Here is a 144,179-nt window from a genome sequence, read left to right on the forward strand (position 1 = left end):
CTGTAACATCTGAACTGGAAGAGGCTGTGCAAGCCCTGGACCACTGCCTGGACTCGGTGGTGGGCTGGATGAGGGCCAATAATCTGAGTCTGAATCCTAGCAAGACGGAGGCACTGTGGGATGGTGGTTCCCAAGTTCGGATAATTGGTCAGTTGCCTGCTTTGGGTGGGGTCGTACTCCCTCTGAAAGGGCAGGACTGTAGTCTGGGGTGCTCCTGGATCCATCTTTGTCACTAGAGGCCCAGGTGACCTAAGTGGCTAGGAGTGCCTTTTACCAGCTTCTGCTGGTAAGACAGCTGCAGCTGTTTCTGGACTGGGATAGCCTGACCACTGTTGTCCACACACTGGTAATCTCCAGACTGGATTACTGTAATGCACTCTATGTGGGGCTGCCCTTGAGGTTGGTCCAGAAGCTGCAGCTGGTGCAAAATGTGGCGGCGAGACTCCTCACTGGGGCAGGGTATTGCCAACATGTCACCCCGCTGCTGAAAGAATTGCACTGGCTGCCCATTTGCTACCAGGCTAAGTTCAAGGTTCTAGTTTTGGTGTATAAAGCCCTATACGGCTAAGGACCAGGATACCTGAAAGACCGTCTTACCCCTTATATACCCAGTCAATCACTGCGCTCTGCAGGTGAGGGCCTCCTGCAGATACCATCTTATCAGGAAGTTCATTTTGCACATTATAGGAAATGGAACTTTAATGTGGCAGCACCTACCCTGTGGAATTCCCTCCCCTTAAATATTAGGCAGGCGCCATCTCTGTTATCTTCTCAGCGCCTTTTGAAGACTTTCAACAAGCCTTTTAAGTTGAGACCTATCCCAGTCTGCGTCTGTTTTAGAATTGCTTTTTAATATGTTTTTAACATGTTTTTAACCCTTTTGAAAGATGTTTTTAAAACTTTTTTTACAAAAATGTTTTTAATGTTCTGTTTTAATGTATTTTAAGGTCTGTTTTTATGATGTTTTAAAGTGTTTTTAGCACTTTTGTTTGCCGCCCTGGGGTCCTGCTGGGAGGAAGGGCGGGATATAAACCAAATAATAAATAAACAAACAAACAAACAGCCCATGGAAAGGTTATCTTCTCATTCAGCCATTAGCTTCGTCTATGTGGTGAGGCTTGGGGCTGTGGAAGCTTGGTCAATGGAAGCTCTTCAGGTCTCTCATGATCTTCAGAGAAGTCAGTAAGCCACTCCTCAGAGTTCACAGAAAAGGGTACATTCTCAGGAATCAGGAGCAAGCAAGGATGTAGTCGTGCAGGGTCTCAGGGGGATTTTAGTCCCCTTACCTTTTTGGGAACAGGGTTCCAGCAGGGTCCCTATGCCCCCAGCATCCTACAAACCAATCAGCGTGAAAAGGGAATGTGTTAGACACTGAGAAGAGTCTTCTAACATGCTTTCATTCCTGCTGATTGGAGCTGATCAGAGTGAAAGGAGGTGAGTCAGCCACTGAGAAGACTTTTTTCAGTAGCTAACATTCCCCCCTTCCATGCTGATTGGCTCCTAGAGATGTCTGTTGTTGCAGGGAAAGCATTAACAATGATTTTGTTCTCAACCCAGGAGCAAAAAGGGGTGTGTGTGGCTGTGATGATCATGAAGGAACCCTGCACTTCTGAATTTTCCACTGCACTACCGGGAGCAAGGTATGGAATCTGGTGCTGAGTGACAGTACCTTAGTAAAGCTGACCATGATATACTTTCTTCATATGACAGACATCTTGGTTCAAAGGATTGGGCAAAACCATTGAAATGCTCTAAATATTGCTCAGATATACTTTAAGAACTGGTCCTTGAGATTGATTGTTTTCCTCTTCCCTCCTCACCCTTTTTCCATTTGTGTCATGTCTTTTAGACTATAGACCTGCAAGCACAGGGTTGTCTTGTTTTTATTTTATTTTTTGTTGTTGTTGGATCTTCTTAAAGTCAAATAGTTTTTTTTAAAAAAAATCCTTTAATTAAATACATAAAGTGAGATCTTACAAAGCTCCTAGGCATTTTAGCATGTGTTTTTAAATTGTTTTTAAATTTTTAAATTTGTGTTTTTAAATTGTTTTTTGTGTTTTAAAATTTGTATATTTGTTTTTAATGTTTTTAATTGCTGTAAACCGCCCAGAGAGCTTTGGTCATGGGGCAGTATATAAATGAAATAAATAAAGCCACCAATCATCACTGTTAGCTATAAGATAATGTCGATGAATGAGGTAGCATATGCATCAGATCTGGTCTGGCTATTCTGATGCTCCTAGTAGATTATTTTACCTCTCTCCCAGTCTCCTGTTTCTCCTCCAGCTCTGCTGAGTATATGTAAATTTACCAATAGAAAGAAATATCTGCTAGAGAGCTCTGGGGAATGAGCTTTCAAAACCTGTTTCCCCAGCAAGAAAAATAACCCTCTAAATAATACTTGTTATACATTTCTTTGTTCATATGTTAGATTTTTCCAGAGACACAAAACTAAATCCCAGCAGAGCACTATAAGTTTTGTGCTATTACAAAGACTACTGAGACACATCCTTAAGAGACAATGGAATGTTCCAAGTAAATATCTGCCAGCATTTTCTAATCAGTAGTCGCTCATGGGTTGTGGGTAAATTGTTGCTTCCCATATCTTTATAAATTAGTTCATAAGATCATAAGAAAAATGCAGGGATTCGGTAAGTTAATTTTGTTCTAGAATCATGTTTTTCTATTATCAGCTTCCTCCATGACTATTATATTGTGTTCCATGACTAGTGGGTGCCAACAGGAGTAAGGACTAACGTTTGTTTCAGAGCTTTCTCACCTAACAGGTTCAACTTCTTTGACTCTATAGATGTCCATCAAAGTTGTATGTTGTTATGCCCCTTCAAGTCGATTACAACTTATGGCGACCCTATGAATCAGTGACCTCCAAGAGCATCTGTCATGAACCACCCCATTCAGATCTTGTAAGTTCAGGTCTGTAGCTTCCATTATGGAATCAATACATCTTTTGTTTGGTCTTCCTCTTTTTCTGCTCCCCTCTGTTTTTCCCAGCATTATTGTCTTTTCTAGTGAATCCTCATTATGTGTCCAAAGTATGATAACCTCAGTTTCATCATTTTAGCTTCTAGTGACAGTTGTGGTTTAATTTGTTCTAACACCCAATTATTTGTCTTTTTCGTGGTCCATGGTATGAGCAAAGCTCTCCTCCAACACCACATTTCAAATGATCTTTCTCTTATCTGCTTTTTTAACTGTCCAACTTTGACATCCATACATAGAGATTGAGAATACAACGGTCTGAATGATCCTGACTTTAGTGTTCAGTGATACATCTTTGCTTTTGAGGACCTTTTCAAGTTCTCTCATAGCTGTCCCTCCCCAGTCCTACCCTTCTTCTGATTTCTTGACTATTGTCTCCATTTTGGTTAATGACTGTGTCGAGGTATTGATAATTCCTTGAAAAGTTCAATGTCCTCATTGTCAACTTTAAATTTACATAAATCTTCTGTTGTCATTACTGTGGTCTTTTTCACGTTCAGCTGTAGTCCTGCTTTTGTGCTTTCCTCTTTAACTTTCATCAGCATTCATTTCAAATCATTACAGGTTTTTGCAAGTAGTATGGTATCGTCTGCATGTCTTAAATAATTGATAATTCTCCCTCCAACTTTCACACCTCCTTCATCTTGGTCCAATCCCGCTTTCTGTATGATATGTTCTGCATATAGGTTAAACAAATAGGGTGATAAAATACACCCCTGTCTCACACCCTTTCCGATTGGGAACCAATCGGTTTCTCCATATTCTGTCCTTACAGTAGCCTCTAGTCCAGTGTATAGGTTGCACATCAGGACAATCAAATGCGGTGGCACCCCCATTTCTTTATCCATCAAAGACAGGCACAAAATAAAAGCTCCTCCAATATACTGACTTGCACAACTCAAAACCCACAGAAGTCAGCTGGCCAACCAAGCAGAGCACACTTGAGAATCAGTTCTCAAAGCATATATTATGCACCTTCTCCTTTGGTTGCTCCTGTCACTGAAACGTTGTCTGGAAAGAAGAGGGAGGAGAAGGTTGATGACAAGCCTGTTTGCTTGGGCTTGTGAAGGTAAGGCAATCAAAGGTCATGGTTGTAATAGTGGCTGTGATTATGACAATTATACTAATGGCAGCACTTTAAAAAAATATGTTCAGATGACCTGTAGGGGTAGGGTTGCCAGATGTCTGGGTTTTGCCTGGAGACTCCAGATTTTTTGGGTCCTCTCTGGATCTCCAGATGAGTCACCTTAATATCTGGACTCTCAGCTTTCATTTTAAAAAATTAAGATTCTAGGTGGTCTGGTTCATGAGATATGTACCAAAATGTTAGCTGCCCCACACACACAACTTCAGTGAAATGATCTCTTAGCTGGCTGCTCTAAACCCTCGCTTTCAGGTTTGTAGCCAATAAGTGAAGTCAGGGTTGTGATTGACAAGGGATTTCTGGGCCTCCAGGCAGTACCCAGACTGCATTGCAAAGGTTGTTTTTTCCTGTTCATCTGAAAATCTCATAAATTGAGTAAGTATATAGCTTTCAGTAGTACCAAAAGTCTTTTTTTCAGTTGTGTGTAGGAGTCAAACAAGTTTAAATTTTCCTGCGCTATTGAAGAGGGCAATGTTTTGAAAACCTTCCCAATATGAATCTTTAATCCAATACTTGCTTTTCTGGGAGTAAAGCTGCAACGCTAATCCCAAATACCCAGAGTAAACCCCACTGAATTCAATAGGACTTACTTTTGAGTAGACATGGTTAGGATTGTGCTGTAAATTAATGAAACTTTTGAGTGAACATAGCAAAGAATTGTGCTTGTGTTGTAAATCTTTCTCTCCCCCTCCAATCCTGTTTCTTAAAGCAATTAGACAGAGCTTACATAGGTATCACTGCTTTTATTATGTAGGAAACTAACACTGATGTTATTTTTTAAAAAATATGTTCTGCAATGACCAACTGGTTTTGACAAGTGTGTGTATGAAGTCTTCCCAACAACCCTGTAAGGTAGGATTGCCGATTGGAAATCAAGGCAGCTCACAAGACATAAATCCCTTTAAAATCCAATAACCATAAAAAGTATAAACAGTTGCAAAACAACTTAAACTGGCATAATTCTGAATTTTGGGTTGCGTGAGTATTCTTTATCACTTGAGGCTGCAGTCCCTGTTTGAGTAAGTCCCACTGAATACATTGGGACTTGCTTCTGAGTAAATAAACATAGGATTGCACTATAAATATCTTTACAGGATGTGTAAATAATAAATATCTTTGACAGTCATGCTCATATGAATATTTCTTCATATTATGTCCTGATAACTATTTGATTTCACACTATGGTTGTAAATTATTACTTCCTCTACATTTTCAGTGTGCCCATCTTCCTTGGGGTGGTCATGGTTCCCCTCTGCTGTTTTCATCCTGAAGGGCAGATTAGGCTGAGAAATGGTGAGTAGTCCACAGTAATCCAGTAAACTTTATAGCTCATTTCCATTTTTAAAAATTAATTAAAAAGATTTACATGCAGGCAAAGTTATTAAGTAGATCCACACAATAAAGCACATCCAACTTGCATTTAAAGTGCATGACTTCCCCTAAAGAATTCTGGGAAGTATAATTTCCCCCTCACACTTAGGGCTCATCCAGACGACTGCAAAATGTGCGACACGCCCACTATGTGTGTTCATTATTTTTCGGTTGTCCAAATGACGTCTCGTGCTGTTATGCATTTTCGCGGGTTAAATCTGCTCTTTGCAATACCGGCAAAAATGCGATTTGCTGTTTAAAATCGGGAATCATCCACTGTGCCTTCAGGAGTTAGGATGCAATACCACGGACTTTACAGCTGATGGGCGGTTCTCGGGCGTTTCCCCTTGCCCCTTCTCCTCATTCCAGCCAATCACATATCTGCACTTCTGCACATGTGCGAGAATAAGCCCAGGAAAATTGAACCAATCATCGCAATGGTGGGGTGTTGGGGGGTGTCTGCAACTACTGCGCATATGCATTTTATTTTTTGCCAGCCTGCAAACTGGGTGGCTGCTCTGGGTGAGATCTGCAATGCACAGCAAGCGAGAAAGCGGGGTTGGTCGGTTTCAGCCTGCCTCCGGAAAGCTTTGTCAATTTCATTCTACTTGCTGGGGTTTTTGCTTCAAATCAGAAAAGTATACATTCCTTTAAGTGTAATATCGCAAATGCAAACAAGAAAAGGGCTTCTGGTCAGTTTCAAGCCTGCTCAGAAAGCTTTGTCAATTTCATTCTCCTGGGAAGGAAAGGGAGAAGGAGGGGGGGGACAGTTTCTTGCTTTTTTGGAGAAATATGTGCAATTGCCAGCTGTGTATCTCCTTAAATATCAATAAAGGCAGAAAAGCATACATTCATTTAAGTGTAATATCACAAATGCAAACAAGAAAAGGGCTTCTGGTCAGTTTCAAGCCTGCTCCAGAAAGCTTTGTCAATTTCATTCTGGTGGGAAGGCAGCCTTTCCTTCCTAGGCGAGAACTCCTTTATAGCCATATTGTGCTTCGTTGCAAAGGGGAGAGGAGCATACGTAATTTTTTTGCTGACCAATTGGTTGATAGGGGGAGGTTTTGGAGGCAGAGCTTGGAAAAAGCAAAAAGAATGTAGGGGTCTTACCGCTGCGTGTGCAGCTGCAAAAAAGCTTTTTTTTAATTGGGAAAGAGCGAACTAAAAGGCAAAGTGAGGACTATCAGATGACAAACCGAATATGGAAACCGTGGATTATCCCGCTCCATTTGGATAAGCCCTTACTGTTCCCACTACCCTTAACAAACTACAGTTCCCATGATTCTGTAGTGGGATTCGTGTGCTTCAAATATGTGTTGAATGTGCTTTAAATGAATGGTGTAGATCTCCCCTAGGTATGATGTGCATTCAAGAGTGAATTGAAAAGAACAATTTTAAAAGATACTTTTTTAAACAGGGGAAGGGTTGTAGCTCAGTGGTAGGGAATATGCTTTGCATGTAAAGGTCCAAGGTTCAATTTCTGGAAAAGACTATTTCCTGGAATCCTGGAAAGCCAACACGGACGTATTTGCAGAGGATCCCTAGTCAAGCTTTACCAACAACACAATTGAAACCATATCTACTCAGAAGTATTAAAATTATTTAATAGAACTATTGAGTTCTATGTGGCTTGATAAGTGTGTTTAGAATTGCAGCCCTCAGGGGCATTCTTCTTTACTCCTGAGTGCTCCCAACTAACATCTCCATAACACTAGGCTCCTTTCTTCCTACAATGGCCTTCTAGTCATTGGCCTGGTCTGGCCTGAGGGCAGTTTCGAGAAGCAATTAGGCTAAATTAAATGTTCCCTACCCAGGCTCTATCTTTTAGCTAAGATTTCTGTCTTAATTTCCAATCAGATAAATGTTTTTGTTTGAATTGTATGTTTCAAGCAACTGTGGTTGATGCTTAAGGTATCATCCTTAATGACATCACTAGGGCCAGCCCCTGTGACATCACTTGGGCCCACCCCATGACATCACTACAGCCTGCCCCCTGACATCAGTACAACTGCCCCCGTGACATCACTAGGGCCCATCCCTGAAATCTCAGGGTCTGGGATGCTTCTGACCTGGCAACCCTATCTAAGGGGTATGTAAGTAATTTGTTTTAAAAATATAAGATAGGATTTTTTTTAAAAGATTAATACAATATAACAAATATGGCTTTAATGCAACATCCATTAAATAGAGTTTGTGTATACATTTCATTTTTGGCACATTCCTTAAGCAGAATTAGGGCACGTAAAATAAAGGAAGAAGCAACTGTCCTATCTACTTCAATTACTGCCCCTTTAGTATTCCTTTCTGTTGTGCTTTTTTATGTATGCACCTATTCTAAACCTCTGGGTTTAAAATGAGGGGAAGGAAATATAAAATGATAGGCACAACCAGGGAAATCAAACCATTCAGCAAATGAATGCAAGCCGAATCTTTATAGAGCACATTGGATGGGGAGGTGGGCAGGACTCTGGAAGAATTAGAAATGTGTAGGAAGGTTGGCTGCGCCTCCTTTCTACTGTCACCCTCTGTAAGATCAGGGAACTTTTACTTGTGGGATGCTAGGAATTCTGAAAGCGATAGTTCAGGGCTGGGGATCTCTTTTTAAGCTCAAGGGCCACCTTCCCTCGTGGGCAACCTTCCAAGGGCTGCATGCCAGTGATAGATGGGAGTCAGGGGCAAAAACGGATGGAGCCGCTGCTATGACACTTACATTTGTGCAGTAAGCAACATTCTAGCTGCACAAAAGCCAGAGGTTTGTATACACACTCACACCTCCATCCTCTGTCCTGGCAAGCAACAGGCATTATCACAGTTCAAACACTCATTCCAGCCTGGCTAACAGCATGCAGATGAGGCCTCCAACAAGAGCCAGGGAGGGAGGACCATGGCCTGGGGAGAGGGAATGTAGCCTGGGCAGAGGGCCTGGCCTAGGTCAAGCCCTGAGGGAGAAGACAGAGAGGCCTGGAAAGCCCAGACCCAAGGTTCCCCATCCCTGCTATAGCTCAATGAGAATTGATGCTGCTCTGATATGCAACAACTGTAGTGTATGTCTTCAATTTCCTCACCAGCTAATCCCTAACAGCTTCATGGAGGATGCAAATCACACCACAGTGACCGACTTCATTCTTCTGGGATTCACAACAAACCTGAAACAGCAACTGATTTTGTTTGTAGTGTTTCTAGTAATATATTTGGCCAGCCTGGCAGGGAATATGACACTCATTGCTCTAATCTGCAGCAGCGCTCACCTCCATACGCCTATGTATTTCTTCATTGGGAACCTCTCCTTCCTGGACCTCTGGTATTCCTCCGTCTATACACCGAAAATCCTGGTGAACTGTGTCTCTGAGGACAAGAGCATTTCCTTTGGTGGTTGTGCCGCCCAGTTCTTCTTCTCAGCTGGCCTTGCATATAGCGAGTGCTTCCTCCTGGCAGCCATGGCTTACGACCGTTATGTGGCCATTGCTATGCCACTGATGTATGCCACTGCTATGTCCAGAAAACTATGCACAGCGCTAGTGGCCCTCTCATACCTAGGTGGGTTCATCAATTCCACATTAATCACTAGTGAAACCTTTACATTGAGCTTCTGTGATGGCAACATCATTGACGACTTCTTCTGTGACCTTCCCCCATTGGTGAAGCTATCCTGTAATGTGCCTGAGAGCTATCAGTCTGTGTTGTACTTCATTTTGGCTTCTAATGTAATTACACCATCAGCACTTATCCTTGCCTCTTATGCCTTCATCCTGGCTGCCATCTTGAGGATCCGTTCCACTGCAGGGAGACTGAAAGCCTTTTCTACGTGTGCATCTCACCTGACTGCTGTCACTTTGTACTATGGCTCCATCCTCTTCATCTACTCACGCCCCAGCTCCAGCTATGCCTTAGAGAGGGACAAAGTAGTCTCTGTTTTCTACACAGTGGTGATCCCTATGCTCAATCCCCTCATCTATAGCCTCCGGAACAAGGATATAAAAGATGCTCTGAAGAAACTGGCAATGAAATGGAGGATAGCATAAATTAATATGACTGGAAGCACAGATTTTTCATTTTGGTTTTTACTAGCCTAGCATTGGGTGGTATTCAACTACCATGTCCCATAAGCACAAGGATTTCTGCTAGTGCAACAGAAGTTTCCTCCCCTCTCCTGTGCGTACCCCACATTCTCCCCATATTTGCTCCAGAGGGTTGTGGAACTCCTAGAACAGATTTAGGGGGCACGTGGTGGGAGGAGAGGGGGAGAATGAGAGATGTAGAGCTTTGTTGAATTCCACCCATTCAATCTAATTAGTAAGATGTTTTGGCATACATTTTTATGTGGATCGAACCTCAGGACTTCCTTGGTATAATGCATTATTTGTGAAACATTGTAAGGAGAACTGAAATTTCCATTTTTCATATCCATAAAGCCCGTTCATACTTGATTAATTTTTCCTTCTGTACTTTTTAAAACCAGCTGTGTTACAGATTACAATCATTTGGATGTGGAGGTTTTTTTATTGACTGGGGGGCTCTGCCCCCCTGCTCATGCCATTTGCCAACTCCCTGCTGCACTCTGCTCTCCAACCTGCCAGCCCCACAGGCACCCCCACTCCCCTTGCCAGCCTGCTTGCCTTGCCTGTTACTCCACTACTGCTGCCCTGTGTTGCTCTGGAAACCACTGCCACCATGCAGTGCACCTAGGCTGCACACTGGCCCACCTCACTTGCACCACACCTGCCCACTCCACACCTGCCCACTCCACACTTGCCCTCCACACTCACCCACACCCACCCATTGCCCCACAGCCACCCACTTTGCTTGTTCATTATCCTTGCTTCTTTTAAGCCTTCGCCTCACACCCACCATGTCATGCTATACCATACTGCCATGTAATGCCACTGTACAAAATGAGTGACAATTTACAAAAATATTATATGTATAGATAAAGTATCTGAGCAGTAGACAACAGTCCTATACCCAGTTACCTAGGAATCCCATTTAACTAAAAATAGAGAAATCTGTCAATTTCAGTTTTTCTCATTTTTCCAATCTTAAATTTGGTTCTCCACATTTTTGCATCATTTTGTGATTTTTTTAAAAGTCTTCACAAACATTTAACAGCATTTCAGGGCAATATATACATATATGTCATATACATTTTTGTATGCCATTTTGCCTAATATACACATTTTTGCAAGGCCTTTTCTCTGTTATAATACAGTTTTATTATTATTTTCACTAATATATGCATTTTTGTACCCATTATTTGGTTGGAGAACTGCACTACAAAATTCAGGGAAGTGCAAATTTCAAAGGATAGCTGCATTTTAGTTTACATATCATTTCTGGAAGTGCAGATTGTGAGCCAAACTTAATTTCTCCCCTATCTCTCCATTTAATTCAATGGGACTTCTGATTAGATATGCCTAGGATTCCACTGTTAGTTATGCATTTATGTGTATCCTAGTTCAATGTACTGCTTTCATACAGAACCTCTGTGACTGTTACCCCGCAACTTCCCATGTGACACACAGCTCACCAGGTCAACAAGGGCAAGCTACTTTCTCTCAGCACAAGTTGCCACAAAATGTTGTTGTGATGAAAATTGAGATGGGAATTATTAGCTTCCTTGTGCACTGAAATGTGCTACAAAAAATAAAGTTACGTCATATTTAAAACTTTTCCATGATCAAAACAGCAAGGGAAGTATCAACCAAACTTGTGTAACAAGCACACAAACCTTTTTGCCACTTTCTTGAAGAATTGCAACAAAATATCTCCTTTGGGGAGAATATTATAGGACCAAAAGGATTCCATCAGGAGACAGTACAACTTTTGAAGACATTTATTTATCTTTCCAGTGATAGAACACATGTCAAAAACTTATAAAATCTTACTTACCTTTTATTGTGTGGAAGAGCAAGTAATATATTTTTTGTTGTGGTAGCTTTAGGACCTAGGAACTCCAATAATGTTTGATGTATGGCAAGATGTTCAAATATTCATGAAAATTGCCATAAGGTGATGACTGGATGGTATATGACCCTGAAAAAAGTGATAAATGGAAATTTGGATGATAAATGTTAGAAATGTGCAATGAGTACTGGAAGTTATATTAATAAGAATTCTGGTCACAAATTAGATCTAGTCCCTGTTTTATTTTTTACTAAAACTTAAAAAGTACCTATGCAACAAAGAGAACTAATATCATACATTATTGTAGCAGCAAGATCGTGTTACACTCAATATTGTAAAAAGGATCAAACTCCAGTTACAACAGGACGGAAAATGAAAGTGTAAGAATAAGCAATTATGGCAAAGCATAGAAGCTACATATGGAAGAAAGAAGCTTAGTAGATTTAGACAAAATTGAACCATGTTCATTATTCACATGGCAAAGCTCATTCCTCACTAGATCCAAAATATTTATTTGAGATGATATAATGTAATTTCAAGATAAGAATGTAATCATTACTTCTAAAGTTCTATGTTTCTTGTTTTATAAAGCTGAATAAAAATAAGAATAAATGAGAACATACATAAGAAAACTGACATCTGTTTTTGCAAGGGGTTGCTTGTTCTGAATGATGGTGGCTATTCCATCCATGCTGATCATTCTTGTACTGAAGAAGTAGCAGCAATTAGGCATTCTCTAGATCAGGGATAGGGAATCTGTGGCTCTCTAGCAGTTGTGGGAGTTGTGGTCCAGCAACATCTGGAGGGCCTCATCCCTGCTCTAGATAAATAGCTTATTTCACAGGGCAACTGTTCCACAGATGTACATGTGCAAGATGTGTTTGACTGGATTCATGAGAAATTTCTGATGCACAGCAAATTAGCATATCAGGGAGAAAGCTATACTGGAACCCTTTCCCATGCAATCTGATTTCCTATGTGCACAGGGAGTTTTCTTTGGAAATGAATCACTCATGTGGCCCCCCTCCCACCTCCAATCTTATTTGATGAATTGTCTTTCCAGATTGGGCAAAAGAGACACAAGCTGCTCCCGCACTTGAAATGGTGACGATTTGAAAGGGAAGATTGCATTGAATTCATCAAATTAATTTGCAGGCACCTCACCTCTCAACAGATACAAAAGGCCAGCCCTACCATTAGACAGAGTGAGGCAGCTGCCTCAAAGCAGAGGATACTGGGGGGCAGGGAGTGGCAGCGAGGTGTTGGAGGACAGATCAGTGTTTTATATGTGGCCTGCCCTGCTCCCCTTAAGCTAGCCTGCTGTCCTCAGGTACAGTAGAAGATGCTGTGTAATCACCAATGTTGAAGTAAGATTCATCTGACAATCTGGTCAGTTTCTGTACATGGAATTGGTAGGGGTCCATCTTGACCTTTGCCTCAAGCAGCAAAAGGTTTGGGGCAAGCATTCATCCAAAGAAGTAAATCATCATTTTGGTCCCATGTAATTGCAAGTGTGCTCTACTTTATTTATTTATTTTGCAAATACAAGAAGAATAACAATCAGAGATATATATAAAAAACCTATTCCATTCTAATATAGCATTACAATTAATCACACACATTTCATACAGACAATGCTTCTGTACGTACATTCTTTAAGGTTCCATTATGCTGAGCTCAACATTACTTCTGTTTAGGAAAAAAATCATCCTAATACTATTTATTCTCACCTTTCCCCAAAAATATGTTCACTTCAGTGTGTTCAGCACCAACTATGTTTTAATGTAACTATTCCCCTTGGGAGCAATTTATTTTTCCATATTTTTGGTACCATCAGAATCTTAGCTGAAAATAATAAAATATGAATCAATTGTACTTGTATCCTTTTCTCACCAACATTCAAAACATCTCACTAATATTACTGTAGGGAAGGCTTGACCAGCCTGGTTCCCTCCAGTTATTTACAATTCCCATCAGCCCCAGCCAGCAAAAATATCTGGAGGGAACCAGGCTGGTGAAGGATGGCCTATGGTAATATTATTGACATGTGGTAATATTACTGAGATACTTTGAAAGTATTCCCCCTATAGGGTGGGCTACATGCAGCCTTGTTTCATGTAGCCCTCATGGAGGTGGCAAGAAAGGAAGAAAATGGAGAGGCAGAAAGAGGAAAACAGGGTAAAAGCAGGAGGAAGAGGTAACCCACTGCTGGCTTCAGTCCCCAACAACTTTCACCAGAGGGAATGTGACCCCCTCATGGAAAACAAAGCTCCCTACCCTTGATCTAGATCATCTCAATATTCAAAATATTCAAAATATTTTACCAGATTTGTAAAGACTCACAATCCTCCACTCTAGACAACTGTGTGTAGCTAAGTTCCATTGAAACTACAGACAACCAAAATAGCCAATCTCTTCATCTATGTTATTCCAGATCCTTGGGTTCAGTTGCCAACTAATTTCTGTAGATCAGGAGTCAGCTGTCCAATGGTCCATGTCACCCACTCTAACTGGGCACAGCTCTCCAGGATCTCAGTTTTTCCCAGACCTATTTCATATTAACTACAGATGTCAGAGACAGAATGTGGGCCCATTTACATGCAAAGAAGGGCATAGCCAGGGAAATCATGCATCTTTGGTCATAAGTTAAATTGTGCAGAGAATGGCATCAGACGTTGCAGGCATCAATGATCAGCTGATTGTTGGCACCTGCAAACCCTGCTTTCTTTCCTGTGGTGATTTGAAATCAAACCATGTGGGCAAGGGATCAGGGGTTTCCAGGCACCACCAATCACCTGATTGGCAGCATCTGCAAACCCTTTTTCTGCTTTTGGCAGGGAGATGCTTCTTTACCTACCCCACAGTTGGTATCATATATGAAGTCAGGTGTAGTAGAGCAAGTGGGTGTGAGTGAGCCAAATTAAAGCCCTTGCCAGGCCTAATTAGGCCCATGGGCTGGAGGTTCCCCACCACTCAGTTTCTGAATCTCAGAAACCCTGTCAGAAAACAAGAGGCAGTAATGCCATCTATTTTCCTGCACAGAAATGAAAGCTAAGGGTCAATGTTCTAATGAGGAGAAATTACAGCAAGCAGAACTAGAGAGCAAATTGCATGGGATGCCTAGACCATCAACAGTTCTGTATGCAAAAATATAAGTCTCCTTCTGAGGGAATCAGTGATCAGAAATCCTTTGGGAACCAAGCTCCCAGGTCTGCCAATTCTACTCCATAATAATTACATCATTTTTCAGAGATAGCGAACTCAATGCATAATAAATAGCACCCATGCTACTCAAGACACTCATAAATTCACTGGGATCAGCACAACCCTAACTTGATCAGCTGTCAAAACTTTAGATTGCATTCCTCCCATCTATAGGAGGGTGAGGGAAAGAGGAAAAGAAACATCACTCAGGAACTCTAGATCATCTAAAATCTTCATGAAGAGCCTAGGTAAGAAAGACCTCCATCATCAGCCTCCCAGAGCAACTGAGACCCCAAAGCTTTGAATATCTCATAGGATCTGTATACTTCCTTTGCTACGCAAGTAACTCTGTGAGTTTTGCATCATCAAACAGTGGTATCTACACAACCTAAACATGATGTGATGGATGTAGGCATTTTGACAATTCATTTAGCATATAATTTGATTTGGCACATACAAGAATCAGGAAATACCCCATTCTGGATTGGCACACATCAGAAGGAAATCAGGAATTACAGCTGGATGGTGCAAGTCTAGGTGAAGCATGAGACATCGAAATGTGTATAGTTGGGCATGTCTAGAGCCAAAGAAGTCTTATAGTACAATGGGGGGAGGGGAGACTTTAGTTTGCACTCCCACTCATTGTGCTACTGCCTTTGGGGGGTGTATGTCTACCACTGGGTGAACCCTCTTGTAGAGTTTCTCTCATTTTTTCAAACTTGTGGCAGCCAAAGGAGAACAGTCATAACTTACTGATAAAGCACATGCTTTGCATGCAAAGGTTCATCCCTTGGCATCTCCAGATAAGGCTAGGAGAGGCCCCTGCCTGAAACACTAAAGAGCTACTGCCAGTCAGTGTAGACATTACTGACCTAGATGGCCCAATGATCTGACTCAGTATAAGACAACTTCTTGTGTTCCTATGTTCAACATTAGGATGACCAAAAAGAAAAGAAAAGGCACCTTACCTGGTACGCACCTTGCCAGGCAGGAGGGGAAAAAAGGTGGCCTTGCTAAAACAAAACAAAACAAATCTTTTTCACAGATCTTCAGGTCCTCCTGTCCATCACCCTAGCCAGAATTCAGTGGACATTATACTAGCCCTTTTTATGTCTTTTTCTCCATGCATAGTGAGTCATGCAGACAATATCTGGAGAGCACCTGTTGGGTACCGGTGACATAGGTTTTATACTCGCAGAGAGCATCTGTGTGTATACAGCTGTAGATGTATAGGTGTCCCATTTTGGAGATTCAGCTCTACTCTTGGAGGTCAGGAAGCAACGTGAGGGGCAGCAGTATTATCCTCCTTCGTCCTCCACATGTTCAGTATATATTCATGGAGAAAGTATTGAAAGGGCTTGAGGAGCAACGCCCCAGGAAGCCCACTGCACTGCCACTAGCAGAAGATCAAAGCATGGAGTTTATGGAGACAAAGATCAAAGTTAACCAATTTGACATTTTGAGGCTAGGCTAGCAAATATGAGCAGCAAGACACATTAAGGCCAATCCTGGCATTGTATTGCTTTCATGGTCAACTGGGGAATATTCTGACCTTGTAATTGCCCATCACTATCAGGTAAGCCCCGCCAATATTTAATCCAATGATATTTCTACTTGTGTAGAGCAATATGCTTCATCAAGGATAATCTTCTTTGTACATGTCTGGTCAGTTCTACAACATCAGGGATCAAGGGAAAACATGCCATTAGTATACATCCACACACTAATTTATATATTTACTTGGTCTGTAGGGAGCAAGTATAGAACCAGATGTAAGTCAGCTGAACTTAGGCCCCATTCAGAACAAATTAGTTATAGCCTCAGTACCATTGATTTCACTGAGAACTATGTTCAACTAATTTAGTCTAGACCTGGATGGAGCCCAAAGTAACATCTCACATCAGCACAAAGGTTTCCGTTTGCACAGTGGGACTTCCCCCCCTCATGCACCCTGCACCCTCCCCAAATCTATTCCAGAAGATTGGGGGAACCCCTAAAACAGATTTAAGGGGTGCACAGGGGGAGCAGTGGAAATTCTTGCACTGACAGGAAGTGTTCCTTAGTGCTGCTTTGAATACAACCCAACGTTTTTATGCAACAGTATAAAAAAGTGAAAATCCTGGCCAGCCCTGATTGCCAGTAAAATAAACTTCATACATCACAGTCTTCTTGATTTGGGTTTCTTGATGAATTTTTTTCCTCCCCCCCCCATTTCTCTTTCCTTTTTCTTTTTTTGCTAAACAGATTGCCTAAAGAGAACAGAACAGAGAAGAGGGACAGCTGTGCTTGCTGTTATTTTCTTGTCAACAACAACCCTGCCATCCGTTCTTGGATCACGGAGGTCAAAATTTCCTACATTTCTCTTGGCCACCATATCCTTCCCTGAAAATGGTTGAGGAAAATACTACGACTGTCACTGGGTTCTTCCTCCTGGGCATCTCAAATGATCCAGGTATGCAAGTCATATTCTTTGTGGTGTTCCTGATCATCTATCTGGTCAATGTTGTGGGAAACCTGGGCATGATCATCCTGATCTCACTTGATTCCCACCTTCACAACCCTATGTACTTCTTGCTGTGGCACCTGTCCTTCTGTGACATCTGCTACTCATCTGCCATTGCCCCCAGAATGCTGTCTGATTTATTATCTGAGAGCAGGACCATCTCCTTCCCTGCCTGCACTGCCCAGTTCTACTTTTTTGCTGCCTTTGTGGATGCTGAGTGCTACATTTTGGCAGTGATGGCCTATGACCGCTATGTGGCCATCTGCAACCCACTACTCTATTCCACTACCATGTCCAAGTCTCTCTGCATCAGGCTCTTACTTGGATCATACATTGCTGGCACAACTAATGCCATAATACACACAACAGCCACCTTCAGTCTACACTTCTGCAGCTCCAACCTCATCAATCATTTCTTCTGTGATGTTCCTCCACTGCTGGCAATCTCTTGCTCTGACACACACATCAATGAGATTTTGCTTTTTGCTTTTGCTGGCCTTGTTGAGATGAGCTCCCTCTCCATCATCCTTGTCTCTTATATCTTCATCTTAGCAGCAGTGCTGAGAATGCACTCAGGGAGGCTCAAAGCCTTCTCCACCTGCGGGTCCCACTTCACTGGGGTCACTTTGTTTTATGGGACCGTGATTTTCATGTATCTACGGCCCACTTCTGTCTATGCCTTGGATCAAGACAAATGGGCATCCGTGTTCTATACTGTAGTCATCCCCATGCTCAATCCTCTTATTTACAGCCTGAGGAACAAAGACGTTAAAGAAGCTTTCAGAAAGCTCATCAACAAGAAGCTGAATTCTGTCTTAAACTGAAATGCAGCATTAATACTGAATGCTTTATGTGAGCTCAGTTGTTAAAATGGGACTTGTTCTATAGTTTCCAAAATTATTTCCATCCACTTATAGGTGATTCTCAATTTCCAGCTAGTTAGGGAATCGGAAAGCAAAAGAGTTCAACCACAGAGTTCTTGTGTGACTTTCAATGAGCAATTTGGTTTGCAATTTCAAAATCATTTGTGCTGAATGAGGCTGAAGCTGAAGCTTCTAGGATGACTCAAAAGTTAGTGGTTTAAAATTGCAGCCTATGGGATTCATATCAGACATATCCATTCATGAAAGGGCACAGCTCACAAATACTGCATGCAGTATTGGTGGATATATGCACTCACACATCTGTATCAAGATTTAGAAAGGCAGGCTGGTTTTTGTCACCCACATTACATCATTATTGTGCTCATTTCCTCACATGCAATATGTTGCATATGCATAAACACTTCCATGGATCAGTTCCATGAGTGGTGAACTTGTGGCCCTGGTTGTTGGTCTCCCAACATCCATCAGTTTCAACTAACACGGCCAAGGGTTAGGGATTACTAGAGTTGTATTCCAACAACATCTGGAGGACCACCAGCTCCCTACCCTTGAATTATGTGAATTGTATTTTGTAAATTCGTACCACACATTGAAAAGGACTGCTAGATCAGAGCTAGGGTTGGGGTAGAAATTCAATTCAATTCACATTTAAAGCTGGATTTATCAAATTCGCACTTTCTGAAACATTTTAAGAACGGAAACACGGCCATCCTTCAAAATTCGCACTTGACTGAATTTTGCACTGCAGTTCTCCAACCTAGCAATGTTTACAATGCATATATTAGGGAAAGTGTGCACACAATGAAAGTATTGGTGAAAATAACATACAAAAATGCATTATATTAAGATAAATGCCTTGCAAGGATGTCAAAACTGCATACAAAAATGTGTTGATTAGGAAAAATTTGCACTAAAATGCTGAAGAATTTTCATGAAGATTTTTTTTAAATCACGAATTGTTGCAGAAATGTGGAGAACCGAATTTAAGATTAAAAAAATGAGAAACTGAGAGAATCAAAATGGGCAGATTGTTCCATCCCTAATTAGAATACATTTTTTTAATGCCTTAGACCCATTTGGAGAAATGATGTCACCTATTAGCACTTTTTCTGCGGAAAGTAATAAAATCAATAACAATCAAACATTGATCTACTTGTTAGCGTCTGGTGACTGAGGCTGCAGTTGTATAGATGAGGAGTGCTGTTGGACTCCAACACCAGTCAGCCCTAGCCAGAGCTTGGAAAAGTTACTTTTTTGAACTACAACTCCCATCAGCTCAATCCAGTGGCCATGCTGGCTGGGGCTGATGGGAGTAGTAGTTCAAAAAAGTAACTTTTCCAAGCTCTGGCCCTAGCCAACATGGCAGATGGTCAGAGATTATGGGAGTTGTAGTCCAACAACATCTAGAGGGCCACAGATTCCCCACCCCTTCTATATACACTTAATGAGAGTGGAGACCCATTGAACTCCATAGGACTTACTTCTGAGTAGACACATTTGGGATTGCACTGCAAGCTTAGTTAACTTTAGTTGAATGATCCTTGCTTTGTACTTCTGCTTTGTGTGTGTGTTTTTAAAAAATGTTTAATCTCAAACTATTATTGGACCTATGTGTGTATTTCTGCAAAATGTTTGTTCCCCACTTCATTAATTTGAGGAAATGGGCGCCACAAAAACATATGCTACATTATATTTGCTACCTTTAACACCTTAGGAGGCTATACATGGATTGTATAGCACAATAGCACAACCTGACTACTCCTCTGGAATGTTACCCAATTAGTTTGTCTTTTATGTTACTTGATGGACTGATATAAATATGCCAGAGATGTTGGTTATGGGATATCTCATTCTTTACACACAATAAGGACTTATTTTGTGAACCCTGATAGAGAAATAGAGCCTGAGTAGGCCCCACTGAAAACAATGGACTTAAGTTACTCATGAGTTGACTAGCTTACGTCCATTGATTTCAATGGGTCTATTCCATGTTTTAGTCAGATATGGTCCTATAAAATCATTGGGGACAGTCCAAAGACAAGAGACAAAATCTTTTTTGTCTTTTTTTTTTTTTTTTTTTTTGCATTTCCTTAACAGCCTGAGCTTGTCCCTCTTTCAGTAAAGGCAAGATCATTTTGTAAGAATCACATCTGAGGGGTGGAAATGTTCCTGTGACTTGGCTTTAGTCCTGTGGAGTGGCGCATAATTGACATGACTCAGGATGTCCCAGGAAGGCCAGACCTTTGAAGCCCTTTCAAATTCAGGGCAAGGCTGTATGATATGTTTTCCCTATAATTCAGTGTGAATGGTATCTACAGGCCATCCAGGTTTCTGGAATTATACCCCAGGCTGTTTCATAGCACTCTTTTTCAGATGCTCTACCCCAATGGATAGCCATGGGAGCTGAGTATTCTGCACAGGTAGCTACACTGGATTTATTGTGCCATAGCAAAACAAAAACAAGCTTTCTGTTACTTTTGAGATTGTTGATTTCCAATGTAATAATCTACCTTGGGTCTAGTTAAAGCAATGATGCTATGAGACCAACCTACTAACAACTTTTTTTTCAGTTCTTCTAAACAAACTCCTTAAGGGCTAATTAAGACTCCAAAAGAAAATGAAAACTTTCAAGCCACTGTCCCTCTGAAAAATATCAAGCCCTTCAAAGTGGAGCAAGGCCCTGAACTCAGGCAACTGAGTAGCTCACACATGCAATGAACACCAAGGAGCTTGCAGCTTTCTGTTGTGTGATGCTTGGCACATGCAGGAATATACAAATACTCACCTGGGGAACATGAAGCCAGAAAATGATCTCTTATGACAAACCTTTGAATAAGATGATGCCCACCATGTTATCCAAAAACTTGTCATAAAAACAGCTGGATTGCTGTTTCATTATGCTGATTGGTATTGTGATTTTATGTAGTTGTTGTGTTGCATTTTAATGAATTGTTTGTGTGCCATCTTGGGTACCTTTGGGTTGAAGGGTGAGCTATAAATACAACAACAACTATGATGCTGATGATATCAAATCTTTTATTTGAAATCAGCAGAAGAATGCAAGTTCCCATGTGTATATTGTCAGTGTTGTGAGGACTATCCTCTCAAAAAATCAAAATCCTATTCCAAACTAAACCAGATTCCATACCAAAAGAACTAGGATTCTGTGCCCTTTATGAATTAAGTTTGAACATATATGTTTGTTTATTTTTTGCTTAACTTATACTTTTTTTCTAGTAATTGAGAGTGGAAAGGAGCTATGCATAATTGGGCTGTTTCCCCTGACTAATGGAACTCCCCCAAAGCCCTCCTCTGGTTTTTGCCATGTCACAAGTGTGAGGTGTCAGCTAGGGTGGCCCTGACCTCTTCTCTCCACTGTGGCTGGCCCATCTGGAAGTAAACTTAGGCAAAAATGGAACTGTGCAGTAACAACAGGCCAACCAATGCTTTCTCATCCCCCGCAGCTTGGGATAGAAGAATGTAGCAATGGAGGGATGAAGCAAGTGGCGTCCCCCAAGAATCAGGATTTACTTTCTCCATGCTCTGCATAATTTTATACGTTTCTGTCATGTCACCTCTTAGCTCTTACTCACCTTTTCTCTAAATTAAAAAGGCCCAAATGCTGCAACCTTTCCTCATAGGAGAGTCACTCCATCCCCTTGATCATTTTGGTTGCTATTTTCTGAACCTTTTCCAACTCTATAATATCTTGTTTTCGGTGAGATCTGTATAATGGCATTATGATATTGAGTTTTATTTTCAGTATCATTCCTAATGATTCCTAGCATGGAATTTGCCTTTTTTCACAACTGCCACACACGGGGTCAGCATCTTCATTGAGCTATCCACAATGACCCCAAGATCTCGTACCTGGTCAGTCACTGCCAGCACAGATCCCATGAGTGTATATGTGAAATTAAGATTAAGATTTAAGGACAGATCATTTTGGAGCAATTCCTTTTTGTTTGGGATCATCACCAAACTTGACCACCTCTCTGTTCACCACCCCTAACATTTACTGCACAGATCCCAATACTGATCCTTGGGGACTCAACTTTCTACATCCTTCAATTGAGAGAACTATCCATTTATTCCTGTTCTGTGCTTCCTATTTCCTACCCAGTTCTTGATCCACAAAAGAACCTCTCTTCTTATTCCATGACTGCTAAGCTTACTGAGGAGGATCTGCTGAGGTACTTTCTCAAAGTTTTTTTTGATAGTCCAAGTACACTGTGTCAACTGGATGGCATCTGTCTATATGCTTGTTAACACTCTCCAAGGATGCTAATGGTTTATCTCAGAGCTTGGAAAAGTTACTTTTTTAAACTACAACTCCCATCAGCCCCAGCCAGCATGGCCACTGGATTGGGCTGATGGGAGTTGTAGTTCAAAAAAGTAACTTTTCCAAGCTCTAGTTTATCTACAGTTCATCTTCCATTCTCTTTCTCAAAGAGGATCTTCCTTGACTCTTGTAGGCTTCACTGGGCCAGGGGTTATCAGCTGCTCCTGGCTTCTGCAGAGGAGGCAGCTATGCAGATGTACTGGAAAGTAGTCCTGGAAATATCTCTACATGGCCCCAGTTTCTGACCAATGCACCTTTTTTCTTTTCTTTTTTAGTTAAACATCAACCATACCAGAGCTGTAATCATTCAGCAGTCTGTACAGAAAGTTCTCTATACTAAGAATTATAATTGTTAGGCAATATACTCTCCATCACCCACCTCAAAGCACTTTTCACTTCCTTGTTCCTCAAGTTGTTAGATGAGGGGGTTTACGATGTACACTGTCCTAATACCCATGGTAAGAAGCCACTTTGTCTCCATTTCCTGAAGTATTAGGTTAGAGATACATAAAGATTACACTATCATAAAAGATTGTGACAACCAGCAGATGAGATAACCAGGTGGAGGTAGCCTTGTGACTGCCCATGGCTGAGTGGATTCTCAAAATAGTGACAATGATGTAAGAGTAAGGACAGTCAAATATTTATCAGGTTAAAAGTAACAAATGCAAACTTCACTAACTATTGACATTGGTATCCGAACATAAGCATTGTAAGAGTGGGGAACCTGCACAATAAAAATGGCCAATGACATTAGGGCCACAGAAAGAAAACAAGTCATATAACCTGTGTGTATCAGAGAATTGACAGATCCGGCAATGTATGGAACAGCCACCAACCAAACACAAACCTTCTGAGACAAGGTGATTGTATAGATCAGTGGAATAATAATAATAAAATAATAAAATTTTATTTTTGAGTCGCCTATCTGGCCGATAGTCACATACCAATCATATGTCATAGCAGCCAGGACATTTATTTATTTATTATTACATTTACATCCCAACTTTCCTCCCAGCAGGAGCCCAGGGCAGCAAACAAAAGCAATAAAAACACTGTAAAACATCATAAAAGCAGAAATTAAAATACACTACAAAAAACATCATTTAAAACAAATTAAAACAAAACATCTTTAAAAACATATTTTTAAAAAAGCTTGAAAAACATATTTTTTTAAAAAAGCTGTAAAAACATATTAAAAAACAATTCCAATACAGACACAGACTGGGAAAAGGTCTCTACTTAAAAGACTTGTTGAAAGAGGAAGATCTTCAGGGGGCGGAAAGATAACAGAGATGACATAACACTCAGTGGTGGCAAAGGTTACATAAAAATAGAATTGAACTAGATACTCTGTAAAAGTAATCACTTCCCTTTCCACCAAGAGGTCTATCAGCAGCCTGGGACTGATGGTGGTTCAGGAGCAAATGTCCAAGGAGAACAAATTACTACAAAAGAAATACATGGGGGTGTGAAGTCAAGCATCAACCCCAATTAACATAAGCATCCTGAGATTTCCCATTATTATTATGAGATAATTCACTAGAAACACTGCAAACATGGTGGCAGCCAACTATGAATGATCAGTGAATCCTGAGAGTATGAACTCCCTCACTGTACTGTTGTTCCTGTCAGCCATCTTTTTTTTTCTAAAAGACATAAAATTGAGATGGGTGTGAAGCAGGAGTGTTTTCTGGTGGGACATGGGGGACGCCGCCCCATTACTTTTTCTGCAGGGAGCCCCCTGCCGGCCCCCTCCAATCTGCCACCCCCAAGCACTACAGAGTAGGAAGAGGCAAGAAAGGAGCCCCCCCCCCGGTTAATTGACACAACTGAGGCCTCTGCAACAGCCTCTCTGAGCACAGCCAAACCACAGAGAAGGAAGAAGAAGAGGCACTACACCACATGGGACAAGAGAAAGGCTGGAGGGTGCACAAAAATCTACTTAATTCCCACCACAGGAGGTTGGAATTAAGCAGATATTTGCCCACCCCAGCCAACACCCTATCTCTTGCCCCACATGGTGTGGTGCCTCCTCTTCCTCCTCCATGGTCAGGTACTGCTGGAGGCTATTGCTGTGTTCTTTGCACTATCAATCAGTGGGGGGGGCTCCTATCCTGCCTCCTCATTCTCCATGGTGTGGGGGGTGGCAGATTAGAGGGGGCTGGGAGGAAGCTGAGGTCAGGCCAGGGACAGTGGCAAAGAAGACGTTACCATTAGTGGAGGACAGAAAGCACTGACACTGACTGACAGCTGCTTGCACACCTAGCGGAGGAAAAGTGGAGCTGCTCCCAGTGCCTGGCTGGCGGTGCCTGGGCATCAGCAGCAGAGGAGGAGCAGCTGTGCCATTCCTCCCTCCCTCCTCGGGGAGAGGCGCGGAGGGCATAGCTTAGATGGTGGCGGCGGCAGCAGTAGTGTCGCCTCTCCTTCCTCCTCCTTCTCCCTCCCATGGTCCTGCCATGCCTGTCAAGGAACAAGGTTGGTGGGTGGGTGAGTGAACGAGGTTGGCAGCAGCCCCTCCTCTGCCTGGTGGGGAGGGGGCAGATCTGCAGTGCTGACAAATCCACTCTGTCTGTGTGTGTGTGTGTGTGTGTGTGTGAGAGAGAGAGAGAGAGAGAGAGAGAGAGAGACTGTGAGGTAGTGTGACTGCCCAAGGGGGTGTGGCATGAAGGTACTTTTAAATTTGCAACTGCACTACTGGTGCAGAGTGGAAACATTCTTAACAGTTTGCTGTCCAAATCAGACTGAGGTAATCAAGTCTTCACGGTTATGTGTGTAACCAGTGCTTTTTTGGTTAAAAAAGAAAAATCAGGCACCAGTACTCATATGTATACCTTGATAGAAGTGCTGTAGGTGGCTCACAAAATGGTTGCCATGGGGAGCCAAAACAGAGGTGCCAGTACTCTAAACCACTGAGTACCATCACAAAAAAAACACTCTGGATAAAATATAAATAAAACATATAGAGATTTTTAACCCTTGGAAGATGGCCACACAGTGAGTTTTAAAGGATTACCATTAGTGGAGTACAGAAAGCAAGTATTCTGGAAGCAGGTGTCCTGATCTGTGTCGAGAAACAGTTTTTGTAAAACATGAGATTAGATTTTTAAAAATTTAAGTGGTACTATCCTGCAGGTGTTACAATATCCCAAAGCAGATGTTATAGTGAGATTAGATGGTGAGAAAAATGTCTCTAACTCTATTTGCCTCTCTAATAAATGGCAGAAAAACACTGAAAAGGCTCTTATCCCTGGCATACTGTTAATACTAAGCGAGCAAAGGAGAAATGACTTTAACTCTAGATGTGAGGAGGTGTTGGGTCACCCAATTTCAGCTCAGGAGTGGCATGGTATCTTTTAACAAAAGGTCCAGTCTAATTTAATTAAAATTGCACTAATTTAAAGAACCATTATAAATTATTGTATTATAGCTCTATTATCCTACTCTACTACTCTGTTATCAGTTAAGTGTAATTTATTTGGACAGTGAAGATAAGTCAAAAGATGAGGACAACAAAGATCTGATTTTAAGCATATTTGATGGGATGATCTAATAACAGAATTGTTCTGGACCAAAGTAATCTATATAGTATCCCTGATGATTCATCATGCTACACCTCCAGATCCATTAATAATCCTGTTAAGCTATTTGGATGATCAAATTTATTCCTCCAATAGAGAAGTAATTTGCTGACAACAATAACAATCCTGGTGGCTCAGAAATGGTTCTCTAGAATGGTTAGCTAAACTCTGAAGAGAAGCAGAAATTATTAAACATATAGAATTTGAGAGCTGCAGGCAAAAAACAGAAAATATTAATAACCGGTTCTTCTTATTTCTTTTATGAGCACTAGACATAATCTACACATTGATAAATATAAAAGCTTCTCCTTACTACTAGTCAGTGGCCATTTATTGATTTATTTATAATGTATATGCTGATGACACGCAGCTCTACTTCTCCTTTTCATCTTCTTCAGCTGAGGCTGTCGATTTGCTGAACCGTTGCCTGGCCGCGACAATGGACTGGATGAGAGTTAACAAACTGAAGCTCAATCCAGACAAGACTGAGATGCTGTTGGTGGACGGGTTCTCTGATCGGATGGTGGATATATACCCTGTCCTGGACAGGGTTACACTCCCCCTAAAGGACCGGGTTCGTAGTCTGGGAGTCTTTTTAGACTCTTCCCTCTCACTTGAGGGGTGGTTAGGAATGCGTTTTACCAACTTCGGTTGGTAGCCCAGCTATGTCCCTATTTGAGTAAAGAGGACCTTACATCAGTGATACATGCTCTGGTAACCTCACGTTTGGATTACTGTAATGCGCTTTACGTAGGGCTACCTTTGAAGACAGTTCGGAAGCTACAACTAGTGCAAAATGCGGCGGCCAGATTGCTGACAAGGACCAAGCGGTCCGAGCATATAACACCTGTTCTGGCCAGCTTGCACTGGTTGCCAATATGTTTCCGGGCTAGATTCAAAGTGTTGGTATTAACCTATAAAGCCTTATACGGTGCGGGACCACGATACCTTGCGGAACGCCTCTTCCGATATGAACCGGCCCGTGCACTACGTTCTGCTACGAAGGCCCTCCTCCGGGTTCCAACTCACAGGGAGGCCCAGAGGGTGATGACAAGATCTAGGGCCTTCTCAGTGGTGGCTCCCGAACTATGGAACAGTCTCCCCGATGAAGTACGCCTGGCGCCGACTCTGCTCTCCTTCCGGCGCCAGGTCAAAACCTTCCTATTCTCTGAAGCATTTTAAGTTACACTGATTTACTTTTAAAAATGTTTATTGTATTGGATTGTTGATTGTATTTTAGTATTATTTTGTTATTCATTGTATTTTTATGCTATTTTATGTTCACTGCCCAGAGAGCTATTGCTAGTCGGGCGGTATATAAATTTAATAAATAAAAATAAAATAAAATATATAACTTTTTTTTTCATTAATTTTTATTCAAATTTTCAAAGACAAAAAATAAAACAAAACAAAAACAATCAAACAACAAAATAAAATATATAACTTATAGATTTTTATGTATGTAATTTTATATAATAGTTTTGTTTTAATAGCATCTGGTATAGCACAATTGGGAGGAGAGCCTCGCTGGGAGTCCAGAGGCTGGGAGTTCAAATGCCCACTCATGTCTTCTGGGTGTCAAGGGCCAGCTAAAGATCACCCCACAGTGAGTGGCTCAGGGGTTACGTGCCCTGCCACCTATGCAGCAGTGAGCAAGCTGCCCCCCAGCTGGCAGTTGCAGACAAGGAAGGGGCTGGCTTGTGCAGGTGTGGCAAGCTGAGCAGGCCTTAGCCAGCTGGGGAGGACTAGCCTCAGAGGGAGACAATGGTAAACCCCCTCTGAATGCCACTTACCATGAATCCCTATTCATAGGGTCACCATAACTCGGGATCGACTTGAAGGCAGTCCATTCCCATTTTGTTTTAATAACATGATATAGGGTGCCTGCATGTGTGCATCCTTTATGAAAGTTATACCTTACATTTAATTATATATTTTTTAAAAAGCTTATCTTCCCAGGAATATTCCAAAGGCACTCCTGACTTCCTGGTTCCTCAGATTGTAGAACAAGAGATTCAGCATAGGGGTTACCACGACACAGAACACAGAGGCCATTTTGTCAAGGTGGTGAGACTGCCTGGATCTTGCATACATGAAACTACCACATCCATAGTAATTGGGGACAACCATAAGGTGAGATGTGCCCGTGGAGAAGGTTTTCTGTTGACTCTTGGCAGAGTGGGTCTTTAAAACAGAGACCAGGACATAGGTTTAGGAAGGATAGTCAGACTGGTTGTTATTATATTAACCCAACAAAGACAAACATCAACATATCATTGAGACTGATGTCTGAGCAGGAAAAACCAAGAAGTGAAGGACCTTCGCAGTAAAAATTCTTAATGATGTTTGGGCCACAAAAGGATAGTCTCGATGCAGCAGTGGTGTGCACTAAAGCATTCACTGTCCCAGCAACATAGGAAACAGCTACTAGCAGGACACACTTTCTTTGGGACATGGTAATTAAGTACAGTAGAGGGTTACAGATAGCCACATAGCGGTCATAGGCCATCATAGCCAGGAGGTAACACTCAGTGGTGCCAAATGCAGCATAAAAGAAAAGTTGAGTAAAGCAACCAGCAAAAGAAATGACTTTCTTCTCTTTTAAGAGATCAGCTAGGAACTTTGGGGTGACGGATGATGAGTAACAGATGTCCAAGAAAGAGAGGCTGCCGAGTAAAATGTACATTGGGGTATGCAGTTGTGGGCTGGACCTGATTAAGACAATCATGCCCAGATTCCCCACCAGGGTCATGGCATAGACGGCAAAGAAGGTCAGAAAGAGGGCCATCTGCAGCTGTGGAAGGTCTGTCAAGCCTGTGAGAATGAAGCTGTTCACCAGTGTGGTATTTCCAGTTTTCATTAATGTGACACTGTAGGGACTGGAAGAACACAGTAGTCAGTATTCCTCCTTTGAGCATCTCAAGAATTAAAAGACTGTCAAAGGCATATACATCCCTCTCCCTGATGTTGTGTGTATTGAGGAGGGAGTAGATGGGGGGGGGGGGTTATTTCTCAGAAGTATATTTTGTTCTGACAGATGCTGCCTGCGCATTGAGAAAAATCCAGTATGCTTCTACAGCATCATTACATCAATATCATTTCCTAAGTATACTAGACATACTGTACATTGATAGTGAATGTTTTCAATGGGCAATAGTTTGAAGCAAAATAAACCAAAATGAAATATAACAGAAAATTTGTGGTTTTGCTGGGTTCAGTGTGCCTCCACCTCTGTTTTCCGAATGCAAGGACACAACACCAGGTAAACTCCATTCCCTTTTACTCCAAAACCTCAGAAGTCGCAGCTCTGGTGTGCTTTACCTTGAAGTCAGCTTCACACAGACTTCAAAACTGATTGGCCATCAACCCTGTTGCCACTCCAGGTGTGTCCAATGAACATGCTTTGCTGTAGCCTCCGGCATATTCAGTGATTGGCCCAATGCTTTGCTGTGGGTGGCCCTGATCAGCACTGGGGAAGGGAGATGTGTCCAGCTGTAAGCACAGTTGTTTCAAAACACAGCCAGAGAAAATGGTCTGGCTGCTTTTGAAGCAACTTGTGCGTCTGCAGCCTCAGCATCAGTTTGCAGTTGCTCTGCTGATCTCATTTCAAGTAACTCCCAATTTTCTATCACACACGCTGAGAAGGCTTTGGGTCATTTATATTTCCAACTTCCAGCCATTCCCAGTGTTGGTTACCTCCAGAGAACTTCCAACTGCTGACAGCATAGAATTGGAAAGACTCAGTGTTCAGATGATTTACCTTTTGACTTGAGATTTCTCCCTCAAGCATATAGTTCAGCAAGATTCTGTGGCTGGAATGTCATATAAAACTCTGAATTGGCTTTTTTCAGGAAGAAGTATTCCATCTGAATATTTGAAGCTGGTGTTGAATTCTAGTTACAACAAGTGATCTAAGAAATCTTTTGCACAGCACAATAGTTTTTATTCACATGCTATGAGACAGAAGGATATGGAGCATATGCTATCAGGGCTGCTTTTACCTGAGGCTTTATCTCCTATGATCTCGTGAAGGTATAACCTGTACAGAAAGTATCATCCTAGACTGAAAAACCAGTTTTCTTTCCAGGACTTTTCTGAAAGCACTCCTGACTTCCTGGTTCCTCACACTGTATATCAAGGGATTCAGCATTGGGATCACCACTACATAGAACACAGAAGCCATTTTGTCAAGGTGGTAAGTCTTCCTGGAGCTAGGACGTGCATACATGAAGCTAAGACATCCATAGAAAATGGTGATGACCATGAGGTGAGACGTGCAAGTGGAGAAGGCTTTCTGTCGGCTCTTGGCAGAGTGGATCTTTAAAACAGTGATCAGGATGTATGTGTAGGAGGTCAGAATAATCACGCTGGTTGTTATCATATTGAACCCAACAAAGACAAACATCAACATATCATTGAGACTGATGTCTGAGCAGGAAAGATCAAAAAGTGGAGGGCCTTCACAGTAAAAATTCTTAATGATGTTTGGGCCACAAAAGGATAGTCTCGATGCAGCAGTGGTGTGCACTAAAGCATTCACTGTCCCAGCAACATAAGAAACAGCTACTAGCAGGACACACTTTCTTTGGGACATGGTAATTAAGTACAGTAGTGGGTTACAGATAGCCACATAGCGGTCATAGGCCATCATAGCCAGGAGGTAACACTCAGTGGTGCCAAATGCAGCATAAAAGAAAAGTTGAGTAAAGCAACCAGCAAAAGAAATGACTTTCTTCTCTTTTAAGAGATTGGCTAGGAACTTTGGGGTGACGGATGATGAGTAACAGATGTCCAAGAAAGAGAGGTTGCCGAGTAAAAAGTACATTGGGGTATGCAGTTGTGGGCTGGACCTGATTAAGACAATCATGCCCAGATTCCCCACCAGGGTCATGGCATAGACGGCAAAGAAGGTCAGAAAGAGGGCCATCTGCAGCTGTGGAAGGTCTGTCAAGCCTGTGAGCATGAAGCTGTTCACCAGTGTGATGTTTCCTGTTTTCATCACTGAGACACTGTAGAGACGGGAAGAACACAGTAGTCAGTATTGCTTCTCTTTTGAGCATCTCAAGAATTAAAAGACTGTCAAAGGCGTAGTGGCTAAGTCCCTCCCCCTGATGTTGTGTCAGAGTATTGAGGAGGGCGCAAAGGTGGGATTATTTCCCCAGAAGTATCTTTTGTTCTGACAGATGTTGTGGAAAGTCTGTCAACCCCATGAGCATGAGGTCAGTCACCAATGTGCCATTGAACATTTACGTTATTCTGACACCATGAAGATCACCTAAATGTTAACTGTCTGTTTTTCTTCTCTTTTAAACAGCTGAAATATTTGCAGCCAGATAATGATGCATCTCCCTCTAACCTTCTGTCCAGGCAAAGTGAGGCAGGAGGACTCTTAAGATATATCTTAAGTGGTAGCATAATGCTCTGCTTGCTGTAAGAAACATTCAGACTGCTTCAGCATCAGCATCAGTTGTAACACCATGCGTAGAGACACACTCACTGTACTGCCAGTACCAGTGCGTCTTCACCTCTCTCTTCTGAACATGGTGACACATGACGCTAGTCAAATCCAACCCCTTTTTGCAACTGATTGGCAGATCAACCCATTCCCCCTCCAGGTGTGGCCAATAGAAATGCTTTGCTCTAGGCAATTAGTGTGCTTACAGTTTAGGATTCCTACACAAGATTAAGATTTTTTTTTAAAAAAAGAATAGGTTGTTGTAGTATGAGACTCAGGTGATATACACTGAAAAACCAAAAGTTATGAATTATAGACTTGGCTACCTCTGGAAAAGAGATCTCATCAGGAGGTCATGCCAAGGCATGACTAGGCAGTTTACCTAGCTGAGATTACAGATCATGCTGATTTATGAATAAGCTGCTCAAGTGGACTCCTAGGACTCATTGGTGGAGGTGAGAGCACTACAGTTGTTTCCATGTGGCTTATAGAACCTCGGAACAGACTTAGGTGATTCACACGTAACCTGCAAAGACATCAAATAAAGGCAAACATAGCTGTGACATGCAATTGCCTTTTCCCAAAACAGTTTTGGGAGGTTCTTCTTTTAAATAAAAGCAGCCTTGAGAAGCTGTGAACAGGAGTGAAAAAAGTAATGTGGGGAGGGTCTATTTAACCCCTTCCCTTCTGGCTGTTTGCCTGGCTTATTCACATAATTATAGTAACAGTCCAGATCAAATAATTGCAAAAACGTACAGGAAACCCCCACAAATGGCTTTATGGAAGAGACAGCACCCTTTAGTCCAGAACATTTCAAGGTTTTTTCTTTGTCAAGGGATGCAGTCTTTACATTTAAAGTAAGACTGCTGATCTGGTCACCCTCTCAATCCTGATGGATAGGAGTTCCAGCAGTAAAGCTGCTTAAGCCCATGGCCATTGTGGTTTTGAAGGCAGTCTGTGCTGACTTTCAGTTCCACCCACGTTGCTGATGTGACCAAGCAGAAGCAGAGATGTTCAGGTATGGGCCTGTGCCAAAATACAAGCCCGTAGTGGATGCAATATTGACTCAATCTCTTTTAGTATAAGTCCAAACAAGTGAGTTTTTTTCAAGTTGCTTCTATGTGCTTAAATTTTAATGGAGACTGATCCCTGGTCTGAATGGACGAGATCTCTCCATTCTTCAGTCACCTGAACTCATTCTGAGTGAGAAACTCCACATTTCATTGTTAAGTTGTGTACCTTCCTTTTGGTCTCTAATAAAAATATCTCTTCATCTAATTATATTCTCCCATACTAGCTCCTAAAGCTGCCATCCTGAGACCATTTCTCCTGGAAGTTCCATTGAAGTGAATAAGACTTCCAAGCAAACAGGGTTTATTTTTTTGCCTGATTCATTTTGCACCTTACCTAGCGTTACCTAAGCCTAACATTTGTTTGATTTAATCTTCTGCTAGATCAGTGGCTCTCCAGTTATCTTTCAGAGAGTCCTAGGGTTCCTTAGTTAAAAGATGAGTAACAGCAGACAAGCTTCTCTCCAAGACAGCTTGTTTATCATTACTTACCTTCAAAAGGTGCAATCCCAGAGCATTCTTGGGTACATTTTTAAGGTACAATTTCAGTTTATGTGAAGACACAGTACAGTTTGACTGGCCTGGTCAATGCCCTGAAGGAATTCAGTGTGGACTCTGCTGTAGTATATGCCCTGAAGTCCTCTACAGATAATAAACTGGTACAAATGCACAAGTGTTGCAGTGGGGAGCAGGGGCTTCTGTTCAATGTTCCATCCACTCCATTTTCTTCCTCATCTCACCCACCCAGCTTTTGCCCACCTTCCAACAGTCAGCCAGCATTCCATGCCCAACATGCCCAGACATCACTGGGTTGTTTGGGGGCTTTCACCCCTTCTATTAGGGACGTTTGCTAAATATTATTTGTACTTCAGCAAACCTTAGAGTTCTTCCAAGTCAGGTATCACTGTGGGTGGTGCTGTTGTGGCTCCCAAAGGATCCGCACTCTGAGAATGAGCTTTCTATAAGTATATAGGAACATAGGAAGCTGCCTTATACTGAGTCAGACACACTAGTCCATCTACTCAATATTGTCAACACTGACTGGCAGTGAGCCTCCAGAGTTTCAGAGCAGGAGTCTCTCCCAGCATGCAAGGCTGATGCTCTACCACTGAGCTGTGACCCTTCCTTTGAATGATGGTCCATCATCAGACAAGCAGTGTAGGGATTTTCAAAGCTATTACCTAGGTCAGCCTTTCCCAACTAGTGGGCCCCCAGATGTTGTTGGACCACAATTCCCAACTTTCCTGACCATTGGCAATGCTGGCTGAGGCTGATGGGAGTTGTGGTCCAACATCTGGTGGCCCACTAGTTCGGAAAGGCTGACCTAGGTCCTTGATCTACCTCTTAGCAGCTACTTATTCTAGCTGGAAGTGTGAATCATTATTCATGCTATATCTGCAGATCTGTTTTCAATACTTCTATCCAATCAGTTCTTTTTATTTCCCTTAAAAAATATAGCTTGTCACACAGCTGCTCCTAGAGTGATGTTCGGAACTAAGATATATCCCAGCAAGCAAAACCATAGAGCAGCTATAAAAATTGTCTTCTTTGTAATCACCACATGCTTCTCACATCTCTTAGGCTTAAAAATGTACCTGAACCTACTTACTTTCTTTTCACTCAATTGCATCTTCAGCATTTTTGTGGCATTCTGTTTGTCTCCAGGTTAATGCTGATTGCAAGGTGAGTTCATCCATGTGGAGCCCATAGCAAACTCCTCCTAGCGGGATGAGGAAATTCAGGTTTTCCCCCCCAACTCCAGAAGACTTAAAAGCTTCCTACAATCACAGCCAAGAATGTTGTTTCCTTTGCTCTATTTGGAACTAAGAAGGAGAAGACTATCCCATTGAGGGAAATGTGGGCTTTGGGACCTTCTCCCTGAAGCACTTCAGACCCCAGTGCACGTTAATCTCTATCAATTACAAAGTCAAGACAAATGGGAGCCAAATATAGTTATCTGAAAGATTTGCCATTGGGGAATGTCATGCACAATAGAGATGGTTTTGTGGCTTTTCCAAACAATTGATTTACTTCTGTTATTTCAATTCTGCACCTTCAACACAATTATTCATTGTTTATTATACAGTCATAGACCCGTAATTACAAAACAAACTGCAAATTAAAATATTGTACAATGTTATTAAAAGAGTTAGTTTTACAAATTGTCAGAAACCAGTCTTTTGCGTATGGATTGAGCTATATACAAAAATTTTGCTACTTGTTCAGTTATATCTTTATCATTATCTGATAAAAGATATTTTATTTTCCATTCTATAGATCTACCGGGAAATCCAGCAATAAGTGGCATAATAATTTTTTTCCTTACCTCCAAGTATAATTCACATTCCAAAAGTACATGTCCAATAGTTTCAGGCAAATTCGCCTTACATATACAATAACGATTTTCCAAAGGAGTGCCATAGAATCGACCCGACAACATTGCGGAAGGCAAACAGTTAAATCTAGCCCGAGAAAACAAAAATCTGTAATGCGGAAAACTCAACTCTTCTATATATGATGTATGATAAGGAAAGCAAAAACTTAAACCAAAATAGAGAGGAGAGCTAGACGAATGTGCCTTAGACATTAAGTACTGACGATCTAGGTCCTTTATCCTCTGGACAATATTTTGTTTGGCTACCCTGGAGTCCCAGGTAGCCAAAAGTTATTTAGACAGACCTAGATAATTTAATTTTTCGTCAAAGATTTTAGACCAAAAACTTTTAAAAGGGTCTTTCCAAATTAAATGAGCATAGCCCAGAGAGGGTTTTGAGTAAGCCATCTTGATCCAGAATCTAAATGCTTGTGACCATGCCGTGCACTCGACTGAAGAAATTCCAGCCTCAAGACAAAGTCCTGCTGGAGGGGCACAACGGGGCAAACCAAAAATAGCTCTCAAGAAACCTGAGAGCACCAATTCAACTTTCGCATTAAAATTGGTTATCCATATCGCGGAACCATACAGAAGTTGGGAGAGTAACTTGAGTCTAAGAATTTTTAGTGCCGCAGGAATATAGCGACCTCCTCTAGTACAGAAAAATCTGATGATAGCTTTTGAAGTATTTTGTGCTGCTAAAATTGCAGCCCCTATATGGGAGGACCACGAGAGAGAGGAACAAAAGGTAATTCCAAGATATTTAAATTTCTTTACTTGTTCAATTGTTTGGCCTTTAAGTTTCCAATTAATTTTCATTAACCTATGGGAAAAGACCTCAACACAATTATGTTTCCCACATGTTTTGACACTATCAAGGCAGCTAAAGAAAATGTAATAAAAACATGGTGTGATATAATCATATTGTATTATAAAGGTGAAGAACTGCCTGTTCTCCCAGGCCTTTTAGCCAAAAACACTGCCAAGTCTGTGAGGATAAAACAATAAAAGAAAAAACAAATCAGAATAACACCATAAAAGTTTTTTTAAAAAAACAACCAAAGATCCTTCACAGCTGGCCTACATGATTCTTTCCCTTCAAAAAAAGTGAGTTGGAGCACATGAACCAAGCTTGCAGCAGGCCAAGGACTCTTGCCAAGGGCCTAGTTCACATAGCAAGCTATGGAAGATGGGAGAGGCATGTGCTGTGCCAGCATCCGACTGCTGCTGTTGAGGCAGAATGGGTAAAACAGGACAATGTATGTAGAATACAATAGGAGGGGGTGAGGAGGAGAGTGTTTGTTTGTTGGAGGAACATAACTTATAAAGATTATAGCAGGGTTTTAGCTGGAGTTAGCAATCTCAACGCCACCACCACCACTATCTGTCTTGATCCTTGAAAGTTCTCTTTGTGTAACAATTATCCGGGAGAGCCTTCAGGCTGCCCTAGGTCCAAACAAGACATTATTGTTGTGGGACTGAGGGTTGAGATGGATGATTTCTATGAATCCCCTTTCCAGCCTCTGATTTGGGGTCTGCAAAGGAAGAAACCTGCTCGTCTGGTCAGACTAGTTTCTTTGGTAAGCTAACCTATGAGCTAATGGGTTTGTCAAGTGGCCACCATTAGCATATGTAAGAATATAGCACCAAAAGAATATAGCTATTGGAACTCTTTCCAGAGAGAGCCCCCCCCCCATCAGCGAGACAAAGAGAGGCTTGTGATTTTAGTCTACTTGGAGGAAAGGCTGGGAATGGAGACAGGCAGAGAGGCTGGCTTGCTGTCTGTACCCCCAAAGCTATGGGCTTTGGGCAGCAAGTTCTCATGGACTGTTAATGCTGTGAACTCCTCCATCTTAAGCTCAGGCTGTGTATATGTGTAAATAAACCATATCTCAAAAAGACACCACAGTCTCTGTGGACCTTCTTTTCCAAGAAAACCAAACCCTGGGTAAGTGCTGCAACCCCTGGAAGTCTCACACTGCTCGGAGTTTGGGGTGGTGCGCAACATGAGTTTTATTGCATAGTTTGGTGTTGCATTGCTGGTTTTTGTTCAACTAATAACTAGTAGGGGGGTCTGAGCTAGATCTGGACCATGGCATAGGAGGAAGGGGGGCATGCCAGTTATTCACAATGGGAAGAAAACCAGTACAGGGATGTCAAATTCCAGTTGGGACTGCAGCAGGGCAAAGGGCTAATGCCCCCAGCCCCCACACCACCATCACAATCTGACTCAGGCGCCACATCAATTGTTTGTTTAATAGAAAACGGCTACATCATGCCTAACTACACCCTGCTTTTGGTTGCTGATTTAAGTAGTGTTGAATACTTAAAAACAACACATTCAGGGAAGCCGTTCCAAATAGTCTCACCAATACAGTAGTAAAAAATGGAAATGGACTACCTTTAAGTCAATCCCAACTTATGGCGACCATATGAATGCGGTTTTCATGGTAAGTAGCATTCAGAGGTGGTTTACCATTGCCTTACTCTGAGGATGAGAGGCAGTGACTGACCCAAGATCACCCAGTGAGCTTCATGGCTGCGTGGGGATTCAAGCCCTGATCTCCCAGGTCGTAGTCCAACACTCTAACCACTACACCACACTGGCTCTCACTCCAGTAGTGCCTCTAAAACAGGTTTAGAGCAGAGGTAGGGAACCTGCATCCTTCAAGATATTGCTGGACTGAAAATTTCATTTTTTTCATGCTGGCTGGGGCTGATGGGAGTTGGAGTCCAACAACATCTGGAGGGCCACAGGTTCCCTATCTCTGCTCTAAACCGTTGCAAAAAGAGGGACCTCTTTAATGAAGTACTTTATGTTGACCTTCCTGTATCCTAAATAGCAATGGCCATGGACACAATGTGTAGAAAATGTCCTAAGCTACATAATGTTGGATCACTAGACTTTTCATTTCTGCCCATAGCTTTCTACATCCGTGAAGCAGTGAACGATATGCCTCTTTCATTCTTGGTAGCATTCTCTCAGCCCTCACCTGAAGTGCAGGGGCTTACACTAAAGGGATGCTGGTATATTGCTAATATGTTGCAGCTATTTATAAGTTTATTTATTTATTATTTGATTTATAGCCCGCTCTTCCTCCCAGCAGGAGTCCATAGTTCATAAAGCTGTTGCCCACTTAACCCACAAGGTGCCTCTATTCCAGGGGGAGGCAGTGAACCACCACAACCTGATAAACACGTTTGAAATTTCCACTTATCCTATCCTTAGGTGCCTGAGCCTACACACAGCATTTATTTATGTAAGATATTTCCAGACTTTTCTGGGCAATGTCCATCCAAGGTAGCTTACAACAATAACATTTACAAAATGTTCACCCCCTCCCCCAAGAGAACAGCCAATAAAAATATTCAGTCAGTCAATTAAAACACTTTGTACAGCAACAGCAAGCTACGATTGAGACCATTAAACATCATTCACAAATAAGCCATGGAAATATGGAAGCCTGCTGTACATCTGCTAGCAGGGAATTTGAAAGCCATGGGGCCACCACAGAAAAGACCCTCTCCCTTGTGGCCACCAACCTCACTGATCTAGGAGGTGGGCACACAAGAAAGATCTCTGTTGTAGATCTCAACATGCAAGCAGGCTGTCATGGGTGCAGATGGTCCATAGACTAACTTGGGCTCAAACCATTTAAGGCTATAAAGATTAAAACAAGCACTTTGAATTGGACTCAGAAATGCAACAAAAACCAGTGCAGCTGATACAATAATGGGATTACAGAATCCAACCACTTCATCCCCATCAGGGCTCTGGCAGCCACATTCTGAACCTGCCAAATTTCCAAAGTATCTTGAAAGGCAGCCCCACATGGAACGCATTGCTGTAGTCAAGCCTGGACATTTTTTTTAAATCTCCAAATAAACAGACTAATCATTAACTGCCACTCCTACATCTTTGCACGTCTGTGCCTCTGAGATCAGAAAATCCTGAGGGAGCAGGTCCCAAAGTCATAAATGCTCAATATAAAGACTCCTCTTGGTGGAATGCAACTCCGTAAGTAGGTAGCAGTTTACCAATACTGTGTATAAGGAGATTTCAGAAATCTATGAGTGAGTAGGGCTAGAAGGTCACGGAGGGAAGAAATAATTTCTTTCCATAGAAGGAAAACAGACATTGCGTTCAGAACCAGAACCCAAACTTAGCATTCTGATTATGAAACACTCAGCTCTTCAGTGAAGATGTAAGCAGGTAGTGACACAAGCTGGTAAGTGTAAAGATATCTTTGACATTGGCTCTAAAATATCCATGTAAACAAGATATGTAGTTTAAAAATCGTAAAATTTATTTAACAAGACCAAAGAAAAGATCAATTTGGCTGTACATATAGGGATTTGTGATGGAGACAGAAAAATGAGGAAAGTTAGAGCATGAATTCTGGGCAGATTCACCAGTAGGCTTTGTCATATCTTTGTATCTTCCTCAAAAGGCAAAGTTCTATTTATTATCTCACCCAGTAATTGGACTCAGAATTGGTTTGTCTCACTGGAGCACTGAAAAGCATATCCTTGCTTCATCTGGTCATACTAGAGATTGTATGGTAAGATGGGGGGTGAGTGTCCAAATGCAGAGAAGGATGGTGATCTGTGGTTAGGGATGGGAAAATCTGACCATTTTGGTTCTCTCTGTTTCTCAGTTTCCCAAGCTTAAATTCTGATCTCCACATTTCTGCAGCAATTTGTGATTTTTTTTAAAAAATCCTCATAAAAACTCTCGAGCATTTTAGTGTAAATTTCTCCTAATAAACACATAGATCCTTATCTCCCACAGCCCCATGGGCCAAGTTTAACAGGTAAGTGGGGCTGATGTCAGGTGACCTGTTTTCACTTGCAGAGGTGCAAACACACTGTGTGCAGCACTTTGAAGCCCCAACAATCAGCTGATGATTGGGGCATCAAAACACAGCACAGAGCCCTGTGTGGTGCTTTGAAGCCCTGACAATCAGGTGATTGGTGAGGTTTCAAAGAGTAGGGTTGCCATATTCCAGTTCCACAAATCCGGGCAGGCTAATTTGCATATTACTTGCATATTATGCAAATATTTGCATATTAATATTTGGATTGTCCAGTTGTTTTGTTTTTGTGCCTAGGAATTACCATCAAAAACTGGGGAAAGATGTGAGAAATCTTTTTTAAAAAAACAACATTTTCAGCCTTAAATGCCTAGACTCTAGTTTCCAACACTATGGAATATTGATTGATTGATTGATTAAGAGGATTTATATCCTGCCCTTGTGCTGTTAAAAACAGAGCTCAGCACAGCTTACAAATATAATAAAAACAATAAAAATACACAATCAATATAAAAACATAATAAAAACACAAAATAGCAACAAACATAAAGTAAGTCAGGGCAGCAGCACGGTTAACCATTATATATACGATATATTTCAGAGATGTGGTGGGTGGAGAAAAACAAGAAGCTAAAATGTTAGGAAAAGGAATCTTTCACGCCACATGCTCAGTTGTAAATATTGTTGCAGCAAGTTTTACAAGTTCCTCCAGTATTCCACTGGTGCAGGCACTCAGACATTCAAAGTATCTGTATGTTTCTTAGGTTTTATAAAAGCAGAGCTTTGCTTAACTCAAAATTTCTTCTCCCTTTGATCAACCACATCTACACAGTTTCCACCTCCATACTCAAAATGAAACTGGGCCTGGAAGTGTGCAACAACCCCACACATACCTTGCTAATTAGATTACCAATGCCAGGATGTCTGTCTTATCGACTACTCTCCTGTCCCCCCCTCCCCCACCGGGCATCATGAAAGACCCAGTCCTGGGCTCAGAAAAAAAATAAATATCTGGTCCTCTTCAAACTACTGATAAGCCTCTTGTTTTAATTAAAATAATAATTATAAGTTCTTGCTCTTATCACTAATGGGAGTTAATTATCTTGCATATGCTTCTGTTGCTTCTATGGCTGTAACGGAGTGAGGTTAAAGATAAGTGAAATGCAAATAGGGGGGGGACACAAAAGGCAGTAACACTTTCCTAAATGTAATACCATACCAACCACAACAAGATTCCTATGAGTAAGGCAGAAAACTCAGCATCCCACAACCAGTCAGGATTCATAACCAAAAACCCAAACTAAAAAAATCCTAGCAGCCAGTCAGCCAAGGTCACAGAAATCCCCATGCAGCACAACCTGACCTGGGGACTGCAGTTAATGCAGAATGCTGCAGCACAATTGCTGACATGAGTGAGATCCTATCAGCACATAATACCTCTGCTCTGAAATCTGAATTGGTTGCTGATTTGCTACCAGGCCAAGTTCAAGCTGTGCTTTCCATGTTATGGGTGCCACATAGTACTTGTTCTGCTCTTGTAAGAAATCAGTCCTGTAAAGTGGCAGCACCTACACTTTGGAACTCCTTGCCTATTGACTTTAGGCAGATGCCTCTTTTCAGCACCTGCTAAAATCAGTTTTCTTGAGGCAAGCCTCTCCAGGCATATAGAAGCTATTGTGTTTTTAAATCTGTTTTTAACTCATTGTTGGTTTTATTATTTTGAATGTTTTTAAGTATCTGTCAACACTTTTGCCAATAATTTTATTGTTTTAATTCTTTCTGTAAACCGCTTTGAGATTTTTTACAATAAAGTGGTATATAAATGTTGTAAATAAAAATACATAAATAAATGTTGGAGTCACTGTGGCCCTTGAATCTCTTCCCACTTTTAGGAACCAAGGAATCTGCCTTATACTGATTCAGGCCATTTCGTACCATGATTTCTTAAATGCAATACCATACCAACCACAACAAGATTCCTATGAGTAAGGCAGAAAACTAAGCATCTCACAACCAGTCAGGATTCCTAACCAAAAACCAAAAATATGATAAATGAAGAAATATTTATATAAGCATGACTATCAAACATATTTATTATTTACACAAACTGTAAATATATTTATAGTGCAATCCTAGGTTTATTTATTCAGAAGCGAGTCTCAGTGTATTCAGTGGGGCTTACTCAAACAGGGACAGACATGCAACCTCAAGTGATAAGCAACTTCATTCACACAACCCACAATTCTGAATCATGCCACTTTACGCTGTTTTGCCACTGTTTATACTTGTTTTTATGGTTATTGGATTTTAAATGGCTTTATTTCTTGTTGTGAGCTGCCTTGGTTTCCAACCCTACCTCACAGGGTTGTTGGAAAGACCACACACACACACACACACACACTGCAGATGTATAAATACATACAGCCCATATAATAGTTTATTGTCAAACCAGTTGGTCATTGCAGAAAAATCAGTATTAGTTTTTAAAAAATTAGTATTAGTTTCCTACAGAATAAAAACTGTAATACCTAAGTAAGCCCTGCCTACTTGCTTTAAAATAGGACTGGAGAGGAGAGAGAAAGAGAACACAAAACACAATTCTTTTTTACATTCACTCCAAAGTCCCATTGATTTTCAGCACATTCATAATCATGTCTACTCAAAAGTAAGTCCTATTGAATTCAATGGGATTTATTCTGCACATACGGGATTAGCAATGCTTGTGTTGAGAAAATCCAGATTGCATTATACTTAGAATGTGTATAACATGTCAAATATAACTGGGATGTGCAAAGCTAAACCAAAGTATAGACAGCCATATCAAAGGTCAGAGAAACTTCAGGGGATTGATTACAATGTACTGGAACTGAATGCAATGTACGGAGATAAGGACAAGAAACGAGCTGAGAGTTCTGATGTATCTTGTTTGTGCTCATGTAACTGGCAAATAGCCACAAGGCGATGGCCCGTCTTTAAGATGCGTTTTCTTTTGTTACAAACTGCTTGAGCTTCTCTGGCACATAACAATGCTGAGATAAGGTATATAATGACAGGCCTGCATAATAATATTCAGGCAACTCACTTTTGGGGAGTCTGTCTCTATTCTGCAGAATAAAACTTGGGTAACCCTCGTCTGACTAACGTCTCGTTCTTGGTGGTAAATCAGAGTAAGCCTACCAGGGAAACGAGCAGCATTTTTGCAACACTTTTACCCCCACAACAGCAAGTATTGGGAAGGTTTTCAAAACACTGCCCAGGATCTGACTCCTGCACACAAGAGGGGAAAAAACTGAAATGTATATATTTACCCAATTTATGATATTTTCAGATAAACAGGGGGGGAAACCACCATTTTCTGGCATTGCAATGAGGTTTTCTAGACACTGCCACAGGTCAACCAAACACTTCACTGATTGGCTGCAATCCTGGGCGGGGTTAAAGCTACAAAGTGCTATACAGTAGTTTAAAAAAAGATTTAACAGTCAGGGGGCGGCTGACTTTTTATGTATATCTCGAGAACCGGACCACCTAGAAACTTAACTTTTTTTTAATTAAAGCTGAGAATCCGGGCCACCTAAGGGGCTAAACAGGCACCGGGTGGCATGCAAAGAATCTGGGTAAAACCCGGCTAACCGGGCAATATGGCGACCCTATCAAAGAGCCACACACAGCTCTATGCAAGCTCTGGGTTTTGTGTAGGTGCCTACAAACCCCTTTTTGGATCAGTCACATCTTTACTTGCTCCACACCTGACATCATAGGACATCACGTGTACGGCAGGTAGATGTGGCTTGACAAAACCGGCTTCGTAGGCCAAATGGGGAAGCCTGGAACTCTAATTTGGCCCATATGCTGGAGGTTCCCTAGCACCAATGTAAAGGTATTGAATTTGTATGCTGATATTTCCTCCTGGATTCAAGATACTTGCATTAATTCACAAGACCCAAAACAACTTGGGCCCAAAGTACCTTAAGGACCAGCTGGTTCCTTCTGCTCCTCCTCAATCACTGAGACCTTCTGATGGGGCACCTTTGGTGGTTCCCCACACCCCTGAGGTTTGGTTTGCCTTCACCAGGAACCAAGGCTTTAGTGTGGCAGGCCCTGCTCTGTGGAATTTCCTACCGGCAGAGGTTTAGCAGGAACCATCTCTCTCTTCTTTCAGACATCTTTTGAAAATGATATTGTTTAGACAGTCCTTTGCCGTTTGAATTTTCTTTTTTAAACAAATCTGTATTTATTGATGTGTGATGTTTTTAATGAGGTTTTATGGTTGATTTTACTGATTTTATTTTTATATGTTGTATATGATGGCAGATCTGCAGTGCTGGCAAATCCACTCTCTCTATCTGTTTGTGTAAGAGACTGTGAGGTGGTGTGGCTGCCCAAGGGGGGCTGGCATGAAGGGACCTTGCACTTTTAAATTTGCACCTACACTACTGGTGTGGAGTGGAAACATTCTTAGCAGTCTGCTGTTCAAATCAGACTGAGGTAATCAAGTCTTCACGGTTATGTGTGTAACCAGTGCTTTTTTGGTAAAAAAACAAAATTAAAATGAGGTGCCGGTACTCATTCCTTGATAGACGTGCTGTAGGTGGCTCACAAAATGGTTGCCATGGGGAGCCAAAAAAAGAGGTGCCAGTACTCTAAACCACTGAGTACCATCACAAAAAAAGCACTGTGGGTAACATATAAATAAAACATATAAAGATTTTTAACCCTTGGAAGATGGCCAGACAGTGAGTTTTAAAGGATTACCATTAGTGGAGGACAGAAAGCAAGTATTCTGGAAGCAGGTGTCCTGATCTGTGTCGAGAAAAAGTTTTTGTAAACTTTGAAATTAATTTTTTATAAATTATATCATTGCTCTATTATCCTACTCTATTACAGCTAGTATAGCACAGTGGGGAGGAGAGTCTGACTGGGAGTCCAGAGGCTGGGAGTTCAAATCCCCCCTGGTGTCCCCTGGGTGTCAAGGGCCAGCTAAAGATCACCCCCACAACGAGTGGCTCAGGGGTTACGTGCCCTGCCACCTGTGCAGCCGTGGGCAAACTGTATAATCCCAAGGAGCCCAGTTGCCCCCCAGCTGGCAGTTGCGGACAAGGAAGGGGCTGGCTTGTGGCAAGCTGAGCAGGCCCAAGCCAGCTGGGGAGGACTAGTCTCAGAGGGAGGCAATGGTAAACCCCCTCTGAATACCGCTTACCATGAACACCCTATTCGTAGGGTAGCCATAAATCAGGATTGACTTGCAGTCAGTCCATTTCCATTTTTCCATTACTCTGTTATCAGCTAAATGTAATTTATTTGGACAGTGAAGATAAGTCAAAATATGAGGACAGTAAAGATCTGATTTTAAACATTTTTGATGGGATGATCTAATAATATCGTTCTGGACCAAAGTAATCTATATAGTATCCCTGATGATTCATCATGCTACATCTTTAGATCCATTAATAATCCTTTTAAGCTATTTGGATGATCAAATTTATTCCTCCAATAGAGAAGTAATTTGCTGACAACAATAACAATCCTGGTGGCTCAGAAATGGTTCTCTAGCATCACTTAAAGAATGGTTAGCTAAGCTCTGAAGAGAAGCAGAAATTATTAAATGTATAGAATTTGAGAGGTGGCAGGCAAAAAACAGAAAATATTAGCAACTGGTTCCTTTTATTTCTTTGGTGTACACTAGACATAATCTACACATTGATAAATATAAAAGCTTCTCCTTACTACTAGTCATTGGCCATTTATTGATTTATTTAAAATATATATAACTTATGGATTTGTAGGTATGTAATTCTATGTAATAGTTTTGTTTTAATAACGTGATATAAGGTGCCTGCATGTGTGCATCCTTTGTGAAAGTTATACCTTACATTTAATTATATATTTTTTTAAAAGCTTATCTTCCCAGGAATTTTCCAAAGGCACTCCTGACTTCCTGGTTCCTCAGACTGTAGATCAAGAGATTCAGCATAGGGGTTACCACGACACAGAACACAGAGGCCATTTTGTCAAGGTGGTGAGACTGCCTGGATCTTGCATACATGAAACTACCACATCCATAGTAATTGGGGACAACCATAAGGTGAGATGTGCCCGTGGAGAAGGTTTTCTGTTGACTCTTGGCAGAGTGGGTCTTTAAAACAGTGACCACAACATAGGTTTAGGAAGGATAGTCAGACTGGTTGTTATTATATTAACCCAACAAAGACAAACATCAACATATCATTGAGACTGTTGTCTGAGCAAGGCAGTGCCAGTATGGGAGGAACTTCACAGTAAAAATTCTTAATGATGTTTGAGCCACAAAAGGATAGTCTTGATGCAGCAATGGTGTGCACTAAAGCATTCACTGTCCCAGCAACATAGGAAACAGCTACTAGCTGGACACATTTTCTTTAGGACATGGTCATTAAGTAGAGTAGTGGTGGCAAATGCAGCATAAAAGAAAAGTTGAGTAAAGCAACCAGCAAAAGAAATGACTTTCTCCTCTTTTAAGAGATCGGCTAGGAACTTTGGGTTGACGGATGATGAGTAACAGATGTCCAAGAAAGAGAGGTTGCAGAGTAAAAAGTACATTGGGGTATGCAGTTGTTGGCTGGACCTGATTAAGGCAATCATGCCCAGATTCCCCACCAGGGTCATGGCATAGACGGCAAAGAAGATCAGAAGGAGGGCCATCTGCAGCTGTGGAAGGTCTGTCAGCCCTTTGAGCATGAAGCTGTTCACCAGTGTGATGTTTCCCGTTTTCATCACTCTGACACTGTAGAGATGGGAAGAACACAGTAGTCAGTATTGCTTCTCCTTTGAGCATCTCAAGAATTAAGACTGTCAGAGGTGTAGTGGCCCAAGTCCCTCCCCCTGATGTTGTGACAGAGTATTCAGGAGGCAGTAGTTGTGGGGTCATTTCTCAGAAGTATCCTTTGTTCCGACAGATGCTGCCTGCGCGTTGAGAAAAATCCAGTATGCTTTCGATGGGCAATAGTTTGAAGCAAAATAAACCAAAATGAAATATAAGAGAAGATTGTCAGAAAGGTTGTTGTAGGAGAATCAAAGTGGTATACAATGGAGAGCAGTGTGCCAAGAAGAACCCAGATCCATGCATCATAGACTTGGCAGAGGATATCATCAGTGGGTACAACAAGGGAGGCATCCCAGGGCAACCAACATGCCAGAAGGACACATGGACACAGGCATAATACACACAAAGTCTCAAGGAAGAAGAGACTCAAGGCACTGCTTTAACAGTGCAGCAGATAACCATCAAAACCACAGGAGGCATTCCATTTCCACAGATGATATGCCTAGTTCCTCACAGACCATCAAAATGAAAAGGGTTCTCAACAGGAAGAAAGACCAAAAGCTAATGTTTACATCAGCCTTCCCCAACCTAGTGCCCACATATTGTTGGACTATAACTCCCATCAATCGCAGCCAATAAGTCAATGGCCAAGGATGATGGGAGTTGTAGTCCAGCACATCTGGTGGGCACAAACTTGGAGACAACTGCCCTAAATCTTTCCCTTGTTGAGAATTCATTCCAGGTGCTTTTCTGCACCATTTCAATCCGGTTTTAGGCCCGGTTTTGGCACCGAAACAGCCTTGGTCGCCCTGTACGATGACCTTTGTCGGGAGAGGGACAGGGGGAGTGTGACTCTGTTGATTCTCCTTGATCTCTCAGCTGCTTTTGATACCATCGACCATGGTATCCTTCTGGGAAGACTCACGGAGTTGGGAGTTGGGGGTACTGCTTGGCAGTGGTTCCGCTCCTACTTGGTGGGTCGCCACCAGAAGGTAGTGCTTGGGGAACATTGCTCGATACCCTGGACTCTCCATTGTGGAGTCCCGCAGAGATCGGTACTGTCCCCCATGCTTTTCAACATCTACATGAAGCCGCTGGGTGCGGTCATCAGGAGTTTTGGGCTGCGTTGTCATCAGTACGCTGATGACACGCAGCTCTATTTCTGTTTTTCATCCTCCTCAGGTGAGGCTGTTAACGTGCTAAACCATTGCCTGACCGCGATAATGGACTGGATGGGAGCTAACAGACTGAAGCTCAATCCAGACAAGACTGAGACGCTGTTGGTGAGTGCCTTCTCTGCTCAGATGGTGGATGTTCATCCTGTTCTTGATGGGGTTACACTCCCCTTGAAGGAACAGGTTCGTAGCTTGGGAGTTCTTTTCGATCCTTCCCTGTCTCTTGAGGCCCAGGTGGCCTCGGTGGCACGTAATGCTTTTTACCATCTTCGATTGGTAGCCCAGCTACGTCCCTATCTGGACAGTGATGACTTCGCTTCAGTTGTTCATGCTCTGGTAACTTCTAGATTGGACTACTGCAACGCGCTCTACGTGGGGCTGCCCTTGAAGACTGTTCGGAAACTACAGCTAGTCCAGAATGCAGCGGCCAGATTGTTGACGCGGACCAGAAGGTCCGCTCATATAACACCTGTTCTGGCCCGTCTGCACTGGCTTCCTGTTTGTTTCCGGGCTAGATTCAAAGTGCTGGTTTTGACCTATAAAGCCCTACATGGCATGGGACCGCAATACCTGGTGGAACGCCTCTCCCAATATGAACCTACCCGTACACTACGCTCAACATCTAAGGCCCTCCTCCGAGTACCATCCCATCGAGAGGCTCGGAGGGTGATGACTAGAACCAGGGCCTTTTCAGTAGCGGCCCCCGAACTGTGGAACAGTTTCTCTGATGAGGTGCGCCTGGCGCCGACGCTACTATCTTTTCGGCGCCAGGTGAAAACCTTTTTATACTCCCAGGCATTTTAAAGTGTATTTTAAACAGCATTTCCGTATTTTGGATGTTGTTTGGTTCGTTATTGTTTTTTTTATTATTATTATTATTTATTGTATTTATATATTGTGCTTGTTTTTATCTTTTTGTACACCGCCCAGAGAGCCTTCAGGCTTAGGGCGGTATATAAATTATACTAAATAAATAAATAAATAATTGTGCATGCTTTCTGTACAGTGAGTTGGTCAGTCTAAAGATCTAGACCAGCCTTTCCCAACTAGTGGGCCACCAGATGTTGTTGGACCACAATTCCCATCTTTCCTGACCATTAGCGATGCTGGCTGAGGCTGATGGGAGTTGTGGTCCAAAAACATCTGGTGGCCCACTAGTTGGGAAAGGCTGATCTAGACAGTTCTTGCTGCTTATTTTCCGTAATGAAAAACTAGCTTGTTAGCAGCTGCTATTGGAATGATACATGTGACTAAAGCATATTACAGGGCCAATAATATGGAGCAGCAGTGAAATAGTTCTGCTAGTAAGCACAATGCTCTTCTCACATAGACTGAAAAAATGCTCCTGTACTTACTCTCTTCCTCCAAACTCAATTGTGTCTTCAGTAGTTTCAAGCATTGTTTCTGTCAAGCTGAATTCTGAATGCATGTGAACTACTTCCTTGTGAAACCAATAGCAAAATCCTTCTAGTGTTGTGAAGAAAACCATATATTTTCCAGCTCTAGATAACTATCATTTGCTTTCTTTGGGACTATTGGAGAAATCTTGATTCTCCCTGAAATATCTCAGATCCCAATCACATACGTACAAGACAATATATAACATTTATCTAATAATTACACAGTGAAGTCAGTGGGAGCCAAATTACAATTTGGAAAGAAAATTCAAGAGACAGAACATTTGGTATATGAGATGATATTTATTTATTAATATAACATAAGGATCTGCAGCCAATCAACCTAACCATCAAAGTGCGGGCAGGTAGTGTCTGTGTAAGGAAAGCATAGATGGGTCTCTTCTTCCACCCTGCGCAAGATCATTCTGGTTGGCTTCCAAAAACTTTCCTTTACTTCCCTTTGAATGTGTGACACTGCAGGTTGAAAGGGAGAGCAGGCTTTACAAGTCTTCTCACACTCCCCTATTGAACCTCTGATGTCTGGTTTTTGACAGGTAGGTGGAGCAACCCACCTGTCAGTCATGTGATGTCATAATGATGTTGTGTGATAAATAAGTGGGTTGCCCCACTCATCTGTCAAAGTTGGCCCACGGGGTTCCCCACCCCATATTAGATGAATTCTAGTTATTTAGTCCCCATCCTTCAGAATCTGAAGCCATAGGGTATACACATGTCTATATAGATACAGCAGTGGGGCACACATCTCACAGGAGTTTTTTTTAAAAAGGGAGACTACAGTATAGTAATATAGTTTCTTCTTATCCACTCCCCAAAGGGAACAGAGTATTTTTTTTCTCCTATCTACATTTGGATGCTGTGACAAGATATTTGACATTGGTTGCAAAAAGGGTTGGGTGCGACAAAATAGCTAACATGCAGTTAGAATTTCAATTCAGTGATCATATGAAAAGTTATCTTCCCTCTGCTCTCTGATAGTAGCTGACCCCAAGGAAGAAGTAATGGGAAAGGGAAATGGATGGATGCCTTTGAGAAAACACCTCTAGGGGCAGATTGGTAAAGATGGTTCCATGGCCATACTCTTTCCTTTCCCAACACACATGTAAGTGTAGCCATAAACACACCTGGAGCCAGTGTCCTTCCTGCTTCCCAAAACAAATGCCTTAGCAAAGTGAACATAGCCATTCTTCCACTGAGACTTAGCAAATCACCTGTAGGGATGGGGGAGAAATTTGATTCACTTGGCATTTAAAGGCCAATCTACGTAATTCACAAAACAATGCATGAACTAAAGCACAGCCATCCTTTCTAAATGGCACTTCTTCGAATCTTGCCTAGGAATGTGTACAAAAATGCATATACCACGGTGAAGTGTGCATAAATGTGCATAACGATGCATATTTGTGAAAGTAATATACAAAAATGCATTTTATTAGGAGAAATTGCACACAAATATGTGTATGTTAAAAGAAATGTGCATTAAATGCTGAGTAATTTTCACGAGGATTTCTTTTTTTAAGTGAACCAATGTAAAAATGTGAAGAATTGAAGACTGTAAAAACGTGAAATGGAAAGAAACCAAAATTGACAGATTCGCCCACCCCTAATCTCCACTAAATTTCTTGGTGGTAATAAAATTAAAGGAGGCTAGTTTATGGGGCAGGATAAGCATCCTTGTCACTCTGGTAGTTTCCAAATTATACCATGATCAGGATTCTAATTTTATTTGGGCAACAGTCCACACCCATCTGCCTGCTTTGCTTTGGGATTGATTTAAGGCAGAAGATTTCTTTCCCCCTCTAAAAATGGTTCTGAAAAGGTGTAAAAGTCTCAGCATGTGGAAGGAAAGATTTGAAGTTCCCTAGTTCCTTCCCACCATCTGACCTTGCTTTAATAATCCCTCCCTTGTCTCTTTACCAATGGCTGCAGGCATACACACACACACACAAACACACTTTCTTCCACAAATAAGTATAATGAAGTGTGCCATGACTATGAGGGGTGAATGGGCTACAGAAATGTTCGCTTATCTAGTGCAATGGGACAGGCAGAGATAAATCACCTCCAGGCTGTCACTATTATATGGGAGGGATTCAGTCACACTAGAAATTTAGGTTTGCATAGTTAAAGTGGATCAAAGTGCTCTGGAGCAACAAAACCACTTTTAAAAACAAAACGAAAGAAATGGACTTTTTACTGTTGGGCAAGTGACAGTGAAATGCACCAAAGCATGTGGGATAAACAACTAATTGACTGGAAGATGTGTAACTCCCCTGCAAGCGAATCAGAATGAATGCTCAGTGAAGAATGGACATAATATAACCCCCGCAGAAGGTTTCTGCAAGCAAATCAGCTCAATAAAGAGGTCGTCTGGAGGAGCTCTGAGAATAGCGTTCCCGCCTTTGCGGGGACGGGTTTGCCGCCACCCTTAATTCTATAGAGGACTTGGGAAGGTTCTTGAAGTTCTTGGTTGAGCCACGTGGGATCAGCTTACCAATCAGGAAAGGGTTCTAGCAGCAAATATAAGGCTGCTCCTTCCCTTAGTGCTTGCCTTTTTATTGCCTTGCGGCACCCTCCCTCCCTCCCTCCCTCCCTCCCACCCTTGTCAGTATGGGCTCTGCTAGTCGCCAAATGGGGCTGAGTAGGAATTTTGGGGGGGGATCCTGATTTCAGAATCCCTTTGGTTTTGCCTACTCCATACTGCTTGGGTTTAATTCAACTGGCCTGTCGGGTAGGGTTGTGGTGTGTCTGCTTTGGCTGGCATGGAATTCGGGCAGGTGAGGTATATTGGGGTTAAAATTAAGACGGTTGAGGCATTCTGGTAAAGGGCACTCCCTAGGGAACCATCAGGGCTTAATGTCTGGTGGGGATGTGGGGAGTGTCCTCGTGGGACCGGCTTGCACATCATGGTGAACGCCTGTACGGCAGGGCCAGGATGCGGAGGTTGGAACCACACACCTGACTTCAATAGCAAGGAGGGAGGATTTCTCCCACATCCTTGACTGGGGAGTTACAGTCTGAGGAGAATTATTTGCCTTCAGAATGGGAGGGAATATTCCCTCCCACTTAGGTTTAGCCTCACCTGCCCGAAGTATTTATATCTGATTAATTGGCTGAATTGAATTTGATTTAGTGTGTTATATTTTAATAAATATAACATTATTCCATACTTGTGTCACGAGTCTTCTTTGGTGTGGTGGCAAAGAAAGCAGCACACAGAGTGTTTTGAAGCATGCACAATGTTTTTTAAGAAAACCCACCCTGCATTAATTTCCCTTCCCTCCCTCACAGGCCCAGACCACTTCCTCACAATGTCACAGTGACTTAGCTCCCATCCTTCCAGCTGAGCCAAACCAACCAGCCTTCCCACTGCTGATACAGGACTTGCTGAAAACCTTTGTCTCCACACACCCATCAATCTGCAGTGACTTAGCTATTCTGTCGTCTCCCCCAATTAAAACTGGATTCAAGAACTCACTAAGGGTAGAGACACACTTGTGGTTTTGCTGGGTTCAGTGTACCTCTGTGGTACAAGAGGGGAGGGAAAATGAAACTAATCAAGGTGGGATAGGTGTGATTTAAGGGGAACATATAAAACAAATCAAGGGGAGCTAATAAAATGAATTTTTTTATGCTTGCTTACAACTACTTGCTCAAAATCATGCAGTAAGAAAGTCCCTTGCACTGGCCTCAGCTACTTCCCCTTTCCATAGGCAGACGAAACAACAAGGGTGAAACACATCAGGCAGATATCGCCTGACTATTATAGAACTGTTCTGCTATGTGCCAACAGGAAAGGCAGCTGATCTAGCCACAAAGAGACTTGTGCTTGAGCAAGCACACTTTGTGACAAGCATGCAAAGTCAACCCAAGTTGTGTGGAAAGCACCGCATGGAAGGAGGGGTACGAGGGAACACGTATGAAGTTGGCAGATGGCCAAAGGGCATTGGCTCCATGCAGTCTTATGGCAAAGAAATGGGAACTGCTGTCGATGGGAGGGGGAGCGAGGAAAGTGTTAAGAAAACTATATAATCCCTGACCATGTAACCATGCTTCAGACTTGAACCTTTGGGCGTGAGTCAAGGGTCGGTCTCCTTTTGCAAAAGCTACTGGTAATCAATAAAGGTGATTTGGATCACACTGGTCTCCCATTTGGTGAAATTATTGGGCGCTTCCACCAGACAAAAAACGAACCGCTTTGTGTAACACCTCCACCTCTGTCTTCTGAATGCAAGGACACAACACCAGGCAAACTCCACCCCCTTTTACTCCAAAACCTCAGAAGTCGCAGCTCTGGTGTGCTTTACCTTGAAGTCAGCTTCACACAGGCTTCAAAACTGATTGGCCATCAACCCTGTTGCCACTCCAGGTGTGTCCAATGAAAATGCTTTGCTGTAGCCTCCGGCATATTCAGTGATTGGCCCAATGCTTTGCTGAGGGTGGTCCTAATCAGCACTGGGGAAGGGAGATGTGTCCAGCTGTAAGCAGTTGTTTCAAAACGCAGCCAGAGAAAATGGTCTGGCTGCTTTTGAAGCAACTTGTGCATCTGCAGCCTCAGCATCAGTTTGCAATTGCTCTGCTAATCTCATTTCTTTTTTTTTTTATATATAGTTTTTATTCAAATTTTTCCAAAAAACAAACAAAACAAAGTAAGAAAAAACATAACAATACTACAACAAAAAATAAAAATAAAATGGTTGACTTCCGATTTGTCACAGATCAGCTATAAGTATATAATATACATCAAACCTGTCCCTTAATATGTACATACAGAATCCCTTTTCTCCATAAGCTGTCTTAATTAATCATCAAATCCCAGTATCATCATTTTATTTTGATCTTTCGACAAAAAGTCTAAGAGAGGCTTCCAATCCTTAAGGAATGTATCTGTCGATTTTTCTCTAAGTAAACACGTCAATTTATCCATTTCTACTAAGTCCATTAATTTCAGTAGCCATTCTTCCATTGTTGGTATTGATTCCATTTTCCACTTTTGTGCATATAATAATCTTGCTGCCGTAATCATATATAATAATATTCTTCCATATTTCTTTTCTATTTGTTTATCCATAAAACCCAGTAAAAAAAATTCTGGTTTTGACTGAATATTTATCTTTAAAATTTTTTGCATCTTCCTACCTATCTGTGCCCAGAATAATTTCGCCTTTTTACATGACCACCACATATGATAAAAAGATCCTTCTTGTTGTTTACATTTCCAACAAACATTAGAGACATTACTATACATTTTTGACAGCTTTTCTGGAGTCATGTACCAACGGTACATCATTTTATAAAAATTTTCTTTAAGATTATAACATAATGTAAATTTCAAGCCTTTTTTCCACATATTTTCCCATTGATCCATTTGTATGTTATGACCAAAATTTTTTGCCCACTTTACCATGCACTCTTTTACTTGTTCTTCCTCCATATCCATTTTCAATAAAAGTTTATACATTTTTGCAATTATGTTTTCATCATTTGTATACAAACCTATTTCAAAATCAGATTTACTTATTTCAAACCCATACATTTTCTTGTCCATTTTATATCTTTCTAACAATTGTAAATAGGCAAACCAATGAAAACTATATCCTTCCTTTATCAATTGTTCTCTCTCTTTCATTGTGTATTCTCCATGTACATTTTCTAATAGTTCTTGATAAGTTAACCATTTCTCTTTTCCAGACATTTCTCTTCTATAAAACGCTTCTTGACTTGAGACACATAATGGTATTTTCGAATAAAACCTTGGTTTGTATCTATTCCATATTTTCAACAGAGAACGTCTTATAAAATGATTGTTAAAGTCTACGTTTACTTTTACTTTGTCATACCATAGATATCCATGCCATCCCCACTTCAGATTGTGGCCCTCCAAATCCAATAGTCTTTTATTCCTCAATAAGATCCATTCCTTTATCCAGACTAAACAGCAGGCAGCAAAATAAAGTCTCAAATTTGGTAATCCCAGTCCTCCTCTTTCTTTAGCATCTTGAAGTAATTTAAATTTAACTCTTGGTTTTTTTCCTTGCCATACAAATTTAGAAATATCTTTTTGCCATTGTTTAAAAGGTAAATCAGAGGATATTACAGGTATTGTTTGAAACAAAAACATCATTCTCGGTAATACATTCATTTTTATCACAGATATTCTACCCATTAATGACAGTTGTAGTTTATCCCATCTTAGCAAGTCTTTCTTAATCTCTGTCCATAATTTTTCGTAATTATTATGAAACAGCTTTGAGTTTTTATTTGTCATGATGATGCCTAGATATTTCAACTTTTTTTCTATTGTAAAATCTGTCTTGTCCATTAACTCTTTCTGTTCCCTTAAAGTTAAATTTTTCACCAACATCTTTGTTTTTTGATTGTTGATCTTAAATCCTGCTAACGGTCCAAATTCTTTTAATTTGTCCATCAATATATGAATTCCTTCCAAAGGGTTTTCTAGTACAATTATCAAATCATCAGCAAATGCTCTCAATTTATATTCTTCTTTTTTTATTTTTAATCCCGAAATCCTTTTATCTTGCCTTATATCTCTAAGCAGCACTTCTAAAACCAGAATAAATAAAAGGGGAGATAATGGACATCCCTGTCTTGTACCCTTTTGTATTTCACATGAATCCGTTAAGTCTCCATTAACAATTATCTGGGCCTTCTGTGATGTATAAATCGATCTGATCCATTTTATAAAGTTGTCTCCAAAATCCATTTGCTCCAAAACCTGGAACATAAATTTCCAATTCAAATTATCAAATGCTTTTTCAGCATCTAAAAAAATCAAAGCTGCTTGTTTATCATTTCGTTGTTCTAAATATTCCAACACATTCAAAACATTCCTGACGTTGTCACGTAATTGTCTTTTAGGTAAAAACCCTGATTGATCTTCCTGAATAAATTGTTGCAATATTATTTTCAATCTTTCAGCCAAAATCATTGTAAAAATTTTATAGTCATTATTCAGTAGAGATATTGGCCGATAATTTTTTGTTTTAGTTAAATCTTGGTCCTCTTTAGGTATTAATGTTATATTAGCATTTTTCCAACTATCCGGTATCTTTCCCTCTTGCAAAATAGAATTCATTGTAGACTGTAAGGGTAGCAAGAGTTCTTCCTCCAAACATTTATAATACATTGCAGATAGCCCATCTGGTCCTGGCGCCTTTCCTAATTTAATTTTATTTATAGCTTCAGATATCTCTCTTGACGTAATAGGGCCATTAATAACTTGTCTCTGAAAATCTGTAATTTTCGGCAAATTCTGTTTAGATAAATACTCTTCTATTTTTTCAGATGGAATTTCTTGACACTTATACAATGTTGAGTAATATTGATGAAAAATCTTTTTGATTTTTACATTATCTGTCAGCGTCTCATCTCCTTCTTGTATCTTTAAAATAATATTTTTTTGACGTTCTTTTCTTAATTTATATGCTAACCATTTCCCAGGTTTATTTGCAAATTCAAAAGTCCTTTGTTTAGCAAAATTTAATTTCCTTTCAATTTCTCTAACTGTCAACATTGATACTTGCTTCTGTAGCATTTTAATTTGATTTACAATAGAAACTTTAGCTGGATTCTTTTTCAATTCTTCCTCTTTTTGTTTTATTTCTTCCAAAATTAATTGCATTTTCTGTTGTTTCTTTTTTTTTAATTCAGAATTACATTTAATAAAGTATCCCCTCATAAATGCCTTACTAGTATCCCAAACAATATTTTCACTTGTTCCTTTATATAAATTATATTCAAAGAACTCCTTTAATTTCTTCTTACATTCTTGTACTACTTTATCATTCTGTAATAAAGATTCATTTAGTCTCCATCTAAATCCAAGATTTTTTTTTTTTAAAGTTAATATCACAGGATTGTGGTCCGAAAAAGTTTTTGGTAATATATCCATTTTAAAAATATCCTTCGCTAAAATTTTTGACATCCAAATCATATCAATCCTCGAAAATGTTTTATGTCTTTCTGAAAAATAAGTAAATTCCTTTGCATTGTCATTTATATATCTCCAGGTATCCACCAATTCTAAATGTTCCATGAGTTCAAAACAAATCTTCGGTAATTTACCTTGTGTCTCTTTGATATTTTTTTCAGAAAGCCTATCAATTTTTGGTGAGATTACCCCATTCCAGTCACCCATGACACACCAATGCTCATATGAAAACTCTGACAATTTTTCCATAAGTCCTGTATAAAACCTTGTTTTATCTTCATTGGGGGCATAAATACCCACTATCAAAATGTTTGTACCTTGTAAAGTAATTTCAACCCCCACAAATCTACCACTATCGTCCAATAATACCAATTTAGGAAGCAATTGTGGGTTAATATAGAGAACAACTCCATTTTTTTTTTTTGGTCCAGCTGAAATAAATTCTTCACCCAAATTTTTACAAATCAAATATTTGGAATCTTTCTTCTGAATATGAGTTTCTTGTAGACAAATTATATCCAATTTTAATTTTTTCAAATAATGAAACACTTTCTTTCTCTTCTGCGCCGTGTTGGCTCCATTTATATTCCAAGTTAGGTATTTGTAATCCATCATTAAGCGTGTATTTTAAAATTTGCCTGATGCTCCTTTTGATCCATCATCTTCCTTCCCCTCCTCTGCATATCCTTGTTGACTTTGTTTCCCAGGAACTATATCCATATCTTTGAGTTTATCTTCTTCCATATCTTTTGAAGCTTTTCTCAAGAAGTCCCTTGCTTTTTGAACAGTATTCAGTCTGTATTTCTGTTGTCTGAATGTAAAAATCACTCCTTCTGGAACGTCCCACCTAAATTGAATTTTGCATTGCTTAAGTTTTTCTGTAAGGAAAGCATATTCTTTTCTCTTACGTAAAAGTCTAATAGGAATTTCCTTCATCACCAGTATTTCCTTACCATCAATTTTAAAGGTATATTTAAAGTGTTGCTGTAAAACCATATCTCTGGTCGTCATCTTTACGAAATGAACAAGCACATCTCTTGGAATTTTTTTCATTGTTGCATATCTGGAGTTAATTCTATAAACTTTGTCTATTTCAAATTCCATCCTATCTTCATTCAAGTCCAGAAATTTTACTAAAGCATTAACAATTTTATCTCTAATGTCTTCACCTGTTTCCTCAGGGATTGCACGGAATCTCAAACAATGCTCTTTATTTCTCATTTCAGTCACAGCTAAATAGTCCAAATTTTTTTCTAGTTCCAGATTTAGTATATCTGTTCTATTCTCCAAGGTTTGTACCTTTTCTTTAGTATTTTTTGCATCTTCCTTTATTTGCCCAATTGTCCCTTTAATCTCATCCACTTGTGTTTTAATATAGTCTTTTATATCTGTCAATTCAGTTTTCATTTCCTGTTTCATTTCCTGTTTTATAGCATTAATCCCTTCCATTATTTTTTGAAACATTTCTGGGGGTATATCCTCTTCCTGTGTATCAATAGAACCTCTTCGCCCCTGGGCCTTGGTTGTTTTTTTAGTTGTCATTTTCAAAAAGAGGCCTTTAATTTCTAATATTAATCACTGTTTCAGAACCTAAGGGCAGTCTATTTCTTTTCTTTTTTTCCCTCCACCAAAAAGAAGAGTTAATATTCCAGGCCTATTATTGAAATCCAGCCAGCACAACACAGTCCTTATCTGCTTCCAAGAATGCAAAACAATTCTGGTTGCCAAGACTAAACAATTAGTAGCATATACGAGCAGCGGATTCATCCAACAAGAAATAGTCCAAAGAGAAAAATAGTCCAAAATATAATAATTACCTCTCATCCGTTTTTAAACTTTAAAAGTCCAAATTCAAGCCAGCTTTTTGTCGTAAAAAAAGTATATAAGTTGTTTATATTTTCTTTCTTCCTTAATTATATTTAAAAGAGAAAAAGTATGACTCACCCAGGTTTCTCAATTGCTGATTCATAAACAAATCCCTTTTATTGCAGTAATTTAAGCCGAATGATAAGGTTTAGGCAGAAGTGGGCTCGCTGGTTAAGAACGTTTTTTTTGAGAGAAGAAAAAACGCTTCGCTTTATTCCAGTTCAGCTTGCGTGGAATTCCTGACTCCGTCTTCAGCCGATCGGCTTGCCTTCTTATCTCAGGAATTTCCTGATCAATTCCAGCCGCCGACAGCTCAACGAAGTCTTGTGGAAGATCTGATCGGTTCTCCTATACCTTGGAGAACATTTAAGCCAGTCCAAGATTCCTCTTGGCTGGCTTTTAACCTGAAAAAAGCTTCCTCTGAGGCAGAGCTCCCTCAGAGACAACCACCAGCCAGCACCACTTCCCGGAAGTCTGCTAATCTCATTTCAAGTAACTCTCAATTTTCTATCACACACGCTGAGAAGGCTTTGGGTCATTTATATTTCCAACTTCCAGCCATTCCCAGTGTTGGTTACTTCCAGAGAACGTCCAGCTGCTGACAACATAGAATTGGAAAAACTCAGTGTTCAGATGATTTACCTTTTGACTTGAGATTTCTCCCTCAAGCATATATTTCAGCAAGATTCTGTGGCTGGAATATCATATAAAACTCTGAATTGGCTTTAATCAGGAGGAAGTGTTTCATCTGAATATGCGAAGTTGGCTTTGAATTCTAGTTACAACAAGAGATCTAAGAAATCTTTTGCACAACACAATAGTTTTTATTCACATGTTATAAGACAGAAGGATATGGAGCATATGCTATCAGGGCTGCTTTTACCTGAGGCTTTATCTCCTATGATCTCGTGAAGGTATAACCTATACAGAAGGTATCATCCTAGACTGAAAAACCAGTTTTCTTTCCAGGACTTTTCTGAAAGCACTCCTGACTTCCTGGTTCCTCACACTGTATATCAAGGGATTCAGCATTGGGATCACCACTACATAGAACACAGAGGCCATTTTGTCAAGGTGGTGAGTCTTCCTGGAGCTAGGACGTGCATACACAAAGCTAGCACATCCATAGAAAATGGTGATGACCATGAGGTGAGACGTGCAAGTGGAGAAGGCTTTCTGTCGGCTCTTGGCAGAGTGGATCTTTAAAACAGTGATCAGGATGTATGTGTAGGAGGTCAGAATAATCACGCTGGTTGTTATCATATTGAACCCAACAAAGACAAACATCAACATATCATTGAGACTGATGTCTGAGCAGGAAAGACCAAGAAGTGAAGGACCTTCGCAGTAAAAATTCTTAATGATGTTTGGGCCACAAAAGGATAGTCTCGATGCAGCAGTGGTGTGCACTAAAGCATTCACTGTCCCAGCAACATAGGAAACAGCTACTAGCAGGACACACTTTCTTTGGGACATGCTAATTAAGTACAGTAGTGGGTTACAGATAGCCACATAGCGGTCATAGGCCATCATAGCCAGGAGGTAACACTCAGTGGTGGCAAATGCAGCATAAAAGAAAAGTTGAGTAAAGCAACCAGCAAAAGAAATGACTTTCTTCTCTTTTAAGAGATCAGCTAGGAACTTTGGGGTGACGGATGATGAGTAACAGATGTCCAAGAAAGAGAGGTTGCCGAGTAAAAAGTACATTGGGGTATGCAGTTGTGGGCTGGACCTGATTAAGACAATCATGCCCAGATTCCCCACCAGGGTCATGGCATAGACGGCAAAGAAGATCAGAAAGAGGGCCATCTGCAGCTGTGGAAGGTCTGTCAAGCCTGTGAGCATGAAGCTGTTCACCAGTGTGATGTTTCCCATTTTCATCACTCTGACACTGTAGAGACGGGAAGAACACAGCAGTCAGTATTGCTTCTCTTTTGAGCATCTCAAGAATTAAAAGACTGTCAAAGGCATATACATCCCTCTCCCGGATGTTGTGTGTATTGAGCAGGGAGTAGTTGTGGGGTTATTTCTCAGAAGTATATTTTGTTCTGACAGATGCTGCCTGCGCATTGAGAAAAATCCAGTATGCTTCTACAGCATCATTACATCAATATCATTTCCTAAGTATACTAAACATACTGTACATTGATAGTGAATAATGTTTTCAATGGGCAATAGTTTGAAGCAAAATAAACCAAAATGAAATATAACAGAAGATTGTTGGAAAAGTTGTTGTAAGAGAATCAAAGTGGTATACAATGGAGAGCAGTATGCCAAGAAGAACCCAGAGCCATGCATCATAGACTTGGCAGAGGATATCATCAGTGGGTACCACAAGGGAGGCATCCCAGGGCAATGTTGTTGTGTCAGAGTATTGAGGAGGGAGCAAAGGTGGGATTATTTCCCCAGAAGTATCTTTTGTTCTGACACATGTTGTCAACCCCATGAGCATGAGGTCAGTCACCAATGTGCCATTGACCATTTACATTACTCCAACACCATGAAGATCACCTAAATGTTAATCGTCTGTTTTTTTTCTCTTTTAAATGGCTCAAATATTTGCAGCCAGATAATGATGCATCTCCCTCTAACTTTCTGTCCAAGCAAAGTGAGGTGGGAGGATTCTTCAGATGTAGCTTAAGTGGTAGCATAATGCTCTGCTTGCTGTAAGAAACATTCAGACTGCGTCAACATCAGCATCACTTGTAACACAATGGGTAGAGACACACTCACTGTACTGCCAGTTCCAGTGCATCTTCACCTCTTTCTTCTGAAAATGGAGACACATGACGCTAGTCAAATCCAACCCCTTTTTGCAACTGATCGGCAGATCATCCCATTCCCCCTCCAGGTGTGGCCAATAGAAATGCTTTGCTCTAGGCAATTAGTGAGCTTACAGTCTAGGATTCCTACACAAGATTAGGATTTTTTTTTTAAAAGAATAGGTTGTTGTAGTATGAGACTCAGGTGATATACTGTGAAAAACCTAGAGTTATGAACTATAGACTTGGCTACCTCTGGAAAAGAGATCTCATCAGGAGGTCATGCCAAGGCATGACTGCGCACAGATTACCTAGCTGAGATTACAGATCATGCTAGTTCATGAATAAACTGCTCAAGTGGACTGCTAGGACTCATTGGTACAGGTGAGAGCACTACAGTGGTGTCCATGTGGCTCACAGAACCTCGGAACAGACTTAGGTGATTCACATTGAACCTGCAAAGACATCAAATAAGGGCAAAATTAGCTGTGACATGCAATTGCCTATTCCCAAAACAGTTTGGGAGATTCTTTTTTTAAATAAAAGCAGCCTTGAGAAGCTGTGAACAGGAGTGAAAAAAGTAATGTGGGGAGGATCTATTTAACCCCTTCCCTTCTGGCTTATTCACATAATCATAGTAACAATCCAGATCAAATAATTGCAAAAACTTACAGGAAACCCCCACAAATGGCTTTATGGAAGAGCCAGCACCCTTTAGTCCAGACACATTTCAAGGTTTTTTCTTTGTCAAGAGATGCAGTCTTTACATTTAAAGTAAGACTGCAGATGTGCTCACTCACTCAGTCCTGATGGACAGGAGTTCCAGAAGTGAACCTGATTAAGCCCATGGCCATTGTGGTTTTGAAGGTAGTCTGTGCTGACTTTTTTTTACAGATGTTTAGGTATGGGCCTGTGCTAAAATACAAGCCCGTAGTGGATGCAAGATTGACTCAATCTCTTTTTGTATATGGAAAAGTCCAAACAAGTGAGTTTTTTTTAAGTTGCTTCTATGTGCTTAGATTATAATGGAGACTGATCCCTGGTCTGAATGGACGAGATCTCTCCATTCTTCAGTCACCTGAACTCATTCTGAGTGAGAAACTCCACATTTCATTGTTAAGTTGTGTACCTTCCTTTTGGTCTCTAATAAAAATATCTCTTCATCTAATTATATTCTCCCATACTAGCTCCTAAAGCTGCCATCCTGAGACCATTTCTCCTGGAAGTTCCATTGAAGTGAATAAGACTTCCAAGCAAACAGGGTTTATTTTTTTGCCTGATTCATTTTGCACCTTACCTAGCGTTACCTAAGCCTAACATTTGTTTGATTTAATCTTCTGCTAGATCAGTGGCTCTCCAGTTATCTTTCAGAGAGTCCTAGGGTTCCTTAGTTAAAAGATGAGTAACAGCAGACAAGCTTGTTGTTAGTTGCCCTCATAATGTGCAGTTCCAGAGCATTCTTGGGTACATGTTTAAGGTACAATTTCAGTTTATGTGAAGACACAGTACAGTTTGGCCAGCCTGGTCAATGCCCTGAAGGAATTCAGTGTGGAATATGCCCAAGAGAGTCCTCTGCAGATAAAATGGCCCAACTGCACAAGTGAGATCTGCAACAAAGTGTTGCGGGGGGGGGCTTCTGTTCCTCCATTTCCTTCCCCATCCCACCCAACCAGTTTTTTGCCCCCCTCCCAGCAGTCAGTCAGCATTCCATGTCCACTGAGCATGCCCAGACATCACTGGGTTGTTTGGAGGCTTCCACCCCTTCTATTAGGGACTTCTGCTAAATATTATTTGTACTTCAGCAAACCTTAGAGTTCTTCCAAGTCAGGTATCACTGTGGGTGGTGCTGTTTTGGCTCCCAAAGGATCCACACTTTGACAATGAGCTTTCTATAAGTATATATCAACATAGGAAGCTGCCTTATACTGAGTCAGACCCACTGGTCCATCTACTCAATATTGTCTACACTGACGGGCAGTGAGCCTCCAGAGTTTCAGAGCAGGAGTCTCTCCCAGCATGCAAGGCTGATGCTCTACCACTGAGCTGTGGCCCTTCCTTTGAATGATGGTCCATCATCAGAAAAGCAGTGTAGGGATTTTCAAAGCTATTACCTAGGTCCTTGATCTACTCTTAGCAGCTATTTATTCTAGCTGGTATTGTGAATCATCATTCATGCTATATCTGCAGATCTGTTTTCAATACTTCTCTGACTGTCCAATCAGTTCTTTTTATTTCCTTTAAAAAATATAGCTTGTCACACAGCTGCTCCTAGAGTGATGTTCGGAACTAAGATATATCCCAGCAAGCAAAACCACAGAGCACCTGTAAAAATTGTCTTGTTTGTAATCACCACATGCTTCTCACATCTCTTAGGCTTAAAAATGTACCTGAACTTACTTACTTACTTTTCACTCAATTGCATCTTCAGCATTTTTGTGGCATTCTGTTTCTCTCCAGCTTAATGCTGATTGCAGGGTGAGTTCATCCATGTGGAGCCCATAGTAAAATCCTCCTAGCGGGATGAGGAAATTCAGGTTTTCCCCCCAACTCCAGAAAACTTAAAAGCTTCCTACAATCACAGCCAAGAATGTTGTTTCCTTTGCTCTATTTGGAACTAAGAAGGAGAAGACTATCCCATTGAGGGAAATGTGGGCTTTGGGACCTTCTCCCTGAAGCACCTCAGACCCCAATGCACACTGATCTCTATCAATTACAAAGTCAAGACAAATGGGAGCCAAATATAGTTATCTGAAAGATTTGCCATTGGGGAATGTCATACACAATAGAGATGGTTTTGTGGCTTTTCTAAACAATTGATTTACTTCTGTTATTTCAATTCTGCACCTTCAACACAATTATGTTTCCCACATGTTTGACACTATCAAGGCAGCTAAAGAAAATGTAATAAAAACATGGTGTGATATAATCATATTGTATTATAAAGGGGAAGAAATTCCTGTTCTCCCAGGCCTTTTAGCCAAAAACACTTCCAAGTCTGTGAGGATAAAACAATAAAAGAAAAAACAGATCAGAACAACAACGTAAAAGGTTTTTTTAAAAAAACAACCAAAGATCCTTCACAGCTGGCCTACATGATTCTTTCCCTTCAAAAAAAGTGAGTTGGAGCACATGAACCAAGTTCGCAGCAGGCCAAGGACTCTTGCCAAGGGCCTAGTTCACATAGCAAGTTACGGAAGATGGGAGAGGCATGTGCTGTGCCAGCATCCGACTGCTGCTTGTTGAGGCAGAATGGGTAAAACGGGACAATGTATGTAGAATAGAATAGGAGGGGGTGAGGAGGAGAGTGTTTGTTGGAGGAACATAGCTTACAAAGATTATAGCAGGGTTTTAGCTGGAGTTAGCAATCTCACCACCACCACCACCACTATCTGTCTTGATCCTTGAAAGTTCTCTTTGTGTAACAATTATCCGGGAGAGCCTTCAGGCTGCCCTAGGTCCAAACAAGACATTATTGTTGTGGGACTGGGAGTTGAGATGGATGATTTCTATGAATCCCCTTTCCAGCCTCTGATTTGGGGTCTGCAAAGGAAGAAACCTGCTCGTCTGGTCAGACTAGTTTCTTTGGTAAGCTAACCTATGAGCTAATGGGTTTGTCAAGTGGCCACCATTAGCATATGTAAGAATATAGCACCAAAAGAATATAGCTATTGGAACTCTTTCCAGAGAGAGCCCCCCCCCATCAGCGAGACAAAGAGAGGCTTGTGATTTTAGTCTACTTGGAGGAAAGGCTGGGAATGGAGACAGGCAGAGAGGCTGGCTTGCTGTCTGTACCCCCAAAGCTATGGGCTTTGGGCAGCAAGTTCTCATGGACTGTTAATGCTGTGAACTCCTCCATCTTAAGCTCAGGCTGTGTATATGTGTATATAAACCATATCTCAAAATGACACCACTGTCTCCGCTGACCTTCTTTTCCAAGAAAACCAAACCCTGGGTAAATGCTGCAATCCCTGGAAGTCTCACACCACTCGGAGATTGGGGTGGCACACAACATTACCTTTATTGCATAGTTTGGTGTTGCATCACTGGTTTTTGTTCAACTAATAGCTAGCTGGGGGGGGTCTGAGCTAGATCAGGACTATGGCATAGGAGGAAGGGGGGCATGCCTGTTATTCACAAAGGGAAGAAAACCAGTACAGGGATGTCAAATTCCAGTTGGGGCTGACTCAGGCCCCACATCAATTATTTGTTTAATAGTAAACGGCTGCATCATGCCTAACTACACACTGCTTTTGGTCGCTGATTTAAGTAGTGTTGAATACTTAAAAACAACACATTCAGGGAAGCCGTTCCAAATAGTCTCAACTTATGGTGACCCTATAATGCGGTTTTCATGGTAAGTGGCATTCAGAGGTGGTTTACCATTGCCTTCCCGTGAGACTGAGAGGCAGTGACTGGCCCAAGGTCACCCAGTGAGCTTCATGGCTGTGTGGGGATTCAAGCCCTGATCTCCAAGGTCGTAGTCCAACACTCTAACCACTACACCACACTGGCTCTCACTCCAGTACAGTAGTAGTGCCTCTAAAACAGGTTTAGAGCAGAGGTAAGGAACCTGCATCCTTCAAGATATTGCTGGACTGAAAATTTCATTTTTTTCATGCTGGCTAGGGCTGATGGGAGTTGAAGTCCAACAACATCTGGAGGGCCACAGGTTCCCTATCTCTGCTCTAAACCATTGCAAAAAGAGGCACCTCTTTAATGAAGTACTTTATGTTGACCTTCCTGTATCCTAAATAGCAATGGCCATGGACACAATGTGTAGAAAATGTCCTAAGCTACATAATGTTGGATCACTAGACTTTTCATTTCTGCCCATAGCTTTCTACATCCATGAAGCAGTGAACAAGATGCCTCTTGCATTCTTGGTAGCATCCTCCCAGCCCTCACCTGAAGTGCAGGGGCTTACACTAAAGGGATGCTGGTATATTGCTAATATGTTGCAGCTATTTATAAGTTCATAAAGCTGTTGCCCCCATAACCCACACGGTGCCTCTATTCCAGGGGGAGGCAGTGAACCACCACAACCTGATAAACACGTTTGAAATTTCCACTTATCCTATCCTTGGGTGCCTGAGCCTACACACAGCATTTATTTATGTAAGATATTTCCAGACTTTTCTGGGCAATGTCCATCCAAGGTAGCTTACAACAATAACATTTACAAAATGTTCACCCCCTCCCCCAAGAGAACAGCCAATAAAAATATTCAGTCAGTCAATTAAAACACTTTGTACAGCAACAGCAAGCTACGATTGAGACCATTAAACATCATTCACAAATAAGCCATGGAAATATGGAAGCCTGCTGTACGTCTGCTAGCAGGGAATTTGAAAGCCATGGTGCCACCACAGAAAAGACCCTCTCCCTTGTGGCCACCAACCTCACTAATCTAGGAGGTGGGCACACAAGAAAGATCTCTGTTGTAGATCTCAACATGCAAGCAGGCTGACATGGGTGCAGATGGTCCATAGATTAACTTGGGCTCAAACCATTTAAGGCTATAAAGATTAAAACAAGCACTTTGAATTGGACTCAGAAATGCAGCAAAAACCAGTGCAGCTGATACAGTAATGGGATTACAGAATCCAACCACTTCATCCCCATCAGGGCTCTGGCAGCCACATTCTGAACCTGCCACGTTTCCAAAGTGTCTTGAAAGGCAGCCCCACATGGAACGCATTACTGTAGTCAAGCCTGAACTTTTTTTTTTAAATCTCCAAATAAACAGATTAATCATTAACTGCCACTCCTACATCTTTGCATGTCTGTGCCTCTGAAATCAGAAAATCCTGAGGGAGCAGGTCCCAAAGTCATAAATGCTCAATATAAAGACTCCTCTTGGTGGGATGCAACTCCGTAAGTAGGTAGCAGTTTGCCAATTCTGTGTTTAAGGAGTTTTCAGAAATCTATGAGTGAGTAGGGCTAGAAGGTCACGGAGGGAAGAAATAATTTCTTTCCATAGAAGGAAAACAGATATTGTGTCCAGAACCAGAACCCAAACTTAGCATTCTGATTATGAAACACTCAGCTCTTAAGTGAAGATATAAGAAGCAGGCAGGGACACAAGCTGGTAAGTGTAAAGATATCTTTGACATTGGCTCTAAAATATCTATTTAAACAAGATACGTAGTTTAAAAATAGTAAAATTTATTTAACAAGACCAAAGAAAAGATCAATTTGGCTGTACATATAGGGATTTGTGATGGAGACAGAAAAATGAGGAAAGTTAGAGCATGAATTCTGGGCAGATTCACCAGTAGGCTTTGTCATATCTTTTTATCTTCCTCAAAAGGCAAAGTTTATCTCACCCAGTAATTGGACTCAGAATTGGTTTGTCTCACTGGAGCACTGAAAAGCATGTCGTTGCTTCATCTGGTCATACCGGAGATTGTATAGTAAGATTGGGGGGTGAGTGCCCAAAAGCAGAGAACGACGTATGATCTGTGGTTAGGGCTGAAAAAATCTGACAATTTTGGTTCTCTCTGTTTCTCAGTTTTCCAAGCTTAAATTCTGATATCCACATTTCTGTAATTTGTGATTTTTTAAAAAAAATCCTCATAAAAACTCTCTAGCATTTTAGTGCAAATTTCTCCTAATAAACACATAGATCCTTATCTCCCACACCCCCATGGGCCAAGTTTAACAGGTAAGTGGGGCTGATGTCAGGTGACCTGTTTTCACTTACAGAGATGCAAACACACTGTGTGCAGCACTTTAAAGCCCCAACAATCAGCTGATGATTAGGGCATCAAAACACAGCACAGAGCCGGGTGTGGTGCTTTGAAGCCCTGACAATCAGGTGATTGGTGAGGTTTCAAAGAGCCACACACAGCTCTATGCAAGCTCTGGGTTTTGTGTAGGTGCCTACAAACCCCTTTTTGGATCAGTCACATCTTTACTTGCTCCACACCTGACATCATAGGACATCACGTGTACGGCAGGTAGATGTGGCTTGACAAAACCAGCTTCGTAGGCCAAATGGGGAAGCCTGGAACTCTAATTTGGCTCATAGGCTGGAGGTTCCCTAGCACCAATGTAAAGGTATTGAATTTGTATGCTGATATTTCCTCCTGGATTCAAGATACTTGCATTAATTCTCAAGACCCAAAACAACTTGGGCCCAAAGTACCTTAAGGACCGGATGGTTCCTTCTGCTCCTCCTCAATCGCTGAGACCTTCTGATGGGGCACCTTTGGTGGTTCCCCACACCCCTGAGGTTTGGTTTGCCTTCACCAGGGGCCGAGCCTGTAGCGTGGTAGGCCCTGCCCTGTGGAATTTCCTACCGGCAGAGGTTTGGCAGGAACTATCTCTCTCTTCTTGCAGACATCTTTTGAAAATGATATTGTTTAGACAGTCCTTTGCATTTTGAATTTTCTTTTTTTAACAAATCTGTATTTATTGATGTGTGAAGTTTTTAATGATGTTTTATGGTTGATTTTACTGATTTTATTTTATATTCCACCTTGATATATTCTAAGGAAAGTGAAGATTATAAATATGTAAATAAATATAAAGAAACAAACAAATATTGAACTTTATTTCCTTAACAGTGCTTAAAAAGACTTAGGGTGGTATCCAACTTTAGTCACAGACTCACTGAAATTAATGAACCTAAGTTGTTTTGTTGGATATTATTCTTAAGATTTAAATGTCTGGTCCACCCAGAATTGAACCATTTGGTCTTTCAACACGTGTCTGAAGTGTGTCTTTATAATCCTGATAGTTCTTAAGATCTTGAGTGTTTTAACACTTGTGAATTAATGTATGTTTTGCTGTTGCTGGTTCTTGTTAATTATGTTTTGTAAGTTTGTTATTCTGTTTGTTTTTAGCGTTTCTTGTTGACTTTTGTTAACTTTTACTGTTAAACACCCAGACAGCATTGTTAATTGGGTGGTATGCAAATGATATAAATGGAATGGATAGATAAATAAATAAAATGCACAAGTCTTCTAAAGATTTGTTTCATGTCTAGGGAAACAGTGGGTATCTGTCCACGTGTATGCTTGCTATCTAACATTCATCTAAACTGATGTAAAAGGCTCAAGACCCATAGATCTGCATATCCATTTGCTACATTTGTCATCCTGATTGTAGAGATTACAGGTTTGGTCTGTAGACAACAATGGTTAAATTACTGTTAGCTTTGATCCAAGTTTAAGACACTACTGACTTAAGGATTTACAGGAAATGTGTTGGCCTCTCTCCTTTGTTTTACAGGCTTTGTGTTCTGCTACAATGGCCCAGTGGAATCAGACCACAGTGTCAGAATTCATTCTTGTCGGATTCACAGACAAGCCACTGCTCCGCATATCTCTTTTTGTGGTGTTTCTAGCAATCTATGTGATCACTGTTCTGGGAAATCTCGGGATGATTGCACTGATTCGTCTTGACCCCCATCTTCAAACACCCATGTACTTTTTCCTCAGCAATCTATCCTTGTCAGATCTCTGTTACTCCACTGTCATTGTCCCCAAAACACTGGCAGATTTCTTGGCTGAGAGGAAAGCCATTTCGTTTACTGGTTGTGCTGCCCAGTTTTATTTCTATGCCGTGTTTGCCACTGTAGAGTGTCTCTTGCTAGCGGCCATGGCCTATGACCGTTATGTGGCAATCTGCAACCCATTGCTATATCCAGTTGTCATGTCCAGGAAGGTCTGTATTTGGCTAGTGTTGGCCTCATACCTTGTGGGGTGTGCCAATGGCATGATACACACAAATACCACCTTCCACCTTCCTTTCTGTAGCTCTAATGTCATTAACCACTTCTTTTGTGATGTGCCTTTAATACTGAAGCTTGCCTGTGCTGATACAATGCTCAGCCACATCCTGCTTTTCATGATCTCTTCCCTGATAGGTCTCTGCTCATTCCTCACCATCCTCATCTCTTACGTCTACATCCTCATCACCATATGCCGGAGCAGCTCATCTGAGGGACGAAAGAAAGCCTTCTCTACCTGTGCTTCTCATTTGATGGCTATCACCTTGTTCTATACCACTGTGCTTTTCATCTACCTGAAGCCCACCTCAAGCTCCTCTGATGGGCAAGACCAAGTTGCTGCTGTTTTTTATACAGTGGTGATCCCCATGGTGAACCCTCTGATCTACAGCCTGAGGAATAAGGAGGTGAAGGAGGCCCTGAAAAGGATAGTGAGGAAGAAAGGCATTTCCATTGAGGCATAAATTATTGACTTTGGGTGCTTTCAGGTATTGTGCAGTCGGTGCTCCTCACGCATGCAATTTTTTTGCTGTGCCCACATAACATTGTTGTCATCAACATCCTGCATTTTTTCCATGGCCCATTTTTACTCTAGATTTATCCTTTCTGGGGAAAATCCAATACTTTTTTTAAAAAAATCAACAACTGTTGCTAGTGACCTGCTCGTGATATCTCAATTACCTGTTTACAATATTATGCCCCCATCTGGAAGACCCAAAGAACACTTCCTCAAATTAAGAATTATAACTGGTACAGGGTACAGAACTGTGTGATTTGCCTCCAAGTAAACATGCATAGGCTTGTTGCAGCATATCCCAGACATATATGCAAGATCACAGATCTGTCAAGGAACTGGTCATGATGTACTCATTCAGACGACGTTTCTGGGCCATTATGCCAGCGCAAGACTAGCTTGTGACAGCTGGCCTCTTTTTATAAAACCTGAATTACAACCTTGAACATTATGGGCATTGGGAGTCATGATGGGGGATGAAAATAAATATTTGGTTTCCAACAGTTCTGAATATTACAGTCATGCCAATTTTGTATAGGACAACCCAATCATGCCCATGTTGTATTGTGCAATCAAAGCTAGCTCCACATATTATTTTGTTCCTGATATTGTGTGGATATTTTTGCTGTTTTTTTCTAAACATTGAACACAGGCATTTTAAACAGAAATACACTAGTATCTTAAGCATTGTTGGCCATCCCAAGCAAAATTTCCATAGTTCCTCCAAGCCAGGGAGATGTTTCCAAAGCAGTGAAACATTTGTCTGAGTTGATGAACACTAGGACAAACACAGAAACATGAAGCATTTAAAAAAAAATTATTACATGTTTACCCTGTCCTTCCTCTAAAGAACTCAGGGTGGCTGATAAGGTTCTCCCATTCCTCAGTTTATCCTCACAAGGTAGCTTAGGGGGGGAAAGGGGGAGGGAGAGAGAGAGAGAGAGAGACTGGCCCTATCTCACTGAGGGAGCCCATGTCTGAGTGGGGATTTGACCCTGGGTCTCCCCTGTCATTGTTCAGCATTTAGCCACTATACGTGAAACTGCCGTTTGTATTCAGTGCCAAACTGCTCCATGGCCCAGAGCCTACAAAAACCTGGAGCCAGCCCTACATGCTACCATTTAAATAGGAGAGGCTATAAGGCCATTAAGCCCAGACACTAAAAAGACTTAAGTGCACCACTGGAAGGAAGAACAGGGACCTTGGATGTTCCCCACCGGCAGTTAGCAACTGGATAGCAGACTGAGCAAGCATACAGATCACCTGGTCACACTCTTCTCACTATGGTGAGGTGAGATGTACTGTGTTTCTATTTGAATTATACTTTTTTTCTCAGTTTGCATCAAGCATATAAATTAAAATCTACAAATTTTATGAAAACGTGTGTCATCTTTTATTCTGTTTTAGTGATGTGCTTCCTCCTTTTTGATGATGCGTAAGTGGCCACCCCAAGGCCACCGTCTGTCAATTTGCATAGGGTATTGCCACTTGGGCTATGACAGCGTTATTTACTGCAGCTTCCTCCGTGGCCTCTTGGGATCCTTTAGAGCCCTTGAGCTGCTGGCTGCTTCAAGGTGGGGGAGCAGTCCGGAAGGATATTAGTTTACGCTGATGTCAAATCATCTGGCATGGGTGTAGCCATTAAGGGACGGATGGGTAACTTGTGGCCTCCCGGATCTTGTTGAACTACAACTTTCATCACTCCTGACGATTGGCTATGCTTGCTAGATCTGATGGGAGTTGGAGTCCGACAGCATCTGCAGTAGAGGTCAGTTGATTCATCTTCATCAAGGGGCTAGCCAGTCATTATGCCCAGTGGAGGCATTACAGGAGTATGGGGAAGTGGGGTGAGGTTTGCTGTTTCATCACTAGGATGGCACCCCACTGATCTGATGTCAGTCCTGAACAGTGGTTCAGGTTGCCTTAAGTGTGGAAGGCCTTGCACTTGAAGACTTTGGGCTGCCCTTGGCAGGGGTGGGACTGGACACCATGGCCGCTATGGCTCAGCTGGGCTTTTCCACATAAGATATTAAAAGAGTGTGGGCAAGTGGAGGCACAGTGCCTGTAACAGGGCAGCATATAGGTGTGGCTATGTTGGTAAGGTATTGCCATGCTTTGACTAGCATGGCACAAGGTTGTTGTAGGGCATATTAAGTGTTTTGTTCTCTTTGACAAGTGTTCTCAAGTAAGGGGTCTCCAAAAGCAGACTCATTTGTGGCCATTCTAGATGCATAGGAGGGATTGCAGCTCCAGCACCGGAACACAACTGGGCCTCAGCAAACAGTTTAGTGTGGCACGGTTTGGGAAGCGAGGAACATTGTAGAATAGCTGGTGCCTGTTTTGCCAAAGATTTTTCCTTCCCCAAGGCAAGAAAGCTTGAGATCTGAATGACCATGAAACACACTTGTGAAGAAGGAAAATTTAGTCCTTTATTGAAGCAAAAGCTATTGGTTGCAGCAGGCAGGCACTAAAACACTTACAGCAACTAATGATGAGCACAGTTTTTATCTCACATTCTCCGTTTTCCCTGCTGAAAGCCCCTGTCAACAGACAGGCAGAGAGATCCCATTTATAGCCCTGTTTGGATTTACACTGCACCCCTCTTCCCTGCAGGCCAGTGTTGAGGCTTCTAGTCAGTGTTGAGGCTTATCTGCCCAGATCAATGGCCCTCTATTTATACCCAAAAGACTCTCTGGGAGGGGGCATAGGTAGTACCTATACTTGTGAGATTTTTATCTTTCCCAGGGGCAAGTTTTAGATCTCACATTTCTGATGTTTGTTTCTCTCACAGTGACCTTGAAGTTGTGCTCACAAGAGCTGAGAATGCAGCTGTGAAGACTTTCCCCCTCCCTGATGAGTTCATTGTTTTGATTAATTAAACAGCCTTTCCCAGCCTCTGCTGTAAGCATCGGCTGAGACAAACAAGCTTCTTTCTACCCAGGGTCAGAAAGCTTGCAATTTGAGCTTACTGCTCTAAACAGAACATTTCAGACTCCATTACTAGGCCAGCAGTTTACAAAAGCAATAAGCACCCCATAAATCAGGGGTGTAAGACAAGAATTATGGGACAGGGGGAATGGGGTATTCCACACTAAGCTCCTTGGTTGTATATCTAGATGTCTTCCGGTTTTTATTTGCCCCTACTATGCCATTCTTCTAACAATGTGTAGCAATCAGTTTGCACCCCTAAAACATGATGATATACCTCAGTGAGAAAAATCTGGGGCACTGGGTGAGCTGGTCTTTGAGACTGCAAGCTCACAGGGATTTGGAGCTGGCTCAGAGCTGTGCACCAGATATGTCTGTAGGGTGTGGAGGGGAACAGCTATGTCTAACTGGTGAGACTGGGGCAGAAGGAAAGTGAATATGGTCTTGGATTAGTGATAGCTATGAGGGAGGACACATCACCAATCCTGATATCAAGAACTCACTGCCTCACCTCTTCACAGATGATGAATTGTATGCAGTGGTGGCTGGTGCCCACTGGGACTGGTGGGGTGGAAGGCTAGGACCCCAACCGCAGGTGAAGGCAGAGCCAATGACAGAGAGAGAGGCAACTAATTCTAGTTTTGTCTCCATTCTACTCCTGAGTTCTACAACGGCAACACTGAGAAGAAAGAGGAAGAGGCTGACAGCCAGTGCTAATTCCTAGACTGGTTGTAAATAAGAAGGTAGGCAGGCAACCAGGGGCCTGGCTGAAGACAAACTGATATTGGTGAGGCAGTGCCCCACTTACCCCAATGGATCAGCCTCCACTGAGTTCATCCTTCCCTGGAGAGTTGTGATATGCTATTGAGGGATCTGCAACAGTTTCTGTGGGATTTTATAACAGATGAAGTGAAGGTACTAAGCTAGGCTGGCTTCCTGTGCAGTTAAGGAGGGGGTGGAGAGAGAGGAGTAATGAGTATGGTACAGTGGCGAGCACCTTGTGACATCAAATTATGAAGACGGGCTTACACAAACTAGAGGTGGGCAAGAATTTCTCTAAATTCGAACTTGGCAACAGAGTTCCCCATAGTTCACATGTTCACTATCTTTGTGGACTGATCCTGAATGCTGTGAACTTCCACAGCTTTTCCCAACACCGGGTTGTTTTTTAAAAAATGTATTGAATATATTATTATTATTGTACTGCTGTGCTGTGTTGCTATGCTAACATGAAATTGACCAGCATGCATCTTTGCTTTGCTAACTTATATGGATCAGCACCTTTGCTTTGCTAAAATTAAACTGACCAGCATGAGTCTTTGCTTTGCTAACATGAAACTGACTAGGTGATATCTTCCTTTCTCTCACCATAACTGACCAGCCAATCTCTTACTTTCTACTATGGCTGGGTGAGATTGCGTGGGTGGACATGGGGCAGAGAGAAAGCCACTTTCCTTTCTAACAGGAAAATATTGTTTGAAATAATGAGAACAATATTTTTCAGGATAAAAAAATGAAACTGTAAAAGCATATTATAGCAGAAAAATAATGAAAACAGACCATAACCACCTGCTATTTCAGTGGAATGTGATCTGAACTGGTACCACCAAGCAGTTTCCATCCCTAATCCAAACCAGCCACTTGCAGCTTTCCAGCTGGAGGGAAAAGTGGGGGGAACTGATGGGTACCAATATACCAATATATTGTTTATGGACTGATGATACTTCCAGAAAACTCCTTGACACATACTTCAGTGGGGTGGAATGATGAACAATGATCAGTTTCAGGACTACTTCAAGGATCTGAGACAGGATGGGGTCAACCAAACAAGGCAAACAGCAGGAGACATCCCCTAGTTCTAAACTTGGATTCTAAGGCTTTGAAGAAGGCACCCTTCTGGGAATGGGCAATTAAATTATGTTATGTTGTAGAGATCCTGTAAGTTAATAAAGATGTCAGCCTTATTTCCATTTTTAATTCGTGCCCCACTTGGGGTATGGGAGCAGCTAGCAGATGCTTATTTCCATAAGTGAAAGGAATATCCTCCTGCTTAGACTACAGGACTACAATCCAGCAAAACAAGCCACACTTATGAGTGTTGATACCAGTGGGCTTAAGGTAATTCAGCTCTCTGCTGGATTGTGTGGCCCATTAGTTCTGCCCATTGTACCAACTGCATCGTCACCTTTTGCCTACATTCGAAGCAGTGTTTTTGTTTTGAAATGACACTTCAGTGGAATTAATGTTACTGTCACTTGAGATTTGAATTATTTGGAAGACAAAGTCCCCAGTTCCAAATGCTCAATATGAAGTCCCTTCAGAATAGCACATTGTCAAAGATTTTAAGTTGTTTGCATCAGGCAGTTCAGCAATACCAAAGTATCTGTAAGGTGTCATAATGAAACCATCATTAAGCCATCTTCTCCCTGGAAAACGCATTTGTGGCAGAGAATCCAGTGCAAAGTAGATATCCAACAGCATGTCCATCCTCATCAACACACAGGAACAAATCTGAAATAAGAATTTCATAATAGTGGGAAGAGGAACATTTGCTAGGAAACCGGAGGAAAATGGGTAGGTTAAAGAGCATTTCTTTCTTCTTTCCAACTTTAAATTAAAAGTTGGTAGCTTGCACACTCATTCTGGAATTGTCACTCTTGGTCCACTCTTTATACAAGGAAATAGTATTTCCGGATCTAGTGATTCATTTAGTTTTTACAGGACAAGTATAAGCCTATCCAGTGTGGACTGACAAAATGCTGTTGATTCATCTGCCTACAGATGCCTCCAGAAAATCACTATTTTGCTAGAGGGATTTAAGTGCATACCAGAAAATTAGGTTTGCACAATTAAAGTGGATTAAAATGCTCTGTCGTCCCAGTATGACAAATCCACTTTAAAAAAAAGGTAGGAAAGTAATAGGGAAATCAGGATGAATGCTCTTTGATGTATAACTGCCCTGTAAACAAATCAAAACAAATGCTCATTAAAGACCAAACATAGTCTAACCACTGTGTAAAGTTTGTGCAAGCAGCTAATGATGAATGCTGAATATAGTGGTCATTGGGAGGAGCCCTAACACTTCCCCATTAAATGTACAGCCCACTTCTCTGTTGCACTGAAATGCAAGTGAAGAAATGTTTTTTAATTTTCCTTCCTGTGCTCTGAGCTGTGGTGAGGTCTTCACCTTGCAGCATTGACATGCAGAGTCTTGCTAGCGCCTCATTGCCTTGCAAGCCTTTCTGACGCTCATCGAGAGATTTCCACCAATACCACCTTCCTCCACAGATTATGGGAATCTTGTACACTCCCACTGTACCATAGAGCTCTGTAGCTCCATGGGTGAGGGAAAAAATCCTATGTCCATTTCCCAGCTTAGAAGAAGAGGGAGGGGATGGAAACAGGGATCCACAAATTTAGGGTAGTGTTAATAGCCATTTTTTTCTACTAGCCACTTGTTCAGGTCATTCCATCATAGTACTATAACAAGAACTATAGCATTTTTCATGTGTAGGGCATGGAGAAGTTGGAGGGGGGACTGCATTTCTCATCATTGCATCCCCAACTCTCCAATACTTGCCATTTATATTACCACACTTGCTGCTCACACATAGGAGCACCATGTGATCACAATGCCCCCAAAATGTGGGGCAAGTATTGCTTTGGCCAATGTATGTCTACTCAGAAGTAAGCCCCACTGAGTTCATTGTTGGGCCTACTTCCCTAGGTAAGCGTGTATATGATTGCAGCCTAAGGTGCCTATTTTTATTTCCTGCCCAAGAATTTTTATTACAAAAGTGAAGAAAGAATTATAGGTTTTCAAGAAAAACGAGTCCTTAAACGTATTCCCACCTGAAATCTGAACAATGTATTTCTGGCAAGAGTTTTCATAGGTTAAAGTTTACATTTCAGATTCATGTTTTTTTTCAAGCTAGCTTAGTAAAATTCTCTGCTCACAGCCACAGGTATATTTTTTAGACAGGAGTCACTATGAACACTTTGTTTTAAATGTAGGATTTCCTGTGGGTGTCAGTTATGTGGACACACCACTGTAGTTCCACTTCCAGCTAATTATGAAACAGCAGTGCCTGAACAGCACTGAAGATACCTAGTGGGGAGAAGACCTTGATCTCAGATGACCAAGTAAGACTTCCCAATCCACATACTTGTGTTGTATGCATGTGCACCCCATCCTGTCCTCCTTTCTCCTCTCCCTCGACAAATCAGATGAACAAGAGAAGTGAGGTGAAAGACCTTTGTGTCCCCTCAACTTAGCTGGCCCAGGTGAACTTATATCAGACAGATTATAGATGCTTGGGGAGTGGAACTGTTGTCTTGTTGGGAAACTGTGGGCATCCATTTTCTGTGAAAGTGTGCAAGTGTTGCGGAGAAAAAGACCATATCTGTGAAAGTTGTCTGTGGTAAAAGAATGTGTGTGATCCTAAAAATGTAAACTGATTTGACTGGTTATAACTTCCTTAAAAATGCAGCTCTAAAATGGTGCACCTTGCATTGCTGACAAAAACATTAAAAAGAGGTGTCCTGCCGCTCTTCATTTATGTGCTCATTCCAGAACCTTGGGGCAAAGTTATAAAAGCTATAGTCCTAGCCATTGCTGATCTTATTTCATTAAGGCACTGTTCTTCAGCCTTGGGTCCCCAGATGTTGTTGAACTACAGCTCCATCATCCTTGGCCATTGGCTAAGCTGTCTGGGGTTGATGGGAATTGTAGTTCAACAGCATCTGAAGGCCCAAGGTTGAAGAACACTGCCCTAAGGGGAGCTGATGCAGTACCCTTCCATTAAATTTTAATGTGTCCAGGGGAATATATTTGGAACATACAAATTGTTTCTTTTTGTTCTGCACAGTACAAGAAGATGAGAAATCATACTGCAGTGTATGAATTCATTTTTGCAGGATTCACTGACTCTTCAAAACTGCAGATCCCTCTCTTCACATTCATCCTACTAGTATATATTATCACACTGCTTGGCAATCTTGGGATGGTCCTTTTAATCAGAATTAACTCACAACTTCACACCCCGATGTACTTCTTCCTTAGCAACTTGTCCTTTGTAGACTTTTGCTACTCCACTGCTGTCACTCCAAAGATGCTGATGGACTTGGTTGTGAGGAGAAAAACTATTTCATTGCCTGGATGCGCTCTACAGATGTGGTTTTTTGTTCTCTATGCAACCACTGAGAGTTTCCTCTTATCTGCCATGGCATATGACAGGTATATGGCCATTTCCAACCCTCTAATCTATACAGTCATTATGTCACGAAGAGTTTGTGCTCAGCTGGTGATGGTTCCCTACCTTTTTGGAATGTTGAATGCCACGACACAAACAACCTTATCATTTCAATTAACCTACTGTAATGGCAACATAATCAACCATTTCTTCTGTGACATCCCTGCAGTCATATCACTCTCCTGTTCAGATATCAGACTCAACAAGAGGGTGCTTTTCGGTCTATCTTGCAGCTTTGGCATTGTGTGCATGTCTGTTATCATTGTCTCCTATACCTACATCGTCACGGCCATCCTGAGAATTCGGTCCAATCAGGGAAGGAGCAAAGCTTTTTCTACCTGCTCAACTCACCTCACGGTTGTGTCAATCTTTTATGGGACACTCTTCTTTATATATGTCCGTCCCAGCTCCAGGTCCAACTCGTCAATAGATGTGGACAAGATGGTCTCCGTGTTCTACACAATGGTGATCCCCATGCTGAACCCTTTGATCTATAGCTTGAGGAACAAAGAGGTGAAAGATGCAGTGAGGAGATTGGTAAAAGGGAAAAGCTCCCTGTAGAACAGAAAAGCATGAATTGGATTCATTTTTAAAACTCTGTAGCAACATATTATGGCAACTTTTTGATAGCAAAAGGATAGAATTGTTATATATCTGATATTGTTTCATTTTTTACTTAGAAGTAAAAATGTTCTTGCATTAAGTTTATTCCTGAATGCTAAAAAGGCTTTTTATAAGGTGATGTTTTAGATAAGAAAAAATTAGTATCGAATCAATCTTTAGGTAAATGGTAAAAGGAATATATACATCATCATCATCATCGTTTGCATAATTTTTGTTTGGAAAGGGTGACTGCATAAGGATGCCCTGTGCCCTCTTTATCACTAGGTCTATGTATATAACTGCTGGCTATTTTAGTTAGGGGTAATGAGAACACAGACTTGCCAGAGATAATATAAAAATGTCATGGTATGCTGATAATGGCCCCATTCTGGCATAGTGCTAAACTATTGTTTTGCATTACATGAATGAGCCTTGGGCTTATCAACTGCGCCCCATCCTCCCTGGGCACAGCCAAAAGGAAGAGATTTAACTAACTACAGTTTAGTGTTGTGTCTAAACCCAGACACAGAATGATATCCAATGCTAGTCATACTCAGCGTAGACCAATAGAAATTAGTGGGCAGTATCCAATGAGGTAGTTCCATTAGCACAAGGACTCTTACCTCTACAACAGAACTTCCCCTCCCTCTCCTCTCCCTGTGCCCCCCATGCCCCCCAATCTATGCTGGCAGTTCCCTAACCCTTTGGAGCAGATCTGGAGAGGGCAAAGAGGTGCACAGGGAGAGGGGAAGGAGGAGAAGTTCTACTATGCTAATGAAACTACTTCACTGGATACTGTCCACTGATTTCTGTTGGTCTACCCTGAGTATGACCAGCATTGGGTACCACCCAATATGACTACTCTGAGTATGACTTAATTGAATATCACCAAGCTGTTGATCTTAAGTATGGTTTAGAGCACAAGTGGACCACCTGAGGCTTGGAGAGGACCTCATTTCATGCAGCCCCCATAGTTTTCTGAAACTGCCTCTTTCTTCCACCCCATTAGAGTTATACTCTTCATTCCTCCTCATTTTTCCAGGCTTTTAAATTGGCTCCCCAGCCCACCCTGTTTCCTGTGATTGTTTTTACTTTTTTCCTGGTTGTAAGGCTTAGGGAAAATACTACACACATACACAGAGGTCTCAGAACAAATTGGCAGGGTTCTATGATATGGGTCTGTGTCTAGCATGCAAAAGTCAGAGAGGAATTGCTTTCATTTGCATTCTGGAACAGTAAGCTGTATTGGTGGGTTGTAGAAATAAAATAAAATCCTCTATTGATTTGAGAGTAACACCAGTGGGCCTTACTTCCAAGTAGGCCCTCATAAAATTGGGAATTCTAACCTAACATGGTAAAAATTAAAGCACAACGGTCTTTATTCTGGATTCGTTAATGCTGAACAGGTTTCTCTGGCCCCACCCACCGACTGGCTGTGGCTCCACCCACTCCCACACCCTTGACACGTTTCTTCTGAGGAAATGGGTCCCTCAGCACAGAAAAAAGTGGTTTATGAAGTTTGGCTTGTTTTCCTTCCCCTATGAGGAAAAGTTGCAGCATTTGGGGCTTTTTAGTTTAGAGAAAAGGTGAGTTAGAGGTGAAATGATAGAAGTGTATAGGAAAAGTGGACAGAGAGAATTTTTTTTCTCCCTCTCTTATAACACTAGATCTCATGGATATCCAATGAAGCTTAATGTTGCACGATTCAGGACAGATAAAAGAAAATACTTCTTCACACAGCACATACTTAAACTATGGCATTTGCTCCCACAAGAGGCAGTGATGGCCACCCACTCAGATATATTTAAAAGATTAGACAAATTCATGGAGGATAAGGCTATCAATGGCTACTAGATTATGGCTATGCTCTGCCTCCATAGGCAGAGGCAGCATGCTTCCAAATACCAGGAGGGGATAGTGTTCTTTGCACTCAGGTCCTGCTTGTGGGTTTTCCATGGGCATCTGGTTGACCACTGTGAGAACAGGATGCTGGACTCAATGGGCCATTGACTTGATCTAGTAGGCTCTTCTTATTTGCAGATGTTTAATGCATTCACTGATTTTGGGTGAGTAGCCCTCTCTATCATTTCAGAAAGTTGCTCATATTGTTGCACTAGTTTTATAATTTATGATTGTTTTATTTAATTTCTATGTTGTACCTCACCCTGGGACCTGCTGTAATGAAGGGCAGGCTTTAAATGCCCTTAAATAAATAAGACTTTGAATATAGCAGTTTGCAGGAAAAACCAAGATAGTTAACTAAGAGCAAACTTTACAAATGTTCACAGGTCATTGATGGTTACAGTGATCTCTTTGAACTTTGACAGGGGTCAATCACCTGACGTCCCATCATCCTGTTAAAGTTGGCCTGTGGGGCAGGGGTGAGGGAATCCAGTTCCCCACTCTGGTTGACATTATGGCCCCAGTTCAGCTAAAGGTAGTCACAACTTGGTCCCATCATAAGCAATGGGCATTGGGATTCTTTTGATTAAATTGTTCCAGTGATTTCAGGGTAGGGATGATGGATAAATTTGACTCAGTTTACATTGAAAGATTAGTTGATCAAATCTGCACTTTCTGAAACAATATGGGAACTGAAGCACAGCTATCCTTCAAAATTCACACTTATCCAAATTTTGCAATGCAGTTCTCCAACCAACCAATGTTTACAAACATGCATAAATTAGGGGGGTGTATAAAAATAAATATATTAACATTAGGAGAAATTGCTTGCAAAACTATGTACATTTGTCAAAACTGCATACAAAATGTGTTTATTAAGTGAATTCACACTAAAATGCTGAAGAATTTTCATGAGTGGTTTTTTGTTTTTTTAAAAAATGCAAATTGCTGAAGAAACCTGGAGAACTGAATTTAAGATTGGAAAAATGAGCAACTGAGAGAATAGAAACTGACAGATCCTTCCATCTCTATTTCAGGAATTGCTCACAAATAACTTTGCATTTCATGTCACTTTTCTTGTGTCTCACCTCATCAGTAGAACACAAAATGGCATCCATATTCCACACTGTGGGAATGTAGGAAGCTGCCCAGACTATTTGTCCATATAGCCAAAGACTGTCTGCTCTGACAGGCAGCTTTTCTCCAGGGTGTCATGCAGGGGTCTTTCACAGCAAGTGCTACCTGGTCTTTTTAACTGGAGATGCCAGAAAATGGGATCTGGTACTTTCTGCATGCAAAGCACATGCTCTGCCTCTGAGAGAAAGCATGATGTTTAAGATTGCCCCCAATGAGAGATGAGGAGAAAGCAATGTGAGGGGGGTGCTGCTAAATCAGTCAATTTGGCCTTGAAAATTCACATAAATGGCCTGATATTTGTTGGCATTGTAATAGCTACCTAGAGTTTGGGGCTGATTGTTGTATCTATGAACTGCTATTGACATATTATTGAAATGTGTAATGTGTTGAAAGGAGTTATTGAAAATGCTCATTGATGTTGATGTTATGTGTTGCATGTTGTGGTTTCTGTTTTGTGTCCCTTTTGGGAAAACAGCAGCATACACATTAAACTGTAATCTAACTTAATTTTCCTCTTCTATTTTCTTTAAAAATGAAATACAGTTGCAGTTGTCTCAATGGGCAGTAGAAGATAACTTTGTGGGTGAGGACTGCTAGATCCTTTCACCTCTGATAGTTTTTCTGATAAAAATTGCCCCAGAACTATGCTCAGAGTGTGTGGGGAAATATGTGTATCTTTTGCCCTACAGGACAGAAAACATCTTCAGGGGGGTTGTGGCTTTGGGAACTGAGGGGCACTGGATGGCTTGCACACCGTGTGCACACTGCACATATGCAGTGGGATGAATCTATATCTAGGAGCCAAAGAGCCTGTGGTTGCAGGATCACAACTCACCAATGTAAGCCATGTTTACACTTTATACAGGTTGGAAGAGGTCTCTTGTGCTCACCTCCTCCTTGTGGGTTTCCCATAGCTATCTGGCTGGCCACTGTGAGAGCAGGCAGCTGGACTAGATGGGCCAGTGGCCTGATCCAGTTCATATGTTATCAGTTTGCTTAAGTACACTAAGCTCTCTGCTGGATTGCAGCCTAGATCTGTTCCTTATACCACTTGTGCTATGACTGTTTACCCAAATTCTTAGCAAGGTTTTGTGACATTTCAGTGGAATCAACTTCTATGGAAAGCTGTTAAGATAATTGCAATTCCCACCTGAAATTTGAACCATCTGAAGGATAAAATCCCCAATTCCAATCTCTCAGGATATAAAGTCCCTTCAGAACAACACAGATTCAGAAATGCTAGGTTGCTCACAACAGGCTGTTTGGTGATACTTAAGAATTTATTTGCAGTCATCATAATAACACTGTTATACATCCCTCTTTATGTCTTATCACTGGAAACTGCCTCTGGAGCAAAAAGTGGAGATTCAACTACGTACCCATCCTCACCAATCCACCAGGACAAATCTGAGACAAGAACATTAAGAAAAATGCAAGAGGGAGAACTGTTCACACGTCATAGGAGAATGGGAAGGTTAAAGAGCATTTCTGGTTTTTCCTTTTCAAATTACATTTTCCCACAGATGGCCAGATTGCACTTCCTAAGGCACAGGCTGGCAGTGTATCCATGTACACCTGTTGCCTGTCCCAGTCATCTTTTCATCATCCTCCCCAACTTGGCAAATCAGATAAGAAGGTGAAAGGTCTCTGCTCTCCTCCATCCTCCCCTTCATCTCTGCCCTGCCCATTCAGCTCATCAGACCCAAATCAACCAGATTATAAGCATAGGAGGGTTGTTATCTTGATGAGAATCCAAGGGGGAACCATTCTGTGTGAAAGTGTACACATAAGTATTGCAGAGAAAGACACCATACCAGCGAGGGTTGTAATTGTCTGTGAGTGTACAAATATAAACTGATTTCTCTGTCATGCCTTCCCTCTCTAGGAACCTAGTGGACCATTTTTACACTCTCCCACAGGGGTTCCTTGAGACAAACCACTTTTTTATTGAGAAGAAGTAGGTACACATGCTGACCTCTTAGAACTGACCCAAAAGAAAGGAAGTCCAGGGCTAATTTTGAGTTAACCAAGCAGATAGTTTAGCCGTCGAAAATATTTCCTTCATAAACAGACAGGAGAAAGATATTTTGAAGAAGCGGAATGGAATTTTATTGTACACTTAAAATTGTTAGCCATCCCCACCAGGATCAATCGTCGCTTCAGGGTGGCGAGGTATCAAGAGCACAGTGTGGTAAGAAAGGGGTAACGTCACACCTACTACACATTGCTGAAGGCTCTTTTCTACTTGTTGCTTATTTAAAGCAGCACATGACTTTCCCCAAAGAATCCTGGAAACAATAATGTACCCCCTCAGAGAGCTATAATTCCCAGTACCCTAAACTGCAGTTCCCAGGATTCTTAGGGGGAAGTCATGCGCTTTAAATGTGATTTAAATGTATGGTGTGCATAGGGATGGACGAGAAATTTGACTGAGTTTGCATTTCAAGAAAAATCTATCAAATTCGCTGAGCTACCATGTACATTTCTCACAATGCCCCTGAAGTAACATTGTTCCAAGGCATTATGGGGAATTAAAATGGTGACTCGGCTCCCTGATTACGATCATCACACTGTTGTCTGCCACTAGCCCATTGCAGCCAACAGGGCCCACTAGCATATGAAGGGGGCAGCCAGAGGGCATTCTGCCAAGGATGCGCTCAAGCCTGGAACCAGCCCTGGACCTCTGCCAAGTAGCAGAAAGCAAGGTAATTTGTTGGTGGGCATTTGCCCTTCATAGCCCTCCACTGGCACTATCTATAGATTTAGCCACACCTTTGATCTTAGGTCCCCAAGCGAAGTGTGTAAAGCAGTTGAGTCAAGAGTTCCTGCAAAACAGCAGAATGTTTTCTTGCAGCTATTACATCATTTCATTCCCTAATTAACCCCTTACCAAATATCATAGATAGAACCAAGTTGGAGTCTCTTTCAGGGTAGCTAATCCCCGTCTTTTGAAAACCTTTCCACTGAGAGATAAACTATATGTTACATATAGTAACGCATGTAGCAATTAACTTCAATGGTCATTTTTTGGAAACAAATGCTATTTGGGTGGTGAGGGCATTTTTGAGCAGAGATGCTGTAGCTGAAGACAGTTCAGGGCACTCAAGAGTCTGTATACCTCAAGCAGCTATGCCCAATCAAAGCCATGGAGGGGGTTGCCCAGAGAGGAAGAGGCTGGAACTGGGGACTACCATCTTTGGCTGCAAAGAGCAGAGAATGACAGCACCAACCGATGCATGCCTACCCAAAAGTAAATCCCACTGAGTTCCATGGGACTTGCTCCAAGTTGCATTTATAAGATTGCAACATAAAACAGCTTCTCTTCTGATATGCTCTTTCTACTCACTCCCTAAAGCACTGAGATGGTGTCACAGGAGAGCCCTGGTGAAGTCATTTCCAGATTGCAGTCTACAACCATCAGTCACAAAACTACACCTCCCTCTCTGACCTTTGCCTAACATTTTCCATTACTGGACAGCAATATGTGTAGCAATAATAGTAGCTGTAAAAACCATTTAGAAAGCCTCCAAAGCTCTGAAGTTTCATAGCCATTCTGCTTCATCTTGTATCACCTCAAACGTGAGGTGGTCCAAATATCTCCAAGGCAGAGGTATTTGCATCAAACTGTTGTGCTTCATCCGAGGCAAATGTTGGGCTGGTGACCAGTAGGCATTACTGTCTCTAGTAGTTTTCCATGAAGCCTGCAAGTGTGAAGACGTAACTGTGGTTAAGGGGGAGTTATGTCTATGCTCTGTCTGGGAACGGACTGCCAGGGTCGTTGCTATGGTAGCCATCTGATAGCGACTGGGAAAGTTCTAACAGAGTCTATGTGTTGTCTCTTCTGAATTATGCCTCTGAGCTGAGAGGCTGTCTTTTGTGTTTATCTATGGAGAGAGATGTACCAGAAGGGGGGTGACTGAAGAATCTCTACATGTATTTACTCTTAAGCCTCTGGCCTTTATGTCTTTCAATAAAGACTCTTAACATGATCTGAAGAAGTTTCTTGCTCAATTTAACTCCAATGTAATGTTATGCTGTTTCACACAACAACGCACACAAGCCAACAGTGGTAGCAGAGGATGGTTACACTCCACAGCGCATTACACAGGAGTAAGTTGCTGGTCTGAACGGCAGACGGAGTTCCAGAGAGGGCAGCTTGATTGATTGAACCAGACGGAGGTGAGCAGCATGGCTGTAAACCTGTCTGGGGGAGGCTTGCCGATGGAACGACTTAATGAAAAGAATTTTGGCAGCTGGAAGCCGAGGATGAGGGCTTTGCTGATAAAAGAGGATTTATGGGACACAATAGATGGACCCACTCCGGCGGTACTGACTGCGGTTTGGACGCGTAGAGATCAGAAGGCGCAGGCTTTTATACTTCTGGCTCTATCTGACTCTCAACTGCTACATGTGAGAGATGTTACAAACACCAAGGAGATGTGGGACCGGTTGGAAGGCATTCATGTGCAACAGACTGTGGGATCTAGATTGTGTTTGGCACGGAAGCTTTATCAAATGCGCTTCACGGGTGAGTGCGACATGTGTGAGCATCTCACAGAATTCAGACGCCTGTTTGCTGAGTTGACAGACCGAGGCGTCGAACACTCTGAACTTCAGAAGACCTATCTGATCCTGGCTTCACTTGATGGGACTTGGAATAATATGGTCATGGCTTTTGAAGCCATGCCTGACGGAGGTTTGAACGTTGCGTTTATTGAGGAAAAATTGACCCAAGAATGGCAGCAGAGACAGGAGGCGAAAAGAGCCGAGTCGATGGAGGCTGTCAGGAAGCAAGAGGTGAAACATGCCGTGCCGAAGGATAATAAACAGGAGCAGCAACAGAGGCTGAAGGCTTGTTTTGTTTGTGGAGATCGACGACATCTCCAGCGCTATTGTCCAGTCAAGCGAAACTCCAGGGACAGAGGCTTGAAGCAGGGCAGTGTGAACTTTGTTTGTAAACAGAACTCTCAAGATTTACGACCTGTGAACTGGTTGCTCGACAGCGGAGCAAGCCATATACTAATTAAAGACAGGAGTCTGTTTTACACGTCTACAGATGAGCAGGACTTTGTTTTACTTGCTGATGGATCACGGAAATCCGTAAAAGCTAAAGGTCTGATTAAGTTTGACAAGCTTGGCATAATGACAGACTGTTTGTTTGTTCTGGAATTGGCTCATAATATTTTATCAGTGGGCAAACTGGTGAGTTGTAATTATTCAATTTTGTTCCACAAAGACCAATGTTTTATAATGAGGGGAGATGAAGTGTGCATGCAGGGAAGCCTTAATGATTCACAGTTTGTAATAAAGAGCAGTCAAGCAGGGTGTGCTGTGTTAAACACTGAGGCACAGGTACATCAGGGCTGCGTCCATGAATGGCATCAAAGGCTGGGGCATGCAAACCTTGACACGGTAAGAAAAACCCCTTTGCACAGTGAAGACATGCATTTAAAGGCTTGTGGGCAGTTAATGGATTGCGATTCTTGTAATCAAGCTAAAATGACTATTGCACCAATAAACCGGGAGGCTGAGAGAACCACAGCAGCTCCCTACCAGCTAGTACATGTTGATTTAGCAGGGCCAATAAATGCTTCACGAGGAGGTGCGAAATTCTACATGGTACTGGTAGATGATTTTTCAAGATTTTGTCATGTTTTTCTGTTAAAGCATAAAAGTGAAGCTGAGCAGAAGCTGAAACTGTTCATTAAAAGAATTGAAACTCAACACTTGGTCATGGTGGGGGCTTTATGCTCAGACCAAGGTGGGGGATTTACGAGCAAAGCATTGAGTGACTTTCTGGAGAGTAAGGGAATAAACCAGAATTTCACTGCTCCACATAGCCCGTTTTCCAATGGAACTGCTGAGAGAAAAAATAGGGTGCTTGGGGAAGCAATGAGAGCCATGCTGCTGGATTGCAGTTTAGGGAATTCTTTCTGGGCAGAAGCAATTCTTTATGCGAATTACATTCACAACAGGGTGTTACACAGTGCTATTGGAATGTCTCCTTATGAGAAACTTACTGGCAGAAAGCCTAGAATACAACACATTCAAAAATTTGGGGCAAGGTGCTGGATCCGCATTCCACAGGGAAAAAGGAGGGGCAAGCTTGCGCCCAGAGCACAGCAAGGTTTTGTTTTGGGATTTCAGAATGCATATTTCAGAGTTTGGTGTCCAGAAACACAGCAGTTAATTCTGAGCAGAAGCATTAAAGTCTCAGAAAAGCCTTGGGATCAAAGGGAGACAGTCCTTCTTACAGGAACAAATGAAACACAAACACGAACACAATTTAAGCCAGATGTTGACATTAAAGTGGAAGGTACACAAATACCTCTCAGAGATGCTTTGAATGAGCTCATTTCTGGAAAACGCAGATCAAAGAAACGAAAAGCTGAGGAAATGAAAGCTCCTGCGCAGGTTGTGCCAAGTACAAGCACAAATGGGGGGGCAGAGAGAGCCGAAGCTCTGGTTCCTTTAAGACGCTCCACGAGAGCGAATTTAGGCAAACCACCTGACAGATTTACTGTGGGATTAATAACAAGTCCTGGAATGAATAAAGTTGTAGACATGGATCCTGAGACACTTTATTTGACATGTGTTGAACCAAAGTTTGACTGAGATGTAAGTTTGAACTGTACTGAACTGAAAATGCAATGTACTGAAATGTATTGCAAGAGGTATTGTAGAAATGTATGACTGTATGACTATGTATTATGGAGATGTATTTCATGTGTATTTTGCAGTCTTAATGGGAAAAAGGGAAGCTGTTGGGCTGGTGACCAGTAGGCATTACTGTCTCTAGTAGTTTTCCATGAAGCCTGCAAGTGTGAAGACGTAACTGTGGTTAAGGGGGAGTTATGTCTATGCTCTGTCTGGGAACGGACTGCCAGGGTCGTTGCTATGGTAGCCATCTGATAGCGACTGGGAAAGTTCTAACAGAGTCTATGTGTTGTCTCTTCTGAATTATGCCTCTGAGCTGAGAGGCTGTCTTTTGTGTTTATCTATGGAGAGAGATGTACCAGAAGGGGGGTGACTGAAGAATCTCTACATGTATTTACTCTTAAGCCTCTGGCCTTAATGTCTTTCAATAAAGACTCTTAACATGATCTGAAGAAGTTTCTTGCTCAACTTAACTCCAACGTAATGTATGCTGTTTCACACAACAACGCACACAAGCCAACAAGTTGGAATCATACATTACAGCATTTGATTGTTATGCAGATTACTTTTGCTAAATTATATATGTATTTATAATCTATGGCTGTTGAATTATACATGATAGTTATTGACAATGTTTTTCTTTTTCTTTCTTTCTTTCTTTCTTTCTTTCTTTCTTTCTTTCTTTCTTTCTTTCTTTCTTTCTTTCTTTCTTTCTTTCTTTGTACCTATAGACAGTGGTGAGATTGATTCCAGATAGAATTGTTACCTTTCAGAATGGCTAATTGCAACTGCCACTTGAGCTTTCAAATTCTTCCAAGACCATATCACAAATTCCCAGATGAGGTCTTCCTTCATGGTAAATCATTGGTTATATCATCCCTATAGATACTGCTTCGGTGATGGAAGCAGTAGCAAGCTGAAAAATTTCAGCATCAAATGATGTACTCTTCCTCTGACAAAGTATGCGTTTGGGGAAAGAGTTTCAAAATAAAGGATGGATGAAGGAATTACATTGCAGCAAAGCCATTAGAGTATGTGTAGACTATTGGTAATTTCTGGTTTATACTGTGCATTGCATTATGTTAGGAGTAGGGAATCTGTTCAGATTCTAGCTACATGCCCTCTTCCTGAGTAGATAAGATATTAGAGGCTCAAACAAAGCACTCTACCCATCCTCCACTTTTCCATTTTCCTTTTCTGACACTCAACATTCTGTTGCTAACATGCATGCTCAGTCTTCATTGGGCTTTTTGTGGGGATTGACCCCCTTTTTTGTACTTCTGCTAACCACAGGACTCCATGAACATGTTGATAATACCTCTCTCTTGTTTCTCAGTGACCTCATCACAGATCCAGTTCTACTGGCACTCACCACATGATTTCACAGAAGTGTAAAAATCTTGAGAGTCAAACCTCAGATGGTTTACTAAGATTCTTTTGCTCATAAAGAGGTTGGAAAAGTGACGTGGATGGGTCACTTTGTGGCAGACATCCACATGCACCATAGGCTTGTGAATGATTTGATATCTTAGTTTCTTGTTGTTGTTATGTGCCTTCAAGTCAATTACGATTTATGGCGGCCCTATGAATCAGTGACCTCCAAGAGCATCTGTCATGAACCACCCTGTTCAGATCTTGTAAGTTCAGGTCTGTGGCTTCCTTTATGGAATCAATCCATCTCTTGTTTGGCCTTCCTCTTTTTCTACTCCCTTCTGTTTTTCCCAGCATTATTGTCTTTTCTAGTGAATCATGTCTTCTCATTATGTGTCCAAAGTATGATAACCTCAGTTTCATCATTTTAGCTTCTAGTGACTGGTTTAATTTGTTCTAACACCCAATTATTTGTCTTTTTCTCAGTCCATGGTATGTGCAAAGCTCTCATCCAACACCACAGGGGTGGAGTTGGCGCGCGTGCCAAGACATCCCCCAACGGCTCTGTTGGGGCGTCTGGAAGTTGAGCGCGGTCTTCTTCGGTGGGAGAACTGTCCGTGGAAACTGGCACAGTGTCAACCACACCCCCTCCCTCCTTGTCCTCGAAAGTGAATGTCTCAACACCCTCGGATTCCTCCCCTTGCCCTAGCGGAAGGAACTGAAGCTCATCCAGTCCCCCTCCTTGATCCTCCCTTCTGAGGGAGCTGGGGCTCAACAGAACGTGGCAACCCTATTCTACATCCTTGCTGCCACCCTGAGGATTCCACTTTAGTGAGGGAAGGTGCAAGGCTTTCTCTACCTGTTGTTCCCACCTCACCTTTACTTTGGGACCCTCTTCTGTATATATGTCCGGCCCAGCTCTGGCTCATCAACAGATGAAGACAAGATGGTCTCTGTGTTCTGCACTGTGGTGATCTATACATTACATCTTTTGATCTACAGTCTGAGAAACAAAGAGGTGAAGGATCAAACGTTTCAGGGGGAAATGTTTCTCCTGATACACAATTGTTTATATTTTTATATTAAATTTATATTTCCATCTATTTGTGTTTGAGGAATTCATGAAAAGGGGGGGGTTCTGGGGAAGACTGCAGAAGAGGCTCTGAAAGAGCAAGAAATTATGCCAGCCCTGGGGCATTTTCTCTCATATTTATCTATCTAATGTACCTCCCACTGCATAAATTGCAGTCCAGGACATAAAATAAGGGGAAAGCCTCTCCCACACTCTTATTGCCCTAGCAGGAGCAAAGTGTGGAGATTCCTCTGCTATGGGATCTTACCACCACCATCTGATGTTTGCTCAGCCAGGCTGTGAACCTGTACACACTCAATGAGGCTTACTTTTGAGTAGACATGCACATGCTTGCACTGTTAAATGTTTAAACAGCTAATATCTATATAGTTAACAGAGTCAGAAAGATTTTTTTCCAGAAAACAAATAAATATTGCAGTATAAGAACAAAGAGTGATGTGTAAAGCCCACTAAGATGAATGGGTCCTGGGACTAATGGCCCTGTCAGTTTGGCAAGTCAAGAAAAAATGTTTAAGAAAAAGGAAAGTATACCAAGTTCGTTGTGATCTGATTGTCCTTCCCAGAACTATATGACTAGTTCTCCACCAGTATTAAGGGGGTAACAGCATACTAAATGTGTATAACAAAGGCCTGGTAGCCGCGTTTTCTGCACAAAAGCAGATTTGGTACAAAAATTGAAACAAAGAGGTACCAGGGCTTCCTAGCACATTCCCTGCCTGCCATTCCTCTGCTCCAAATCATTCCCAAGGACCAAATTTGACAAGAAGTTTGTCATATGATTTCTCTTGGACATTTGAATTTTCTTTAACGAAAAGCTGATGCAGGGGGTGGGGGAAGAGAACAAATAGCAAATGGGGGGAAGGAGATTCTAATGTGGACCATGATGAGGCAAAGGCCACACAAGGGCAAAGGTCACATCTAATTTCACCCTAAACCTCTTTTCTCCCCCCAAATTTTGAATGCACATCTGCCTTTCCAGATACATGCATGGGATCCTACTGGAGGAAAAGGGTCTCAGGGGGCAGCGCACAAGTTGTGGATATGGAAGGAGTTGAGCATGATTGCATATATACATGTCCCCACCACCTTCTGTGCTCTAAACTCGCTTCCAATGCTGCTTTTTGGTAAATCTTTTGTTATATGTGTAATGTGTAGAAAAGACCCCAGACTTTATATAAAGGCGCAAATTGGGTTGGGAAGGGAGGGGACATTGGGGGGATATATGGCAGACGCTTGGAATGCTTATTGAATGTTGGTATTTGTAAAGAAAAGAAGAGTGAATATATAAACATAGTGAATGGCGTGTATGTTCCTGTTTTTATTTCTTGCCTGTAAATTGCTCTTTAGAAGAAGTAAGGAGGAAAGGGCAGAATTTGCAATGTGAAGCTGAAGAAAATGGGGGAAGTGATTAATTGGTTAATGGGGAGAAATCAGTTAACAGAACATTTGATTTTATCCTGAAGACAGAAGGCCCCCCATGACTAGCCAGGCACATGGGATTTGTGAGATATGTAGCATAAAATAACTCAGACTGAAGACGTGAGCACAGGCCAGGAAAGAAGAACTAAAATGGCTATGAGAATACTTGAAGAGATACTAAATGTTGCCTTGGGGCAAGCTTATAAGTCTGTGTTGCTTTGTCTTGCCTCAAAATAAGAATAAATGAACGCACACAAAGTCACCTTAACGCTCCTGACCCAGTAAAGACTGTTCTGGGTTATCTGTCCAATGCTGAAAAGGAAGTCAATGTTTTGTATTAATGATGTATGAACATTGTCACTCCAGACAACATTATCATTTGTGCAGAACAATTCACTGCTGCATTATTACACCCACAAGAAAGACGTGTATGTACTTCCCTATGTGGTGGTGGCTGGTGCCCATTGGGACTGGTAGGTGGAAGTTGGGGAGGCCAACAGTAGGTGGAACCAGAGACAACGATAGGCAGAGTCAACTAATTCTACCCATTTTCCTCCCTCCTGAATTCTACAAGGGCAAAACTGACACTAAGGAGGAGGAAGATGGCCATGTTCTACACTGATCTGCAGTGTAAGGAACAAGGAAGTGAAAGATGCTCTCAAGAGAGTGGTCAAGAGAAAGGGGCTTCTATAAAATAGTGAAGCTTTCACAGGAATCTCTCTTAAGCCAGGGGTGGGCTGACTTGTGTGATCTAATTGGGATTGTTGTATTTTGCTAGATCTCTAAGATTCACAAAGTGGAGTCAAATGATTCAGTGGGACAGACACAGGGCTCCTCCAGGCAGTTTATCTGTTGAACATTCATCCTGGTTTGCGTGCACAAAGCTTATGTGGAGATTAGCTTGTAGTCTTTACTGAATATTCATTCTGGTTTGTTTGCAGGGAGGTTATGTGACTATAAACAATTACAGGCCATTTAGCTTAATGTCTGTCCCAGGAAAACTGGTAGGAAGTATTGTTAAATATAAAATAACCAAGCATATAAACTCTGTACAGTTCTGGTTACTTCAAGAGTAAGCCTTGCTGAAGTGGAACCAGCGTGGCTTCTGCAAGGGTAAATCCTGTCTCAATAACCTATTAGAGTTCATTGAGTGTCAACAAGCATATAGATGGAGATGATCCAGTTGACATAGTGTACCTGGACTTTCAAAAAGCTTTTGACAAGGTGCCTCACCAAAGTCTCCTGAGTAAGCTTAGCAGACATGGAATAAGAAGAGAGATCTTCCTGTGGATCAGGAGCTGGCTAGGAAACAGAAGGCAGATATTACAAATAAATTAATAGTTCTCCCAATGGAGGGATGTAGAAAGTGGATTCCCCCAAGGATCAGAACTGAGATCTGTGCTTTTAACTTGTTCATAAATTATCTAGAGTTAGGGGTAAGCAATGAGGTGGCCAAGTTTGCTGATGATACTAAATTATTAAGGGTTGTTAAAACAAAAAAGGATTGTGAAGAGCTCTTAAATGACCTCTCCAAACTGAGTAAATGGGCAGTAAAATGGCAAATGCAATTCAATTTAAATAAGCACACTTATTTAATACATATTGGAGCAAAAAATCCCTTAATTTCACATATACGTTCATGGGATCTGAACTGGTGGTGACTGACCAGGAACTAGACCTTCGGGTCATAGTGGATAGCTCAATAAAGATGTCGACCCAGTGTGCGGCAGCTGTGAAAAGGCAAATTCCATGCTAGGCATCATTAGGAAAGTACTGAAAATAAAACTGCTGATATCATAATGCCTATATAAATCTATGATGCAGGCACATTTGGAAAACTCTGTACAGTTCTGGTTACTTCATCTCAAAAAATATTGTAAAGCTGGAAAAAGGTTCAGAAAATGGCAACCAGAATGATCAAGAGGATCGAGCAACTTCCCTGTGAAGAAAGGTTGCAGCATTTGGGGCTTTTTAGTTTAGAGAAAAGGTGTGTAAGAGGTGACATGATACAAGTGTATCTTCTTACTGCCAGGGAGAGAGAAACTTGTGGGATTATCTGTCTCAGGTGCAAACATAACCAGGCCAGTTCCCTGCAAAGTGTTGGAAATTTCACTTCAATCAATGTATTGTCTTGCTGTGTGCTCTGAATCTATTCACCATTAGGGGCAATTCTGGGATTCTCTCCTTGTAACTTTCCCCAAGTTTAAGCATGCCTCTGATTGGTTAGACTGATATTCCCAGAGCTATCATCACTTCCAGTTCCTCCTCCTTCTTCCCACAATTCTCTCTCTCTCTTCCTATCCATATGTACTTTCTTAATAAAATGAGTTTATTTTGTTTAAGATAAACACCACTCTCTTTCATATCCTTTTATATCACCAATGAACTCTGTTGCATAAAGCAACTCTCTTCATAGGGTTATGGGCCCAGACATAATTAGTAGGGTTGCCAGGTGTCAGCTATTCACCCGGAGACTCTGGATTTTTGGAGTGCTCTCTGGATCTCTGGGTGAGTCACCTTAATCTCCGGATATTCAACTTTCATTTTTTAAAAAAATAAGTTTCTTGGTGGTCTGGTTCTTGAGATATACACCAAAATGTTAATAGCCCCCCATAACTACAGTTAAATGAGCTTGTAGCTGGCAGCTCTGCCCTTTCAGGTTTGTAGCCAATAAGTGAAGTCAGGCAATAACTGACAAGGTAATAACTAGAGTCATTTGCAAGTCAGAAAACTTGTTTTTTCCTGCTTTTCTGAAAATCTCATCAATTAAGTATATAGCTTTCAGTCTTTTTCTTTCTTGTGTGCAGGAGTCAAACAAGTTTAAATTTTCCTAGGCTGTTGAAGAGGGCAGAAGGGAGGAGGGGGGAGGGTTGCCCCAGAATGACAGAAGAAAAAAAGGGAAAACGTAGGTAGGAAATTACCAAAAATTTATTTAGGAGCATGTATTTTTAAAAATTCTTGTAAAAAGCCCAACGCGTTTCGGCTAACAACATACAGCCTTCATCAGGGGCTAGAAGAAACAAATATAGAGTAAAATCACTACACAATTGGTTTTAGTTCTTTATGTACAGTTTCTAATCTAGAACATGGTGGGAATACAAAAAGCAAACTTTTCTAATGTACTAATTACTGAATGTCTGGACACATGCGGTGGTCTCAGCCAAAAATGCTTTCGAGAGAGTATTAGTAATCAATATCACGATCATCAGAACAAATCTAATAAGCGTGCCTGCTAGAAACCGTCAGGTTACTTATAGTCAGTCCATTCTTCTTCTTCTTCTTCTTCTTCTTCTTCTTCTTCTTCCCCTTCTGTAATGATATACACTTTAGACACAATCCCTTAAGAAAGACTGCAGTGAATCACCTAATTAACACTCCAGCTGTGACCATTTACGACTGGCACATAACAACAGCAGCCTGTAATGACACCAGAAAGGAATGTTTATTTCCTTACTTTTGTAGACGATTTTTCAAGATATGTCTACACTTAGCTCCTTAAAGAGAAAAATGAAGTGTTACAAAACCTTAAAGAGTATGCGGCCAGAGTGAGCAATAAATATGGGAGAAAGCCCAAGGTTCTGCACACTGACAATGGTGGTAAATACACAGGGAAAGATATTGAAGAATACCGAAAAGAATAAGGCATTAAACATGAAAAAGCAATTCCTCATACCCCACAAAAAATGGAGTGTCAGAAAGGAAAAATAGAACACTGTTAGAAATGATCAGAACTATGCTTCTTTTTTTTTCAATTAATTTTTATTCAAATTTTCAAAACCAAAACAATACAAAAAGAAAAAACACAAATCCATAACTAATACAATAAAAAGAAAAAAATATATAAAAAAATTGACTTCCGATTTGTCGTAGTTCAGCTATAAGTCTATAATATATAACAAGCCTGTATCTTAATAGATTATAAAATCACCTTCCTCCAGCAGTTATCTTAATTGGTTACAAATCTCATTAACATCATATCATTTTATTCTTCCACAAAAAGTCAAAGAGAAGTTTCCAATCCTTGAGATATATGTCCATCAATTTTTTTTCTAGATAAACATGTCAATTAATCCAACTCATCAAGTCTACTAAGTCCAGTAATTTCAAATCGCTCTTCTTCCATTATCCATATTGGTTCCATCTTCCATCTTTACGCGCACAATAATCTTGCTGTCATAGTCATATAATAAGAGTCTGATAGGAATTTCCTTTTTCACAGATATTTTCTTGCCATCAATTCCGAACGTATCACTGAAGTATTGTTGCAAAGCCGCATCTCTGTTCCTCTTTTTTACATGATACACTAGCACATCTCTTGAAGATTTTTCCATTGACACAAAACAGGGATTAATTCTGTTAGCTTTCTCCATTTCAAGTTCCATCAAATCCTTCCAGTCCAGGAATTTTTTTGAACCGATAATATCTTTATCTCCAATCTCTTCAATTCCTTCAGGGACAGCGCTGAGTTCCAAACCGTAATATTTGTCTCCAGGATCCATCACAGCCAGGAAATCCAAATTTTTTTCCAGGTCCATATTTAATCCAATCTCCATAGTTTGAACCTTGCCTTTAATTTCTCTTTCATCCTTTTTTGGTTTTCCAGATCTATCTTTATTCTCCTTTCTCATAGAATCCTGAATTTCTTTCAGCTCCTGTCTCATTTCGTCAAATTCAATTCTCAACGCTTGACTATTATTTCTCAGTTCTTGTTTTATTGACTTAATCCCATTCATTATTTTCTGAAACATGTCTAAAGATAAAGTCCCTTCTTGTACATCCATGATCTTCTTAATTGTCATTCTTAAAGCCAAAGGAACAAAACTCCTTCAATTTTCAATGTCCCAAGCAAAGAGCAGTTTATTTCTTTATCCAGTTACAAAGGAGTTAATCTTTCAAACCAACTGGCGTCACACTCTAGACAGCCCTTATCTCTTATATGCCCAGAAGTGCAAAAACAGCTTTAGTTCACAGCGTCCAAATAACTAGTAGCACAAAGAATGAGCAGATTCGTCAAAAAAAGTAGATGAGAAAAAATAGTCCCAGACATATATTACACAAAAGTCTTATAAATCAAAAAGAAAACCCTCATCCGTTGTAATCTTTATAATGCTATTTTCCATGTCAGCTTTTTGCAATAAGAAAAGATAGGCTATTTTTATTTTCTTCCCCCTTAGTTCCATGAGTAAAAGAGAAGGAAAGTTTTGACTCACCCAGGTTTTCTTAATTGCTGGTTCTTTGACAAATCTCTTTAGCTGTATAGATAAGAAAGTAATAAGCGTAGACAGGAGAATGCTTGCCTGTTAGACCGTTTTTCTTTAAAGAAAAAAAACGGGTCACTTATTCAGCTGAGCTAGCTAGAAATCCTCACTCCGTCCGAGCTGCTGGAAGACCTTCTTTCATAGACAATTCTGACGAATTCCAGTCTCCAACAATCACAACAAAGCTGTGTGGGAAATCTCACGTTTCTTCCTTATCCGGAAGAAATTATCCCCAGTCAAAAAAGACCCTTCTGACTGGATTTAAAACTGAAAAAGTTTCATCCAAGACGGGAGCCCATCTCAGAGGCTGCACAGGCGGAGGGATCCTCCTGGGAAGTCCAGAACTATGCTTCTTGATGCTGGATTGCAAAACAAATATTGGCGGGAAACCGTCATGACAGCCACTTACTTGCAAAACAGGTTACCCACTAAAGGCAGAGAAGCAACACCATTCAAACTGTAGAATGGAACCAAACCAAGTGTAAGGTATATTAGAGTGTTTGGATCTAAGGTGTAGGCTTACATTCCGAAAGAAAATAGAGGCAAACTAGACTGCAGAAGTGAAGAAGGCATATTTGTTGACTATTAATTGGGCTGCAAAGGCTACAGAATACTTGATCCTATCACAGAAACAATCAAGGTGTGTAGTATTGCATACTTCAATGAGAGACAAAAAACAAATACCAGTAAAATGCCAGAAATCAAACTAGACATCCCAACAGAAGAAGAAACAGTGCAGCAGTCATAGCCAGAAGAAGCTGTGACCTTTGACATTTCAGTGAACCCAGGCAATAAGGGGGTGCAAGAGCTGATCAAGAGACACTCAAGCAGACCCAACAAAAGGATGTCATCCAATAGGCTGTCTCTTCTAACCAGAGTGGAGGAGAAACCAAAGCCCTCCTATTGGTGAGACACTGAAGGGATGCCACATACTGAGACAGACAAATGGCTGCAAGCTGCTGGAGAAGAAATAGAATCTCCTCACAAGAACAAAACATAGACTGTTACAGAGCTACCAAAAGGTAGAAAGACCATTGGATGTAAATTGGTCTTTACAACCAAACGAGGTGCAGAAGGGGATATCCAGTGCTACAAAGCTAGGCTAGTTGCTAAGGGATACTCCCAAAAGTACGGTGAGGATTATTATGAAACTTTTGCACCTGTGGTCAAACACACTTCTATAAGGACACTCCTCAGTACCGTCACCTCAAGGAAGATGCAGGTTCAGCACCTGGATGTAAAGATAGCCTTCCTATATGGAGACAATGAAGAAGATCTATATCTATAGAAATAGATATAGATATATAGATATACATACACAGCAACCACCAGGGTTTGAAGAACCTGGGAAAGAAGGACTGGTGTGCAAGCTTCAGAAAAGCATTTAAGACCTGAAGCAAGCCCCTAGAATGACAAACTAAGCCAACTGCTACAAGGAGGGGTTCATGCAAGGAAAGGCTGACCTCTGCCTATACTCAAGGTTCAAGATGGACATTCATCTTGACCTATGTGGATGATTTGCTTATGGCACCAAGACAAGGAAGATAGTAATGAAATCATGAGAAATCTTAACAAGGAAATAGAAGTGAAAGAACTGGGAGACATCTCTTACTATCTTGGAATCCAGGTGGAAAGGGGAGAAAATGGAAGCTTCTTCATTAACCAGAAACTGAAGATAATGGACCTGATAAAGCACCTTGGGCTGACAGAAGCCAGTGTAGCAGAAACACCAATGGAAGTAGGCTTCTTTAAAGACAATGAGAACAAGGAACCACTGCAAGACAACAGTCAGTACAGGACAGCAATTGGAAAGCTCCTGTACCTATCAACTGCAACAAGACCGGACATTGCAGCAGCAATTAGGATACTATGCAGAAAAGTTAATGCACTAACAAAGAAAGACTAGACTGCAGTCAAGAGGATAGGAAGATATCTAGAGGGAACTGTAGATCTGAAATTGATGCTACCTGCGAACAGTAATTCCAAACTGGTGGGCTATATGGATGCAAACTGGTCTGAAGACAGAGAAAACCAAGAGTCCATTAGTGGGAATCTGTTCTATTATGAAGGAGTCATCAGTTGGACTAGTAAGAAATGGTCAGTTGTAGCCCTCTCCTCTACAGAAGCAGAATACATATGTGCAGCACAAGCATGTCAAGAAGCAACCTGGCTACACAGACTACTCTTAGAATTTGGAATCAATGAACCAAAGCCAACTAGAATGCATGAAGACAACAAGAGCTGTAATTTGTTCTCCCAATCAGAAAGGGTGACACCGCAAACAAAGCACATTGATACCAAGTGCCACTGCGTGAGACATGAGCAACAGAAAGGGCTCGTTGAGCAGAAGTACTGCCCGGCAAAAGAAATGGTGGCATGTGTTCTTACCAAGCCACTGCCCAGAGAACACAAGACAATGAGAAGGGGTGTTGGAAGTTTCACTTCAATCAATGCATTGTCTCGCTGTGTGTTCTGAATCTCTTCACCATGAGGGGCAATAGATATAGTTCGCCACTTGAAAGGGCCCCTGCTGGAATTCTCTCCTTGTAACTTTCCTCAAGTTTAGGCATGTCTCTGATTGGTTAGACTAATATTCTCAGGGCTATCATCACTTCCAGTTCCTCCTCCTCCTTCCCACAATTCTCTCTCTCCCCACCTTTTTAAATTCTGCCTGTGCAGATGATTAGGCTTTCCTATCCGCGTGTACTTTCTTAATAAAATGAGTTTATTTTGTTTAAGATAAACACCACTCTCTTTCATATTCTTTTAATTCTCCAATGAACTCTGATGCATAAAGCAACTCTCTTCACAAACGGGGGTTGATTGTTAAACCACTCAGGGAATTGCAGGTCTGTGAGGGGAGCAGGAGTCTCCTCACAACTCTCAGCATCTTTAACAACTACAGTTCCCAGCATTCTTTGGGCGAAGCTGTAATGTTATAGTTATATAGCACTTTAAAGGTATAGTGTGGATGTGACCTAGACTGCCTTTGAGTACTTGACTTTACCATTTCACCTCAGACAACAAAATATCTTGGGCTGGCCCTATAAAAGCAAACTCATAACTAAGTGACTATCAGTCTACGTACACACCATATATTTAAAGCACATCAAAATCACCTTACCCTCCCCCCAAGAATACTAGGAACTGTCATTTGTTAAGGGAACTGGGAACTGTAGCTATGAGAAGGCTAAACTACAGTTCCCAGGATTCTTTGTCATTAAGATTGATTCTACATATATTTAAATTGAATTTCTTAGCCACCGGCACATATTCCTCATGATGAGATACATTTATAACGTCTGGAATAGCAAAATGCTATGTCTAATTCAGTTCTGATTTTTCTCCCCTATGTGATGTGACCCCTGGCCCTGGCACCTCTCTCATGTCCCCCAGTACTGGAATAACCCTAGACCATGGTTGTCTAGTGTCGGCCAATCCTCTTGGACAGCCAGCTCACAGCTCAACCCGTTTTTCTTACACCAGTAGGGCGTAGACAAAGGCTTTCCCCCTTAGATTGTGTCAGACCATGCTGTAGGACTCCTAGGAAAGTCACAAGACATCTGCATGCTATCCCCTCATTCTTTATCTCTTTAAGACCCCACGCAGAAGAAACAAAGCAGCCACAAGTTAGAATAAGTAGCTGCTCACGATCGCTTCAGTAGGTAGCTGACTTATTGGAACTTTGGTCCACTTAAGGTCACCCCCAGATTGTCAGCATTTTGAAAAGGAGATTGAAGTCCATACCAGGCAGCTTAGGTGTGTGCAAATAAAATGGATTAAGTGTTCTGTTGTCTAGTGCAACAGATCCACTTTTTTAAAATGTTATGAATTTTATGATTAGGAAAAGTGATGTGGAAATGCACTGAAAAATATGGGATGAAGGAATGATTAATAGGAAGATGCACAATCTAATCACTGTGCAAGCAAATCAGGATGAATGCTCATTGTCATATAAGCTCCCAACAAATCAGAACAAACGCTCAATAAAGAACAGGCAAAGTCTAGCAAGCAAATCAGGACGAATGCTCAATAAGCACTGTATCTGGAGCAGGGCTTGGAAAAGTTACTTTTTTGAACTACAACTCCCATCAGCCCTAGGCAACATGGCCACTGGATTAGGCTGATGGGAGCTGTAGTTCAAAAAAGTAACTTTTCCAAGCTCTGATCTGGAGGAGCCCTAGCACAGTATTGTCTATATGGACTAGCAGCAGCTCTCCAGGGTTTCAGACAGGAATCTTTCTTCTACTTGGAGATACCAGGGATCGAACCTGGAATCTTTTTGCTTGCAAAATTATGCACTCTTATCAAATGAGCTATGTTCTTCCATTGAATTATATTAGGAGCATGTGTGTGTGTGTGTGTGTGTGTGTGTGTGTGTGTGTGTGTGTGTGTGTTCCCCAAGTTTTAGAGGGCTGAACAGCTGTTGTTAGAACTACTGTATTTATATTTCATTCAGTTCTTTGTGTAATTGCCAAATACACAAGTGAAGGTGAGGAAACAAAGTGAGCAAGAAGAAGTATTTTTAGTACCCTTCCAGACAAAAATGTCTCTGCAGAGAATGTTTAAATCACCTCATTTGGCTTTAAAAAAACAAATGGAATGTGAATGATGCTACCATTTCAATCTAAAATAGACCAGCATCCCTTCTTTCTTCTTCTCGCCCAGATTGCCGTTTCTTGCCCAAATTGTGACAGCCCCATTACCTAGAGTGACAAGATTATAAGGCTACAGCTGAATAATTTGTTTTTCACATTATTTGTACCTGAATGTACTCCAAAGAGCTTAGCAAGTCTGCACTTCAGGCGTGTTCACACATTGCGTTCAACAAGTATACAATCTCTATATACAGAAGGGGTGTTCACACATTCCGTTTAACAAGTGTATATTCAATGTACCTATGTACAGTAATAGCTGAGCTGCATACTCGTACAGTTATTCACACATATAAGGTTCAACAAATGTACTGTCTGTGTACCTGTATATGCTGCAATAGTTGAGCTGCGCAAATCAACAAGTGTACAGTCTTCCACACAAACACTTTTACATGTGTAGAGATAGCTTGTACCTGTGTTCAGTGTAGTTTGTGAACAAGCCTATATTGTGTCCCAATTAGTGCACCACTTCTGACTTGATAACAAAAGTCAACAAATCAGATATACATTTCTTCCTTGGCTTTTCATGTATTGTATGTTCTAAATAAATAATGGCAGCAATCTTCAGTTGACATAATCGACATATGTGTTGCTCTTGCGTTGTGGGGTCCCTATAGAAATTGTGTTGATAATATAGCTTGCCATCTTAATGCCAAAGAACTCCTATCGTGACTGCTAAGGGATAAATCAGGAAATTAATTGTTTAATGCAACAGCGACTAACCTTTCGGCTCAAGGGCTGCATTGAGGGTTGGCCACACCCCCAAGAGTCACATGCCAGCAGTGAGTGCGGCAAAGTGGGTGTATCCAAAGGCACATGCACACACATCACAGACAGGACACATGTATGCATACAAACCACACAGATGGTTGCCTCATATAAATGTGGGCAGACACCCATACGCTGATCAGAGGGGCCACACAGAGAGGTAGGCAGGAAGGCAGATGAGCACACACACTCAAACAGGGTAGGCAGACACACATACATTCACACAGGCAGGCCGACTGACCAGCAGGGAGGGGGCAGGGTTCCAATTTTTTTACTGGGGAAGGAGGCTCTCCTGCTATCTCAGCAGTGTAATGGAGAACAAACACGAACAAGGTCTTCTTACCTTGCAAAGGAGCCTCTTCTCCCTCTGGTGCAGAAGAACCATTGCAAGAAGGCCTTACAGCTCTGAGCTCTAAGGCCTTCCTGCAATAGTTGCCCGGCCGCAACAGTTTAATGCATATGATATAGTGTAACTTGGTGAAAAACCAAAGTTCCAAGTCCCAGTGTCTGTGTGTGTGTATCTTATCCATGCCCCAAAAGCTTAAATGCTGTGTATCTAAATCGAATGACTGCATTTTGGTTGTGTGCTGCAGTAGCCTACTATAGTATTCTGGTTATTGATCTGTGCCTGTTCTAAAAATAAAATAATCTACTTCAGTCTAGTTCTACTTCAGTAATCTAAAACAGTCTACTTCCCGCCATCCATTCTAAATTAAAATAATATAGTTGCCATACCAATCCGTATTTCAACTGGCATGGACCTTACTTCCACCCTTAAATAAGCTGGAGGGATTCCTGGCAGTCACCATAACAGATCTTTTTTTAAAAAAAAATAAAGAACTTCAGGTCAGTTTTGTACAGCCAACCATAGACATTTTGCTGCCTGACAAACAGCAGTCTCCCCACACAAGTCAAAATACATACCCAAGGCCAATCAACTTATTTTGGCGCTTGAGGAGAAAATGCCACACATGCGTCTCCCCTTCCCTGGCAGTAAAACAGCAGCACCAGTACCAACAACAACAAGTTTCATTAACTAAGTTTGCTGCCCTTTCATGACACCCCAAATCAGATGTCTCAGGCAGCCACCTCGCTCTGCCTAATGTTAGGACCAGCCCAATGATTTGTCTCAATAAGAAACTATTATTTCATCTAGACAACTGGGTTTTTCAAGATCCAAAAGGACAAATTGGTGTCCCAGGACTGATGGAACACATATTGGGCAAATGCCTTATGAACAGGAAAAATACTGCCGTCTCTATACCTACCTTCTCAAGAACAAGACATTTTGTGAGCTTACAGAGATCAACAGCAACACCTCCAGAGACCAGCAGCACTCATAATATATATGACTAAGATCACAGGTGTTTTTGTGGCTGATAGACATAATACACCCCTGATTCAGGCTCAACGTTCTGTTGGAACTAATCTGTTCTGCCCTAAATTTGTCACATTTGTATTCACAGAGAAGTCCAGCAGGTGGCAATAGTGCACCATCACATTTGCTGAAATGGCCACCCTTTGGTGGTCAGTACTTTCAGCATTGTTACTCATGTGACTATATGACTGCTGTCAGCCTGTTAACTGATTTATTAGAGGGCAACTGATGCAAATTGCTTCAGGCCTGGAGGCAGACAAATGTGTGTGCGCAAGCGAGTGTATACACATTTCCTGGTAAGTTCAGGATTAAACTGAATAACCTATCACAAAATCACAGAAATGTTTTCTAGGGAGCACTTTGAAAAATCTGTCTTTTTCCAAACAAATGTGCTGTCATTATTTTTATCTCCCGCACGTTCATGTACATCCTGACATCTGCTCTTCAGCAAGGGCCAATCAATGCCACCCACCGGCTCCCATGGCAACCTTTCACTGAGCATCATCCATTACAAAGGGGGCCACTCTGGGTAAAGGCGCTCAGGCAACTGGAGGCAACCAAGCTTCTGAAGCTTCTCTTGACTGTGACATAAGCCAAGCATCCTCCAGCTGCCACGCTGTCCCAAAATGTCACCCAAGGAACAGGGCTTGGTGAGATCTGCTTTGGGATTTTGCTTTTATTTATTTTTTTACAAATGGTAAGGGACGCAGGCAACACCTTCATTTCTACATGTCCATTGTTTGCTTCTAGTGTTTTCTGTGGGGGTTCCCATTTTCATCTTTCAAAATCTGCAAGGAAACAAAGGCTTTTGATTCATTCCTCATGTCCTACAGTAATGTGTTGTTTTAAATCCAGTCATTTTAGTTGCTGAAAACTAGAACAGAAACATAACAAGCTTGTTTGTTTTGTTCAGAATTATGAATTATGTTCACACCTTTTAAAATGCTGTGAACATCTCTAAGTCTTCTTGTTACAGGAGTGATTCATGCCACCCTTTCTGGTTTGTTTCATTGGTTATTTTATTGAATGATTCAGTTCATTTGCATGTGTCAGCCAGCCCAGTACACAACACCAGCGCAAGGAGTGCTAATGCCAGCACTGGCCTTCGCTTGGCTCCCTGTGCCCGTGTCATATGTTGATGGTGGCCTCAAGCTAAGGGTACCACCCAAAGAGCTCCATAAAAAGGGACACACTTGCAAAACCATGATAAAATGTCATCTTGTGAGGGTCAGAACATACTTTATTAAAATATACCTTCTTTATATTATATTTAAGTTGCTTTGTGCTGTTAGGATATGTCTCACATATAATTAAGATTCATAAATAAAGATCTGCTCCTTGAAATGAGGGACAGGGACTAGTTCTGGCTTTTTAAAGAGTGACATTTAAGGTAGAGACATACTTACTGTTCTGCCAGTTCCAAGTCTCTTTTCTGAAAATGGGGCACACAGAACTAGTCAAACCCCGCCCCTTTTTACTGTAAAACCTGGTTGGATCAGCTCAAGTGCATTTTTTTTTAAAAAAAATCAGCTTCAAAGAGATTTTGCAACTGATAGGCAGATCACCCATTCCCCCTCCAGGTGTGTCCAATAGAAATGCTTTGCTGTAGGCGACTAGTGTGTTCACAGCCTTAGACAATTATTTCAGTACCTCCACAAACACACCCCTTAATCCACATCAGATATTCAGCACTGTCAGTAGCAGCTGTCGTGATGGGGCCGAGATGCCCTCCTGACAGTGTCATGGCTATAAATTACCTGGACGATGCTGGAGTGAGGCAGGGTAGGGGCTTCATGGATGCACCAATCAGAAGACCAGATTGGCTTCGTCGGTGCACCCTTCTAGCCCCATCCTCGCCACCACCCTGCCACATCTCAGTGCTGTCCAGGTGAGCTGCAGGGACACTGCTATCGGGGGTGGGGGTGCCGCTCCATTCTACCATGTCAGCTATTACTAGTAGTCTGCATTGGACCACAATGGCTCTCTCAGTCTGTCTGACAGTTTATATCTCTCTTGGAAAGCATTTTAAGCAGGGTGAGATGCATAATCATCACTTTCCTTACCTCAAGAACATCAAGAGTCCTACTGGATAAGACTAGAGGCCCATCTAGTCCACCATCCTGTTCTCACAGTGACCAGCCAGATATCATCTATGGACCTGCTCTTTCAGAGGAAGTGCAACCCTATCCACAGCAGACAATAATGCTGGGGAAAACAGAAGGGAGTAGAAAAAGAGGAAGACCAAACAAGAGATGGATTGATTCCATAAAGGAAGCCACAGACCTGAAAGTACAAGATCTGAACAGGGTGGTTCACAACAGATGCTACTGGAGGTCGCCAATTCATAAGGTCATCATAAGTTGTAATCGACTTGAAGGCACATAACAACAAAAGCTGTTTTGCAACTGTTTCATATTCGTTTTATAGTTAATGGATTTCGAATGGATTTGTTTCTTGCGAGCTGCCTTGGTTTCCAACCCTACCTCACAGGGTTGTTGGAAAGATTCCATATACACACATACTGGAGATGTAAAAATACATACACCCCATGTAAAAGTTTGTTGTCAAAACCAGTTGGTCACTGCAGAACAGTTTTTTTAAAGAAAAAATCCATATTAGTTTTCTACCAAATAAAAGCAGTGACCTTTGGGTGAAGGACGGGTAATAAATTCTAATTCTAATAATAATTCTAATTGCTTTTAAATTGCCTAATTGCTTTTAAAAAGGATTGGAGGAGGAGAGAAAGATTTACAACACAGTCCTTTACTATGTTCACTCAAAAGCACAATTGATTTACAGCACAATCCTAACCATGTCTACGCACAAGTCAGTCCTGCTGAATTCAACAGGGTTTCCTCCCAGGTATGTGGGATTAGCATTGCAGCTTTACTCCCAGAAAAGTGAGTCTAGGTTTAAAGGTTCGTACTGGGAAGGTTTTCAAAACAGGCTATGAATTAAACAAACTGCCCTCTTTAACAACCCAGTAAAATTTAAACTTGTTTGACTCCTTATAATTAGAAAAGTATGACACTTTTGACATCATAAGCTGCAGCATGTACACTTCTTCAAATTTCTGTTCAAAAATTATTTGAAAGATAAATGTATAATATGCTATTTTTGCAAGTAATTAAAAAATCCTGCATGTACACTTTTATTATAATCATAATAAATGAAATTGTTTACTGTGTATGCCTACCAAGATCTTGCTGTGATCTTCAGTTCTAGATTTCCTGGTATGTTATTGTAGAAAGGCAATATTGCTGCTGCTGAAAATTATACACTCACTCAACTTCTGATGTGCAGACAAGCAGGAAAAAGAAACTGTTTTCAGATTTGAAATGGCTTCTATCTATAGCCTGGAGGTCAGCAAATCTCTCATCAGTCACAACCCTGACTTCACTTATTGGCTAAAAAAACAGAAGGGGTGGGAATTAGAGCAGCCCACTTCTAACAGAAGTTGCAGAGGGGCAACTGACATTTTGGTGTATATTGCTTGAACCAGACCACCTAGAAACTTAATTTTTAAAAAAAATGAAAGCTAAGAGTCTAGAGATTGGGGTGACTCATCCAGAGACCCAGAGAGGACCCCTAAAAACCAGAGTCTCCGGGCAAAAACCAGAGACCAGGCAACTCTACTTGCAATTTCCAGCAACTGGTATTCAGATGCACATTGCCTTATCATTTACTCACATACCTTCTGGTAGCTCTCTATGGAGCCCTCCCTTTCAAATATCTGAGTAACATTTGAGAGATACACACACACACACACTCAGCACCTTGTTCTTCTCTCAAAAGCAGCAGCAGTAGCACCAGCCTGCGGTTAGTGATTCAGACTATGAGGGGACTGTTGGGCCAACTAATTATTTCATATCCTTGTGCTTCCTGTCTACTGTAAAGTAATCATGCCACATAGCAAATATATACGGTAGCAAGCTGCTCACACAACCTCAACACAAAGCTAGATACAAGACAAGACAAGAAATTTAAACCAGCCAGACCCAGCTGCAAGCTCAGCTGCCAACAGAGATACACAAGAAAGAAATATTTCTACACTATTTCCAGAAAATTAGTCACATTAGTCTGTTGTGGCAAAAATAACAAAGAGTCTTGTGGCACTTAAAACACTAACACATTTGTTATGGCAGAAACTTTCAGGGACCACAGTCCATTTAAGCTGGCACATGTTATGAAGGGAGCTCATCCCATGTATATAAACTGTAACTTTTCTTTCAAAATATGTTCCCTCCTTCTTGGTGACTGCTCACATTTATTTTTAAGGCAAAATCTGGCCACCTTCCTCATTGGCATCATGATATTTGGGTATTTTGTACTCAGCAATCCACTTTTAAGTACAAAATGGCTGCTCCTGTGCAGTGCTCTGGTACGCATGCAATCTGCCAACATATATTTCCACCCAGATACAGCACAGTGATGGAATTCCTCCCAGAGGCATAATGTCAACATCCAAACTGATAGGCTCAACAACAAACTAACATAAATCCACATACATAAAAGACAGCCTTTCTGCCAAAAATACAGAAATAACTCTTGAACATAGATCCATCCAAGATCCATCTGTCAAACTAATCCAGAGATGACAGTCAGCTCAACATAAACACATCAACAGATGCAACCAGTGATTACACAATGAAGCTTTAGGAATGGCAGCATTATTATCACACAGATGCACACACATGCAGGTCTATGTAATATCCCAGCCCTTTAACACGACCCATCACTCCTTATAAGCACAGAATCAACAAGGGAGATGGGGAACGCGCCCCTGGCCTCGCCCCTGACATCTGCATGCAAGTTGCTCCTTTGTGCCCAGAGCCTGTACAAATTCTTCACACAAAGACTATGTGCACAAAGGAAAGATGATGCATGTTTGAAGATTGCGGTAAAAGACCTAATACCATGATCGTTTCCGAGGGCCACATTTCCTTCTGGGCAACTTTCCAGGGGCCACATGCCTTTGACAGGCGGGTCCAGAGGCAAAAGCAGACAACAGAGTAATTGATGTGAATGTTACCTTTGTACAATAGGCTAGTTTCTATACACCCTCTCACTCCCCTCTCTACCTTCATCCAGGCAAGCAAGAGTCATTATCAGGGTTCAAAGAAGCATTCCAGCCAGGCAAAAACGTTCAAGGAGGGTGTGACTCAAGGCTAGTGAAGGGTGCAACCTAGAGAGAGTCCCCCAGGTCTCAGGTGCCCACCCATGCTCTAGTTTTAAACATCTGAAAAAGGCTAATTTAAATAGGTTGGAACATTGGGCTGAAACAACAGAATGAAATTTAACAGGGATAAGTGCAAGGTTCTGCACCTAGGGAAAAGAAACTAAATGCACAGTTATTAGATGTGGGATACTAATCAAGAAGGAATTTGGGATTGTTGTTGATCGCAAGCTGAATATGAGCCAACAGTGTGACGTGGCTGCAAAAAGGGCAAATGCTATACTTTCCTCCTTCAACAAGCCTTTTAAGTTGAGACCTATCCCAATCTGCATCTGTGTTGGAATTGCTTTTTAATATGTTCTTAAACTTTCTTTTTTCAAGTGTTTTTAATCTTAGAAGATGTTTTGATAGCTTTTTAAAGTAACTTTTTGAAGATGTTTTGTTTAAATATGTCAGCAGTTCACTCATATAGACACAAATAAGAGTCTCCCCGAGTTAATTTTTAACCATTGTAACTATTTAGACCATTTGACTTTAATTAACTGTAGTACTGCCACATGGTATTGGAAATTCAAAAAAGACCATGTTTGCTCTCCATACCTCTTACAGGCTTTACCAGTGCCTCTCAGACGTGCATTTATGGCCCTCTGTTTTTTCACATTACCTAATTCTGATAGAGAGGGCAGAATATCCAAAACCCCAAAGGATCAAAGAAAATGTCTTTGTGGCTCCGACGGAGCGGAAGATCTCCCGCATATTATACTACACTGCCCAATCTATCAGAACCCGAGAGTAAATTTTTTGCAGAAATGGTTCGATTCCCACGAGATGCTCACGGATGAGGAAAAAATATTATTTTTATTATCTGATTTAAATCATGAGATAACACATAAGGTATCCCTTTTTGCTCTGGCGGCTCAGAAATTAAGAGCCATCTTTGTCTTAGGCAACTAATTAATTTATTTGAACTAAATTTTACCAAATTAATTAATAACTTCAACTGTTCTATCATGACAATCCCGAGTTTTATCCTAGTATTGTACACTGTATTTGTGTTGGTAAATTAACCAACAATTTTAACTGACCTATTATGATAATATTGTGTTATATTCTTGTATCGCATATTGTATTTGTGTTGGCCTATGGCCCTACAATAAAATTGAATTGAATTGAATATGTTTTAAAGTTTCTTTTTTAAAAAATGTTTTAATGCTTTTGTTTGCTGCCCTGGGCTCCTGCTGGGTGGGAGGGTGGGATGTAATAATAATAATAATAATAATAATCATAATCATAATCATAATCATAATAATTTAGGCTGCACTAACAGAAGTATAGTTTCCAGACTGAATGAAGTATTAGTCCCCCTCTATTTGGCAATGGTTAGGCCTCATCTTGAGTACTGCATCCAGTTTTGGATAAACTGGAACGGGTTCAAAGGAGGGCAACAAGGATGATCAGGGGACTGGAAACAAAGCCTTATGAGCAGAGACTGAAAGAACTGGGCATGTTTATCCTTGAGCAGAGAAGACTGAGGGGAGATATGATAGCACTCTTCAAGTGCTTAAAAGGTTACCACAGAGGGCCAAGATCTTTTCTCAATTGTCCCAGAGTGCAGGACATGGAATAATGGGCTCAACTTACAGGAAGCCAAATTTTGACTGAACATCAGGAAAAACTTCCTAACTGTTAGAGCGATATGACAATGGAAGCAATTACATAGGGAGGTGGTGGGCTCTCCAACACTGGAGGCATTCAAGAGGCAGCTGGACAGCCACCTGTCGGGTAGCTTTAATTTGGATTCCTGCATTGAGCAGGGGGTTGGACTTGATGGCCTTATAGGCCCCTTCCAACTCTACAATACTATGATTCTATGAAACCAATATCCATCAGAATTGCCCTACTATAGCCACATGAATCAGTGTGCTATAAACTGGCACAGGATAAAACACCGCAAACTGAGATTTTCTGTTGATCACTCTAGGGCACATCTACACGACACAATTAAATCTGCTTTATACAAGTTTACCTGCTGTGCCCCCCCCCCCAAAAAAATAGAAATTGTAATTTGGCTGAGGGCACGAGAGGTGTAGTTCTGCACCTCTTGCAGATCTATGGTTCTCTGGGAAGAAGGGAATTGCTGCTAAACCAATTTAAGTCTATGAGTGAAAGTAGACATTAAGGGGCAATGTGGCTTCCCACTGCCAATAGCAGCCACTGTGGTGGGGCAGAGCCACCTTACTGCTGTCACCAGTGTCACTGCAGCTTACCTGGATAGCGCTGGTGTGAGGCAGGAGGCAGCAAGCTCAGGGCTGCATGGAAGCACCAGTAGGAGCACCAGATGGCTCTGCTGCCCTGCCCCATCCCAGCGCTCCCCGGGGAAAGCTGCAGTGATGACGTTGTTGGAAGGGTGCTCTGTCCCATCACATTGGCCTCTATTGTCTGCTGCAGCATTGCAGGGGTTGATTTGCAGGGGAGAAGCAGAGGGTGCTAAGACATACCCTGCCTACCACTTTCCTCCTGAAAGCACCACTCTCCTGAAGCTATGGTTGCATGACCTCTGAGTCAGGTGGGGAAGAGCAGCTGGTAACCAGTAAAGCATCACTGTGCATGCTCTGCTTCTCCCCTAAAAAAAAACAAAAAACACCTCCCCTACATTATCGTTTGCAATAGAGAAGCAGCAACCTGTTTGCTGTCTATAATCACCATTTATCCTATGGTGTAAATATACTCCGATTCTCTCAGGTTGCTCTCCTCCCTTATGTGAGAGCTGGATCCCAGGTTGCCTTGCCTCATTCTGCCTCCCTTTCCCTCCCTCTCCCTCTGTGCTGTCTCCTGTTCCCCCTATCTGCATGTTCTTGATCTTTCCATCTCATTTCCTCTTAGCCCCACAAATCTCTGCTTAAAAAACATCCTGGGGCTTCCTTGGCTTTTAGCTGATGCCAGTAGTCCAAGCTGTCAAAACTGTTGGTCCATAAAGGATAGTGACAGGTATATCTCAGAGAAAGAAAAGGGGATAAGAAATGAACAAATGTGGAGAAGATTAGGAAGATATGATGGTGGGGTGGGAACTATGCTAACATTAAAAAGTACAATAATACAGTTGCAATCCTAGCAAATGAAAGGGCAGTATATTATTGTTGTAATAATAATAATAATAATAATAATAATAATAATAATAATAATAATAATTTATTATACATTCTTCACTAGCAGGTCCCAGGACAAGTTAAAATTCAGTATTAAAAACAGTTAAAATGAATTACAGTCACAGAAATAAGGTGGGTCCTGAAAACACACATCTCGGGTTTTGAAGACCAGGGTAAAGAGGTGCATCTTCAGCATTCACTGAAAAATGCACAGTAAAGATATCAGATACACCTCTATGGGGAGGGAATTCCACCACTTAGGGGCTGCCGTAGAAAATGCCCTCTCCTGGTCCACCACCACACCCGAACTTCTGAGGGCCACAGAAGAGGGTCTGTAGGGAAGGAAGTGGTCTCTCAAATATTTGAGGCCTAAGTTATTTAGGCCCAGAAATGAACCAATGCAGCTATTTTAAAATGGAAATGAACTGAGTTCTAATGGCAATCTCAGCCACTAATCTGGCCACTGCATTTTGGACCAGTTGAGGTTTCCAAGTTGTCTTCATGGGCAGCCCCATGCAGAGCGCCAGAAGATGGCATGCTGAGACCAAGCTATCTCTGCCAAAGGGGCCAAAGCTAACCTTGCTGGAGCTGGAAAAATGAACTCCTAGCTACTGAGGCCACCTGAGCCTCCAGTGACACTGCTGGATGCAGGAGTACCCCCCCAAAAAACTACAAACCTGCTCCTTCCAGGGGAATGCAACCCTGTCCATAACAGACCATCTTTCCACCTCCTGGACTTGAGAACTTAGAACACATAACACCTGTCTTTTCAGGATGCAATTTCAATTTTTTGGCCCACATCCAGACCATCACTGCCTCAGAACATCTGTCTAGCGTCTCAGCCGCCTCTCCTGATTCAGATGGAGCAGAGAGATAAAGGTGAGTATCATCCACATATTGGTGGTACTTCACTCCAAAACTCCTGATCACAGTGCCCAGAGATATCAGGTGCCAAAATAACTTAGCTGGCCGTGGATATTGTGTATCTTTAAAAAAAAATGCATTATAGATATTGTATTGTTTTCAATAATACCAAACACAGCAACAACAAATCAAATGTGCATGCATTTTTTTCCATTTAACAATGGTAGATTATTATAGTCCACATCTACAGCTAAAGCTGGTGTACCACGCCATACAATGTTTGGAAGGAGCTCTCTCCAGAAAGTCCTGTCCCTTCCACCACCACTGCACACATACCTCTGGCTACCTGAGCTGGAACTTTTAGGGGCACCATTCACTGTTCTGTCTCAGGTAGCAAAATGTCTTGGACAGGCCCTGCTGGAGGTCTTAGGTCATCTAGTCTCATGTGGTCACAGGCTCATGGCTGACAGCCCATTTTGGGGGCATTTAATAATAATTATAAAATTTTATTTGTTAGTCACCTATCTGTCCGAATTAACGGACACTCTAGGCGACTTACAACAGCATAATAAAATACAATATACAATCCAAAACAAACTCATCAATTAATAACATCAAAACATCAATTAATTAATCAAAAAGCTAATCTAATCCACCCCAAGGACTCTGTAGGCCTGCCTGAATAGCCAGGTCTTTAACGCTCGGCGGAAAGTCATCAGGGAGGCGGCATGCCGAAGATCATAAGGGAGAGAATTCCAGAGGGTGGGGGCCACAACCGAGAACGCCCTCTCTCTAGTCCACACCAGCCTAGCTGTTTTGACTGGTGGGATCAAGAGGAGGTCCTGTGTGGCTGATCTTGTAAGATGGCCTGATTGGTGATACTGGAGCTGGTCCTTCAGATATACTGGGCCGAAACCGTATAGGGATTTAAAGGTCAACACCAACACCTTGAATTGGGCCCGGTACACCACTGGTAACCAGTGAAGATCTACCAACACCGGAGTGATATGATCCCGGCGACGGCTATGCTTAATCAAGCTTGCCGCCGCGTTCTGTACCAGCTGCAGTTTCCAGACCGTTTTCAAGGGTAACCCCACATAGAGCGCATTACAATAGTCTAAGCGAGAGGAGACCAGGGCATGTATCACTCGTGGGAGCAGATGTACAGGAAGGTAGGGTCGCAGCCTTTGTATCAGATGTAACTGATACCAAGCCATCCGGCTCACTGCCGAAACCTGAGCCTCCATGGATAGCTGGGAGTCAAGGATGACCCCTAGGCTGCGGACCTGGTCCTTCAGGGGTACTCTCACCCCATTAAGCACCAAGTCGATATCTCCCAGCCTTCTCCTGTCAACCACGAGCAACACCTCGGTCTTGTCAGGGTTTAGCTTCAGCCTGTTCTCGCCCATCCATCCGCTTACGGACTCCAGGCACTTGGACATGGTCTTCACAGACAACTCTGGTGAGGACTTGAATGAGAGATAGAGCTGAGTGTCATCCGCATATTGGTGACACTGCAGCCCAAAACTCCTGATGATGGCTCCCAGCGGGATGCCATAGATGTTAAATAGCATGGGGGAGAGGATAGAACCCTGTGGTACTCCACAAGTAAGAGGCCAAGGGTCTGAAACCTCATCCCCCAATGCCACCCGTTGGTACCTGCCTGAGAGATAGGAGTGGAACCACCGCAAAACAGTGCCCCCAATCCCTCTAGGTGATTTAACAAGATACTGTGGTCAACGGTATCGAAAGCCGCTGAGAGATCCAGGAGGACGAGGAAAGTGTATTCTCCTCTATCCAACGACCTCCTCATATCATCCACCAGGGCGACCAAGGCTGTTTCAGTTCCATGTCCAGTCCTGAAGCCCGATTGGAATGGATCTAAATAATCTGCTTCATCCAAGTGTGTCTGTAGTTGTTTGGCCACCACTCGCTCTATCACCTTGCCCAAGAATGGTAGGTTGGAAACTGGGTGAAAGTTATTCAACTCTTGGGGATCCAAGGAGGACTTTTTCAAGATGGGCTTTATCACTGCCTCCTTGAGGGCTGATGGCATTGCACCCTCTTCCAAGGATGCATTTACCACCGCCTTGATCCCTTCGCCCAGTCTCTCTTTGCAGCTCATGATCAGCCACGAAGGGCAAGGATCAAGCAGACAGGTGGTTGGCTTCACAGTAAAGAGCACCTTGTCCACTTCCTCAGTGAGGAGAGGCTGAAACCGATCCCACCGGACCAGAATGCAACTGGCCGACTCTACCCCACCTCCTGTATCCACGGCGTACGGAATCATGCTCTTCAGGCGCTCGATTTTATCGGCAAAGTGTTTAGCAAATATGTCACAGGAGGCTTTAGAGTGCTCCATGGGTTCCTGAGCAACTGGACCGACCAGGCTACGGACCACTTGGAACAACCTCCTGGGACAGCACTCTGCCAACGCAATAGAGGCAGCAAAGAAATCCCTCTTTGCTGCCCTTGTTGCCACCTGGTAGGCCGCTATTGCTGCTCTAACCAGTGTTTGATCGTCTTCAGTGCGAGATTGCCGCCACCGGCACTCTAGTCGTCTCACCTCCTGTCTCAGACCCCGCAATTATGGTGTATACCAGGGTGCTGTCCGAGTTCTATTCAGGGGGAGAGGACATTTCGGAGCCACCCGGTCTATTGCCCTAGTCTTCTCCCTATTCCACTCCACTACCAGGGTTTCGACCGGGTGTCCTTCAGTCAGCTCCAAATCCCCCAGCGCATTCAGGAATCCCTTAGATTCCATCAGGCGCCTGGGGCGGACCATCCTAATAGGTCCATGACCCCTGCGGAGGGTGTGCGGCATTGAGAGGTCTATATTCACCAGGTAGTGGTCTGACTATGACACGGGGTTAGAACAAACAGCCCCCATTTCCAGAGCACTTCCCTCCCCTCCCGAGACAACACAAGGTCAAAAGCATGACCAGCTACATGGGTGGGCCCTGTATTACTAAGCTGCAGTTCCCAAGAAGTCATGGTTTCAATGAAATCCCGAGGGGCCCCCATGAGAGTGGTCTCAGCGTGCACGGTGAAGTCCCCCAAAACCAATAGGTTGGGGGAGAGCAATCGCACACCCGAGACTACCTCGAGCACCTCGGCCAGGGAGTCTGCTGTGCAGCGGGGTGGGCGGTACACAAGTAGAATCCCTAAACTGCCCTTTGGGCCCAACCTCCAGTACATGCAATCGACAAACTTGGTCTCATGGAGGGGGGGTCTGGTGAAAACCAAAGACCCCCGATAGATAACTGCAGATTTCTGTAGTGTTCAGATATACTCAAACCCAATCTGTAGTTTCCCGGCCACAGATCTCAACTGATAGCTGAACAACTGGCAAATACCATCAAAGACACTCTATGGCACCATTCTCCAACCTGGTGCCCTCCAGTTTTAGACTGCAACAGGGGTGAGGAACCTGGAGCCCTTCAGATGTTGCTGGATTATAATTTCCAGGATCCCTGACCACTGGTCATGCTGGCAGGGAGTCCAACAACATCTGGAAAGCCACAGGTTCCCCATCCCTGGACTACAAGTTCAGGCAGCCTCAGGCAGCAAAGCCAGTGGGCAGGGATGATGGGAATTGTAGAATGACAACATCGAGAGGGCATCATGTTGGAGAAGACTGCTCTCTGACATTTGGCAGGCTTAGTTCTCCCAAGGCACACCAGGTGAGGTTTCTAAATTAGCAGAGGCAGAATTGTTGTGCTTCTGAAGGAGGAAATTAAGAGATCTTCACCTACTGCTGTGCCTTTGTAAAGATTAGTAGGCGGAATGATATATCTGCATTTGTGAAGTCCACTTCAGGCAGGAGGTCCCTTTGCAAGTTAGTGGGATTTTGAAATGAAAACCAATTAATACCTACCCAAGGGAGAGCGCCACACATAAAACAGAAAAAGCCAAGCTCTCTCTTGGGGAAGTTGCACCATCTGTCTCCCCCCAGATGCCAGCAAGGCAGGAATGTGGAAAACAGACATGAAACATCCCCCTAATAGGTGCCAAACCCCCACAGGGCAAGGAGACAAATCACACACACACACATATGTGAGGAGTGATAAATAACTAATCAAAAGCTCCATGAGGCAGTGGCAGGCCACAAAGGGAACACCAATATGGCTGCTGGGCAGAGCATCTGCTGTCTCAAGGCTGTTGGCAAAGACAAGGGTTGGCATCCCGGCCTTGTTAAAGTCATCATCTCTAGGAAGATGCAATGCAAGGAATATCCTCCCCCTGACCCTAGATTTATGCCTCCGCTCCCTCTAAGAATCACCAGCCAGCAGTGAGAACTGCTTTCCTGGCATCTCTTCCCAGTCTGCCCCCCCCCAACAATTTCTGTGTGTTTGCTGTCCTTGTCTGCCTCATCTTTTTCTGCCGGTGTCTGTCTCCCAGATCTCCAGCCACCCCCGTCTGCCTGATTCTACTTTTCCCCTCCCCCAGGATGTGTGCCCCCCCTCTCTTTCTCTCTGTGGGATCCTGGGGGTGCGCTTTTTATTCCACCCATTGCTTCAGCCTTCTTCACCTCCTCCTCTCTGCTCCCCCCCCCGTCAGCTCAGTGGGGTCTGCAGCCAGTTCTCCTGTTGCTCAGAGATGAGGAGGCAGTTGCTAAGAGACAGTGAAACGTCAGTACCTGGCCCTCAAGGAAGAAAAAGAGAGAGAGAGGGTGGGGGGAGAAGGAGGGAAGAGGAGGAGGTGGGGAAAGTCCTGGCTGAAATCAAACAGAGAGAGAGAGAGAGAGAGCAACAGCAGCTGCAATTCAATGAGAGACTGGCAGCATCCCGGTCTTCTAGAGGTGCAAATGAAAGAAAGGATGGAAGGAGGCAAGAAGCACAGTGGAATGGCAAGGAACAGCCACACGACTCAGCACCAGAGCTGAACTGAAACCCCCCTCTCCCCCCCAAAAAAAACCCCCTCTTTGCTCAGAGTAAGTATCTCCATTGAACAACAACAAAAAGAGGTGATGTAGCGGGGAGAGATGAAGAGGGGATGCCTGCTTGCTGTGTGTTTGTGAAAACAGTAAGGTTTCAGTGTTCTCTGTCTTGTGTGAGCAGGGTGTGTCTAGCAGGTGAGAATGGACAGTGCATTTGATGGATGGGTGTCAAGGAGAGAAGGCAACGGGTGCAAGGAGGACATGGGAAGGATGGCTGGTGAGAGGGCAAGGAGGATGTGAGCTCTGCAGAGCAGAGAAGACAGAAAAAAACAGAGAGAGAGAGAGAGAGAGAGATGGCATTGCAGAGGGGAGAAAGCGATGGAAGGAGAGGGTACAGACATCTGAAGAGAGAGGCAGGAATGGAAGTGTGGTCCAAGTTAGGGAAGTGCCTCCATGAAAACATGTGGAGAGGCTCAGGAAGAGTGGAAAGGGATACAGGGACTCTAAAATGCAGGGCCGGTTCTCCCAATGGAATAAAATCCAAGTGGTATGTTTGTGTGGAGGCCCAAAGCTGTTTCCACGGTTAAAGGTAGAGCAAGGAGGAGTGAGATGTCTCAGCAGATGCCTGTAGCTGGATGGGCAGTGCCCATCAGCAGGGCCTAGACTAGTAAAAGGGTGTATAGGTCATCCTAACAGAGCTACATTGACAAGGTTGTGTGTAATCCCAAATCCCCTCCTACCCTCCCCCCCCCAAAAAATAGCAATTATATGCAGAGCTGAAATCTGTAAGGCCTCCTTTTTGTGTTAGCCAAAGTTGAATTTTAATTTGCTCCCTTGGGCCTTTTTATCATAACTTCATTTCATTGCCAAATGAACAATGCCAAAGCGCTCACTTTCTCGCTCTCTCTTTTTTTTTCCCCTCAGTTCTTCTCTGCACAAAAGTCTGTGGCTGCAATATCAGCAGCGCATGGAGGAGGAAGCTGTGCGGAGTCCCCAGAAAGATGCCGTAGTGAAGGGTTCCAGATCAGAAATGAGGGACTTCAGTTGTGGTTTGTGAAAATAGTGGCTGATGTCGTAAAGGAGGCTGAAGAAGGGGACTATAGAATGATGTCAGGCTGAAGGCACACAAAAGGAGCATAAGAAGGAAAGAAAGACAGTGGTTCACTTCCAGCAGGGTCAAGGGAAAGCGTAAAGGCTGATCAATACCATGGTTGCTGTGTCTCTGATCCTCATCATGTTTTCATTGGCAGGTTGCACAGGGAGAGTCCTGTTGCTGCCTGCTGAGAAAGAAGGCCAGGCTTAAAGGACAGCATCACACCTCTTGCCCTTGCCCTTTTGGATCCTGTAGGCAGGGTCACACATGACTAGTTCTGGGACAGCATTTCAAAGTCGGGGACACCATCAGCCTGTGCAACCACTTCTGTGGGATTCTATGGCTCTTTGATAGTTCCAAAGTACAGGACGTTCTAAACTGAGCAATGCCAGCCAGCCTTCTTCCCTAAAGAAGAGAAACCATGGACTCCTAAGCGGCTCGTGTCCAGCCTCAGTTCCTCCTAACCTTGCCAAGAGGGCCTCACCTACCCCAGCACATGGGAAATTGATCAAGGGGGGACGCAGAGCCCTGCAAAGTCATGTTTAGTTTGGTCATGAAGTGCTGTCTTCAAATAATACATCAGTGACTCCAGAAGACCCTTTCAGTTCTGAAGAACAGCAGGTGAATTCACTGGGAACATTTATGGGCCTGATTAAAAAAAAAATTCTGGAGACAGAAAGCGTCTGTGAGGGGCCTCAGAAAATCTACATCTCCAGCAGACAACAGAAGGTTAAAAAAAAAAGGAAAAGGAACATGTCGTTTCTTGATTCAAGCTCAAGTGATCTAATTACCAACAATCTTGGGTAAAAATCACCAACTTTGTTTACATACTTTATATCCATAGACCAAGGCAGTCACATGTGCTTGTATGCAGGTAAAGTTCTTTCTTTCTTATCTTTCTTCTTCTTCACCATCCTCTTACAGGAAAAAGTTATTCAGGCAGCTAAATCAACTACAAACAATCATCAGCTCCTGGCCCAATTACATCCTTTTTATGGTTCATATTTCTCCCATAGGTGCCTCAAGATCAGGACAAACTGGGGTTCAGTGCCTCCCTTTCCTCCCAGCCAGAATGTAGCAGGGATTATGTATTAGTGGCTCCCATTTGCTGGGCTGTATCACGGCCCCTTATGCTCCCTATCCTGATTGGCTTTCCCTCTGCCATGTAGCTTCCAGCTTACAAAAATGAGTGCAGACTGTGTCCAGCTGGGAGGGGAGCAGTTTGTATTCCACTGCTGTCCTGCCATGATACTGAGCCCTTTCCTAGTAGCAGTGGTGGTGGTCTTTGCCAGTGCCGTCACTGGCTGCCCAGCTCTGTGCACATGCCACAGCCAGGTTGTGGATTGCAGCAGGCTTTGGCTCTTTTCAGAGCTGCCAGTTTTTCCACTGGACACCAGAAACCTGAGCCTGGCTCACAACCGCATCACCACCATTCCTCCTGGATATCTTACCTGCTATTCTGAGCTGAGGGTGTTGGACTTGCGGAACAACTCTCTCGTTGAGTTACCTGTTGGACTTTTTTTGGCATCCAAACGCCTCTCCCACTTGGACTTGAGCTACAACAATTTGACTCACGTGGGGGCCGATATGTTCCAAGAGGCCTACAATCTGGTGCACATTGACTTGAGCCACAATCCCTGGCTGAGGAAGATCGACCCCCAGGCTTTCCGAGGCTTGGTCCAACTGCGTGACCTTGATCTCAGCTATGGGGGCCTGACTTTCCTCAGCCTTGAAGCCCTGGAGGGTCTCACAGACCTGGTGACTCTTCAAATTGGAGACAATCCCTGGGTGTGCGGTTGCACCATGGAGCCGCTACTGAAGTGGTTGAGAAATAGGATGCAGCGATGCACATCAGGTAGGTGAAATGAAATGATGGTCCGATGTTAGCTTCAAATTTGGGATTCTCTCACTCTGTTCCCTATTCCACCGCTTAACATCTTGCGAACTCCAAGGCAAAATGTTGAGCCTCTGTCTTAACTTGAAGTAAGAGCAGCAGTTCTCTCAGGGAGATATTGTGAGACATAGAACACCAAAGAGCATTTTTGGATCATGGAATTTGGATCCTGGTCAGGGAAGACATTCTGCAGTTACCTACCTGATTTAGACCTGGTGTGCCAGGAAGTAGTTTCTCCTACACAATTTCCTAGGAATTACAAACTACACAATACAATTGCAAACAGTTTAGAGACATTTTGAAGTTTAGCCAACCACATAGCATGTGGGAGGGGGCGGATATGTGTGTGTGTAATCATTAGATTTCAGTACTTTGTTACATCTGTAGTTATGGTCAGTAAAAAAAACTGCTATAAAGACATTATTCAGATTAAGGACAAATTATGCTTTGGTAACTAAACAGGTCACTCCTCCCTTCCAATTGGCCTGCTTAAGTTACCAATCAGAATTGCTCTTTTAGAACGGTAAGGTGGGGCATGGAGGTGCTCTCTCTCCCAGATCTGAGTCAGTGTAGGAGTGTCTGGTCTGGTCACTTTGAAGCTGAGCAGAAACTGTCTCTGGACCAAATTGGCTGAGAGAAGTAGGAGTGAGTGTGTGTGTTCTGTACTGATCCTCTGGGTGCTGGCTGTGTACCTAGTAGGATCAAAAGTCAAATAGGCCTGTCATAATAGCAAGGCAGTGTAAGAAATGTAAGATTACAAACAGAGTTGCTGGTGAGGACTCTGAGGTGAGAGGGTCTTCCCTCAATTATCCTCTCAGGACTTTGGGATGCGGAACTCGGAAAGGAAACTCTTTGAGACTTGCCAGAATCACACATGCAGAGTCCTGGGGTATTTGTTCAGGAGGGCTTCCCACAACACCTGACAGTGTGGTCAGATGGGATGGAAACAGGCAGCACACGCTAGGCATGCTAGAAGGAGGTCATGAGAAGGCTCTGCCTCTGCCAATTCCCATACAGCTCATCATTTGCATTGCAGATCTCCTTCTCTTAATGTTCATAACGTGGTGGCCCTAGTTTTTCCTTGCTTCTTTGTTCTGGGTCTGAGTGCACTGAGACACAGGGTGATCCCAAAGAAGCAGGTGTAGCATGGTGGCTGCTAAAAAGCCACATGGCAGCTCTAGCCCCATGGGGAGCTGGCCATCCTTTCCCTCCAGCCACACAGTGAACTGAGCATCACCCACACGAGACTCTTCACTTCCACAGATTTCCACAATGCAGAGTGATGGTCACCTTGCCATGTGGCTGGAGGCTGGCAGTAGACCCACGGCAGTTAGACCAACTGCATGGGGAGATTATAAGGGACAAAGTGGTAATTGAAAGAGCCCTCTTGGTACCTGGGTGGTAGCAACAATGGTCACCATCATATCGTCAGAGGCCACTGACAACCAGCTCTCCTCACAGTTAGACCACCACGTGGGGCATTTTCAAGTGGCTACAGCCACCCTACATAGGGTATTTTGAAAGCACACTGGGGCTTTCTGCTCATTAAAGCTAAGATTTTGTCATAGCTAGATGGGAATAAGATGTGCTGTACAAGCTGCCCTTGTGATGTGCTGTCATGCTGCTCTGCTCTCCTTACGTCCTTGTAGTGACAGATCCCCAGCTTACATTGGGAATCATAAATCAGCATCCTCTCCCACTCTCTACTGATTCCCCCCCTCCCTGACATTAGTCCTTTCCTGACCTTCTTGCTTATCTCACAAGCTGCAAAGGAGAGGGCCTGGGGACAGGAAATCCTGCCCTTGTGGAGCCAGCAGAAGGCAGTCCTGCTTTAACAATCATCCTCATCTCCTTAGAGCATCCTTAGAGCATTGATTCTATGTATATTTTCCAAACATCACTTGATTGATGTATAGCAGACAATGAAAGGGAAGGATGCCATCCATCTTCAGTTTTGGCAGCATTTTCTCACTTGGCACATGGTAAGACAGTTGGATCTGATATAATCCCCTCACCCAATTTATGTTCAGTAATGCCTTCTTATGAAAATGGAGGCAGGCAGCCTGCAGGCCTGTACCCCTCCCTCTGTTTTGTTGGGATACTTAGGCCAAAATTTCCAGTGAGTTTTCATTAGTACTGCTACTACACAACACCCAGTCAGTGTTTACTCTTTGTTGGGCTCAGTACAGAACCCAATGTGCTTAGATTAGAACCTATGCATAATGACACTGACAACAAAACCATACATTATAGCTTTTCCTGGACCGTGTCATCGCAGATTACCAGGTAGCAGTTGTAGATCTGAATGCTCCCCACTAGACACATATACATGCAGTCTTCCTGAACACAGAAACATAGTGCATCAGGGAGAATGTTAGCTTAGAATCCTTCTCATTGGCATTCTAGTTGTCTATGTGGAAGGAGGAGTTTTTCATGAGGGGATATAGAGAAATGAAACACCCACACACCCCACCAATCTGGAGCATTATAATCCATGAAAAAAGGCTGCAAAGGGTGGTGTACTGCAGGTGTAAATTGGTTCTCTTACAGCAGTTTTCTCCAACCTGGCTCCCTCCAGATGTTTTGGATAGTGGTTCTCTCCCATCCCTACTTCAGATGCTGAGGATTGAATCCTGGACTTTTTGCATGCAAGGCAGATGTTCTACCACTGAGCTATGGCCCTTCTTATGTTCCTATGTTTGTTTGACGGGCTGGATGCAGGAAGTGTCATGGTGAGTTGCTAGGTTTATAAAGGAGGAGAAACAGCATTACCCGATATGACTAAAAGAGAATCTCAGTTCCCTATCTGTTAGACGGGATCAGACTTAGAGGCATACTAGTACAATGGATAGTTTAAGAATACAGTTGAATGCTGAGCCCACCCTGATGGATACATGATCCAACCAAAGGCACATCCCTTTTCCCACTGAAGATCCCAACTATTAAAGAAAGGTGATCTGGAGAAACTATTTAATGAACAGAGTGGTCCAGTGGTAGAGGATTAGACAAACATCTGCAAGACCTAGGCCGATTTTTGTAATAGTGAGCTAATCATTCTCTTATAATTTCAGTTCCCCATTGGTACTGAGAACAGCTGTGAGTGCACTTGTTTTGCCTTCTTCCAGATTTAGGATGTGAGCACACTAGTTGCCTAGAGCAAAGCGTTTCCATTGGCTACACCTGGAGGGCAACAGGTTGATCTGCCGATCAGTTGTGAAATCTCTTTGAAGCAATTTTTTAAAAAATACCGCACTCAAGCTGATCCCACCAGGTTTTACAGTAAAAAGGAGCAGGGTTTGATTAGTGTTGTGTTCCCCCGTTTTCAGAAAAGAGAGGTGGAGACGCACTGAAACCAGCACAATAGTGAGTATGTCTGTACCCTTAGACTACGATCCAAACCTCAATTACCAGAAAATAAGCCCCACTGAATTCTGAGTAGGATTGCTGCCTTAGGCAGAAATCCTAACCCTGGTGGGGCTGAACAGAGCAGCAGGGCTACTGCTGCATCCACAGCCCTGCTGCACACAATAGCCAGGGTGGAAGTTGAGGGATAAGATTGCTGAACCAGCTTGGAGCTGGCGCAGTGATCAAGCATGCTTTGGGCCCAGTGCGGTTACCTTATGGCAATGGGGTTAGGTTAGTGCCTCCTCCTCCCTGCTCATGGTATGCCCTTATTTTGGAGCTATTCACTGGCTACTGCTGGCAGGGATCCTGCCATGGGCACTTCTGCCCACCTGTATGTTTGGCAGGTGAAAGGGGGCACTATGCTAACAGAGTGAGACAAGCACCGCATGGCAGGCAGCAGAAGGCCAGCAGGGTTTGGGTGTGTGGATTGCTCTGTTGAGAAGGAGAGAGAGAGAGAGGAACCCATTGAAATCAATGGGATATAAGTAAGTCATGAACAACTGAAGTTTTAAGATACTGTAGTCATTGTGTTATTATTTGTTTATTGTCTAACTGAAGTTTTATCTGATGTTTTGTTTCATTGCATTATTGGACCCCCTCCCATTGGACCCCAGGGTGAAGGGCGGGTAAGAAATGAACCTAATAAATAAATACATTTGAAAGATAGGAAAAAAGTTGTTTTAAAAAAATAACAAGTGCCAAATAAATAATAATAACAAGTAGTAGTAATAAGGGAAGACTAGAAGTGGCTGCAAGGAGACAGAAGGAGAGGCACTTTTAGACATAAGGGATGGACTAACAAATTATACGGAAACTGAGACATTAGAAGGAGACAAAAGTAACTGTATATATTAGGAGCAATGTAAGTTGAGTGGTTAATATGTATAACACCCAGCTATTGTGCACATTCACCAGGCCTCATGGAGAATAGGTACATAATCTATCCGTGAAGGGGTAATTATGCATATTTCCAAGTTATTGTGCATAATCTTCAACAGGCCTTGGAGAATCAGCAACTGCATTTTGCACATTCTCCAGCCAATATGCATATTCCCCAACAGGCTTTTGGGGAAGCTGTATTTTGATCTGCTTATTGTTTCAGGAAATGCAAATTCCAAACTGAATTTATCTCACATCCCTTATTAGAACTAGAAGTCTAAGCGTTCAGAGAAGTTGCCTTGTCATGAAAATGTTAAGAGAATTATTTTTGTTTTTGGTTCACTTGTAGTTATTCAAACTATTTCTGTAGTCAGACCTCTTAGTGGTAGAACATCTGCTTTGCCGGTAGGACTGGGAGCGTCCCCTGTTTGAAATCCTAGAAAGCTGCTGCCAGTCAGTGTCAACAACACTGAGCTACATGGACCAAGGGTCTAACTTCCTATGCTCCTACAGGCAGGTTCCTATGTTTCTATCATTTCTGATGGGATTTGAGAGAAGTGGGTTGGGAAAGGAGGAGGACAGCTCTCTTTGCCGAGTTTTCCTCTGCGTATGTGTATGCTTGCATATCTCTCTTGGTTCTTGTTGCAGATACTCAGATGGCGAAGTGTCGGGAGCCACCCGAAATGGAGGGAGCCCCTTTGTTTTCTCTGACAGAGGAGAGCTTCAAGGCCTGCCACCTGACCTTGACACTGGATGACTATCTCTTCATTGCTTTTGTGGGCTTTGTGGTCTCCATTGCTTCAGTGGCCACCAACTTCCTGCTAGGTATCACTGCCAACTGTTGCCATCGCTGGAGCAAGGCAAGTGAGGATGAGGAGATCTAGCCACATGGCCTGCTCCTTCCTGCTCCTGCATCACCCACAGCTGGGGGAGGGAGGAGCCAAGGGCTATCAAGTTCAGGGAAAGCAAAGTGACTTGTCTGTTCCCTGCTGTGCCATTTCCTTGAGCCTCCCCCCCCATTCATCACCCCCTGTACAGCAGCCACTAGACTGCCATTCACCATCTTTATTACAGGGGATGGGGCCAACAAGGGTAAGGAGATCGAAATGTGCCTTGTACAATCCTCTTCGCACTGGAAACAGCCAGCGAGCCATGTCCCAGAAATTGACAGAAAGACATTGACAGACACTCAAACCATTGGGCATCCTTTGCTTTTCTCATCTCATATGCACACAAACACACACAGAGCTTGTTGCACCTTTCTTAGTCAATGCCTTGAACGCACAGCTATTGCATAAACACACTCAAATCCATGCTTGCACATTCCTATCGCACCTCATCACTGACTGGCATGGGGGGAAAAAATCAAAGGTTTCCTCTTGGGAGGTCTGATGCGCCCCATCTTTCTAACCATCCCATCCCATTTATTGCATATAGTCATTCTGAAGGGTGGAAGAACTACATTTTTAAGCCATTCTTAACAAGTCCCAGTGGCCCAGTCTCTCACTATATTTATATAGGCAGCTGCACTAGCAAGATCCCCAAGCAGATTTTGGAGACAAAAAAAAAAATTAGAGCCAGGGAAAGCCTTCCAGATAAAACTATTTTCCAACCCAACTGCTAATGATTTAACGTGGATGGTGCTCCAATTTACAGAAGTGTCTGCTGCTTTTGTGACTGGCCTCTTGCTAGCCATATGTGGCTTTTGGCTTAGGTAGCCTGACATGAAGTCCTTACCCTGAGAAGGATTTCCCTATATGGGTAGAGTGCAGAGACTCACTAATCTCAGGAGGGAAGCCCTTAAAACAAATTCCATTGTAGGACATGCCATTGCTGTGTAGCTCAGATGGGAAGAGACAGTGCACAGTTTAGCAAAGTTGGGCTGAAGAATATGAAACTGAGGTTAGACTGAAGCTACAGACGAGGGCTGATGTCAATGGAAGGTTTGCTTTGGGATTACCCACGGATGCAAAGAGTAGAGACTATGAAGAAACCCTAAAGTGTCAATACTACAGCTTTGCTGGAGAGAGGTTTTTAATGAAGATTACATTATAAGATCTCGCCTGTGGTGTGGAGGGCTGCCTTGATGTTTGAGACACATAGGAATATGATACATTATGGATCATAAATTCTTCATAGTATCTGCAGCTTTGTTTTTTTATTTTCAGAACTTTTTAGCTGTATCTACACTACAAAGTTACATCTGTTTTAGACCAACTTGCCAAGGGTGCCAAACATTCTTAGTCAGAGAGTCTTAGCTCAGGGGAAATGAGTGTTCAACAGGTTTAAGGGTGCTTCCAGATGACCTATTTACTGAGCATTCATCCTGATTGGTTTGCAGGAAGATTAGACAACGTTGGCTATCTAAAGAGCATTCATTCTGATCTGTTTCCAGGGAGGTTAGATTATGTTACTTTAAGCATTATCCCACACTTTCCAGTGCATTTTCCTGACCCTTTCATTATCACAAAAAGTCCAGTCTTTTAGGGAGGCGGGTTTGTTGCACAAGACCTTCTACTCAGCTATCATTGTGCAACCTGAGCTTGCCAGTATGTGACAGAATCCCACCTAAAAAGAGCAACAGTCTGGAAGCACTCTAAATCTGTAGTGTGGATAATGCCCTTAGCATGCTGTAGTAGTGGCCCTGATTTGAGGGGAGGTTTTGTTGTCATACTCAAAGCTCTAGCAGCAGGTGGTGCTACAAGGCAGTACTGAAAGTACCAAGGCCTAGCACAAGTGGATGGGAGCTTGGAAGAAATTATGATGCTTAGCTCTTCTGGAGACTCTCCATTTCTCTAGATCACAACAAACTTATTTGGAGAGAAGAGAGTTTGCACTGAAAGGAAGGGAGAGTGAGTCTGGCAATCCCATCTGATTCTTATGCCCCTTCACTATCGCGATGCAATTAGCATTTCCCAAAACTTACCATAAGAACATTTCATTTTACCTTTACCCTTGCAAAAACCCCAAGGAATGAGTGAAGGGGGAAATTCATAGGGGTTTTAAAAAGAAGAAAAAAAGGCAATGATTTCTCCCAGGTCACATGTGAAGCCAACGTCAGGGGTGGGCATAAAATCAAATGCGTGACTCTACTTCAACCATTACATATACAATCTTCAGTCTTGCAAATCCAACTTCTAGAAATCAACCTGAACATGCAACCAAGGACATTCCTTGATGACACATCATTGCTGCCATCCAGACCCACCGTACTAAGGCTCATCTTAATGAAGCTGGACATGAGGATTCAGATGCCTAGCTGGCATGTTAAACTATAAGACCATAGCTAATGTTCCCTGCAGGGGAACAACCTTATAAAGCCTATAAGTATCTCTTAGAGATTTCTGTGTGCGCTGACCATAGTTAATGTATTTTGTACTTTTTTTAGGTTTTGCATAGAAATGGGACCAAACAAGATACTGAATGCTGCAGGAATGGTGGGGAGGGAATTAGAGAGCTTCTGGTGTTCTCACTCAGCCTCACCAAAATCAGGAAGTTAGCAGGTAAAACTGTCTTGATAGGGCAGATCCTTTCAGAGTGCACTCACATAACCATCATTTCTTCTTGTACCGTGCTGGGGTCACTTTTCTTCAACCACACCATGGTGAGATCTACTGGGAGCTGAGTTTTCTTACAGCATCCAGAGCTGACCTTACCATTACTGAGGCAACCTGCATCAGGCAGATGATTTCACAGCTGCTGAAGGGCAGCAAGTTGTCAATTATTTCTATTGATGATGATGATGATTCCACCATGGGGAAACCATTTCAGTGTTTGGCCTTGACATCATAATGTATTGGGCTATCTCTGACATTATTATAGATCCAGGAAGCCTAAAAATAGTCCATGTGTTTACACCCTTCACAAAAATCACTTTTCACACTGATCTCATCACCAAGTGATACAGGGAAACACTGTGATAGTGTGAGGGGGAGAGAGGAGCTATGTCGCATGACCCTAAAAGTTTGCTTTTATGTGACTTTCAGAATCTGGACAACAGTTGAAACAGGGCTAAAATCTGATAGACCTTAATTTGCAAGATAGAATTATATTGTTCCCATAATCAGTTGTGACTTGCCTGTATTTAGCCATCATGAACTGCAGAGGAATATCTCAAGGTATATTTAAGGATCTAGACCTAGTGCAATTTTTATTGATGTTAAATTGAAGTGACTGTCGCTCTAATTACCAAGCAAAGGAAACTAATTACCAAGCAAAGGAAACTAGACTTCCACTTTAGATTTGCAGGAAATAGATCAACATCCACAGACCGCCATGGCTAATGTTGGCTTTCAGTTTTGTACTGGAGGTTCCATTTCTGTGTCTTTATCTCTATGGGTATAATAGGAGAAGCCCTAGACTGTAGAGTTCATGCCATACTAGTGAAAGAATTCTTTGGAGATCTTTCCAAAAGTAAAAACAAGCAAGCAAACAAAACAAAACAAAACAAAGGTATGTTTTAGTAAATGGCTACATAGAAATGGAATCTGGCACTTCTTTTTTTCCATTATGTATATTGAGAATAACATCTGCTGGTCTACGATGAGTAGGTTCCTCTCTTTCTTGTAGTTTTACACAGCAATGCAAAACATTCAAATAACAAACATTGATACAACAAGGTGCCTTTCTGATTGTCTTCATATTTGATTGCATTGACATTGTTGGTTCCTGCTTAAAGACAATAATCCACGGTTACTTTGCTGGGGGGGGGGGTGACCAAAAGGGCATTTTGAGAACATGAGCTGAAGCTCAGCAGGAGTTCAGCAAGTGGCAAGGCGGTCATGTGATTATGACACGCCACCTCACAAAACCACCCACATTGACTGGATGATGATGATGATGATGATGGTTTCAATTTATATCCCAGTCTTCCTCTATAAGAAGCCCTGGGTGGCAAAGTCCCTAAAGACAGGTTGCATTGCAATAATAAAGGTTGGTCTCAGAACATGCTGAACTCTCCACAGATCCTCTCAACCTCCAACTGCACCAAATTGCACCAGATACAGTGGAGGAACTAGTGTCAGTCACAACTGTCTGCAATTTGGCTCACACAGGGCAGTTATGTAGCCAACATGAGCTGATGTGCCGCTTTGTGCTGGTGCAGACATAGCTGTGAGAATATATATTTTTAGAAAGGAACCTAGTTTGATACCCTGGGAAATCGTCTCATATCTGGGAAACCACTTCTCATATCTGCTTCTTAATTAAAGACATCCGTATCCTCTCATGTCAAGCCTGGATCTGAGAAAAGGGGTGGGGGGAGAGATTTGTGCAGAAGAGCACAAGGAGAATAAGCCCACCTATACCTTCTGAGCTAGTTTCATGTATTGCCTTTCTCCCTTTGTGTATGTCTTCAGACACAGGGATCATCTGCAAGAGAATATTTGTGCCTTTAAAATACCAACAACTGAGCATTTCAGTCTCTTAACTGAATGGGAAATAAATGCTTTGGCTTGGAAATGGAGCACATTTGCCAGTGCAAGGTTGCCCTAAGGCAGCCTTCCCCAACTTGGTGCCCTGCAGATGTTCTGATAGGAGTTGCATTCAGATACATCTGGAGGACACCAAGTTGGGAAGGACTCCCTATGGTATGCAAGCTGTTTTTCAAATACATTCATGTTATGAATATAATCATGGTTCCCATGTTCATTGCTTGTCTATACATTGTGTGTGTGCTAAATAGGTGCCATGGTATGGGCACTAGCTAGTATTGTCAGCAACAATGGTTCGCTCACACTGCATTACAGAACATAATGTGCTACAGCCTGCTTGTTCACACATGCAGATCACCCCCTGATGGAGTAGTCACCAAGTCAAGAATATGCATGTGTTGAATCCTTAGGCTGCAATCCAATACACCCTTACCTGGGAATAAGCACCACTGAACCCAATGGAGCATGCTTCTGAGTAGACATGTATTGGAGTGCAGCCTCAATCCAATTCGTGTCTACTCAGAAGTAAGCTCTATTGGGTTCAATGGGACTTACTCCCAGATAAATGCGTATTGGATTACAGCCTTAGTTACTAAGGAAGCCTTGCTCTGGTTGCAGTTATAGAAGGCTTTTGGCTAGTCTTCATATTCACTTTTGCATAATTAGTAGGTTATTATTTTTAGGTAATAGTTGCTGGATCATGGAGATTCTGCTCATCTGCATTTGTCAACCAAGCATGCTTGTGTCTCATTAACACATGGTGCCTTCTCCCCCTTCTCCAAATATTTCAGTTCTTACTTTTGAGAAATGTGAGAATCTTGCTGTAAGACATAAAGTTGCCAAGTCATTTTTTCAAAAACAAAACAGCCCATTTTGGAAGTGCAGGATCTAATCCATGAAATACAGTGCGGCAAGGCATTCACTCTGTGACACTATATCTGTCAGGCTCTATGTAACTTTGTAATCTGTTTCAAGGAATTTTAGTGTTAAGGCTGTGGAGCGTTGTGAACCAACAGCATCTGTTCTCTGAAGGTAAGCAGAACAGGACTGTCAATTCAATGAAGACATATGGGGAAGTCAAGGTGCCTTTTATACAGCTTGATTGAACTTGTACAACTAAGTTCAAATTTGCATATAACATTTTTAATACATATGATATGAAACTCCGAAGTAATAGTCTGGTCATCAGTAATCTTATCTGAGTGGTGCCCAAACCAGGATACCAGAGCCCAGGATCACCACTACATTTTGGTGGAATTCAGGATGTTCCAAAGATTTACATTCATGTGACAATTTTGAATTAAGGAAAGTAGCCAAAAGTATGAGCAAAAGTGATCTGAGCAATTCTTTCTCCTCTGTTGAGCTCTGCACACCTGTATTGCTTGTTTTGCTGGAGCTTCATAGAGCACTGTTAAATAAGCTATATGATCAAACTTCCCTTAAAAAGTTCAAAGCACCTGGCAATGGCACAATCTCTGGTAGAGGACATCTGTGAGGAAACAAGATCCAGAAGGCAAAAGGAATAGAAGACATGCATGAAGACTTGGGAAATTTGGCCACAATTTTTATAGAATGGCCAATGGCCGATCTAGTCCAGCATCCTGTTCTCACAGTAGCTAACCAGTTGCCTATGGCAAGCTCCGAGCAGGATCTGAGTACAAGAGCACTAGGATTTGGAAGCATACTACCTCTGACTATGGAGGTACAGCATAGCCATCATGGCTAGCAGCTACTGACAGCCTTATCCTCCATGAATTTATCTAGGCTGTTTTCACACTGTACTTTATTGTGTTATTCTGATGATTTCTTACCTGGAATTTGTGCATTATATTTGATCTTTCACATGATGTACAAGCTAGTTCTGGAATTCTAGTGGAATACAGTGCACATTTGTGTTAATTTTCATGATGAATGATACCAAAAATAATCCATTTGCAAGCTTGGAAACCCAGAAAATTGCAGGCGTTTTTTTGCTAGCTGGAGCTGCTGATGTGACAGGCATCCCAGCATGCAGTGCATTGCCACTGTTTAGGTGCACAGGGTAGTTTTTTTCCCTGATGAAAATTGTACAGATATTCCAGCATAGGCTCAGGTAGCACAGCATTTCCCACACACACCCTTGTCTATACAACTAAAAAAAAGATGTCAGATGGTAAAGGGAGAGGGGTTGCATGGTGACGGGATGAGATTTTAGACCCCCTACACAGTGGGAAACTACAGTGTGCATGTGTATAATAGGTAAGGGACAAAAACAAGGCATTCATTGCAGCTGTGTGAAAGACAGTTGCATGAAATGCTGGTATATACGCTGAAAAATCTATTGTTACTTAGCGCAACAGGTGTGCGCAACAGTGTGAAGGAATTTTAGAAATTGGGACAGAAGCGCTACCATGTTAATCCATTAAACTCATAATAAACCCATGTCTGACAGCAGCCCTAAGAAAGAAAGAAAGAAAGAAAGAAAGAAAGAAAGAAAGAAAGAAAATTTTTACATTCTTCCAGGCCGGTGGCCATCACTGCCTCTTGTGGGAGTGAATTCCATGTGCTGCTGTGTGAAGAAACTCTTTTGTCTGACCTGAATCTTCCAACATTCAGCTTAAGTGGATGTCCATGAGTTCTAGTGTTATGAGAAGGGAAGAAAAACTTTCTCCATGCCATGCATAATTTTATATGCTTCTATCATGTCAACTCTTACTCGCCTTTACACTAAAAAGCCCCCAAAGCTGCAACCTTTCCTCACAGGGAACTTGTACCCTTGTCATTTTGGTTGCCCTTTTCTGAAAATTTTCCAGCTCTATAATATCCTTTTTGAGGAGAGGCAACCAGAACTGTACACAGTGTTCCAAATGTGGCCACACCATAAATTTAAACAACAGCATTAAGATATCAGCAGTTTTATTTTCAGTTCCTTCCCTAATGATCCTTAGCAAGTATATGTTACAACCTATGCAAGACCCATAGCTTAGAAATGATAGCGTGAGTTGAGCCAATTTCCTCTAAACTTGGAAGGGGCTTTTAAAGCACACCATGGGCTGGGAGGAGGAAGTACTGGATTCTTGCCCCCTCAGTGGCAACTGGCTATGTTGGCTGTATATTACTTCCAGTATCAGAGGCAGCCAGTATACCAGTTGCTGGAGATCATGTGCAGGACAGTGCTCTTGTGCTCATGTCCTGTTTGTGGGTTTTCTGTGGGCACCTGGTTGGCCACTGTGAGTACAGAATGCTGGACTAGATGGGCCTTTGGTCTGATCCAGATGGGCTCTTCATATGTTCTCTCAGTGATGGATTTATGGTCCATAAGGCTCTACTTGAAACCCTTTTGGAGGGCATAACTTCACCTTTACTACCCTTTAACCAGCTGCTACACTTTAATCAGGGAGTAGGAGAAATGAAGAGTGGAAATAACACAGCCAATGAGAATACTAGAATTCAACAATGGCAATTCATTGTCTGCAATCATGTTTGAAAGGTATCCTCTCAGTTAACAATGTATACTAATACCGTGGGGGGGGGGCTCAGCCACACAGGACCCTACTTCTGCATTTACTGAGCCTAGCTGTAAATCCACCCCATGTTCTCTCTCTCTGCCTATCTGACTCTCTCACACACACACCATATTCAGAAATGGCTCCTCTTCAACCAATGAAACACTGAAACTGGGGGGGGGGGAACTGCTGGGGAAAAGTAACTAGAAAGAAGGAGGTGTGGGGTGGCATGCTACAGGCTAGAGAAAGGTTCATCACAAACCGCTTCCCACTTGTCCATGTTGCACTTTGAATGCCTCCACCCACCCCATATTCTAGGAAATTAGTACAACTCACATTGTCGTAACACACAGGTTGTGCCATCATAACATCTAGTTGATTAAAGAGGATGACGGAGAGGCTCAATGATTATTGCACCAGGGAAAAGCTACAGATCAACTATAATAAGACAAAGGTGATGGTGTTTGGTAAAAGACACGTTAAGTTTAAATGGTCAATGTCAGGCAATCCAATTGAATAATGCAGAGTTTTTAAATATTTGGGTATACACTTTTCCGATAATCTTACTTGGAAGAACCAGATAGAGCTGTCCAAGGCAATAGCTTTAAGAACTAGCAGAGCTATATTTAAATTTTACCGCACAGCTGGGGGCAATTGCCCCCGCCCTGAAAATCTTTAGGAGCAAAGTTCTCTCGCGATATTATATGGCGCTGCAGTATGGGGATGGGATGAAGTTCAGGTAGGCAGCTTTGAGGTAATACAAAACAGCTTTATGAGAAGAATACTTGCACTTCCTTCTGGCACCCCAGCGGCACTTCTTCGCGCTGAGTTGGGTCTCCCTCCAGCACATATTCACAGCACTTTGATTAAACTCTGGAGTTCTTTGAAAGAAGCCCCGTGTAAGTTGATACTCAAGCTTTGCTATGTACAGGCCCTGGGGGATAACTACCAGCGCTCTAGAATTAATAGGCTGTATCAGATGTATCATATCATGCCTCAGGCCTCCTCTTTATTAAATGACAGAAAGAGGCTACGCGACGCAATATTCCAACATAGTGCATATATAGATAGATTGGCCATTATTAACTCAAAATTTTCTAAATGGTTTTGGACATATAAACAGGATGCTGTCAGCGCATCATATTTGGCCCAGCCTATATCTGTAAAACTTAGGCAGGCCTTTACGGCACTTCATTTCCAAACTATGCCGAATGCAGCAACAGATGTTCGTTACTCTCAAACACCTTGGCACCAGCGTCATTGTATATGTGGTGCTTCTGAAGTGGAAGATCTACCCCATTACTTGCTGGCCTGCCCACTGTATTGCCATCCTAGATCCAGGTATTTAAGAGATCTGCTGGACCACTTACAATTAGAGCAGGATCATCTTAAAATATATTTTCTCATGTCGGACACGAACCCTTCAATAACTTATAGGGTATCCTTGTACGCTTTGGCCGCTAAAAAGATTCGTGCAAAATACGCGGTAGAAAATGCAAATGAATGAAGGACGAAATCATGGGGTGCGTAGTATTCCCTCTATACTGAGCTCTGTAGGACAGTTCTATCCCCGGGGCATTTTAATGGCCAAATTGTATGTTAAAATAGTAGTTATGCAACGGCATGGTGTTTTTTTACCAGAGATAATTTTATGAGAGATAATTTTTTAGTAGGAAACCTGTTTTGTTTACGTGTTGGACAATGGCTATGTAATATAGCTGAACTATAGGGAAAATTATAACCTGTAGATCTGCAAGGGTATATAGCCAACTTTGCAGGGAGAGCTGCTCAGATTAGACAAGTCTGCCTTGCGATCTGAGTTTTATTTTAATATGTTGTTATATATGTTATAATTTGGTGATAGTTTTAGATGCCAGTGCTACAGGTTTTAGATATTACTGCTGTATATTTGTGTTTTATCTGGCCAAAACCTGTATTTGGTTGCCTGTAATAATAAACTGAACTATCATAACATCTAGTTTGGCCCCTCAGCTGTTGGACTGAAAGAAGAAATTCAGTTTCAAACACACACACAAATGATTGTGCATTTTATCTGTGAAGGAGCCATGGCGTGCATGCTTAGGCTCTTCACCTGGAAAAACAGATAAATTCAGTCAGGGTTATCTAGCCAATGTTCTCAAGTCAAGCAGCCTGATGAAAATAATGGATGAACTGATTCCCTGTTCCCACCTTGCAGTGCAACTGCAAGTGGGGTTTTTTGGGGGGGGGGTGATCAACATAATTGCCCCATATCGAACAAATGCACAGAGGCTCAGGATCTCTACTACTTGTAAGAGCTTCCCCATTCATTTCAATAGAAGGAGATGAGCCTTCTTTGTATGCCCAGTTCAGCCCCTCCATTAAAATGTGCAGGATTATAAGAACCGAAGAAGATGTCCTGATCCCTTAGGAGGGAACCCACTTCTGGAAGAGCTGCATCATGTGTACATAACATCATCATCACATGCAGAACTCTGGAGTGGGGCAATAAACTTAAAGTGTTTTTTTATTGCTGAGACTGATGGTTTTTAAACAGTTAAATGCGGGATGCATATACTGTATGCCATATATCACATTTTCACAGGATTTACAGCTTTTATGTTTTGTTTTGAGCTCTTGAAACCAATTTGCCCCACCAAAGCAAAAAACAATAAAACCAATCCTGGGACAGTCAATCAACTATTCTATTTTTATTTTTTGTGTGTGCCAAAGTCAAAGACATTTCTACATATAAACAACCAAAATTTCAGAGACTGGCACCTTTGGTTGCCAACAAATTCCAAAAACAGCTAACGTGAACTAAAGATTTCGGAGGGGAGAGTATTTTTAAAAATTGTTCTCTTAAAAGCTTGTGTTTTTTAATACTTCCTCTGAGTATCTTGAACCATCTCTCCCCACGCTTAGCTTCCTCTCCCATTAGCCTTCCTTCCTAACCTCTTTTTGTTCCCCCTCCCTTTTTATGGCTCTGTTACACACACACACACACACACACACACACACACAAAATATGATTACACAAAGTAAGGTGACTCAAGACATGAACATGTTTTCCAGAATAAATTGAAATGTCCTGAACTGTTTCTCTGTGTAATCTGATAACAAAGTAGAAATTCTCCTTAGCCCCATGCATACATTCAATCAACGTAGATTGAAATGACATGTGTGTGTGTGTGGAACAGAAGGTCAGGACTGCAGGCACTGGCCCCATATCCTTGCCATCCATACATCCAAATGCTCAGTGACTGGCTTGGAGTATTCAATCTGCACCTTGCAAAGTATGAAGGGTATAGATCCTACACACATTGTGATGCATGCCACATGAAGTCTCTGTACAGACAGTGGGGGCTGGTGCCCACTAGACCTGGTAGGGCTACGATGGGGGTGTGGCCAATTAGGTCATGGGGGAGTGGTCAAGTTTTGGTTTTCTCCCCATCCTCCTCCCTTGTAAACATACTGTGGATACTTAAGCATTGCAGTTTTGCATATAACACCTAATTAAACTGTAAAGTGTCTTACTTTGGTTCAGAAGGGATTCCTGCTGTTGCTGTTGCTTCTGTGATGGGGAAACATTGTGTGGCCTCCATCTGTTCTGGGTCTTTCCTCCTTTGAAAAGAAATAGTGGACACTTAAACATGATAGTTTGGGTAATACTTAGCACCTTAATAGAGCTGTAGTCCTATGCTTGCTCTCATGAGTATATGTATACACAGTTAAGTCATACCTCCTCAGCAGTGAACACGAAGAAAGGTTGCAGCATTGAGGGCTTTTTAGTTCAGAGAAAATGCCAGTAAGAGGTGACATGAAAGAAGTGTATAAAATTATGCCTGGCATGGAGAAAGTAGACAGAGAAAAGCATGCTGAGGACAAGCATAAATGATGCCGGATTGAGAAAAATTACATTTATTCACCACAAGCAAATTAGAGTGTATGCAGCCTTAGAGAACTTCCTACACACACTAATCTGTGAATGAGTCCCACTGAATTCCTTGAGGTTTACTTCTCAGCAGGCATGCATAGGATCAGCCACTGGAGAATGACATGGAAAAGCCACTACATGGAGACGTTTTATTGGCAAAAAAAAAAAAGTGTGTAAACTTTTCCTTTATTTCTCCTTTCTAGTTCTTTCTTATTCCCCACCCCCACCCACGACAGGGAGGAGAACAAAAAGGAGATGTGACAAATAACTTCAAAATCTACTTAATTTTTTTGAGAAATGAAATGAAAATTTCAGCAGGAAACAAAACAGGAGCTTCAGCACAGTATTTCAAACACAGCTTTTTAATTATTTCCGCACACGAAGGTTCAGAAGAAAACACCAAGTCCTCAGGATGTGAGGGGTTAGGGGGTCCATATGGACATTCTTGATGGGTGAAGGAATTTCCCTGGGTCACCTGCTCTCCATTATGAGCAGAGATAACACCAGTCTGAGAGATTATGCCAAGTAGGGGGTAAAAGAGGTACAGAGACCTTGAAGAGCTCTGTGGAGTCTCCTCTTGTCTAAAAGCTTTGTATGCCAGGATGATTGTTTGGGGTGGAGAAGGAGGAGGGAAGATAAGCACCTTTGCACATAGGCTGGATACACCTGAACTTTGGTAACTGTGAGAATTTTTTTCATCAATGTACAAAAACAATAAAAAGTGACATCATTTAACAAGATGGAGATGCTGAGTGCTTGCAAGATGGAGGGGGGAGGGGAGATGCAGAATCTGTAGCTGTTGTGGCTGCCTATTATTATTTGCCCTACCTGTCAAACGTCCCTCGTTTTAAAGTCAGGAATGCACAACTTGTGTCCCATGAAGCCTAATGCAGCCCATCTCCCATCTACTGCAGCATGTTAGCACAGTAATAACGTGGTCACATTGGGAATGCATCACAGAACACACAATAAAGCAGCATAAATCCACCACTAATGTACTATTATTGTGTCAAGAACATGTTGCAGAATGCACCCACAATAAAACACCCATCTGAAGGGGTCTGAACCCCACTCCCACCTTACAACTTGTTGCTGAGACAAAACAAACATCTGTGTTCTCTACCCATACACACACATCCCACTTGCCCATAAGTCCTGTGTAGATCCCATGCCAGAGAAAAGGACTGTCCACATGTGTGAAACAGCCTGTTCCACTTGTCATTCATTGTTTTGTGTGTATCCTGTCAAACTTTTTTAAGTTAAAGACAATAAAGGCTGATCTCTTCCTTGACTGGAACACCAAATGAGTGCTTTTCATATGTGATTGGGCCATCAAAGATCAAATACCACTGATAGCTGGCACCTTAAATAATGGCACTTGTCAGTAGAGTACATTCACATGTTCATCTCTGAGTCATAAAGTAATAAGAGGTCAAATGTGTATTCATGTCTGCTTGTCTGTTGTGTTTGGCATCTTTAAGAGGAGTCCTGAATAACAGTGTCATAGAGGGCATGATCTCCGTGTTGAGTCTGGAGAATGCATTTCTGTTTATACCCATGCAAGAGGGTTTTGTGCGTGAGAGAGACTGTCAGTATGTCTGTTCAACCTGGGTATCTGTAACTTTGAGTGCGACGCCTACATTATGTACATGCCGCCATTCAGGCATACTCATAGCCTTGTGTCTTCCGTGAACAAGAGGATGTTCAAAGAAGCAAATGCCTGCAGGGATGTGGCAGCTTTTTCCTTACTGTATGTGTGCCTTCCTGCTCACACAGGGTCCCAACGGCCAAGCGGAAAGAAAAGTCCTTCTGTAGCTATAAGGGGAAAAAACAAAAAGCCATATGCAGTCTGGAGAAGGAATTAGGAGTGTTTTCTCTGGTCCTTTCTCCTAATCACACTTCCTGTTATTCTACAGCACAGCCTAAGAAGAGCCCTGCTGGATCAGGCCAAGGGCCCACCTAGTCCAGCATCCTGTTCTCACAGTGGCCAACCAGATGCCTATGGGAAGCCCACAAGCAGGACCTGAGCAGACAAGCACCCTCCCCACTTGTGATTCCGAGCAAGAACTGGTATTCAGAGGCACACCATTTCTAAACACAGCCAATCCCAAAAGGAACTAGATGGATTAACCACTGCTACCATGTCACATATAATCAGCCTCACAGAAAATCTCTAGAATCTGATCTGAAAACTTTTCATCAGTTTGTACTGAGTGGGTTAATTTTCGGGTTCCTTTTCTCCACCATCATTTTCTTTCACAATAGAAACTAAAGCAGGGATGTATAAACCTTGCTTTCCTCGTATCCTTTTTTGGAGGGGAGGCACAATGACCTCTCTTCACAGTGCCTTTCCCATTATTCTCTGATGCTTAAATTCACATATAGACAGATGCATATTTCATCACATTTTGAAGAGGCTTTTGAAAAATTAAAAATCTGAAATATAAACCTGACCACATTGGAATATCTTTGCACACACAATTAGAGCTTTGAGAAAAGGTACGGAGGCCAACATTTTTATGATGTGTAGTATAAGTTTGTTGAATTTGTATCTTCCATGGATAACTCATGCAGCCCACCATCTTTGCATGGTGATTTATGGAGAGGAGTACTTGTTTAAAAGGGGGAGGGGAAAGGAAGAAAAACCTACCTGCTTTTGTATTTATTGTAACATTTTCAAAATTAAGTTAATCATCCATTATATTTACCTGTCTCTCGTGGTTATGATAATGTTTTTTATTATTTGTTGTTTGTTGATTTTGAAAACTCAATACAAATATATTTTAAGAAAAATATCCACGGCTAAATCATCGTGATTGAGATGCCTCATTTCAGCTATCAAACCACATTGGTTCAGGCCCAAAAACATGTAAAGGAAGGCTGTGTGCACATTACCATTTGCTCTGCATCCAGTGCGCTCCCACCATCATTGGTTTTTGAAGCTATGTCCCCACAACAGCCACAATCCATATCTGTCCCTGAGTTTCTTGAGAAATATTGCTGTTTGATGCATTGACCCTCAAACCAGCTTCAGTCCAAATTGAAAACTTGAGCCACATTCACTCTGCAGTTGAGTTGACGTGCATACATTTGAGACAGCCATTGCTGTTTCAATTCACAGATAGGAGTTCGGAGAAGGGATTGCAGGGGTGAGGAAAACCAAACAGGCAATGCGGCTTGGGTGAAGACATCTCTGCACCTTCTCTACCAACTGGTGTGGGCAGACAGCAGGTGACTTAGAAACACATCGGACTATACTGAAGTTACTGCAATATGAAACACAGCAGAGAGAACTAATCTTGCTGTCTTTTAAGCAGGTAATGTGTACATCATCAAAGCTCAGGAAGGGAAAGTGTTCTATCCCTTCCTTCTTCCTGCACCCCCTCTGGGCCACATGCAAAAGTATCTCTGCTGGGTTGGGAAGGCCCTCTTGAATAATGCATGAGGGTGAGGCTGCTGGGGAGGGGGAGGGCTGTTAGGGGAGAATCTGTTGCTGGTGGAGGGAAGAGTCACCCCAAATTGGGCAGGGATGTGTGGGTTTTGAAACAAAAAGGGATTAGATATTACATTTATACCCCACATATATATACATTTATATAAGGTGACATATAAACATGGTTCTCCCCCTCCCAGTCTTTATCCGCATAACAACCCTGTGAGGTAAGTTAGGCTGAGAGACAGTGACTGGGCCAAGGTTACCCAGTGAGCTTCATGGCCAAGCAGGGATTTGAACCCTGGTCTCTCAGATCCCAGTCCAACACTCTAACCACTATTGGGGAGACCCAGGTCCAAATCCCTGCTCAGCCATGAAACTCACTAGAGTACCCTTCAACCAGTCACCATCTCTCAGACTAATCTACCTCACAGGGTAGTTGTGAGGATAAAAGGTGGGGTCAGAACCACCTTTAGCTCATTGGAGGAAAGTTGTGATATATGGAACAATCAGCAAAAGGTGACTTTTCTGATCTTTTAAAAATTATACCTTTGCCACTTTGCTTTATATATAATTTTTAAAAGATCAGAAATGTCACCATTTGCCTACTGTTCCATTTTTCCTAGCCAGTCTAGTAGGTGTTCCACAGGCTATGATTATTCATATTAAGGACTCTGGAAAATGCAGGATAGCAGGGGTGTGGAGAGTTACTGGTTTCTATTTTAAAGTTTCCTTCTACTGTGGACTCAAAACTGCATTTGAACATTAGCAGAAGTCAGAGGTCACCACAAACATTGTATCTTTGGAGGCCACAAGTCTTGGAGGTCAAACAGCAGCTGGCACTCAGGTCCTGACAGAGATTCCCTTACTAAGGCTTGCTTTGCCCTTCTTTCTCCCCAAGGGCCAACAATACATGTTAGATCATCCCAAGATGCAGCATGCTGGCAACAGATTCCATTCCCATCTTCTCGGCTCATTCATCTGCATCAGACCTCTCTAATTCTGGAGCTACAGGCAAATTCTTGCCAGCAAACCTGGGGAAGGAAGAGAAGGGAAAGCAAACAAAATGTATTGTGGGCAGGAGGCTTGTGTTACCTCTTTATCTATTCTCAAGTATCTTTTCAATACTAAACTAGAAGAAGTCCTGAATCTCAAATTTAGAGACAGCACTGGATTAACTAGTTAATGTTAATTCCAATTTGGCCTATATTTTGTCTTTTCGCACACACACCTGCCGCTCCCTCTCACTGCACTGAATATTAGTGTGTCACCCCAATTTGTCTCCAAGAAACCT

The 144,179-nt window shown here is 42.1% G+C and overlaps 7 protein-coding genes, 1 long non-coding RNA gene and 2 pseudogenes across 9 annotated transcripts; 5 read left to right on the top strand and 5 right to left on the bottom strand.

Annotated features, from left to right (window-relative positions):
- Positions 1–8,601: 8,601 nt before the first annotated feature.
- Positions 8,602–9,537, top strand: LOC133377946 (olfactory receptor 9G19-like). The gene has a single exon (XM_061612739.1). It carries the CDS (start codon positions 8,602–8,604, stop codon positions 9,535–9,537), a length of 936 nt encoding a protein of 311 aa, XP_061468723.1.
- Positions 9,538–17,008: 7,471 nt separating this feature from the next.
- LOC133376813 (olfactory receptor 5AR1-like) lies at positions 17,009–22,332 on the top strand. The gene is made up of 2 exons (XM_061609605.1): positions 17,009–17,890; positions 22,288–22,332. The coding sequence occupies exons 1-2, from the start codon at positions 17,009–17,011 to the stop codon at positions 22,330–22,332; spliced, it is 927 nt and encodes a 308-aa protein (XP_061465589.1).
- A 5,545-nt stretch (positions 22,333–27,877) lies between these two features.
- On the bottom strand, positions 27,878–28,790 carry LOC133377947 (olfactory receptor 5J3-like; annotated as a pseudogene).
- Positions 28,791–29,939: 1,149 nt separating this feature from the next.
- Positions 29,940–64,062, bottom strand: LOC133377948 (olfactory receptor 5J3-like). Its single transcript, XM_061612741.1, has 2 exons — positions 64,020–64,062; positions 29,940–30,939 (listed from the first exon to the last, which is right to left on the bottom strand). Exons 1-2 carry the CDS (start codon positions 64,043–64,045, stop codon positions 29,940–29,942), a joined length of 1,026 nt encoding a protein of 341 aa, XP_061468725.1. The 5' UTR covers positions 64,046–64,062.
- On the bottom strand, positions 45,543–46,396 carry LOC133376078 (olfactory receptor 5B12-like; annotated as a pseudogene).
- LOC133376079 (olfactory receptor 5J3-like) lies at positions 59,774–60,733 on the bottom strand. Its single transcript, XM_061607486.1, has one exon. It carries the CDS (start codon positions 60,731–60,733, stop codon positions 59,774–59,776), a length of 960 nt encoding a protein of 319 aa, XP_061463470.1.
- Positions 64,063–68,662: 4,600 nt separating the features above from the next.
- On the top strand, positions 68,663–70,902 carry LOC133376814 (olfactory receptor-like protein OLF1). The gene is made up of 2 exons (XM_061609606.1): positions 68,663–68,673; positions 69,850–70,902. Exon 2 carries the CDS (start codon positions 69,868–69,870, stop codon positions 70,810–70,812), a length of 945 nt encoding a protein of 314 aa, XP_061465590.1. The 5' UTR covers positions 68,663–68,673; positions 69,850–69,867; the 3' UTR covers positions 70,813–70,902.
- A 2,391-nt stretch (positions 70,903–73,293) lies between these two features.
- On the bottom strand, positions 73,294–108,578 carry LOC133376816 (uncharacterized). 2 transcript variants are annotated; one of them, XR_009760569.1, is made up of 4 exons: positions 108,480–108,578; positions 107,347–107,488; positions 79,394–79,539; positions 73,294–76,301 (listed from the first exon to the last, which is right to left on the bottom strand). It is a non-coding gene; the product is annotated as an uncharacterized LOC133376816 (long non-coding RNA). The 2 variants fall into 2 exon arrangements; XR_009760570.1 differs by lacking the exon at positions 107,347–107,488.
- Positions 78,668–84,890, top strand: LOC133376815 (olfactory receptor 5G9-like). The gene is made up of 2 exons (XM_061609607.1): positions 78,668–79,592; positions 84,865–84,890. The coding sequence occupies exons 1-2, from the start codon at positions 78,668–78,670 to the stop codon at positions 84,888–84,890; spliced, it is 951 nt and encodes a 316-aa protein (XP_061465591.1).
- Positions 108,579–121,626: 13,048 nt separating the features above from the next.
- On the top strand, positions 121,627–127,503 carry LRRC55 (leucine rich repeat containing 55). The gene is made up of 2 exons (XM_061613026.1): positions 121,627–122,296; positions 127,268–127,503. The coding sequence occupies exons 1-2, from the start codon at positions 121,627–121,629 to the stop codon at positions 127,501–127,503; spliced, it is 906 nt and encodes a 301-aa protein (XP_061469010.1).
- The last annotated feature ends 16,676 nt before the right edge of the window (positions 127,504–144,179 follow it).

The sequence above is a fragment of the Rhineura floridana genome, chromosome 2 (assembly GCF_030035675.1).
Source record: "Rhineura floridana isolate rRhiFlo1 chromosome 2, rRhiFlo1.hap2, whole genome shotgun sequence".
Lineage (NCBI taxonomy): Eukaryota > Metazoa > Chordata > Lepidosauria > Squamata > Rhineuridae > Rhineura > Rhineura floridana.

Excerpts from the sequence above, each read along its gene's own strand:
- LOC133377946 (XM_061612739.1), top strand. The coding sequence starts at position 8,602 with ATGGAGGATGCAAATCACACCACAGTGACCGACTTCATTCTTCTGGGA.
- LRRC55 (XM_061613026.1), top strand. The coding sequence starts at position 121,627 with ATGAGTGCAGACTGTGTCCAGCTGGGAGGGGAGCAGTTTGTATTCCAC. Across the intron at positions 122,297-127,267 it reads GATGCAGCGATGCACATCAG|ATACTCAGATGGCGAAGTGT; the intron begins GTAGGTGAAATG and ends TTCTTGTTGCAG.
- LOC133376079 (XM_061607486.1), bottom strand. The coding sequence starts at position 60,733 with ATGAAAATGGGAAACATCACACTGGTGAACAGCTTCATGCTCACAGGC.
- LOC133376815 (XM_061609607.1), top strand. The coding sequence starts at position 78,668 with ATGAGAAATCATACTGCAGTGTATGAATTCATTTTTGCAGGATTCACT. Across the intron at positions 79,593-84,864 it reads GAGATTGGTAAAAGGGAAAA|AGCACAGTGTGGTAAGAAAG; the intron begins GCTCCCTGTAGA and ends CGAGGTATCAAG.
- LOC133377948 (XM_061612741.1), bottom strand. The coding sequence starts at position 64,045 with ATGCTGAAGATGCAATTGAGTGAAAA. Across the intron at positions 30,940-64,019 it reads AAGATGCAATTGAGTGAAAA|TGTCTCAGTGATGAAAACAG; the intron begins GTAAGTAAGTAA and ends CCGTCTCTACAG.
- LOC133376813 (XM_061609605.1), top strand. The coding sequence starts at position 17,009 with ATGGTTGAGGAAAATACTACGACTGTCACTGGGTTCTTCCTCCTGGGC. Across the intron at positions 17,891-22,287 it reads ACAGCCTGAGGAACAAAGAC|GATGCTAATGGTTTATCTCA; the intron begins GTTAAAGAAGCT and ends ACACTCTCCAAG.
- LOC133376814 (XM_061609606.1), top strand. The coding sequence starts at position 69,868 with ATGGCCCAGTGGAATCAGACCACAGTGTCAGAATTCATTCTTGTCGGA.